We start from the raw sequence: 144,179 nt of genomic DNA on the forward strand, positions 1-144,179 counted from the left end.
ACCCCTTTCCAGTACCTGCTTCCTGATGTTTTATTTTGCTGAACTTTTGATTTTGCCTTTCTAAGGATTTTCACTATTAAGAGTTAAACTTAAAAACCTAGGGCCTTACTCCTACTAAGCAATTGCTCTTCCACTAAACTACACCTCAAGAGTCAAAGATTTTAATAATGACTATATATATATATATATATATATATATATATATATATATTTGCAACTTAAAAACACTAAAAGAAGGGGCTGGGAAGGTGGCTCAGTGGTAGAGTACTTGCCTTGCATGCATGAGGCCCTGGGTTCGATTCCTCAGCACCACATAAGCAGAAAAAGCCAGAAGTGACGCTGTGGCTCAAGTAGTAGAACACTAGCCTTGAGCTGAAGCACTCAGAGACAGTGCTCAGGCCCAGAGTTCAAGCCCCATGACCGACAAAAAAAAAAAAAAAACCACTAAAAGAAGAAACCATGCTTCTTCACACAGTGAAATTCTGGAGCAATGCAACTGAATTCTAAAATTTGTAAGTTTCCACCAATTATGGCTAGAAAACTCTTTGATGCAAACCTCTCCATATTCATTTGTGTAACTGAAACTAACTTGTTAGAAATTAACTGTGCATGTTTAAATATGAAAATCATACCACAACCAAAAAGTGTTGTAAAAAATGTAAGTGTCTTTTATCACACTCAAATAATTATATTACAACATGTTGTGGATAAAAATAACTTGGTGGACTGTATTTCCACCAGTGTTCATAACATATAGACATGTTGTACTAAAATAGATTAAGACATAAAAACAGATTATGGAATAAGTACATTCATTGTTTCTATTTCTATAATATGAATTCTTCATCATTAAATTGGAGCAGCACATACAGAGCCATTGTTTCTCATCTCTGACAGTCCATTCAATAAACTGAGTTACTGCTACTAAATAAAGTCAGATTTAATGACTGACAGTTTCTGGAGACTGGCCAGGATACCCCTGAACTCTCTCCTCAGGTGTAGCAAATAGAGGACAACAGGACTGCCTTGGTAACTCCTGTCGTTCAGACTCCGGTGAGCTGTGCAGCTCCATGTGTCAAAACCAGGTGTGCATGGAAGGCCACACTACAAGCTGGTGTTTAAATGATAGTTCTTTAGTTGACACACAGAGAGGAGGTCAGAATTCTGTAGTGAGAATACTATTGTATGAAAAATAGCAAGCAGGCCTGGGGTTTTGAGTTCAAATTCTACTATTGACACACACACACACACACACACACACACACACACACACACACACACACAGAATGGCATTTAGGGACAAGGCTGACTTGGGGTTTCTATATCAGCTTAAATTTTCTGAGAAAGAAAATGTGCATATATGTAAACATATACAGAGGTATAGGCAGATACATGCAAAGTTGTTAACTAAAGTAGGGTGTATGCAAGAGAGGATGCCAATGGTGTGGCTCCTTTGAACAACTAACTGATAGACGAAAGAAATGATTACCAGGAAGCTGGAACATGGAATGCGGTTGGGGAGGAGTTGTTCCAGGGGAAGGGATAGATGGATGGAGAAATGAAGGGTGGGTAAATGAAATCATTATATACAACGTATACATGTGAAAATGGAACACAGTAAATTGAAGAGTGATGGGTGGGGCAGGAGAGTTGGAAGAGAACGATGGAAAGGGTAACATTGAACAAGATGTATTGTACTCACAGACTGACATGTTGAATGGAAAGTTCTTTGTATAACTACTTAAGGATTAAAGAAAGAAGAAAAATCGTATAGGCCACCTGAATTTATGACTAACGTTCCTATTTTTTTTAACCTTTAAAAATAAATTTCTATTGAAATATTTCAGTAGCTTGAAAAGGAAGCAGGAGGAAAACAAGCTGGATGATTTGAAAGAGGAAATAACCTTTGGAAAAGCAAATAACCTTATCCTAATAGAGGAATGACTATTAATAGGTATTAAGGTAAAATATCCTCACTATTGACCCATGGTGTTTTCCATCAAGTATACAACACACATTGTTTTCCATTTTTAAAAAAAGGTACGATTTACTTGAACTAGAAAAATGAAATGAACTTTTCAATTGAAATATCTTCAAGAGGTAAGCAATATTAATTCATTAAGAAGTTCTTCAGTACAAGTCCTGAAAACTTTACAAGGTAGTCTAATTTATAAAAATTCAGTTAATTTCCCCAATTTAGTAAAAATCTAATATCAGAAGAGGCCACATTTACCTTGACTTTGGCAAACATGTTGAAATAAGAACAAATTTATCATACAAATATGCATATACATGGCAATAACAGAAAATGCTGGCTGCTCAGTGCTTTGTTTTCTCTTACGGAAAATCAGGAAAGAAAGAAGGGAGAACATTTTAGCTGAGTGCTAGTGACTCATACCTATAATCCCAGCTACTCAGGAGCCTGAGATCTGAGGGTCAAGATTTTAAGCCAGCAGAGGCAGAAAAGTCTGTGAGACTTATATCTCCAATGAACTATTAAAAAGAACAACAGAAAAACAAAGACAAGTGGAGCTGTGGCTCAAATGGTAGAGCACCAGCCTGGTATGAAAGCCTTTTGGAGGAACAGTGTTCAGACCCTGAATTAACAGCCCAGTGCTGGCATAAAAAGAGACTTTTTTGATCCTCCTTTTTGACACCAATTGAGCAAATTATTTCTCATCTTTTGTATAATAGCCAGAGAATAATACATGTAGACAATTTAATGCACCTATTTCTCCTATTATAAGAAGCAAAGACCAGATTTATCTTTACATTTTTTGAGAGTTCTTAAGATATCTCCAAACTGATCATATAAAATGGGAATTGTGCTCTGAGTTAATTACATGTCTTAGTTCCTATATTTGGTTACCATTAGAAACTAAAGTGTCAGTAATAGAAGGAAAACTTTACAGAAACTTTACTTGGAAGAAACTGAAATGTAGAAGTACCAAGGGAAGAATGAAATCCTACACATGTATTTCATGTATTTTATTTACTAAGCGATGCTCAAAACAAAATGACAAAAACAAGTATACAGTAGAAGTTCTTCAAGCCAGGGGAATGAGGATGGTAGAATAAAATGATACTAATGTCTCACTTTACATATAACACCACTTTTTCAAAATTCTTAGGAAAGTTATTCCCCACTGATAGCCAGTGACATTATTTCAGGAAAAGGGGCACAAGATCCCATTAAAGTCTTTGTCTGTGAATCATACTCAGTTGCTAAATGTGGAGGACAACTTAAAACATTCACTATCACCATTTTATTTATACCTATATTTTTATGCATTTCACTGTAAGGATGAAAATCGACTGCAATGGATATATCTTGCCAGGATCAAGTTATAAGCTTTTCTTAAACTTTAACATATGTATCTCAGTTGAAGTATTTACTTGTTATCAATATTCTATAACTAAAGAATAGTTCTTAAATTAATATCCATTCAATAACTGAATGACAAGTTATTTTTTGTGGTAAGTTAGCTAATTCTTATTAAATCAATGTTTATGAGTGCCCCTATAAAAAAGAATAAAGTAATGTTCTGGGAGGGGTCTTTGCCAAGTGTACACACACATATAAAGAAAAACGAAAGCAATTTACAAGTAAAGTTGTGTAATGAGGTCTCTTAAAGGAATTCTGAGAATAGGAAGAACATTTTTTTTTCTATTATAAAGTCAGCTTGAATTGAATACCATATATTCAAACTTTATTTAAATCCATCCTCATTCTCAACTTCTGAGTTTGATTTGTACCAGTCTCAAAGTCAGACTGGTAGGTACTCCAACAGATCAGGTTTTATTCTTTCAAACTATTCTTGCTACTGACTTTGGTACCCTGGATCCTATGTTGTTATTAAGTACAGAGTCTCTTTCTTCTTTTTCCACCATTAAAATGATTTTTCTGTCGGGCAGTTCTTGAAGTTTATGTATTCAAATACATGAAAGGCAAGAGACTTTGCAACTCCTGTCCTGAAAACCTAGATGAATATGACATTAATAGCCCTATGCAGTACTTAAAACATGATCACCAGCACTTTTTGGAGACTCTGCACCTGACTTCTGCCACCACCCCCACCATGCCTACATCCTTTTCCTCAGTTCTATGTGCAGTCGAACCCATTTCCAGTCTATCAAACACCTTCCTATTCTAAAACATGCCTGCAGACTTCTTTGTATTTCTTGCCATCTGGAATATTTTTTTCTACTTCATCCAGTGTGTTGCTCCAAATCTTGGGGGAACATGTTCTAAAATTGTTTTTCTTCTTTAGTCTTTGTAATTGTACTGTTAAATTCATGGGTTCATTTTTAAAAAGAAATATACCAATCCATGAAGATATGTATTTTGTTCGCAAATTAAGATTAAAAACTTGAAGTTATGAGGATCATTTAACTTGGGGGGGGAGGGGGGAGGGGGACGATGAGTGAGTTACTAACATTTAAATAATACAGATTAAATAGATTACAGGATTGCTGGGTCTGGGTTATCTGTCACATACTAAAAGGAAATACACTCTAAGATACAAGAGATACAAGAGAGAATTGTTAAATGACGTTAAACAGCAGAAAATTATTTAATAATGGAATGGCTTACTAAACTTTTTTATCTTTATTTTTCCTACAGGAGCCAGATGTACTTCAAATTTGATAAATACTCATGCTTTGTGAAAAATGTGTGTATTGAAAAAAGACAAGCATAGACAGAAACGTGTAATAGTGGGGAGAAGGCCAAAGGAAGAGTGTGACTTGTTATTATTACTGTTGACATTGTAAATTTTTATTCTGTTGTTGGGTAGGTATTTTTCATAGGGCATTTTGTGGGAAATGTTTTCTACTTTTGCATTTCTTTACTTTATAGGGCAAAACTCATTATAAAAATAGGAGCATTTTAGAACAAGATTTAATGTATAATTTAACAAGTTGTGTTTGTAGAAATTTTTAGAATGATGGTGACTTTCATAAATAGAGACAACCAAAATTTCACAAAAGTAGACTTTTTAAACATTTATAAACATTCCTACTCAAGAAAAGACACAAATGGCAGAATTTGACCATTAGAACAATTGCTTATAAAAATTAGGAGAAAGTTTTTGTTAAATACACATCTTGATGAAGAATTTCACCAAAACTTTCACATTTCAAAAAATTTGTAATTCTCTTAAAGAGACTATCATATAAAAACATCAGTCCTCTTTTCCAACTTTTACTCTTCTTTTTGTTAGATTTCTTATCTCGAGGGCATGGAAATCTTTTTAAGCTGACATTTTGTTTTTGAAGTACATGGAAAAGTTAAAATAAACAGAAAAGCACATAGACACACAAAAGTGTTTGCTGAGAAAATAATTTCAGTAGTCATTGTTTGGCACTTCCAAATAGACTTCCATAATAGATTTTATTTCTACTTGATATGTATAGTTTGTGTACATATGTACAATAAATTATTTAATAACCTCTGCAGTTAATAGATGAGCCTATGATTCAGGAATGTTTTATGTTAAAGAATTAAAGGTTATATGGAATGTTATTCTTTTTTTAGCATTTGAAGGGCTTGATAAAATTGTATTTAACAGTCATTTCTAGAAACAAGTAGCTTATTTGGCTGAGGTTTATTGTCAGGCAGCCTATATTCTCATAATAAATCGACATTAATTAGTTCAAGAGCAGGATCATCACAATTTTCAAATTAAGTATTTTTAAAATAAACTAAAAATACCATCAAAGGTTAGTCAAAATCACAGGAATATATTTTGAAAGGAGACTTTTTCCTCAAAAATTTTTTGGAGATAAGTACTCATAGTATATTTAGGAAGAAATCTTTCATGGCTTCTAAAAAAAAGCATGCATATTTCATGTTTACATAACACCCAGAAGATATATATGGCAAACTTTACTCTGAGTAATTTTATGTTCCATGTCATAATTTGATTTGTTTTCCTTCATCAGGACGAAACACCTTGTAAGTATTAGACTAATATATTTCTAAACCAGAAAATCCCAACTGGAATTTTTAGTTCTTAAAATCTGGCTATTTGAAGAGTAGCACAATAGTGTACGACATCACATTTTATTCGGAGAACATAAGACATAAAAAAAAAAAAAGAAGTTAAGAGCAAATATAACATCAGTCATTGAAACTCACAGAACTGCAAAAAGACATACAAAATACATTTTAAACCCTATCTCTCAAGCAGCCAGCTCCTATACCTATGAGAGGAAGAACAGAATTAAATGCTCTTAAAAAGGCAAACACTGGCAGCATCCATCCGTGCATAGCTATGTCAATAAACAGCAGTGGAGGACCAGTCATAGTAACCTCCTGGTTTGATTTTATTGAGTTAAAAAAATGCAATTTTGCCATCCATTGTTTTCAAAGGGCATAAGGCTTTAGTCCCTTCTTTCTCACTTTTGTGGGATATTTCTGGCTATTTTAGCACAGGGCACAGCACTGGGGCAGACTTGCAGCGCTGGTAGGGCAGCTGCAGACAGCATTTCTTACTAGGAAGGAAGGTAAGAAGACACAAGGGCACAGAGCTTGATGAAATAATCTAGAAAAACACCATACAGCTCACATTTGTGATTTCCTCACAAATAACCTTTTAAAACCAGGCTCATGGAAATACAGCTTATTAGCTACAATTTTTAAGGAGACTCTTTTGTTAAGGATTAACAAAAGAATGACTGTGTCCTAATTCTCTTTTAAAATGCCACCCCTTCCAAAACACTGAACTCCCAAGTCTTTTTGGAAAGTGCTTAAATCATCTGGAAATAAATATCACTTGCTGTCCTTGTTTTCTCATAAATGGCTTTTTCCATGGTTTCTGTGAATTTCACCTTCCCCCCCTAAAAAACGAAACAAAAAAACGGTCCTTACCCTCATCAGCACAACACAGACGTATGATTTAGCATATAAAACCCTTAATTACGTACTGATTTACGAAAAATTATATTCTTTCCCTGTTTTCGTCCCTTTTCAAGAAGTCTTCTTGTGATTAACTGTAAACAGCAATGGTTTGCACCTTAAATTAGAAGCCATTAATTAGCATGACGAAGTCAGCTGCAAGATACACAATTTATTTAATCACTAATCACCTTGGCTAAACTGTAGCATACCCTTTGAATATCCTTAGGTAAATTATCGATCTGCCGCTAATTTACCTCCACACCAGGGATAAATATTAGTGTCCTTTTCTTTCTTAGGTTTACATTATCCCTTTCTGTAAGCACTTAAAAAAAAAAAAACAGCTTTAAGGGTCTTTAATCCCTATCCCTAATTAGTCCTCGGTAGCCTTTTTCTAGTCAGGGAAAAGGAAGGGGGGGGGGAAGAGTATATTAAGTATAAATCTGGAGTTCGCCTCTCCCGTTTGATAACAATAACAACAATAATAATTTTTTTAAAAAAACAACAAAAACACACGCATGCTGAAGGCCAGGGTAGTTAACAGCACAACTATGCAGAGGTGGCTACAAGCAAATAACGGGTTTGCACAAACGCCAGGGCTTGATAACAAAAAGCAGCCCGATCGTCTCTGACCCGGAGGCGCACAGCGCTGGGTCCGGCGGGGCGAGCGAGCCCGGCCCGGGCTGCGGGAGGACGCGGGGCTCGCAGGATGCAGCCCGCAGCTTCGTCACACATGCACATGGCACGAGACTGGCACCGGCACCGTCCTGCAGCCCGGGCCGGGCGGCGCGGGCCCGAGTTCGTCCGGCGTGAGAGTGATCCGCACGCGCGCGCGTGTGTGTGTGTGTGCGCGTGCGCGCGCGAGCGTGAGACCCATCCTGCGGGCACTTCCCCTCTCCGGGCAGTTTTGCTTCATTTGTTTCCTATTTCTGCTACAGAGAAAAACTAACTTCCATCTCAGCCGAGCCAGCGCCGCGGAGCGGAGCCGAGCGGGTGCTGCGGCCTCGTGTGTGCGTCAGATCCCTCCGCCGCCGCGGCGGTGGCGGCGGCCTTTGCCGAGAAGCCGCCCGCAGCCCAGCCGGGGCTCCGGGGGCCCCCCGACATCTTCCTTCTCCGACTGGAGACAAATAAATAAATAAATCGCGCCCCGGTGGGAGGAAGCGGCGGAGGAGGGCGGGGGTCGCGCCGCGCCCGGCGCTGGGGTAGGGGTCGGGGCGGAGGCGCTCTTTTTCTCTCCCCCCTCCCCCCCTCCTCCGCGCGGGCCGCGCTCTGCCGGGGCCGCGCAGGCGGGGACTCCTTTCCCGGCGGAGGGATCCGCGGAGGCGGCTGCGGCCGAGGCGGCGGCCTCCGAGTTGTTGTTTCCTCCTCCGCCGCCGCCGCCTCCTCCGCCGCCGTCGCTTGAATGGTGGAGCCGCGGCTCGGCTCGTGAGCTCACGCTGACAGCCACAGGGCGGGCGGCGGCGCCGGGCCCGCTTCCCCTCGCTCGGCGGCGGCGGGCGGCCCCGCCGGCGGCCCCGGAGCCAGCCGGGACCATGTCTCGCGAGCGGAAAGGCCTCTCGGAGCTGCGATCCGGTAAGTCGGGGGGCTGCCGGGGCCGCCGGCTCCGGGCGATGCCGCCCGCGGCGCCCGCGCCCGCCGCCGCCCGCTCAGCCCGGTCTCCGGTCCCCTCTCTCTCCCGCGCAGAGCTCTACTTCCTCATCGCCCGCTTCCTGGAGGACGGACCGTGCCAGCAGGCGGCCCAGGTACGGGGCGCGCGGCGCGGCCGGGCCGGGGCGTCCGCGGCCCGGGGCGGGGGGGGGTGGGGGGCGGCGGCGCGGGGCCGGGCCCGGGGCGCGGGGCTCAGCTCGCCCCGCTTTGTTGTCGCAGGTGCTGATCCGCGAGGTGGCCGAGAAGGAGGTAAGGGCGGCGGCGGCGGCCCGGCGCGTCCTCCCGCCGCGCGGCCGGCGGGGCCGCTGCGGGGCGGCCGCCGCCGGGGGCCGGGGGGCGCGGGGGCGCGGGGTCCGCGGCGGGGCCGGGGCGGGCGCGGGCGGGCGCGGGCGGGCCCGGGGCCCGGGGCCCGGCTCACGGGGCGCCTCTCCCCGCAGCTGCTGCCCCGTCGCACCGACTGGACCGGCAAGGAGCACCCCAGGACCTACCAGAATCTGGTGAGACGCTCGCCTCGCCGGGCGAAGAAACTTTTCCCCGAGTCGAATAAAAATTGAATTTCCCGCAATTTTTTTTTTTTTTAAAACTGAGACAAAAACTTCGCCCCGGAACCGTGAGAGCGCTAAAGGCCGACGGGGAGCGTGGGGAGGTCGGGGTGGGGGGCGGCGGGGGGGCCGCGGCCGGGGAGGGGACCCGCGCTCCGGGGCCGCAGGGGCTGCGGACAATTTATTTGTGATATTTGGTTAATGTGCTAGAAATAAAGATACGTCATGAGTGTTGTGCAGTGCAAGGCCCGGCGGAGGAGGGGCCGGCGCGCGCGGCCGGGCGGGGGCGCGCGCGCGCGCGGCTGCGGGCGCGGCGCGAGGCGGGAGGGCGGGCGCGCGCGCGCCCCAGCGCTCGCTCGCTCGCTCCCTCTGGCTGGCTGGCTGGCTGGCTGGCTGGCTGGCTGGCTGGCTGGCTCGCTCGCTCAGCAGCTCTAGCTCTGCACGCGCGGCCGGCGCGGCTTTCTCCAGCTCCAACACAATAGCTGGTCGCTGAGTGCCCGGACTTGGCGTGGGCTTTTCCCCCCAGCAGGCTCGGAACCGAGGCAAGATTATTATTATTAATTATTATTACCAGACCCTGATCCTGCGCTCCCTTTTCCTTTTAAAGTTTCAGCTCCATTTCCCCTGGTTTTTCTTTTTCTTTTTCTTGAGTTGGAGGAGTTCAGCCGTAGGATGCTAATGACACCGGCTTGCACACACAGAAAGATCTGCACAAGTGCACAGCGAGGAGCTTGGGCAGGTTTTTGCTACTTGTGATGTCCCTCCTGTTCAGTTCACACCCATTAATGGAGGGCCCTGCAATACTTCGGGTTTTTCTTTTTCTTTTTTTTAATATAACGTTTTTACTCTGGGATGGAACTTGGCCAACCAAAGTTCCTCTGTTTATGTTGGCGTAGATTTTGTCTTAATAGCTTGAACCATAGCCTCTGTTTCGTGCGTTTTAATTATTTCTAAAACCGTTTTCCACAAGTGGACCTCATTTTACTACTGGGAATAGTGACTTGTGAAGTTTGAAGGAGATAAGGTTTCCATCGCATTTTCTTGACCTCAGTAGATTTTGGTGGTTTGTATGAATGTTTGCGTAGGACCACATCAAGCCTCTGCGATTTATATAAAAATGCTTTGATTTTTAGGAAACAGTTCTAACTGGTGTGTGGGGGTGGGGGGTTGTTACAGTTACCAGTGTTACTTTCTCTGGTCTTTTGTAATGATCAAGGAGTTTCAGGAAGCTCAATATAATTGTTTTCTGTGAGGGGCAGGCCAGGCAGTTGGTTTTGATAGCTTTTGTTTCATTTCGCACAGTTACGTATGTTTCATTTGTACATAGTCACATTGTTTAATAGGTGTTGATGTCTGCTCTTGGCCGTCGAAGTAAGCAAGGATACCTACGTTTTATAAATGCAATGGAGACTTAAGCAGATTTAATTTACACACTTGAGGTTTGTTAAGTTTTCAGATAGCGATTAAAGCTAATTTCATGTAATACTTGGCTGAAGTGAATGGGGTTCCACAATTTACTGATATTTGAGATTAAGTTTTAGGGTTATTAGTACTTGACAAACTTTAGTGAATGGTCATATCTTTGTTATTTGAGAGAATTATAAATGACATGTCATTCCATTTTAAAGTTGGAAGAGGTTTTACAAAACTCACTTGAATTTTTTGTTTTTAAAACGTACAAACTCAAGTCCCAGAGAATTTTTTTATTTATTTAAGATAACATAGATTGTGGTGTCTACCCAATACTTGTAGGAGTGTCATTTGTTGTTGTTGTTTTTAGTAAAAATAAGATTTAGGCAATAAAATTCAGATTTAGACTTAATTATCAAGGGCAAGGAAGAGAAAAAAGGGGTTCTCAACATCTTACATTTCTCATCAATTTCTCAAATTTAAGATAAAGCAACTGTCTTATCACCGCGTTATCCAGTACTAGCATCCTTTTGAATGGGAGTGGCTTTTCTTGCTTGCAGGATTACCAGAACAGTCCTGTTGACATACTTATAAGACAGTTAAGAATTCTTACTAAAACTTGGGGATTCTTTGATTGTTTTTTGTGCTTTGATTTAATCAGCAGCAAACTGTCTGCTGGATGTAGTGTACCATTTGAGGCAGTCATATCCATCAAACTATATAAATGTATAGGTGAACATTATTTGACTTTTTAAGTAATAATTAGTTTAATAGTAGAGTTTGAAATTTTATGTTCAGGTAGAACCAAAGTTTCTTTATTTTCTACTGTAATCTTATGGCTGAAAATAGTTTGGTGTGTGTCAATTGAAGATTATTTTAGGAGTGAAATTGAAGTTTCAGTAGTTTCTACTTCTATCAATGATTTGTTTACATACTTACTGATCAATAGGGAAATCAGTCTACAATGGAATCATAATGTTTACATTTTGGTCCAGAGGAAAATGCAGTCATAAGGATAAGTTTAGAAAGTTCATAGATTAAAAGAATAAATTGATGCATATATTTTAGGTATCATTAGGAAAGGAAATGCTCATAACCTGAGTATTATCTTTGTCTTTGGTATCATAAACCATGAGTTATTACCACTTTCATTAAGATTTAAAATATTTTAGCAGTAAATGGAATTTATAGGATACTAAAATTGGTTTTGCCTCTGATATTTTTATTCATGTATATATAAATATGAGATTTATTTTAAAGCAAAAAGACAGTTTTCAAGGATTTCAATTCTTTTTAAGTGGAGTAAAGTAAAACATTTTTATAGAAGAAAACCCAACTTTTTTTGGACAAAGGCACTTCGTTATAATTTGGAGTTGAACTGGCTTCTTAATTCTAATTTATACTAGTCACCTTAATTATTGATGACTTTTACAAAATCCTAAGGTAGAATTGTTAAGCATTTTTACCAGATTGATATCATTGATTGTATTTTTGCTTGCTTGCAAGCCTGTGTTTTTTTTCCTCTCCAAAACTGTGTTAATGTTTTACTAATTTGCTAGGATGAAGTCATTTTTCTTTTTCAAGCAGTGATACTTGCTTTTCTTAAAGTGATTCCATTTTATTAGAAATCTTCCTTTTCAGATAAAAGGCTATTGGGAGATATGGGTTCTGGTCTTAAGCTCTATTGACAGCCTGCTGGTAATCTTGGGCAAACTGAAATTTCACTTGCCTCAATTATCTTTGAAATTTTTTTCCTAATCTGAAAATCTGTGGTTTTGCTCTAGAAATCTTACGAATATAACAGCTAAGTAGATGTAAAATTGGAATCACTTTGTAGGCATTGTGGGTAGACTGCTAGAAAAAGTTTACTAGTTCTAACTGATTTTGTGAAACAATGACCACTAAGTCAAATGGTTGAAAAGTCTGACTTGATAGAGACTATTTGGAGCTCTTTTCTTTTGGTAATTGATGGTAAAGCAGTGGAGTATATGATGTGAGCCTAGATGTTGAATCCAGCTACTTGTTTACAGAAATCTGGGATGTAAAACCATCATAACTTTGTATTACTTTTGAAAATTGTCACAGAGGCCATGCTTTATTTTAGTGGTCTGTTTTAAAGATGCATTTGTTCTAAACAATTTAATACAGTGTTTTGCATTCCTCGGTTAGAGGAGATAAGTTCTATCAGTGTTGGTTTTTAAGTCCACTTTGGGATTCTTTGTAAGGTAAGCCACAGATCTTTGTTTTTGTTATTTAACCCAGAAACTCTTCTCATGTGGTAGTTGTTGCTCCCTTTCCCAAATTTTGTGGCTATCTACTATTTTGCTGTGGAATTACAGCAAATAAAATTATACCTGTACAACTTCCTTTGGGCAAATAATTCCAAACAAGCCAATTTCATTCTTGCTTTTCCTTTTTTTAAAATATAAATTTCCGGATTTAGCGAAAAAACTTGAATATTAATCTAGTTGGCACACAGCAGATAATACTGAGCATATTCATTTAAATTAGTTATTTACTACTGAGCATAGAAGTAGTCTCACTTGAGTTTGAACACAGACAAGGAAAAGGGTGATTAGATGGAGAAATTTTTATGTTAAGGAAATGAAAAGGACAATCTAGTTTATGCATCTTCTGCTTAAGTTGAAATTAAATTTAATGAGATTTATAGAATAAGCTCTAAACCATCTGTGGCAGTATGGATAATGGAGTTTGGTACAAAGGGAGTATCAAAGAACCAAAAGATTTAGGATTCTGGCTGGCCTGATCTCTGTCAGAACAGGCATGTACCTTGTCTTGGCAGAAGAAATAACTCTTACTTGTATCATTTGACCTTGATTTCGTTTGGGATAGAAAAATACTGAATTCTAGGCAACTTGGTGAAACATGCTTTATCTGGTACTGTGGTCATACATACAGTAGTAGTTACTTTGAATGCTGTGAAATGGACAAATTAATGAAATGAGTGCCAAGATTATATTGACATGTTGAACAGTTTTTAAGGATTTTTCTTCAGGTAATAACTTTTCTACCAGATTTATGAGTATTAAGTTATGCTAAATAAATGATTTCTTTAAAGAAAATTTCTTGACGGAACTATTTTTCACTCACAAATATGTCGTGATTTAAAAAGAAATGTCAAACTATCTTTTAAGTAGTTAAAATTTGTCTTTTTTGGGGTCATGCTGAAGTTTGAACTCAAGGCCTCACATACTTGCTCAGCTGGAACTCTGCCACTTGAGCCACATCTCCAGTTTGGCTTTTTGCTGGTTAATTGCATATATAGTTTCTTGGACTTTGCTGCTCAGACTGGTTTCAAACAACAGTCTTGATGTTAGCTGGAGTTAAGACTATAAGCATGAGCCACCTTAAAGAGTTCACCTTAAAATAGTTCTAGTATATCATGCTTTTTTTTTTTTCTCCTTCCCCCCCTTTTTAAACATTATGTAATCAGATTTTGACAAATACAATTTGGAACAGTCATATTGTCTTCAGATGATAAATTTATATTGATAATACAGATTAAATTATATGAGTGAGTTCTTAATAGTTGGCTAATTTTGGAAATAAGATTTTCAAGTTAAGTTGCAGTTGTTTACTCACAATTATGAATAACTAAACCAAGATTAATTTTGATACTTGATAAGGTTTTATATTAATTCTATTATACTAGTTAATATAGAAACTATAAACATCTTAAATATTCTGAAAGTAGTTTAGCTTAAAGGATTTGACTTGGCATATATAGCTCTTATTAAGCCTTTAATAATCAAAATTGTGTTCTAATAAAGAAAAAAGTTTTGAGAAGGATATAGTAAAGTAATAAAAATAACTGTAAACTTGAAACCAGATTACTGGGTCTCATTATTGATTCCTTTTTTTTTTCTATTTTCTAAACCTATGTCATTGGATAAACTATTGTGTTGAACTTAAGTTTTCTTTACCTATGAGATATGGAAAGTTTAAATTTATTTGTTTATGAAGAATAAATAATTTTTGAATACAGTTTATTTTCTATGGAAAAGTTATTGCATTATACTAATGATCAGGAAATGCATGCTACTTTGAAGATTATATTTGTTATAACAGATTTATAAGTTTGAGAATTTTAGCTGGTATTTTAATAAACATAGCATAATGAAATAGCAAATATGTCTTTTTACATTTATAATTTTGTTTATATGCTAGAGTGGACATAAAGATAAGAGCTGTGTTTCACAAAGCTGGTTTTTAGAATTTAAAGTACATAATAGAGAGCAGACTTTTGGATATGACAAAATTTAAAAGATCAATCAGGTGTTGAAGACAAAAGGTTGAAGTGTAGTCAAGACAGCTTATATTGGTGCCAAACATTAGGAGACTTTTTTCATAAAGATTTAATTATATGTTAGTAGAATGGTATTTCTAAGCCAACACAAGCAAATCAAGAAATTGAAATAAATATATTGATCTAACTTCACTTGAAAAGTTCTTGGAAAAGATACTCAAAACTATTTCCCTGGTTAAGTAAAAAACAACATATTCTTTGTTTATTTATTTATTTATTTTGGGTCCGGTCATGGGGCCTGAACTCTGGACCTGGGGGCTGTCCCTCAGCTCTTCAGCTCAAGGCTAGCGCTCTACCACTTGAGCTACAGCGCCACTTCCAGCTTTTTTCTTTTTGTTTATATGGTGCTGAGGAATCGAACCCAGGGCCTCAGGCATGCAAGGCAAGTGCTCTACCACTGAGCCACCTTCCCAGCCACACACCATATTCTTTGTAATTTGGAGTGTAATTAAAGTAGCCCTTAACTCTTACATCAGGTACAGTGCTAAGGTTATATGATTTAAGTAACGAGTAATGGCTGCCTTCCAGACGGTGACTATTGGAATTCCATTTATACAGATGAAGACACTGAAGCGTAGAGTGTTTTCTCCATGCGTACAGTACATTCAGCAAGTTTAAATCCAGACTATTTGACTTGAGATTTCTTCTTTTAAGCTACTTTTCCTGAACAATTAAGAGGCTCTTAATGATACTATGTCCACTTCATACTTTCCTTTCCTCTCACACCTTCTGCTAATGGCAAACTTTACTTGGCTGGAAAGGAAAACTGCTTATCTGGAGAAGTTTAGTATTAGAAGGCAGTCTTCTCACTTTCTAACCTTTTTCCTTCAGCATTACAGTTCATATTTTCCTATCATTGAAGTTTAACTTAAGTATTCCAGCTTCCTGGGGCTGGTGGGACTCGAACCCATGATTGGCAAAAGGAGTCACCAACATTCAGTCAATCGGGCTGGGAATCTTTATTAGCCTCAGCGACTGCTCCCCACCATCAGGACAGCTAAGAATAGCCCTGAGCTCAAAATGGGGTAGGCCTATCTAGGAGAAAACCTGCAAGGAGCCACTCACAGGTGGCCAGTGGTAGTTTCACAATGGGCAAAGAAGCAAGTTATCTAGAAGCAGGGCTAGCATTTAGTGATTACAAATGGTGATTACAGTTTAGGTAACCAAGGCAATAGATCTAGAAATAGCAATTGTGTGTGTGTAATTTCGGACAAGATGGACAGGAGATGAGAAGAGCTGCTTCTCTTTCACAAGATTCTGTTGTACTATTGAAACATTGTTAGTTATGGGTCATTTTTTAGAAGAAAGATTGGTAAACTATAGCTGCTGTGGTTAAATCCTATAAGAAACTAGTTTCTTTAAGGCTTTTGAACTAAGGATATTACATGGAAATAGTATATAGACATCAAAGATTGAGATACACTGTCTAACATTAGAAAATGTTTTCTGATCTGTGCTGAATAATGTGACTTTAAAAAAAATGTTAAATTTAGATTTTTAATAATTATAAAACATTATTTAAGGATTATTAATAGGTGATTTGCAGTGGATGCTAGGAGTGAAGAAGATACAGGAAGTTTGAAAACCCTATTACTAACCTTCTGGTCTAGCCAATGGAGTAGTAAGCCTCGAGTGAGTGGCAGATTCTGGGTTTGCATTCACAGTAGGCTCTGTCTGAGATACATCTTAGTGGTAGGAGATAAAAGGATTTGTTCATTTCAAAAGGGATACAGGTTTTAAAATTCTTGGACTGGAATGGGCACTTAAGTTTTATATAGTGATCATAAGTTTTGTGGTATTAATGTTAATCTGTTCATCACACCTTTCTCATTTTAAACTGAAGATTTAGAAATAGAGTTTTAGAAACAGTGACAAAAGTAGGATTGATCACCTTGATTTCTGTAGCCATCTTTTTCTCATCACTGTAGATACATCTACTTATATATGTATATATATGTGTATATATATGTATATATATATATATATATATATAGTTTTAGCAGGTATTTATTTTAAAGTAGGGGAATGGAATGGAGGAGACAGGGAAACATTTCCTGCTTCCCTGTAGGAAATGGAAGGTCAGGCTGGACTTGTCTCTAAAAAGCAACATGAATATATTTAAATGTAGGTATGAATGGGAAGTAGCTAGTTGAGAAGGAAGTTTGTTAACATAGAGAGTAGGGACTCATAACTAAGGAGCTCTGGGGAGTTAGAGAGTTAGGATTCAGAATTAAAAATTTAAAAATCTTTAGATTTTTGTCTGTAGGGGGAGGTATGCTTTTATACTAGTTTTCTTAGTAATAAAAGTGAGTGCTAACATTTCTTTTATTTTCTGGTTTAGTTTAATGTTAATTGAAAACTGTTCGAAGTATCTATAATTTACCTTTGCCTACTAACACATTTATTTGAGGCAGTTGGTATGAATGTAGGTTCTGGAGCAAGATTGCCTTATTATCTCCTTTCTTTGTGGACTGAGAATAATGATACTATATACTAATTAGGGTTGTTAAGATAATTAACTGGGGGTTTTGTTTATATTGAGGCAAGGTCTTGTTTGTAGCTCAGGTTAGACCTCCAAGTGCTGGGAGTGTAGGGATGTGTACTAGTAAAATTTACCACTCTTACCATAGGATCTGGCATTTATTCTGCAGCCAGTATGTGTTTGTTATGTAAATATTAATATTGATCATTCTTTTAGGTTTGTAATTGTGTTATTCTTTATATGAGTTATGTATCTTGAGAGTTTGAAAGCCAGTGATTATCACAGCAGAAGGCTTTACAAAAGAGAAAGAGTTCAATAGGGCTGGAGATTAATGAACCGTTAAGTATAAATTTAAAAATAACTTCTTAGAAGTATCAACAATTAAGGTAAGCTATTTTCCGGTAAACTAGGTGTACATTTTCAAGATTTTTTAGGGGGCACATTAAACTGAACATTGATAAACATGTCAGATAACAGAAAGGTGAATGTGTGGTAAGAGCTCTTTAGTGTCAAGTCAGGAGAGTGAAAGCCTGGAAGACAAATGAGATTGACAGTGGATCATTCTTTAAATGCTACCAGTAGAGTAGCTGTGAGATTAAAGTTGAAAAAGTGTAGGACTTTTCTTTTCCCTAAGAAGCAACATGAATATATTTAAATATAGGTATGAAGGGGAAGGAGCTAGTTGAGAAGGAAGTTAGTTGACAGAGTGTGGAGGACTCCCTATAGTTTAGGAGTTCTGGGGAGTTAGAGAAGTTAAGATTCAAAGCATAGGTAGAGTAATTTGATCTTATATACTAAGAAGGGGTAATAATAAGAAACAGGTTCAGTACATGTCTAGGAAGCTTTACAGGAAACAAACCTTGAACTTCCTGATGTTGAGGAAGTAAGTGTTGGAAAGGATTCAGAAGAACTTGTCTTTGAAAACATTGTTAGTCTACTATCATAATTTGTTCTGCATACCCTTGTGTGTCGGCACTTCAGAGACTGCTAAGTAGACATACTGAGTATATGTTCTCTGATGCCACTTTTTCTCTGTACTTCTTTCTGTTTTGCTTAGAATTTTGTTTGGTCATATATCGTGGTTTTAAAGTATTATTTCAATATAATAAAGCATTAGAATGTATAAAGCACTTTTTTTCTTTCTCTGTTTTTATATTCTATGTTTTGAGTTTGAGGGAAGTGGGAAGGTCAGTAGTTGTTTACATAAAGATTTTCCTGAATCTTTAAAGCAGGGGTATTGAATATATATTTTTTTGTGTCATACACACTGTATTCAAAGTCCTGTTTTTCTTGGTTTTCATTTTTTGGGTGCTAATCAAGCACTCTACCATCTGTAGCACACCTCCAACCTCTTTTTCATTAGTTATTTTTGAAGGTAGGGCCTTTTTTTTGGAGTCTGCCTCTCAAGTGTCTTGGGTTATTCATGAACCACCCAGCCTGGACCTTTTCTTTCCCCTTGGTATTCATTCTGCCAAGATTTAACTATGGCATGCCAGACTGCTTTAAAGTCTTATAGTGTAATATGGCATCTTCATGGCAGTAGTAATTATAAAGTGTAAGGTTGCCTTCTCTTATTACGCCTACCTTAGAAGTATCTGTATTAGGCGACTTTTTAAAAAAAATCTGTGTTCTGGGCTGGGAAGATGGCTCAGTGGTAGAGTGCTTGCCTTGCATGCATGAGGTCCTGGGTTCGATTCCTCAGCACCACATAAGCAAAAAGAAAAAAAGCCAGAAGTGGCCCTGTGGCTCAAGTGGTAAAGCACTAGCTTTGAGCTGAAGAGCTGAGGGACAGCGCCCAGGCCCAGAGTTCAAGCCCCACAATCGGCCCCCCCCCAAAAAAATAATCTGTTCTATAGTTAAAAAGCATAACAGATAACAAAAGATAACAAGATGATACAAAAAACAAAATGATCTACTCCCTCACATAACAGCTCATCCTCCAAGTTGGTCTCGGGAAGAATTCAGTTTCCATTACTTGATATACTTGACAGCAATGTACAAACTGTTTCTTTTTTTTAATTCCTTTTTTGGCTCTGTGTGTGTCTGTGTGTGTGTGCATGCGTGCATTCAGGTATGTGTGCATGTGTGCTTGTCCTGGTGCTTGAACTTGGCCTAGGAGCTGGCGCATGACCTTTGTGCTCAAGGCTAGCACTGTACCATTTGAGCCACAGCCCTACTGCCAACTCTTTTTTAGGGAGTTAATTGCAGATAAGAGCCTCATGGACTTTGCAGCATAGACTGGATTTGAACCATAATCATCAGACCTAGCTTCTTGAGAAGCTAGGATTGTGTGATCTACCAATGCCCAACTGTGTGTTTTCGAAGATGGTCTCACTATGTAGATTAGGCTGACTTTCAAACTCCTTGGTTTCAAGACCTCTTTAAACTGAAAAAATTAGAGGTTCCTGTGTTTACATGGTTTCTAATCTACTGGTGCTTACAATATCAGAAAGAGAATTTAACATATTAGAAACTTACTAAATACTAATCCATTAAGCTAGTTTCATATTAATACAAGTAGCATTTTATTATCCAAAAGAAATTTATGAGAATAACATTGTTTCCATTTTCATGTCTTTAGTATGTGTCTTAGTAGAAAACTATTAAGAGTCCTGTATCTACTTTTGCATCAACCGCCCTGTGACATAGTTGTGTAGGTAGCCACTGGCACCCCTTGCCATATACTCATGAGAAGATGAAAGTATAAAGCAAGTGAAGTCTTAGTGTTACTATTCATAGTTTTTACTGCAGAATCCCCCCAGGGAGAGTCCCTACCCCCCCCCCCCCCCATAAGTAGAATAGTTAGTTTCAGCAAGGAGACTTACTTTGTAGCTTGGTAGCTACATTTCAAGTGTTAATGCCTGGTTTATTTCTATTTCAATTATGATATTCTATTTTGATTATGATATTTACTATAAAAGATGTTATAAGAAACGTTAGCATTTCACATCATGGTTTCAAATACTGGCATCAATTAAGTAGCATTTTGAAGTTGTTCCTAAAGTTATCTCTAGTTGGTAGGTTTATTTTACAGTTGAGGTTGTTTAGGGCAACTGTTAGAATTTGCCTTTATTTCTATAAGATTTTTGGTGGATACTAAAATTTAGCATAGATGCGGTGTTAAGTATTCTTAAAGTTATAATGAGAATGTAAACAATATTTGTCTTTCATAATTATTCTGGAGATTTTATCAGTCTCAAAATTATTTTATAGTCAGATACATTTGCCTTCTGGTTGCTTAAAGTTATTGAAAACCCAAATTGCAAAGTATTCCTTTATAGTGTTCTGAATTTTGCTTGTTTCTGTCATGATTTCTCTTTTTTGACTCTTATTTATTTGAGTGTGTTCTCTTCTTTTTTTGGTCAGATTTGCCAAAGGTGTGTCAATTTTGTTAATTTTCTTCAATGAACCAACTCTGTTTCGTTGATTCTTTCTATGGTTTTTTTAGTCTCTTTAACTGACTTATTTTGGATTTAATTTTGATTGTTTCTGTCTACTGGTTTGGGGTTTGGCTTGTTCCTGTTTTTCTGGAAGCTTGAAGGTACATCATTAAAGTGTTGGTTTGAGATTTCTTCAATTTGCTGAGATAGGCACTAGAGCTATAAAATTTTCTTAAAGTACTGCCTTTGCTGGGTCCTACAGGAGATGGTATTTTGAGTGTTCATTTTTTGTTAAATTTCATAAATGTTTGACTTTCTATTCTAATCTCGTCAGTGACCCACTGGTCATTCAGCAATGTGTTGTTCAGTCTCCATTAGTTAAGAGAATTTTCTATGATAACTTTTGGTGTTGAGCTCTAATTTTATTCTGTTGTCTGATAAGATGCAGGGAATAATCAAGAAAATGTGGTATATGTACACAATGGAATTCTGTGCTTCCATTAGAATGATACTGCACCATTCATAAGGAAATGGAAAAAATTATATTAAGTGAAGTAAGCCAGACACAAAAAAATATTGGTTGCATGGTTTCTCTCACAGTAATTAGAATGTGCCTATAAATCTACAAGTAAACACAGTGGATGGTAAAAACAAAATGTTACAACTGGGGCATGATAAACAGGACTCTATAAACATTCACACAACGAGAGCAAAGGATCACACAGTGAGACCAAAGGAGGAGATTCTTAGGAGAGGATCACAAAGGCTCAATAGGTAGTGCATATATGACCATATAAATGATGTTTATTGAAATGAACTTCAAGAAATAGGAACAAGAGTGGGTTTTATTTTTTGTTATTGTTATTTTGCTTTTTCCTCCTCCTTTGTCTCTGTTTTTGATTTCTGTACCTTTTGTCTTGTTTGTACGTCTGTTTTGGGGAGGGTAAGGGCAGCAAAGAAATGGTGGGACAAAGAGTGAACAAATATAGCAGTGTTAAGAAACTATGCTGACAGTAAACTATACAACTTGTGGGGGAGAGAACAACTTGGTTGGGAGAGAAAAACTGGGAGAACACAAGGGAAGAGGGGACAATGTTCAAAAAGAAATGTACTCTTTACCTGACTTGGATAACTGTAACCCCTCTGTATATCACCTTTACAATATAAATAAATAAATAACCAAATAGTGAAGTAAAAATATGCCATATACTTACCTAGGATATACAAACAAGGCCCTAGGTCTGTGATTCTCAGTGTCCTCTCCTCAAAACCTAAATATAAAGAAAGACATACTATATAGTCCATATATTTTGTTATTGTTCATTATTCACATTGCTCAGGCCCTGGCTTTATAACTTGCTACATGTAGATTCCATTAATATTTTAGTCTATTTTTCTCTCTCAATTAGTGATGGGTAGGATAACTTCTGAGGGCTAAGTAAAATGTGAGCAAATGTAAAATGTTGATCAGCTAGAAGAGATTACATATTTTTAAAAGCATATTTGACTTAAATGATTATTTTGCTTTAGCAAGTTTTTATGCTTGTCCTTCCATATCTAGGTGAAGTATTACCGACATCTGGCACCTGATCACTTGCTGCAGATATGTCATCGACTAGGACCTCTTCTTGAGCAAGAAATTCCTCAGAGTGTTCCCGGAGTACAAACCTTATTAGGAGCTGGAAGACAGTCCTTGCTACGCACAAATAAAAGTATGAGCATTTTCTAGTAGGATTTAGATGTTCTGTTTATTTTATTTTTGTGTCTCGTTTTTGTATGCATAAAAATATGTGTGTTTAATAGGCTGCAAGCATGTTGTATGGAAAGGATCTGCTCTGGCTGCACTACATTGTGGAAGACCACCAGAGTCACCAATTAACTATGGTAGCCCACCTAGCATTGGTGAGTTGTTTGAGTTCACTATTGTAGTTGGTATACTCCAGGTAAAGAGATGTTGAAAATACAAATAAGAAAGGTTTTTAGTGACAGTACAGAACTAAATATTTAGGTAGACATCAATAGCAAAGAATTCCTTATTAATAGTTTTAATACTGAAGACATAAATCTAATTGTGGATTACATATTGTTTATTATTTAGGCTGATTAGTTGTCCCTACTTTTTTTAATTACAAAAAGTCCTTACTAAAATGTACATTATTAGATTAATGAGCATCATCAGTATTGTAAGTTAGTTTGAGTGATAGAAAATTATTTGGCTGTTAACACTGCATGAATCTTTGTAAAGTTCCAAAGAAGGAAAACTTGTGAGCATATCTTTTTCTTGAATTGCTTTTCTAGATTTATTCCTTTTATCTGTTTCTACTAGACCCTTGTTTTACCTGGATTAATGCACTGTCCTCTGAACTTGACTTTCTGCTTTTACAACTTCCTTCTAGTTTACTGTGTAACTTGGTAAATACTGGTTTTATTCAATTCTGCCTTTGTACTTTTGCTTAAGGAATTTTAAAGAAGCTGAGTATATTTTAATGGTACTTCATCTCCCATACAAGTTAACCCCTGCTTTAATATTTTAATCATAACTGTAGCCTCTATTCTCCTGCCTAACTGGGAATGTTATTCCCCTTCCACTAATCCAAATTTTATGTCTTCCTTTTCTGAATCTTATACTTGTAATCACTGTTAACACTTTGTATATAATCATTGTTACATTTTGTATAGTTTTGCTTAGTGTTTGGATATATTTTTTTACTGCTTTACTCTCAACATTTGTATCTTTTTTTCTTCTTTTGTTTCAGTCCTGGGGCTTGAACTCAGGGCCTGGGCACCATCCCTGAGTTCTTGTGCTCAAGTTTAGTGCTCTACCAGTTGAGCCACAGCTGTTTGTGGCTTTTTGTGTGTGTGTTTAATTGGAGATAGGAGTCCTTCTCTGGCTGACTTGGAACTGTGATCCTTAGATTTCAGCCTCCTGAGTACCTAGGATTATAGGCATGAGCTACTGTCACCTGGCAACATTTTGTATCTTTATTTCCCATCTTTTAAAAATAGCATAGAAGTGCCTTTAGAAATATACTATTACAGCCAGGCTCTGGTGGCTCGTGCTGTAATCCTAGCTACTCAGGAGGCTGAGATCTGAGGATTGAGGTTCAAAGCCAGCCGGGGCAGAACAGTTCCTGTGAGACCCTTATCACCAATTACCCACTCAAAAACTAGAAGCAGTGTTGTGGCTGAAAGTGGTAGAGCACTAGCCTTGAGCAAAAAGAGCTCAGGGATTGAACCCAAGCCCTTAGTTCAAGCCCCACAACACCTCCCCCCCCCCACCAAAAAAAAAAATACAGTAATACAGTATTATATTTTGTTTTATGTGGAACATTTAGTTATTTACATGTAAATATTGATGGTTTTGAATTTACTGTCTCTTGCTACTTTTACGTGAAACTACTTCTTTTCTGATTGCCTTTGGGATTTTTCTATTCTTTATATTCTGCAGTTTGACCATGATATGTCTTGATGTCAGTCACTTTTTGTACAACTTACTTGATATTCATTAGGCTTCTTGAGCCAGTGTCTTTTATTGAAACTGGAAATTTTCTAGCCATTCTTTGAAAAATATCCTGTTCACTCTTCATTCTTTCTCCTTGAGGACTTCACAGTTAAACAGATGGAAACTTTGTATTTCTAGGTTTTTTTTTTTCCTTCTCTTCCTTGGCATTTTGATTTAGGTTTTTACAATACCTCTGTTACCACTTTAGTTCTTTATGTGTTGCTTTTGTGGATGGCTGGTGCTAAGTTCTGTAGTCTTGGAGAGTGTAGATTATGCCTATTGCCTAGGAATATTTAAGCGTAAGGAAATAGCTTTGTCTTGAAAAACAGGTTTATTATCCAAGGATAAGTGTATACAGTAAATGGAGATTTTGTCTTCATTTATAATTTGAGTTTTTTTTTTTTCAAAAAACTTGAACAGACATAACAAGGAGTCACTTAAAACTAAATGCAAATTCTTCAAAGAGAAAGCTCTTGTTGTCTTAATGTCAAGGTTATCTTTTGCAGTATTTCCAATATTGTCTTTGAATTCTATAGTTACTAATTTCATATTTAGCAGTTTTTTACCTGTATCCTTAGGTCTATTTCTTTCCTCATTTATTACAAAGGTTGTTTTTATGCTATTACAAATCTACAAAATTTAGCATGATTTTAATATATTATTTGATACCATTTGACCTGTAAGTCAGTAAATTATAAAATTATACTATTCTGTTTTTTTTTTCTTCTCACTTATTTTCTCCCTAATTGCTCTTTAGGACTATTCCATATTTCAGTTTTATGTTGCTCCTAGATACCCACTCCTCACTGAAATACATTTGTTTCAATATATTATTTTCTCAGTAGCCATTTTGTTCTTTTTTTTATTATTATTTTTTGCCAGTCATGGTGCCTGAACTCTGGGCCTGGGCACTGTCCCTCAGCTCTTCAGCTCAAGGCTGGTGCTCTACCACTTGAGCCACAGCACCACTTCCAGCTTTTTCTGCTTATGTGGTGCTGAGGAATCAAACCCAGGGCCTCATGCATGCAAGGCAAGCACTCTACCACTGAGCCAACTTCCCAGCCCGCCATTTTATTGTTTTAGAGCTCATTTTCTTTTGCTTTGCTAGTCACAATTTTAGTTCATTAGTTTTATATTTAATAATTTCCAACTTAGTCATTTTTTTATATTGATCTTTTTTTAAAAATTTAGTTACATTCTTTTTTTATCTTTTTTTTTTTTTAATCCTTTCTCTGAGTCAGGTAACAGTGGCTCATGCTTTTTTCATTAAGAGCTAAGGATTGAAATTTGAAGCCAGACCAGGCAGGTGAAAATCCATGAGACTCCTATTTCTTTTTAAATATTTTTATTACTTCATATTTTTATTGACACATTTCTCAAATCTTTTTATAGTGTGTTGATATCCATCTTTTTTATTTCTGGTGTGGATATATAATATAAACCTGGGGCACTTTCTTCAGAGTGATTTCATTTCTTTTTTTAATTTATCGTGAAACGTTATTTCTAATTAAACATACACACACATATACACGTAAACACATGTGAAACTGGAAGCAGAGCTGTGGCTCAAGTGGTAGTGTTTAGGCTTGAGCTCAAAGGCTCACAGATGGTACCTTGGCCCCGAGTTCAAGCTCCAGGACCTGTACACACACAAAACAAATCTTCTAATGGTTTTCATATTTCCATTTGGTACAGTTTTACTTTTTTCCATTTCCCTCTCCGCCTTTTGGTGATACTACTGGGGTTGGCAACTGTTCTTCAGTTTCTCTGTTGCTTGAGAAACTGTATTTTTCTCCCCAGTTAGGATCTTGCCAGCTTAGACTGTGATTCTCCTACTTAGCCTTTCCTATAACTGGGATTGCAGGCTTAAACCACTACATCTGGCTTATTCTTTGAGTATTATTCTTACTAATTTTCTTTTCCTGTTCTTGTCATGAATTTAAATCCTATTTCCAGTAGTTGGAATTATAGGTATGAGCTACTGTGCCCAGGTGTTCTTTGCTCTGTTTTGTTGTTTCTTACAAGCATTGAAGGCTGTTGGAGGCAACAGGTTTGTTTTTCTTGGGGAGGGAATTAAGTTAATGTTCATTATTCAGAGTGTTTAAGTTTCTTTTCAAAACTTTGAAGAATGATGGTTTCTTGGGTTAGTTTTAATTAGTGCTCTTTAAGCTGTGTTTTTAGTTCTTTGCAAATAATGGGATTAGATTTGATTTTTTAGGTTGTAGACATGATGAGATGGATACTTTCCACTACCCTAGATGTGGCATTGAGTAAGCATTTCTAGTAGTGAATAGAAAGTATTTGCCATTTCTCCTAATCATTGCATGTTTGTGAAAATGCAGTTTTATTATTATTGAGGTGTTTTACATAGGAGTTGGTATTAATAAGTCAGATACGTTTCTTTGAGTATGTTTTTTTGGACAAAGTCCAGATGTTGCTTTCTCCCAGTTTTCCCCTCCTGTCCCTGCCCACAGGTTCATTTTCCACCTAGTATCTACTATGACTGCATTTGTTCACTCTTTCTATATTGCATATTTTTATAGTAATTATTGAGTGATGTTGAATTTTCATATCTTTGTAAGTGAAGCATTATATTTTCTTATAAGGTCTCTTGTCTATTTCATTTCTTTAGAGATTCTTTGAAGATAAGAACTTTTTTTTAGATACCTTTGGAAAGTAGAAAGTTAATTTTAGATAACAGGATAATAATTTGCTCAGCTTTCTTTTTTTTTTGGGGGGGGGGTCCGGTCGTGGGGCCTGAACTCTGGGCCTGGGCGCTGTCCCTCAGCTCTTCAGCTCAAGGCTAGCGCTCTACCACTTGAGCCACAGCGCCACTTCCGGCTTTTTTCTTTTTGCTTATGTGGTGCTGAGGAATCGAACTCAGGGCCTCAGGCATGCAAGGCAAGTGCTCTACCACTGAGCTACCTTCCCAGCCCCTTGCTCAGCTTTTTAAGGAAGTTGCAGAGGAACGAATGGTCTCCCATAAAGACTTTAAAAGTAAAGGAAGACCAGGTATGATGGTGATGTGTTCTTCCAGCTACTTGGAACCAGTGGCAGACCTAAGCAAAAGCCTGAGAATTACCAAAAAACTAAATTACTGTGGGTTTTGTCCAGTATCATAATAAGTCTTTTATGGTACCTGCTGAATTTTTAAACATAGGAGACTTTCAAATAGGAGATAAAGTAAAACACCAAAACTATGGGTAAATATTTGGAGAGTAGCTACTATTGTATATTCATTTAAGTTGCAGTCATAAAATAAGAAACGCTCATGGGATTTGTATTCCCTGTGTGATTATTTTCACTTAATCTTATATTCCCTACTACCTTTTTAAATGGACCAAAAGCTGATTATAGGATTATCCTTATCCTAATGTGGCAATCTTCTTTGAAGTTGAGATTATTGATCATTAGATTTACTATTAGTACTGCAGTGATTTATCTTGTAATGTAGATGATGTTGTAAAAATAAACTAACCTATATGGAATTATTTTCTAGATTATTTCTTGAGATAATTAGAAGTATTTTGTTATCATGTCCTCTTAATATTTGTATTAGTAACCTCAGGAGAATTTTTATAGAAAGCCTTTTCATTGTGCCTCTATTGAATTAATTGTTCTTACATGGTCCCTCTTAAATAAATTAGTACCCAAACTGTCTTGACATATTTCTCTAAATTGATGTACTGTTTTATCATTTTAGAGCTTTTAAATTAAACTGGATGTGAATTCTGTATAGTAGACCATTTTTTAATCCATTATCAAACTGGAAATGGACATTATAGCAAAATATAGATTCATTTCATATACATTTTACTTTTATGGTTTTTTTTTTTTTTGTAATTGCCTTTTCAAGACAGAGTCTCTGAGTAGCCCAGGCTGACCTTGAACTATCTAGGTAGTCCAAGGCTAGCCTTTAACTTGCCTTTCTCCTACCTCAGACTTTGAGATCCTGGAATTAGAGGCATGTGCCACTATGCTGGCTCTTAGTGTTCTTTAAGTTCTTGTGTCTTATTCTAGAGTCTATTTTCTATCAGACTAAATTTAAGGTAATCTGTAGACATTTACATTTTGTATTGTTTTTTTAAAGTTCCTTGTTAGATTGAGCTATACCTTAATTACAAAATTAGAATGAATAGAGAAAGTTTAGGAAACAGAACTCAAAAATCAGTCTTTACTGTCTACTGTTTATACTTAGAAACTTTTCCTGTCAGTCTTTTTTTCTTAGTATTTATCCTCCTGGTCAGCATGTAGTAAAGAGTATTTTGTTTGGCACCATACTGTTAATCAAACCTGAGCTCTACCTCTGGGAAGGTTACATTTTAGCCTTCACTTTCTTAGTGAAAAGTATTAGTTCCTTGATGAGATTAATAGTACTAACCTCAAATACTGGGTGGAGATTAAACAGAATAAGTATAAAATGTTTTGAATAGGGTCTGGCTTATAGAAAAGCGTTGCATAAATATCTATTTTGTAGACTTCCTACTTATCATAATCACATTTTATATACCCTGCTTATTTTCGTATTTATTAATTCCATTTCTTTTCATTGGTCAGTATTGAGTTTGAACTAGGGATCTCATGTTTGTTCGGCAGGCAGGTGTCTTATGGCTGAGACACTTTCAGCCCTATTTCTTTCGCTGGTTATTTTTGATAAAGGGTTTTGCTTCCTGCCTAGCCATGTGCCTGGGCATGATTTGCTTATTTTAGACTTCACATGATAGCTAGGATAACAGGCTCCCTGCCCACATTCATCTCTTTAAGGATTCTCCCAAACTATTTGCTTGTCCTGGGCTTGAGCCTTTTCAATCTGAGCCTCATAAGTAGGTAGAATTATAGATGTAAGCCATACTGACACCTGACTCAGTAAGGTTTTTTTGTTTTTGGTGGTACTATGTTTAACTTCAGGTTCTCACTCTTTCGCTAAGCAGTTGAATCCCATCACTTGAAGCCCATCTCCAGCCCTTTTTGCTTTTAATTTTCAAGTAAAGTCTGTTTTTTTTTTTTTTTTTTGCCTGGCCCACCTGTGCTGCAGTCCTTATATTTATACTTCCTGTGTGCCTGGGCTGAGAGACAGAAATCAACAGACAAAACATGTTTGTTTATGTAGGTCTCACTTTTTGCTAAGGCTTGCCTCCATATATGATTCTCCCAAAAATCTGTCTCCCTGGAAAGTGGCATTATGGGTGTGCTCTACCATCTTAACATTGTTTTTGCGTTTTGCTGTCTTAGGACTTAAAATCTGGGCCCACAGCTCCACTTCTGGCTTTTTCTATGATTAGTTGGAGATAAGAGTCTCACAGATTTTTCTGCTCCTGCTGGTTTCAAACCAAGATCCTCAGATCTCTGCTTCCTGAATAGCTAGGATTATCTTAACATACTTGAAAACCTTGCAGTAGGAACCTTTCCAAGTCGTGGTGGCTTTCCTCTTCATTTTTTTTCAGGGTATTTGATTCTTGTATTTTTAGCATAGCCTCTTTGTTTTAGAGAATTATAGTTACATATTTGTTTTGTGACTCCTACTGAGTTCCTTTTCACTAACGCAGTTTTGCTATTCTCTAAAGTGAGTAACATTTTATGTAATTTTTATGCCCACACAATGCATGTGCTTTACATTCTGAAATCAACATACCCTATAAAGATAACTATATTTGTAGTGAACTTAATCCTTTCTGTAGAAATTACTATCTAAACATCTGGTCATAAATACAGCATTATGTCTTTGATAAATCTAATTCCTCATCATTGATGACGTAAGAGAGCTAAGTCAGATTGTAACTTGCTCTCATGTTTGTAGTTTATTTATTTCCAAACCTTGGTGTTTTCTAATATTAGCTTAGTCAGTTATAAAACCTTTGTTTGTACAGATTGTAAAAATTCAAATGAAATCTACGTACTAAATACCCAGAATTCCTCTTTGGTATTTTAATTAAGAAACTTTTTCTGTATTTATCAAATATAAAACAATTAATTTTGCATTTTACTCTCAGTATCTGGGAGTCTTCCAAGTGTTTTTATCCAGAATTACAGCTAGGATAAAAGTAGTTGATTGAGATATAAAAGTGAATTTAATGAAAATTACTTAAAGCATCCTTCTGGGGCTGGGAAGGTGGCTCAGTGGTAGAGTGCTTGCCTTGCATGCATGAGGCCCTGGGTTCAATTCCTTAGTACCACATATGCAGAAAAAGCCGGAAGTGGCACTGTGGCTCAAATGGTAGAGCACTAGCCTTGAGCTGAACTGCTGAGGGACTATGTCCAGGCCCAGAGTTCAGGCCCCACAACTAACAACAACAACAAAATTCTTTTGGTAAACTACCCTGATGTCCTTTCTTAATCCGTGTACCCCTTTGTTATATTAGAAAAGAGATGAGTAAATTGGAATGTTAGAAACAAATGGGTACTTGGGAAGGAATAAATATCTCTAATGATTTATCTCAATGTGTACTAACACTACAGGTACATTAAAGGTTAAATGAGAAATTTAAGCCACAATAAGCAAAAGAAAACGTTTAAATATTTTACTGTTTTCTCAGTAAGACAATTCTTTTTTTATTTTATTTTGTTTTTTTTTTGGGGGGTCCGGTCGTGGGGCCTGAACTCTGGGCCTGGGTGCTGTCCCTCAGCTCTTCAGCTCAAGGCTAGCGCTCTACCACTTGCCACAGCGCCACTTCCGGCTTTTTTCTTTTTGCTTATGTGGTGCTGAGGAGTCGAACCCAGGGCCTCTGGCATGCAAGGCAAGTGCTCTACCACTGAGCCACCTTCTCAGCCCAAGAAAATTCTTGATATTGAAGTTGAAGAAGAAATAAAATGAAAATATTGATAGAAGTGATTATGTGAAACTTGAGATTGTGAGATGTGAGAGAACAGCATAATATAACAGTCAAGTGTGTTATGGGAAATGGAAATGTTGCTTTAATGTAACTACAGTAATTGAAGTTTATGAAGAGTAGCTTTTAAGTCTCTACAGTGTCAGATTTGAACACAAATACATCACACTTATAGCCTCTTAATTTATTAACGAAATATGGAAGAACTATTAAGTATGGTTTATGAGGAAAACTCTTTGCAAATTGTGTTAGGCTTCTTTCACTTTTGTTCCTATTTTCTAAATTGGAGTATTCATTAGTATTATAATAGAGAAATAAATCAATTTTTGAGAAAGAAAGTGAACTAGTAAGAAGTGACAAGTGGTATTTTATCATACTGTTATCTAAGCTAGTTATGGGTATGAACCCATATCTCGATATGCTTCTAGTTTAAGCTATTATTTAGAAGTTGTAGGCTTTTTATTCATTAATAATTGTACATATTTTGCTTCAAAGAACATTCAGACTTATTTCTTATAAATAATTGTGTTTAGTTATTTTGTTGCTTTTGCCTGCAGTATTAAAGTATTACTTCAAATGAGTAACTGGCATTGATTTTTGGAAATTTTATTTCTTTGAGAAAATTATGCAATAGATTTTCTCCTTTGTAAATGAAATCCTTTTAACAGGATAGTTGAAGTACTTAGATTTTTTTGACTCTTTTCATATGTCACATAAAAGTATCTTCATCTTTTTGGTGGTGGCTGTTTTGTTTTTTTGTAGCACATGGGCTCTTCTTGTTCAAGCATTTTTGCTCATAGCTGGCACTTTACCACTTGAGCCATGTCTCTACTTCAGGCTTTTCCTGCTTGATTGAGATTTGTTTGCTTCATTGGCTTTGAATCTGGATCCTAAGATCTCAGCCTCTCGAGGAGCTAGGATTGTTACATGACTACCGTTGTCTGGCTCACTTTCATTTTATTCCTAAATCTAGTTACTTTATTACTACATAATTGTTAATTTGCCAAATATGTATTGATCTGCTAAGCACCAGCTATAACTTTAAGCTCTTAAAGCTAACCAAAGTACAAGACAGAAGAAAGTAAAGTCCTACCATATGGAGCTTATGCTGTAGTGGGAATATGCAGGAAATAAGCAAATTGCATAATATCCAAATAAATGTATATTACCAGGCAATAAGTGATAACAAAAATGCATTATATAAAAGGGTGTCAGGAATTACAGGTAGTGAGTGGGTTGTAAATAAACCATCTTGTATATGTAAGATTCATTTATATACCCTATTATTTAAAAGGCTGTGTGTTACATTGTAAATGAAGTAAAGAATTTAATAAAGTAGTTAAGTTCTAGTAGTGAGATATTTGCTATGCACATTCATTGAATGTGACTCACAGATTCTTCTTTCCATTGTTGTAAAACTTACCTACCTATTTGATATTAGTCAGGCTTTACTCAAATTCAGTCTCCTTAGTTATACTTCAGCTACTGAACCATACATATATTTTCTAACTCCTGTAGTTAGAAAGTTTGAACCACCAACTAATGTCCTGGAAACGCTACATATTATTTTCACTATATCGTGTCTCTTAGTGCTGCCGCACTGTAGATTAATGATTGATAGTAAAGTCTCTTCTCCAGTTAGATGTATAAGCATTGGTGACTAAGCATTTGAAGGGTAGTGTGAAATACAGTTTTAACAATAAATATATTTCACTTTTAGTGTGTCTCTGGAAAGTTTCACTTGAATAGTTGACTGGAAAGAAAATGAAAAAATCTTTTTTCAGAAGACTCTCAAAAGATATAATTCTAGTTCATTTCAAAGACTCAATAGGATCTGTGTTTAAGATAGCAGCAATACTTTCTTAGGTGTAAAAAGAATACGTTTTGACTAGACAATACTTTCATCAGCGAGTTTTAAATGGTTTTCATGGCATCTTACTTGCTGGGTTTTCCTCGTGCAGTAATGGTTTTGATGTTTATCTCCAGCAGTTGAACAGTGTTAAGTACTTTCATGAAATTTGACATTTTGAAAATTCATGGATTTCAGTAGAAGGAATTATAGTACATCTTGGTAGCAGAATTAATGTTTGTATGATATGTAATTTTTTTGTTTGAGTTTGAAATGTCACTGGTCCTGGGTGCCTAGATGCTTTGAGTTCTCTTTTGTCAGGACCATTGATATCTGTGGTTTTGTATGCACAAAATTAATTGGGAACCAAAGTGTTAAAAATACATTAACTTTATCAGGTTGTTTCTGAATAAGAAGAATATGTATATAGCAAATCTGTAATGGGAACTCTCTAATCTCTGTGATGTATAACTAGCTCTAAATACCCCAGTTCAAAACTGTCAGATTTACAACCATCTTAGAGTTTCCAAGGTGTTAGAATAGGTTTTATAGAATTTATATTATAATACAAAATGAAACACTATTGGAATATAAAAGGGTTGCCGTACTGAAAGAACAGGAAAGCATAATGCAGCTTTTCTTTGAAATATTGTTTAAACTTCAAACTGTCTGTTTTCATGTCTTCTCACCATGACCCAAGATTTAAACAATTTCGGCTTGTAAATGTAATATGAGCTAAACATATATTGGACATAAACTTTACATTATATCTGAATGTTTTGTTTACTTTAGGATATAATTTTACTTTAGGACATAATTCAAGGCTCTAAATCTGAATTAAATAGTATTTTGTATGTATGTTAATTTTCTGTTGGACTAAATTGAGAAACTGCAGTGCTAACTGTCCAATGTAGATGGCATCTTGATTGGGAAAAAAAACCTATTAAAAGATAATCCAGAGATTAATAATCCAGTGAAAATATGTTTTGAGTATCTTTTCAAAAGTTATCATTAAGGAAAATTAGTAATAATTTAGTTGAAGGAAAGCATGATAGGCTAGCATCAAGTATATCAGGTTTAAAGACCCAGTCAGGTCTTGAAGAATAGTTAAAACAAATTAATTAGACAGCAGAAGCTTAGGGGCTTTAGGAGAGGAAATCTTGAATTTGGGGATATTCCCAATATGGCTAGTTTTTTAATCATGCCTTCACTTTTTCAAAGATTTCTTAAACAGTTTCTAAGGTATTTGGTGTTCAAGTTTTACTGATTAGTGAAAATAAACATCTAGATTTCAGTTTTAACTCTTGTGAGAAAACCTATCTCCTAGGACACTTTTTTTTTTTTTTTTGGGTCCAGTCATGGGGCCTGAACCCTGGGCCTGGGCGCTGTCCCTCAGCTCTTCAGCTCAAGGCTAGCGCTCTACCATTTGAGCCATAGCGCCACTTCCGGCTTTTTTCTTTTTGCTTATGTGGTGCTGAGGAATTGAACCCAGGGCCTCGAGCATGCAAGGCAAGAGCTCTACCACTGAGCCACCTTCCCAGCCCCTCCTAGGACACTTTTAAAGAAGTAATACTATATATAAAATACTTCCTTTTTTTAAAAAGGAGTTTCAGTCCAAGACTTAGGAAGTTTGGATTTTAATCCTAGCTTCATGCATTTAACTTGGTTTGCATACTTCTGTTTTAGTTTTTAATTAGTTTATATTTCTGCTGGTCTCAGGCCTAGGCATTGTCACTTAGTTTTTTCACTCAGGGCTGGTGTTCTACCACTTGAATTATAGCTGCACTTTTGGCATTTTGGTGGTTAATTAGAGTAAGAGTTTCATGAACTCTCTTGCCCATATGGACTTTGAACCTCAGATCTCAGCCTAGTGATTACTTGCTTTTAAAATGAATAGTATTGAATTTATTTTATTTCAATTGAAATCTATGGGTTTTTTTTTGTTTGTTTGTTCATTTTTGTCGGTCGCGGGGCCTGATCTCTGGGCCTGGGCACTGTCCCTCAGCTCTTCAGCTCAAGGCTAGTGCTCTACCACTTAAGCCACAGGGCCACTTCTGGGTTTTTCTGCTTATGTGGTGCTGAGGAATCGAACCCAGGGCCTCAGGCATGCAAGGCAAGCACTGTACCACTGAGCCACCTTCTCAGTCCCTGAAATCTATGTTTTTATTGACTATTTTGAAGTCTAGGAGTCAAATTAAATAAAGATACTTTATTTTACACCATATGACAAATAGAAATAGGTGAATTCTTAAAATTTTATTATTTAAGAAAATGTATTTCTGAGTTATATTCATGTTCCTGTTTTCTTGGCAGCCGATACTCTGTTTTCAAGGAAGTTGAATGGGAAATACAGACTTGAGCGTCTTGTTCCTACTGCAGTATATCAGCACATGAAAATGCATAAGAGAATTCTTGGACACTTGTCGTCTGTGTACTGTGTAACTTTTGATCGAACTGGTAGACGCATCTTTACTGTAAGTAGTTTTCATGTATTTTATTCATGGATAGAATTGAAGAAGCATTGTTTGTAGGTGAACTTGAAATAAAAACATTTTTTAATGGGAAACAAAATTTAGGTAATTTATTTAATAGGTCATAACAAGATTTTACTTAATTTGGACATTATTCAAGTTTGGAAAGGTCATATGTAAGTTACAGTTTTATGGGTTTACATTTTAAATAAGAACACAATTTGGCATTTTATAAAATGTCATAGTATTAAAGCTAATCAAACATTGATAAGTAAATCATGTACCATTTTATAGAAAGTCACTGGATAGCTTGAAAAGAAATCCTTTTAAATAATGATAGAAGAAAATTTGAGGTTCGTAGCATTTTTTTTCTCCTTTTTTTTCAATACAGAGTTTGAACTTGATAGTTTCACACTTAGATATATAGGCACTCTTTCACTGAGTCACACTTTTGACCCTTTCTTGCACTGGTTGTTTTGAGGTAATAGCTCTCTTTTTGGCTAGATCCAGGGCTGTACCATGATCCTATAGCTAAGATTTCATACTACACCCAGATTTGAAATAGTAACTCACAAATGCTTTTTCAGAGGGTGGTTTGGGAGACAAAACTCCCAACCTCAGCTTCCTGAGTAAAGCCACCATACTTGCTTGATACTAGTTTTAAAGCTCTCTAGGTTTATTTATTCTTCTAACTTTTTGAAGAATTTTTTACATTTAAGTGAAGGATTTTTTTAATATTTGGATGTATTTTCAGGTATCTTAACTGTTACATTATTATGAATAATACTTATTACACTAGTATTATTGCACATTATCTTGTAAGCCGAAAGTATACAAGTATATCTTGTTTATAAACCAAGACCTACTTCTTCACTTCCCATTCATAGTCATCTGTGAAACAGCTAAATAGAAGAATATGGGATAGAGTTCTTATACATTTGATTACTATCTTTATCCAGGCATTTGTATACTTTTCTTCTATCAGAATTGTTCTCCTTCACCTTACGTTTTCTCTGCAGTGTTCTCTGCAATAAAATGAAGATTTCTAAATTTTCCAACATGTCACCCTTTTCAGACAGCTGCATTTGATGAAGTGTTATATCTACAGTAGTAATTTATTCTTTAATGGTACTTGAAAATTAGTTATTTAGGTTTATTATTCACCTCAAAACCTAAAGCACATTCAACATTTCTAAAGTTTGAAAGAATTCTTTTAAAAAGTTAGTAAGTGAAACAAAGAGCAAGAAATATTACATTGCATTTGCACTTTATTTTGGTAACTATTAGGTTATGCCATTGCACTGACATTATTTTTTAAAACATATAATAATGTACTTTATTTTCAATGTAAATAAATCACCTTGAAGGAACTTAAAATGGTAGGCAGTCCAGACACTTGTGACTCATGCCTAGCTAGTTAGGGGGGTGAGATGAGGCATAAGGTTCAAAACTAGCTCTGGCAGACAAATCCTAGAGACTTTTAACACTGGTTAACCAACAAAAAATTGAAACTGGAAGTGTGGTTTAATTGGTAGAACTCCAGGCATGAACAAAATGGTCCTGAGATCAAGCACCAGAACCATCACAAAATAAAATCATGGAGATTATAGCATTTATCATGCATAATGAAGCATTATGTGGTTTGATATGAATTTGAAGCCGTTAGATTTTTATAAAATGAAACCCTACTGAAATATTATTAAACATTTATTGTTAACGTGCTTGTCTAGCCTTGTGTAAAAAACTTTGCAGTCATTTTCTAAATACTTAATTCCCACGCTAAAGGCCATTTGGTTTGGAGAATAAGAATGATAGTGAAGAGGAACCTAATTCTTGTTTATACTTTTTTTTTTAACTTGTTTTGAAGGTCTTACCGGGGATCTATAAGGTATTTTTAAGGATGTTATGTAATTTTCTAATTGTGTGTCAAACTCTTAGTCTTTTTAGTTTTCTACTGGTGATTTGCAGTTACTGATTCTAAATGTTACCTTGCAGTAGGATATGCAAAGGTGAGAGCAGTTTTCAAAAAGTTTTTACTTTTAAGATATTTTTACTTAAGCTGTAGTGGTAGGACACATAGGAGCTCACTCTTCATATTGCCTCATAAAGCAGAATGGATGGTGGATGTTTTATCATTCAGCTAGGAGACACTAGATGCTAATGGTTTGAAAATCAGTTTTGAAAATTGATGGGATAAAGCTTTGGGACAGTAGATTCTAATGATTGACCAATGAGAAGTTTCTGCTACAATGACAATTTGTTAATGCTCCAATAAATATTCCCTTTCTGTGTATTTGTAGATTTTAGACCTTGCAAATTTATTTCTAAGATATTTGTGTAGATACATTCGTAGTTTTTCTAGGGATTAATTCTATTACCTTTTCTAAACAGGCACAGCTATAGGAAGTATATGGCTCTTGTCAGGCATCAATCAGGCTCTTCCTCATGAGTATTACTTCCTGGTAGTGTAACTTTAACAGATTACCTCAAGGGCTCTTCATCAGGACTGTTACTTCTTAGTAGTTCAACTGTAGGAGATAACCTCACTTGTTTAAATCTCTAGTTTTATTGTCTTTTAAAAAAGAAAACAGGAATAGATGATTAAGGTAATTAAGCTAACAACTTTTGTGGGAGTAAAAATAATGCATGTAAGCAGTGGTCAAGGTGTATAGAAAGAAGTCAGGAAGTTTTAACTGCTCTTGCTGTTAATGTTCTATATACATTTATGTAAATTTTATATTTTGCCCAATAAAGCATTTATAAATGCTATATAGAGTTTAAGAGGATATCCAAATGAGTAAGTGAAATTTTATATTAGGAAAATTTGTCTCTTTTTTGTGTCAGAATTTTATTAATGAGTGTGACCGCAATACTGATAGGGGGAAGAAAGCCAACAAAACTTTAAAAGCCTACAGAGGAGATAAAATAATTGTGTCAGATTTTATTTAATTTTCCCTTAACTTTTTAAGAATTTTCCACTTGGTTCAAAATACTTCTCTTAATTTATATTATTTACCAACAAAAAACAGAATTAATGAATTCTCAAGACTAAGGAAAAAAACTGAAAGATGATTACATCAAAGACAGATTTCTCCTCTCCCCTACCCCCTTTCTCCAGGAAGGTAAAATATAGCACAGTCAAATTAGGGCAAAGGAACATTATCTATTTCAATCAATGTAAGAAGTTATAATAAAGTATACAGTATATAGAATTGAAAGATTTAGTGTCTGTCCTTGGAGAATTACAATGATAAACAGGCAATATTAAACCTATAGTAAGAATTTTGAGAGAGGGCACCTAAAGTACTTAAGTATCACAGGAAAGGTACTTGGTTCAAAGTACCAGAAACTGTTAACAGTAATACTGGAAATGACACTGCTTGAGCTAGATAATGCAGACTTAGAGAGAAAAAAATATTTATAAACTTTGGGGAATATAACATATAATTATGTTATTGGGGATATGGCATAGCCTAAATAAAGTTGTCATCAAAATAACTAGAGATGTTGATAGGCAGGATGAAATAATCTTTTATAACCTACAAGGCCTGGGGCCTCTTTCCTGAAAGCCAAGAAGAACAAATGATGACTTGAGATAGGAGGATGAGTAGAATGTGCCTTTTTAAAATTAAGACAAAGAGCTTCTAACTTCTTTTGTACAGGTGTGTGCAGTGACACTGGGCAGAATGTCTTTAACATATGATTGTGAAAGATAGGTTGAAACTAAGGGTGCATTGACAGTGGTCCATGAAAGAAATCATTAGAGCTTGAACAGTCATAGTGAAAGAAGGGATAAAATCATAGGTTACAATATGATTTTTAAGATTTGACAGTGCTTTGTATGTAAAAAGAAGGGAAGAGTATGAGGTGACATGTTTTAAAGTTGTTCAACAATTTAGAATGTCTCTTATTTACCATGGTAAGTATTTGAGTGGAAAAGTTTTTAAAGATGTCTTAGAATTCTGTTTAGAAAAGAAAATAGAAATGCTCAGTAGCAGTGGGAATATGAGAGAGATATCTCGGCTAAAAGATGTAGTTTAGAAATCATTCATTAGAGAAAAAGAATATTTTGCTTTGAGTATACATAACTTAAAAAACTGAACCTTCAACCTTTAAAGCAGACAGAAGAACAGTCTGTCAGTAATTGAGGTAGAGTTGCCTTAGAGGTTAAGGGTGGGGAAGAGTGTCTTAGAAGCCAAGAGATGAGTATGCTATAGAAGAGAAACCCTAAAAGCTTAGGATTTGAAGGTATTGTGTGAAGGTCATTGATAAATGCTGTTATGAATATTTGTGCCCTTCCAACCCCCAAATTTCTATGTTGAAACATGATCCCCAAAGTGATATTAAGAGATGGGTCCTTTAATGAATGGAATGAATCACCTTAAAGAAGAGAGACTCAAGAGGGCCTTTTTGCCCTGTATGTCATACAAGGACACAGCTAGGGGTTGCCCAGTAAGCAGAGAGAGAATTTTTACTAGACATTTAATTGGTAGGCTCCTTGATTCTGAACTTTTCATTCTCTACAACTATAAGCCATGCATTCCTGTTATTTAGAAATTTCCCAGTCTTAAGATATTTTAATATAGTACTCAGACTAAAACAATGAGCTTGAAAAAGATGTCTTATTCTAACGTTAGGAATAGGAGTAACAGCAAAGCACCGAGAAAAGGATGGGAATTAAGAATTTTCATGTATATACTTACTGTAGTCTAATAAAGCTTGATGATAAACAGTGGCAGTCTGTTTTCTATGTCTGAAGCACTTCCATTGAAATTTGTAATTTCCTGTTATTTTGTAAAGGCTTTATTGTGAATTTCTTACAAGTGAAGACTTAACACTTTTAGAATTGTAGTGCTTGGTAAAGTATCGGGTGCATACAGTAAACAGACACTGACAGATTGACATTGATGTTTAGGCATATTTGTAAGGGAAATGAAACAGTAGATTAATAAGAATATTGATGATCTCCTCTTGGGGAAAAAAATGAACAAAATATACATTGTAAGCAAGTTTTAGTTCTGCCTGAAGAGCAAAGTACTTTTTAGGTTGAATAAGAAAATGAAGTTGTATTATAGGTGACAGTGTAAATGACATCTTTGACTTTGCTTTCTGTTTCTAATGAAAGTGAGCTGAGAGTGATGACTCATGTTATAAGTATGTAGTAACAAGAGAAGTTAGAAATCTGTTTATTCAGCCAGTAGCAATAAACTTTGTATTTAATACTGAATCTCTTGAGGTATTTGAAGTAAAAAATCATGTAATTCTTTTATTTTTATGTCCAAGTAGTAATCTTCAATTTGACTACATGGTTGAAGCTTTTCTTTTTTTAAATCAGGGAAAAGTTGTACATTATCTACATTTAAATTTTAAGATCATCTCAGCAAAGTAATCTATTCCTGAAGTATGCTGTTTTCTGCTTGCAAAAAGGTTAACTATTCTTTGTCACTCACTTCTGCACTCTGTATTTTCTTCATTATTTAACACTACATAGTTGTCATCTGTAATCTACAACACTTTGTTTTGTAACAGCATCTTTAATGAGTTCAGCATGTATTTTATTTACATTGTCAGAGTACCTGCTCAGTAAGCCATAAAAAAAAGAACTTTTAACAAGTTACTTTGTAACTTAGCTTTCTGTTCAATAAACAACACTTTGTTGAATTAAGCCTTTTAAAGAGGCCTTCTGAAAACTAATTTATTAAATTTTGGGGCATTGATGTTAAGCTCTCTGATGGTTTGTGCATTCAATTTGATTGATTTGAGGTTCTATGTTTGAAATTGTTTCATGAAATTTTTGTTAGTAGTTGGTGTTTTAATTATTAAGGAAAATCCAGGATCTTAACAAAATAAGCCAAGTAAGAGATCTATAGACCTTTTTACTTCAGAACAATCAAGTTAGATGTAGTAATAGACATGGTGTATATTTTCATCTATAGAAAATGTTCATGTTTGTGTTTATCTGTTTTGTCTCTCAAACTTTTTTATTTGAAGAAATGTTGCCATTCTAAAATTTGAACTATTTTTAGACTAACAAAAAGCTAGGAATTAGAAAAGACCTAGTGGCGTGCTGGAAGGCATGATCAGTGGAACCATTACCTTTACTGCATAAAAAATATTTGAAAAAAGTAACAGTGGTCTCACTGTAAATGTCTGTTCAAAAGCACATTTTTAAAGATTATAGTGCATTTGGTCTTTTTGTAGCAATGGAATAAGCAAATTCTTAGACAAATACGAGTTTTCCTGGTTCTATTCTTTTGTAGTTTCAAATACTGTCTGTACTACTGTGCTTTCAGGACAAAATATGTATTCTTTTTACCTTCATTGTTTTCATCCTTTATTGACAAGATATCTTGACATTTAAAATACCGTAAATTCTATTTTTGGGTATTTAAAATGTCAGCTAAACACTATAGACCCTTCACTAAATGATACCATGTTTACATGATACCATGGTTACATACCTTACATAAAATGTCATATCATTTGCGTATAACTCACATCTACTATAAATCATCTCTAGATTAGTTATTCCTCACAAAAAACACAAATGTTATATAAATAGCCATAAAATGCTTACACATGTTTAATGCAGGTACACTCATTTTTCAAATGTTTTTAGTCCATGCTTAGAAAATTGAATGCATTGTGTTATGTTTCCGTCATTAAACAGATGAAGTGAAGAACTTGACTCCGCTTAAAGAAGTGGAGTTGAACAAATATCTTAAGGTCTTTATTTTACTATTCAGCAATTGCCAAGTGTTCTCACATATGCCAGGCATTTTTTTTTGAAAATTTTCATGGTCTGCTATAGTTCTTTGTTTACTTCCTATGCAAAATCAATAATCTTTGACTCTTCATAGTAACCACCTTATGCTCTAGTAATTCAGTTTTATCACTCATTCTCTTCTGCCTGCATACTGTTATATCAATGTTGAAATGTTTTATTTTGTAGAATGTTCATGCTGATAACAGATTATTATTTTTAAAATTTGATCCTGTTACTCATCTGTGATACCCTTTATTAATTTATATTACATATCACATTGCTTCATCCTCCTACCTTTATACCTCACTCTGAATTAGATTGTAGATTAGCAGTTCCATGAATACTTCAGTTATTTCACATTTCAGTGCCTTTGATCATACTTTTGTCATTAGTTACTAGATAGATTTTTTTTCTTTTCTTGTGTGTGTGTAGATACTGGGGCCTGAGCTCAGAGCCTCTTGTTCTCACCCAGCTTCTTTGCTCACAGCTGGTACTCTACTACTTGAGGTATACTTTCATTACAACATTTTTGTTACTTAATTGTAGATAGTCTTTTGGCCTTTTCTACTTAAGTTATTTTCTGATACAGCCTCCCCTCTGTACCCCTAGAGCTGGCCTTGGGAAGCAATCTTCATTCCTCTGCTTATTACATAACTAGCATTACAGGCACGCAACTTTTGCTTAGGTGTGTTGTCTATCTGGCTAACATTTTGTCTGGTCTGGATTCAAACCCTGATCCTCCCAGTCTTTGGAGTAGCTAATGTACAGTTGTGTGCCATCACAACCAGGTTCAGGTTCAAATTCTTTTGTAGGGCTCTGTTTGTAAAGACTTGGCACAGTTGCTCACAACTGTAATTATAGCTACTTGCAAGGCAAATACTGGTAGGATTATGGTTTGAGAACATCATCTCCACAAAAATGCTGGATGTGACAGCATGTACATGTCATCCTGACTATATTGATATGTAGGAGGATCACAATCAGGACAAAAACATGAGAATCTACCTAATAGAATTCTGGGGAATAGACGTAATACACATATGAGTTTTGTATCTTTTATTTAAAGGGTTCTGATGACTGTCTTGTGAAAATCTGGGCAACAGATGATGGGAGGTTATTGGCTACTTTAAGAGGACATGCTGCTGAAATATCAGACATGGCGGTGAACTATGAGAATACTATGATAGCAGCTGGGAGTTGTGACAAAATGATTCGTGTCTGGTGTCTTCGAACATGTGCACCTTTAGCTGTTCTTCAGGGGCATAGTGCATCTATTACATCACTACAGGTAATTGTTTCAATCCTTTTTGAAACTAAGTTTTAAGAAGTTTTGTAATCTAGTATATTAAATGAATATTTCTGGTTTTACAAATTATATAGACTCATACTCTTGAGTTTCAGTTAATTTTAATAGCTTTTAGTGTGGTAAAATAAGTTATCTGGAATATTTCACTCTTAAAAAATTTTGTTTTTCCCCCTGTGATTTTTTTTTTTTTTTTTTTTTTTTTAGTTTTCGCCATTGTGCAGTGGTTCAAAGAGATATCTATCTTCTACTGGAGCAGATGGCACTATTTGTTTTTGGCTGTGGGATGCTGGAACACTTAAAATAAAGTCAGTTGCTATTTTATTTCATGTGTTTAATGATTAGAATTGCAAAAATAGTCAAAATTAAGAATAAATTACTTTGTTTTTTTAAGTAAATTCTTTTTGTCTTTTCACTGACCTCTTTAACATTTCCCTTTTTTCATGCTTCACAGAAAATTTTCTTGCATTAACTTACATGCTTTCTTTCTCTTTGCCCTCGCCCTGTTCTTTTCCTTCAGAAATACCTTTTTTTATTATCTTTTTCTATGTGTTGTATATAGTTTTGTTTCAGTGGCTTTTTTTGTGTGTGTGTGCTGATAACATACCTGCGTTAGGAATTTCATTCTCTGGAGTAATTTTTAATTGTGTTACTGAATCTACAAATATTTTATTGTAGATCTAGAGAGAAAGGTAAAACAAAGTTACACATGAATGTATATGTATGCACATGTAGGTTGGGTACTTATTAAAATCTTCAGTTTATCAAAACAAGTTGGCTGGACAAATGATGAAAGACACTGTGGTAAAAGAAATATTTAAATTCTTTTCCTATAACTAAAGGAATTTTCTTGTCAGGACCAAGAGGAAAGTAGTTTCTGTTGTTGTTGGTCTGTTCTGTGTATTGTCTCTTAAATAGATGAAGTGAGGTAAAAGAGTGCTGTATTTGGCCCATAAGCAATGTCTGAACAGTGAATTAGTGTAACCATTGATTTGAAAGTTTAGCTAGACAATTCTTCTTAGAATCTCAGAAAGTTAATCAGATTAGAAGGTATACCTCAGTACTTATCTGTTTATAATTGTCAGCCGAAGTTGGATTATTTAATGAAATATGCATAAATCTGCTATTTTCTAAACACTGTTCAGACAGCTGTTTCCAGTGGGTAGCTGATATATTTTAAACTTGATGTATACAAATATTTCTGCAGTTTAGTTCTTACAGAAGGGGAAATAGGGAACTACTGTAGCTTAGCAACATTATAAAAGTGTCTTTTATTTGAAAAGATATAAGCATTATGGATTGGGGGTACAAGCCTGGGGAGAACTCAGGGCATAGGCACTATTCTGATGACTTAAAAAATATTTTTTTATTGTTATTTTACACAAGGCTAGTGATCTACCACTTGAGCCATACCTCCACTCTGGGTTTTTGGTGATTATTAGACTGGACTGGCTTCTAACAGTGATTCTCATATCTCAGTATCCTGAGTAGCTAGGATTGCAATTGTGAACCATTAGCACTTACCCTTTAATTGCTTTTAATAAACTTTCATAATAAAAGATAGGATATTGCTGGTGGTATGGATTGAAACTAACCATTTTTATCTCCTTGTGAAAGAAGTGATTTAGCAAGTGAGGATATAAACAATATTTTTCAAAGTTTTAATTGTTTCACCTTGTTTGTGCTCCTTGATTATATTACTGAGTGTAATAGTGTTTCTATACCCTTGAGAAGTAGGTTTTTTCATATTCATTAATGGGCTATCTATACCTTATTGAATATTATAGTATTTATTGAGTATGTTGAACACTGTACAGAGCATCTTACATGGAATAAATTAATTTTTCCAGTAACTCTGAAGTGATTTCTGTCATTATTCCCATTTCTCAGATAAAGGGACTGAAGTTCAAAAACAGAAACTTGCCTATGTCACACACCTGATTCATGGCAGGACTGTGACTTGAACTCAGGAAATCTTGAGCTAAAGACTTCTTTAAAAAACATTTCAGCTGGGCGGCAGAGGTGCATGCCTGTAATCCTAGCTACTCAGGAGCTGAAATCTGGGGATCGAGGTTCAAAGCTAGCTCAGGCAGAAAGCCCATGAGACGCTTATCTCCAATTAACCACTAGAAAACTGGAAGTGGCACTGTGGCTCAAGTAGTAGAGTGCTAGCCTTGAGCTGATGAAGAGCTGAGGGACACCGCCCAGGCCCAGAGTTCAGGCTCCACAAATGACCAAAAACAAAAAAAACACACAAAAAATGCTTTTTCAAATGTGTATTCAAAAATAATTTTTTATGGTTGCCTACTTTTTTTTTCTTTCTAAATATAAGATGATTAGAAATGGTGGTGTTTGTAGGGTTATTTGCATAGTCTTGAAATTTATTCCAGCTAGTGGTGACTTGACTTTAAAGAGTATTTGTGCCAACTATTAACACAGAAATAGAGCTACAGTAGTCCATAAGATTGTATGAAACTGGCATATTTAGTTATTGTCATAATTTCACTTGAATTTAGGTAAGTTTATAGTTGAATAAAATTTAACCTTAACAGTGCTAAGAGCTCCTGAATAATAAGAAAAACATCAATTTAAAAGTTTATGTACAAATTTATCTTCTAAAACTATATTGCTAAAATTGTTCAGCATTCTGTAATAGAAGGATCATTGTCATTCCTCAGAATTATAATTGTTATGTCAAAATACTATACTTGCACATTTTTTCCCCAAAATGATCTCTTAAATTTTAATCTGTTGTCTTTTAAAAAATGTTGTGGATTGTAAAAGTTGCACTTAAGGTTAAAGCCTAATTATTTTTACATTTTCTTTGCTAATAAAGAAAAACAGGTAAAGATTTACAGGAAGGAGCATTATGTACACACTGTTAATGTGTTAGAGCTATTGTATAAACTGAAATACGTAATTTTGTTTTTAAAGAGTTGATAACATTTAGTGTAAAAATACTAACCAAAAGTTAACAATGTAAATATATTAGAGTATAACTCAATTCTGAAGATCCTTATTTTGAATGAATTTTGTAAATGACAACATTTCAGCCTTAAGATTTTCATTTGGCAGACTGTTTTATCACATTAGATTAGATAAACAAAAAGCTCAATTAATGTCCAATACAATGGTGAATGTTAGAAATGACAGTTAATACCTGTTTTTCTAATGTGTTCCCATTTACAAGTAACTTGTTTCTTTATGTATTGTTATGTTGCTATTATATGAAAAACAACCTGTTAGATTTAATTAGAAGTAAATACGAGTAATATCTAGTGTGATGGTGACTTCTATGTGTAGACTTTTTTCTCATCAAGATCCTACAGAGTGTACCTAGAATTTTGCAAGATCCTATGAACATGACATGTGGTATCAAAGTTGTTTTCAGGAAGGGAGCCATCTGTTGCTTATTTAATTATGTTTTTGTGACTGTTTTTTGAAATGGCTTATTTCTGGTGTTCTGGTCCCTTTAGAAAATTTTTAATGTTTTATTTTCTTTATTGTAGTCCAAGACCTGCAAAATTCACAGAACGCCCTCGGCCTGGAGTTCAGATGATATGTTCTTCTTTTAGTGCTGGTGAGAGTCCCCCATCCCTAATTTTTCACTTAAGTTGTTCCTTAGAAAGCTTCTAATAGAGCAAGGTATCCGTGGCTCACATCTGTAATCCTAGCTAGAGATCTTGAGGATTGTGGTTTAAAGCCAGCTCCGACAGGAAAGTCTGTGAGACTCTTCCCTCCAATTAACCACCAGAAAACCGGAAGTGGTGTTGTGGCTCACGTGGTTGAGCACTCACCTTGAGCTGAAGAGCTCAGGGACAGCACCCAGGTACAGAGTTTAAGCCCCACAACCGACCAAAAACAAAAAAAAATAAGCTTATAATAGAATACATAAAATATATTGAGTTTTTATTATAAATCATATCCTTGGGCTAGGAAGGTGGCTCAGTGGTAGAGTGCTTGTCTTGCATGCATGAGGCCCTGGGTTTGATTCTTCAGCCCCACATAAGCAGAAAAAGCCAGAAGTGGCAGCATGGCTCAAGTGGTAGAGCACTAGCCTAGAGCTGAAGAGGTGAGGGACAGCGCCCAGGCCCAGAGTTCAGGCCTCATTACCGATTAAAAAAAAAATCATATCCTTATACATATTTTGGAGCTAATTAGTAAATAAGAATGAGAATTTAAGCCACAGATTTTTGAATATTTCTTGAGTTTCATTTGTATAATCATATAACTGATAATTTTCTTAAGACCATACTGCTCTAATAGAGAAAATAGTTTCAAAATGACTAGTCTTTAAAAAACGAATCATTGCATTATTTTATTGGAGATAAGATATTTTAAATTTGGTTTCTGTTTTCTGTGGATATTTGGAGTTATACACTTGTACACCGGTATTTTACTCGATTATTCTTGCTGTATTAAAAGTACTGAATAAGCACCGGTGGCTCATGCCTGTAATCAGGAGACTGAGATCTGAGAATCTTGGTTTGAAGCTAGCCCAGGAAGAAAAGTCCCAGGACTCTTACCTCCAATTAACCACTCAAAAAAAGAAAGGACTGTGGCTCAAAGTGGTAGAGCATTAGTTTTGAATAAAAGAGCTGAGGGATAGTGCGCAGGCCCTGAGTTCAAGTTTTACAACCAACAACAACAAAAAGAACTGAATAATGAAGATTATGCTTCCAATTGTAACATGGCAGCAGTTTGACTTGAGCTTTTTAAAATGATCTTTTAAATATTTCAGGCAAATTGATAAGAAAATTAAATGTTGCACTCATGACTAGATCTATTATATAAAGTTTCTAATGCCTGTTTCTTCTACATGTGTTTGTATTTGTCCTTTGTGTTTATAGTTAGTTCTCCTTTATGTGTTATTTTTTTTTAATTTATGGATAGCACTATTACCTGAGATAAGAATAAACTCAAATGAATATGCTTTTAAAAGCAAATTCAAAGTTAATTTCTGAATCCAGACTTCCAGAGCTGCTGTCATCAGACAATATTATTCATGATGTTGTTTATGCACATTTTTTAAAGATAAATTGATGTTTTTTAAGGGCCCAATACATAGATCATGTATTAAAAGGACCTAAAATATTTATTATACATAAGAATTTGACACTATGGGAAAGTATTGCTGTGAAAGGGATTTAAATTGCATGTATAAATAAATGATGAGAAGTAGAACATATATAAGTCTAAAATGAATTTTAAAGAGAGTAGGATCATTTGATTGTCAGGTTTCTAAAAACAAGTTACTAAGGGAGTTACTCTTAAAAGTTTGATAGAATAATGGGATAAGAGAAGAATATCAGTAAAGAATGCCCTATTTCTAAGGAACATGCCTAATTTTTAATAAATAATGAGAACAAAACTGAAAATACAATCAAACTTAAGAAGCTTTTTAAAGTTGTAATTCAGTGTATGTTTAAATGTGAATGGTTTTAGGGAAAATGTTTTTAATTGGAATTTGATAATGTGGCTTAACTAATTATCAGAAATTTTTAAGGTTGTTATATATGCTATTATTTTTCATAGGTGGAATGTTTCTTGCCACAGGAAGCACAGACCATATTATTAGAGTTTATTTCTTTGGATCAGGTCAGCCAGAGAAAATATCGGAATTGGAGTTTCATACTGTAAGTATTACAGAAAGCAATTAGATGAGCATTACTTAAATGAATTTAATAATTTATAGGCACTACTTATTTTTGTCTTTTTAAATATAGGATAAAGTTGACAGTATCCAGTTTTCCAACACTAGTAACAGGTAAAATATTCACAATTGCCTCTAATTCCTAGTTAAATTAGAAAATTGGGATAATTGTAGTTGTTACAATTTAGGCTGTATAGGAATTAATCACCTAATTTAAAGCTCCTGACTAAGTAAATACCGCCTCCATATAAGCATGCAAGCATGTATCTTTTATATCTTATAGAGTTTAGTTGAATGCTTTTAGTAATGGGAATTTAAAAAAAATTATTTTTTTTTCCTATTGGAAACTTAATTATACTTTTAGGTTAGCTTTGTATCAATTTTGAATGATTTTTTAGACTTAGTCACAAACATTGAAATATTTATATAGAGAGTTTTCAGGGCCCCTAATATTTCAGAAATTCTTACAATTATAGAGACTGGTTTGTTTACTGGAATATAATGTTTTGTCTTAAAAGAAAAATCTGGAAAAAAGGCGTTTTGATGAAGTGTGTGTGATTTTTCTTTGGGGACTGGACATCTTTTAATACAGGTTTGTAAGTGGTAGTCGTGATGGGACAGCACGTATTTGGCAATTTAAACGAAGGGAATGGAAGAGCATTTTGTTGGACATGACTACTCGTCCAGCAGGGTAAGAGACCAAATTTTAAATATTAAATGCAGATTAGACTATTTCGTGTATTGTATGATAGGTTGAAATGGAAACCATGTTAAAATTGCTTCATACTTTGTTAAAATTACTTTATGTAATAATTAGAAGTGCTACTGGAGATGAATGGTATTAATTTTTATCAAATATTTCATTGGTATATATGAAAAGACCTGTGCAATTATTTTTTTAAGTGCAGTTTTGTATAGGAATAATTATAGTTTTGTAGATTTTGATAGTTTGTTATTTTGATATTTTGTTTATTTTTTGTTATTCTTTAGTCATCTTAGATGGGAGAGTACAACAGTCAGGGCATGACAGCAGATAGCACAAGGAGGAATATGAGCACGATGTCAGAGTGCCAAAGATGCAGTGAACATAGTTACAGTAGTGATAGTTGTCCTTAGACAGCTTTCTTAATGACTTTGGCATGCTAGACTAATGAAAGTCCTTGATTTCTTGATGCATTATAGTGACCTTTACCATCATTCTGTGTTGATTAAAAGTACTTAGTTACTGTCAAATGATAGTATCCATAAATATCAAATATAATTTAAAGAAAATGTGTTTTGTTTTTTTGTCATACTTCTTTCTTTCAGCCAAAATCTTCAAGGTATAGAAGATAAAATCACAAAAATGAAAGTGACCATGGTAGCTTGGGATCGGCATGACAGCACAGTTATCACTGCCGTCAATAACATGACTCTGAAAGTTTGGAATTCTTACACTGGTCAGCTTATTCATATCCTCATGGTAAGAGAAAAGACAAGTATTGATTTTACTTATTTTTATATAACTGAAACTGACTGTAAAATCATTACTTTCAATGAGGAACAAAGTCTTTTATGTTAGCTAAAAGCTCTTCCTTACCAAGCTAAAAGGGCTCTGGGGTTAATGGAAATAATTTTAAAGGCATTTTAAACAGTTTCACTTGTTGTAGTCACTTCTTGTTTTGGTATGTAGTGATACATTGTCATGTTTCATTAAATGATATCAATACTTTGGACAGTATTACTAGCATAGCTCTTTTTTTGTACATTGATAGAGTTACTAGTTCTTAGTATTTAAGTGTTGATATTTTATTAAACTTAATTTTTCCCTTTTTTAATATTTATAAATCTTTTACCACTTCAAAAATATTTCAGGGACATGAAGATGAAGTCTTTGTTCTTGAGCCACATCCATTTGATCCTAGAGTTCTCTTTTCTGCTGGTCATGATGGAAACGTGATAGTGTGGGATCTAGCAAGAGGAGTTAAAGTTCGGTCTTATTTTAACATGGTAATTATGTCATTTTTATTTTATATCTGTTATTTGGGACATTTTCATAAAGATACTCTATATCATAAAGGAAATCCATTTAAAAGCTGGCTTTTTAATTTAAATTTCTTCCTGTGATAATTCCTACCATTCGTGAGATGCTCAACTTGCCTATGAATTTAGTGGTAACTGGCTTAGTTTTAGTTTAGTTATAGCCTTGAGACATTGACCAGAAATTCACAAGTGTGATCTACAGTATTGAGAAGAAAAATTATTTGGAAAACCATGTGACTAAGATAATACTTGTTTTGTATTACTCTAATAGTTGCCTAGAGTAGCATAATTTTATTCAAACATTGATTTCAAAGTGAAAACTCATGCCTAGTGTTGGTGGTCATGCCTATAATCCTACCTACTCAGGACACTGAGATCTGAGGATCACTATTTGAAGCCAGCCCAGGCAGAAAAATCCATGAAACTCTTGTTCCAGTTAACCTCTGGAAAACCAGAAGTGGAGCTGTTGCTCAAAGTGGTAGAATGTTAGTCTTGAGCAAAAGATCTGAGGAACAGTGCCCAGACTCTGAGTTCAAGCCCTACAACTTACAAAAATAAATAAATAAAAATACGAAAGCAAAACAAATGAAAGCTCATAACTCAGGCAATTCTTACCTTTAATTCATTAGTAGCACACTAGGTATTAAATAAAATTATGCTTTTTTTGCATCTGTATTTAGTTCTTTTTATATTGATTTTTGCAAACCACTGAACATTTATAGTTGTATAAAATATGTAGCTTACTCTGTGCACTGTTTGGCTTTCTAATCACTACATGAAATACAAAGCACTCTTTAAATACTATAGTGTATGCAGTTTATGTTTTATGAAAAAACTGCTTCCTTGGAACATCAGTACTTTTCAGTAAGAAAGTAAAGAAAAATTATTTTGTATTATTTTATCATGGTTAGATATATTAAAAATGTACAAACAGCTGGGTGCTGGTGGCTCACAACTGTAATCCTAGCTATTCAGGAGGCTGAGATTTGAGGATTGCAGTTCAAAGCCAGCCTGGGCAGGAAAGTCCAGGAAACTGTCTCCAATAAACTATTCAGACAAAGGTGGAAGTGGTACTCTGGCTCAAGTGGTAGAGCCCTGGCCTTGAGCACAGAGAGGCTCAGGTACAGAGCCCAGGCCCTGAGTTGAATCCTCAGGATTGTTTAAAAAAAAAACCACACAACAAAACATAGAAACAAAAAATTGAAAATATTAAAATATAGAAAAATTTAATAATAAATTATAAGACAATGCTTTTAACTGAATATTGACAACATTATTTCACAAAAGTAGTCATTTGTGAACTAGAAATGTAGCCCAGTGGCAAGGTACTTGCCTGCCATGTATAAGACTGAGTTTCATCCCCAGCACAGTCAGGAAAAAAAATGTCATTTGTGAAATGTAATGATTTGTTTAAAAAGAAATTACTGGGTACTAGTGGTTCACACCAAAATCCTGGCTACACCTGATGCCAACATCTGACAGCATGTCATCAAAGCCAGCCTGGGCAGAAAAGTCTGTGAGATTATCTCCATTTGAATACCACTGTGGCTCAAAATGGCAGAGCTTTATCCCAGAGGCCAAAAGCCCTGAAACAATGTCCAGGCCCTGAGTTTACGCCCCAGGACTGGCACATATACACATAAATTATATGAAAGGAATGCTCTTTTATAAGATCAATAATCAGAATAAGTTCCTCCATAGTAAGTAAGCATGAAAAGTAACATTGGCTTTCATTATAGCTATACCTTAGCGTAAGAATTATAAAATTCTTATATTTTTCTAAAACCATAGTTTTGGTTATTTGGGCTAAAACTGTTAGTGATGGATGGATTTCCTTTTTGATTGTATAGAGTTGGATTTTTCAAAATCAAATTAATAAGTGTCCTGGTTAAGATTTTTTTTCTCTACTTTATTCATGTTTTGATTTTGCTTCTTTTGAGAACGTATCTGTTGACTAAGGGAGTTAGTCATCTCTCAGTTTGTCTTTATGGCTTCTAAAAAATGAATTGAATTATACATATATTCGTAGCTTCAATTTGTAACTCGATAACTTGAAAAAAGCATGCATGTAGTAGAGCATATGGAGGGAAAGTTTTCTCATAATTGAGTATTGCTTTCACCTGTTAGTTTTAAAGGTGGATTTTCCATTTTTATGTGAGTTGATCATACTACCATTCAACCTTTTCAGTAGATGAAAAAATTGTAGCACTTAGAAATTGAAGTAATATGCTTTAAGCCCATTACAAATTTGTGAGGTAAATTGAATACTTTGAATACTAAATAATTAAATAATTTATAAGTATTTTTAATTAGGTGAGGAAATATTCCTGTTCTCGATGGATAAGACAAAAAACCAAGTAGTATACATAAAATCCTGTAATAAGTAAAATTAGGTAAAATACGTACAGAACCTTTAAGCTGGGAGAAAGAAAACACAAAAAAGATTTGAAAAATAGCCATCAACAAAATCCTGTCTTTAAAAAGCAGAAAATGAACTACTCTTATCTCATTTAAGATACATCTTTTAATGTTTTAAATGATTCCTAACTGATGTTTTTAATGGTTTCCAAAATACTTCCAACATTCATTACCATTTGAGTCTCATAAAAAACCTTGTACACAGGGTAGATTTTATTATTTATAATTTCATGAATGGAGAAATGGCTCATTACAGAGATTAACTGCTTTACCTAGAATTTCTTAAATCACTGTGTTGTATGGGAATTTGTGGTTTTAATCCTGTGTTTTTGTCAATTGCTAATGTGTTAACATATTTTTTTGAGCATTTTAATGACATTACATAACTAATTTTTATGATACCTAATTTAGGTAAATGCTGAGGGCAGGTGGTTAGCTCTTAAGTGGATCTTTTTAGATCATAATCTCAACATTTTTCTCTAACTTTTAATTTGTAAGTTAGGTCAGTGTCCTACTTTTTTTCTCCTTTACTCTTTAGTACATTTTATTGTTATATCTATTGGCAAGTAAAAAATAGTGCCTCTGGAATTGTTATTAAGAAAATACAAACAATCTGTGGGAGGGAGGCAGAGAAATCTGTGGCCTTACTGCCCACTGTCATGAGTGCTGGGCTTTGGCTATAGTTATATTTAGCTTTGTTTAGCTTACTGATGACACCATGTTTAATTGGTAAAATAAAACTTGGAATCTAAATTGAATTGCTGATGTTAAATTACACTTACAATCACGGATTAAGTTTACTAAATAGTTTTGAGCACCATGTGAAATGTCTTTAGTTACTCAATTTTAACAGTATTGAGGATGAATGATTCTCACAGAATATTATTTTTAGAGTAAAACCAAAAGGTAGTAAGTAAGGTATTATGTAAGGTAGTAACATTTCAAGTGTTTTTTTAAGTTGAGGCTTATAGAATGATAAGTAAATTCACCATTTAGCCTATAGACAGACAAAAAAGTAAGGACAATACAATCTACCTTTAAAAGAATGAATGTTTATAGGCCAGGTGTGATGGCACACACTTATTAAGATCTCACCTGTTTGTCAGACAGAGATAGGAGGATCTTGATTTCAGGTTAGCCTAGGCAAAAAGTTACTGAGATCCTGTCTTAAAAATAAGCCAAGTGTGATGATTGGAACCTGTAACCTCAGTTTCTTGGGAGGCAGGTGGGAGAATCATGGTTTGAGATTTACCTTTTGTGCCCCTAATAAAGGAGTGAAATTTTCTTGAATGGATTTTTAAAAAAAATCAATCCTGGGGCTTGAACTCAGGTCCTATGCTCTTTTGCTCAAGGCTAGTGCTCTGCCACAGCTCTACTTGAGATGTCTCATGGGGACTTTTCTGCCTAGATTGGCTTTGAGCCATGATCCTCAGATCTCAGGCTCCTGAATAGCTAGGATTACAAGTGTTGAGCCACCAGCGCATGGCTTGGATTTTTTTTTTTAAAGCAGGTTTTTAGGGTTGAGAATATAATTTTGTGGCACAGTGCTTGAGTAACGTGAGGCCTTGTGTTTAATCTCCAGCACTGCTTTGTAAACAACAACAAAGCTGGGCTTGCCTAGCAAGCATGAGGCCTGAGTTCAAACCCAATTCCACACCCCCAAATAAATAAACCTGAGGTTTTTAATTAAGACCTGACTTTTCAAATTCATAAGATAATGGAATTCATGTAACAATTCAGTAGTTTGTGCATTTGTAAATTAGCATTTACACAATTAAAATACTAAAATTCGGGTGGGAAGGTGGCTCAGTGGTAGAGCGCTTGCCTTGCATGCATGAGGCTCTGGGTTCTATTCCCCAGCACCACATAAGCAAAAAGAAAAAAAAAGCCGGAAGTGGCGCTGTGGCTCAAATGGTAGAGCGCTAGCCTTGAGCTGAAGAGCTGAGGGACAGCACCCAGGCCCAGACAGAGTTCAGGCCCCACGACTGGACCTAAAAAAAAAAAACTAAACTAAAATTCTTTTTAAAAAATTTTAAATGTTATATTAGAAAGATTGAAGAGAGAATGAGATTTTTTCAGTGCCTATTTGAGATATGGTAATATATTTGTATAGATATTAAAACATTTACTTTTTATTAAACATATTTCTTGGTAGTCACAAATATTTTTATCTGTATTTAAACTATAACTTAGAGTTTTTAAAAAATTTCTTACACCTTTTTTTAGGGTAGTCTAAATTTGTGAACAAAAGGTTTAAGATTAAGAATTCAGATAAAAATTCTTAGTTACTTTTTTGCTTATAATTTCCTAATTGATTCAGAATATTATGAGTGGAGTCTCAATTTGGCTAGAGGTATTCTTCAGAAAAACCTAACGGGATTAATTTTCTATTTTTATTGTTAACTTTCCTCTTAATAGAGGATCTGAATGAAAAGCATTTGGGAGATGGGCTATTGGTTTGTTTTTTTATTACTGACAAGACATACTGCAAGTATATGATAAGTGATGTGATGTTCTAAAAAGTGTAACATGGGGTATACAATTAATAGCATATGTTTTCCTTGCATTCCTCCCCTATGTTGTTTTATCTTTTAACTAAATTAAAATAACCTTAACTTTAAAAAGCTTTTGCTGAAAAAAAAAAACTTTATTTCTTTCTCTTTCTGTCTCCCTTTCTCCCTTTCACTCCCATTTTCTTCCCTTTTCTCCTTTTCTACCCCTTCCTCTAGGTAAAGAAGCTAACAAGAATGTTGTAGATAAAATTACAAACATTAAATATCATTTGATTTTTTTTTTTAAACCCTTAATTCTTGGCCTGAACTTTTTCTTATCTTTTATTCAGGTTTTAGTTACATTGTCTTTATATGACTGGGAAAAATGATACACATTTGGATTTTATTGAAGCACCTGGTGTGTATTAAGAATTTCTAAACCAGAGAGGATAACTTAGTAAACCATTGCTTTTGTTTATTTTAACAAGTGATAAACCTCAACATAACTTAGAGTTTTCCTAAACTCTGAAGACTCTAAACCCCAATTTCATATATTAAAAGGCAGATGTATTATTCCCAAAAATAATTTGAAAATGAGTGCGGACTCTACTGATGCTTTGTTTTTACCAATCCTTGAAAAGATACAGATTTAGGTTTTAGAACCTTATATATTCCACAAAACAAAGTTACTTTTTGGTCTTTTTGCCCTATTGAATTACCTGTCGTACAACTAAGATTTTAACAAATTTAAATGAACACTGATTTAAAAGACATAAAATATGACATCCTCATTTCTTAGCATCAGACCTTTTGACTATTATCAAATAAAAGACAGTTGGAGTGGGATTTTTAGGCCCCATGTTTGTAGCTTTTTTCACCTCTCTGGCACTTTTGCTTTATCTCTTGCTATTTCCTTTCTCTACAGTCCTAGCTGTTTCTGACTTTCTATCATATATTTCTATTTCTGTCATACTATACTTGCCTTTTCTCTGGTTTTTATTTTAATTGAAGGGTACAGTGTCTTTTGTTAGAAAATGATTTTACTAAATTTGATTTTTTGCTTTACTTCTGTTGTTTCATGGGTAAATTCCAAATAATGGTTTTTGTTTAAAGTTTTCCTTATTTTTATAATTGTTCTTTTCTCTTTTACTTGAAAGACAATTTAAAAAAGTGTTCCAGTGTCCACTAATCCAGAACAATATATTTCTCCTTGCAACGTTCCAAACAAGCAGAGGCTGCCAATCTACCACTCAGAATTTTTGCACATGCATACTTCTTCTGACATAGCATGTTCTCAGTGTGACCTATATTTAGTTTTAGACAGTTGTACTTATGTATCTGTAGGAAAGGGAAAAGGAAGCTTAAAATAGGAATAGCACACATCATGTTATCTCTTGTGAATTAGTTCAAGTATCTTTATTTTCTTCTTCCTTCCTCTTTTCTCTTCCCCTCTTATTTCTCCTTCCCTTTCTTTTTTGCTTTTCTCTTCTGCTTCCTACCTACATCAGATAATATCATGTTACACAATGCTTGGAATGTTTCTAGTCTTCGTTTCATCTTCTCCGAATAAGGAATTATCATTTCAAGTTTCTGGAGTTCCTTAGTCTTTTTTCATCTATATCTTGATACCAAGCATATATTAGGATTTTTACCATAAGTGTGAATTTGTCTCTTCAGCTTGTTGTAGTGTATTTTATAAATTACTTTGATGTGCCAATTTGACATTTCGTGACCCGTCATCACAAGTGTGAGCTATCATAGTTAGAAAGTACATAGAATTATTTAGAATGTAAACAGTTGAAGATATTTTGATTGCAGTTATTTGATTGCTTATTTTGTGTTAAGCAGACATTTGAAGAAGAGAAAGATGTTTTGATTTTTAGCTAGTTTGTTAAGATGTCAGGTATTCAACATACCTGAAAAAGAAGAAAACAACAGGCTAGTTTTTCAGAAAAGTCTTTTCAAGTGAAGAATAGAAATTATGTCTTCAAAGGTAAATAGCAATTGAGTCAATAAGAAAGAGAATAAATTTTATAAAGGGAAGAAACATTGTAAACAATGTGAATGTTAAGATGTTCATGAGGTAATTTAGAATGTCTGTTTGGAGTAGATTTTAGAAATGATGGGTGAAAAGGTGTAAACCATAAATTGAACTGGCCTTTAATCACCTAAGGTTAAGTATCAGTGTACACCCGTGATTTTGGTTAATTTTAGCTAACAGAACAGTACTTTTGTTGTTACTAGTAGTATTTTGGTATGAAATTGTTGGGAAAGTTATGTTGGTCATTCAGATATGAAAAATCACAGGTAAACAGGAAGAAATTCTTGTAAGATTAGTGCTTTGTGACTGAAATAGACTTTGGGACAGGAGAGTGATAAGTAGGAAGCATAATGAATATGTTGAGGATGGTGAGCCCGAGCTTGACATCAGTAATATTGAGGGAAATATGTAAAAGAGAACTACTTTTTAGTTTTTATTTATGTTGGTTGTATTGGTCTACCTATAAGGAAATGGCCAGCTAGCATTTGGAGACTAGAGGTGATAGGAACAGAGAGAAATAAATGTTGATGTTTTCCATACATAGATTGTATAGATTGTTTTCTTCTTCATGGAAATAGAGAATGCAGAATAGAAGGCATAGAACTAAACTTTCAGTACTATTCATATATAGCAGAAGGAAGAAGAGATCAAAGCTCTATAGAGAGTAGATAAATGTATTAGACAAACACCATATGCTACCATTAGGTTAAAAGAGAAGGAAATATGAAGGGGAAATGTGAATTTGAAGATGAGTTATTTTACAGTGTTTTCCTTTGGATGAGAATTGGGCTTATTTTTTCAAAATCACCTTTATGTAATAAATTATTTCTTATTTTACATAGTTTAACCTGGTGATTTTATCACATACCCATCAGCAAAACACCATCACTTTAGTTAACTGCCGTTAGTTTATATATAATATTGTCACTATAAAATAAAGAATTTGTATTGAAAGATTGACAAAGTAATCAGAACCCATCTTGACTGCTGAAATATGAATAGTTTGTATTCCTTAAGCTATTCTAGCTACTTAGGAGGCTGAGATCTGAGGATCTCATTCAGTTCAAAGCCAGCCTAGGCTGGAAAATTTGTGCCACTTATTTTTTTGTTGGTTGTAGAGCTTGAACTCAGGGCCTGGGTGCTGTTGCTAAGCTTTTTCACTCAAGACTACATTCTACTGCTTTAAGCCACAGCTTCACTTACAGTTTTTGAGTGGTTAATTGGAGATAGAGTCTTATGGACTTTCTTACCCTGGCCGGCTTCTAACCTCGATTCTTAGATCTCATCCTCCTGAGTAGCTAGGATTTACAGGCATGAGCCTCCTATGCCACTAGCTTTCATGACACTCATTTCCAGTTAACCACCAAAAAGCTGTGGCTCAAGTGGCTAGCCTTCAACACTAAAAAGCTCAGGGCTAGCATTCAGGCCTTGAGTTCAAACCCCAGTTCTGCTCCCCCACATCCCCTCTCCCCAAAAGACCTTCTTTACAAATAACGATAATAAAGATAAAAGGATGCTCAAGGTATATTTTAGTCATACACATACATAATAGTATATTTTCTTTGTATTTATTATATATTAAATAGATTTACTTTCCTTCTTGTTGCTGAAATCCTGAAGTTCATTATATATATTAGGAAAGATTTTATAAGGATTATACAAAATTTACATTTAGCATTCTGTGTTCACTTGATTCTCAGTATATGAGTTTTATAAAATTCTTAAAGTCTTACAAGACATAGTTTTGAATTTTGGAATATCCTCTACTGTTCTTTTAGCCTACGATAGTTTGTTTTTTTGTTTATTCACATCTAGTTACAGATGTGAACGTTTTTCTAATAAGATAGACTGTAGCTTTCTTCTTGTGTTTTGGGTTGAGATTCTCTAGAAATATATTCATATGTTCAGTCTAAACATCTAAATATATATTCATCATGATTAAAACACTTGTGCCTGTAATTTTAGTCTGTATTCTAATGCTTTTAATATACTTAATGTTCAGATTGATTCAGGTCTTCAAACAAGCCTTTCAGAATACATCAAACACTAGGATTTGGAACTGGATAAGAGACTCTAGAGACTACTTACATGTTTTTAATTGTTTTTTTGGAGATACTAGATGATTTGCGCATTACTAGTAGAGAGCATTCTTTTTTGCCAGTCTTGGGACTTGAACTCAAGGCATGAGCACTGTCCCTGAGCCTCTGTGCTCAAGGCTAGTGCTGTACCACGAGTTACAGCATGACTTCGGGCTTTTTCTGTGTAGTTTATTTGAGATAAGAGTCTCACGGACTTTACTGCCTGGACTGGCTTTGAGCTGTGATCCTAAGATCTGTCTCCTGAGTAGCTAGGATCACAGGCAAGTGCCACTGGCGCCCAGTGGCTCTTAACATTCTTTGACTTCATTCCTATGTCCTTTAATTATTCACCTTTTCTGTTTGATAAAAATTTAAAAAAAGTTTTTCCATAAATAGAAAAATTCTGCCATCACCAAAACTCCTCATATTTTTGTATTGATTTAACTTTTTCTGAGACAGAATAGTTCTGTAGCCCATGCCGGCCTTGAACTCCCAATCTTCCTGTTTCAGCCAACCCAGTGTTTCAGCCAACCCAGTGTTAGGATTACAGGTGTGTGCTTCCATCCCCAGTTTCATTGTAATCTTTTTAAGGTTCACTAGCATGTTTGTAATACTTCTTGAAAATATTTCAAGAATTCTTGAGTTAATGGGACAATGTTCTAATAAGAGTACCTATGATTTTAATGTTATCCCATCCTAGTTTAGAAATGCAAAACAAAATATCACAGTTACTACATGTCTTACTTTCTTTTACTTACTCGTATGGAAATTCTTATTACTTATCACATGGCCGTGTAGCCTAATGGATAAGGCATCCGATTCTGATATTCTTACTACTTGTTAAATACTATCTCATAGATTATTTCAGCTAGTCCGTAAGTGTTAATATATGTTTTATTATGTGGCCTTTATATGGCCTAAGTAATACACAACAACAATACTTAATTTTATGAGAGAACTAATTTGTCTAATTTGTTATTATTTATTTCTGTTTTATACTTTTTTGTATTCTTTGTATTCAGTAAATACTAGCATAAGCTATACCATTTTTTAGCTATAATACACATTCTAAAAACAGGTTATTTTTTTAATCACATAGGACAACTAAAATGTAGCATCAACTAGAAAGTGTTTCATAGTTGAGTGTTTAGTATCCTGAATACCTGTTTGTATGTAAAAATACACCTTGTTTGCTCCTTTGGTAGTGATGAGGACTGAACTCAGGATCTTGCTCATGTGGGGCAAATCATGCCAAGTGTTCTACCACTGGGCTTTTAACTTCTTGAAGGTTCTACCGTTGAGATACATACCCACACCAATATGGTTTTTTTTTTAATTAATAAGGTCACAAGCACCTTTTGGTGAGTAGATTCTTTTAATGTATTTTTAAGTGAATAGTGATTAAATGATGTATTTTATGCCCCTACTTCTTTGTGATGGTACTGAGGCTTGAACTCGGGGCCTTTCACTCTTTGCTTGTTTTTTTTTGTATAAAGCTGGCACTCTACCACTTGAGCCATATTCCTACTTCCAGTTTTGTGCTGGTAAACTGAAATAAGAAACTCACAGCTCAAGCAAATGCCTGAACTGGCTTTGAGTGAAATCTTCAGATTTCAGTCTCCTGAATAGGATTACAGGTGTGAGCCACCAGAGCTGCTCTCCTTTTTTCTGATTAGATTGTAATGTACTTTTGTTTTCATATAAAAGTCACTTTAGATATAAAACAGCAACTTTACACTAAGAAATTAGTAATATACTTCCATTTTCAGAGAAGAATGCAGTGTAGGACACAAAGATCTTAAGTGTTTGCTTATTTGAAGCTTTGTAAGTTCTAGCTCTCCCAAAATATTCTTTTAGAGATCTACTAACTTAAATGTAGCCACATTGACAGATGTGATGTATTCTAAACATCACACAAAAGTCTGTTAGCTTTCCTTTGTTATTACTCAGTTGGACTACTTTCTAATCGCTTTTTCTATACCATCATACACTTAAAAATCTTAAGACTTATTATAATATTGTAGATTGGGAAGCCTTAGATCTATAAAGTGTTTTATCATTTTTTTCCTCAAAAAGTAAACTATAACTAAGAAGAATTTAAATCTATAATTCTAAATTTTCTATGTAAAATTCTATTTAGAGGAAAACATTTGTTCCCATGGTTATTTGTAACCGTTTGTGTAACTTTTTGAAGTTTAAACTTAAAAAACTTGAACCCTAGCATTTCTTCTTATGGTCTTTCATTTTTGCATGTACTTCTCAGCCTGAGAAAAGTTCTGTGCCTTCTGCTTGTTTTCTAATTATTCTCAAGTAGAGCAATTAAAATCAATTACCTTCTTCTGCTATCTTATCCTACAATTTTTCTTTATACCTGAGAAATCCTGTTTCACTTATAGTTCATTTTCTTGCTTATCTATGATTTTGTGGTTATAAGACATTAGATAAGTTTACTAGGTTTTTTATTATAATTATATTTTAGGAAAAATCCAGCCTTTTCCATTATCACCTTACAAAGCAGTGTTGATAAGTACCATTGTGTATATTTCTTCTTTTCAGCAACCAAAGGAAAAGTTAGCTATCTTTTGGACAGTCTTGTCTGTGGTATTACATTAACTTCTTAGGCAGAACCTTTCCTTTTATAGTGATAATTTCTCTTTTAACCAAAGTACCTACCTTCCTTGAGAAATTGACAGTTCTTCTGAATTTTAACTCACTTCTCTGTTTGGTGAACTATACTTCCATTCTTACGCCAAATTTTTAATACTAAAGAAAATTACCACTTTCTCTTTCAAAGCATTTCCTGACATATTACTAATAAAGCTGAATTTGTTCTAGATCAGTGGATACCGGAACAGAAAGGAGGTATTTCTTACCTGATAATGTGTGTGTGTGTTCCGATTCTGCTAATCCAGAAACCCAATCTCATTTGTTGAAAATCATCCTTAGTTATTATTTGTTAGGGAGTCAACTCCCTGTTTTAGTTGTTTCTGAAATTCAGTCCCTAGATGTGCTTAGATAGGGTAGAATTTTTACCTCTTTCAGAATACTGCTAAAGAAGTTTTCAACTGGAACATAGTCTGAAGAAGCACTGAGAGCAAAAAATTCAGAGTGGTGATTGGCCACCTCTGTTTGATTGACAGGTTGCAGGGAGAAACCCATTCGTTCTGGATTAATGGAACTGGAAAACAGAAAACAATTATCAGGTAAAGAAACCCTTTTCTTTAACCTTTGAAATTCATCATTTAAAACATGAGTCAGACTACCAGGGAATTTATTACCAAGAAGAATGAAATTTAGTGTCATGTAAAAAGTGTTCTCTGGCTACTACTTCCACAAGTGTTGGAATTTGCTACAGTTGCTGCATATTGTTAATATTTGCAGAAAGGACATGAATGAGTGGAAATATATGGATTAAATGGCTCAATAATGTTTTAAATCTGGGACAAAAATATGAAGCAATTCTATGGGTGGGGTGATTGGTGTTCTTTCATTTCCTGGTTTGTGTCTGGTCTGTGGATAGAGTTCTTTATTTTTTAAGTCTATTAATCTGGCACTTTTCATGAATACTCATAATTTTATTGTACTGTGCTTTTTGTACTTAATTCACTTTTATTAAAATGTATGCATTCTTTATCATAAAATTTTAGTAACAGTAGTAACCAGCTTTTAAATGTTTTTGTGGCAGTTTTCTGATTGTTGATTAAATATATTTCAGATTGAAGGCCAAGGACATGGTGCAGTTTTTGACTGCAAATGCTCTCCTGATGGTCAGCATTTTGCATGCACAGACTCTCATGGACATCTTTTAATTTTTGGTTTTGGGTCCAGTAGCAAATATGATAAGGTAAAGTATGATAGTTAAATATTACTTCTATTATTTCCTGTCTCTTTTTTTACTCATAAGTATTTGGGAACTATCAATTTTTAAAATGATATTTTTGAATTCAGCATAAAGCTTGAAGAATTATTTTAAATGCTGTGGACTTAATCTTTTTTTACATATAGAAAGGAAGAAGAAAATCGGGCTGTTGAATTTTTTTTTTTTTTTTTTACAAAAAGGTACACCTTATTTAAAAATTTGCATATTTGGAATAGCTCTTAGGTTGTTAGAGTAGTTTGGATGGGAATATTAACCATAGAGGAACACTTAGAAATGTGTGCTTACATAGCTAATACACATTCATCCAGTTTATAAATAGTTTCTCAACTGGTGATTTATGATTGAAGATCCTGCCTTTATGTAATGACTAAAGGAATTAAATTACCTATTGATGATAGACTAGTATAAAAGTTGATTATTTAAACATACTTCAGATGAAGCAATGATATTTTAAAGTAAGTTACAGATGTGTCATGGTTGAGTTTATAATCGGTATCACAAAAATTTTAGTGAATGAAAATACTTATTGTTTTAAAAATCCTGTGCTATTTTTATATTGTATAAACTATGAGGCTGGGACTACAAATGATGAAGTACATGCTTAGCTGGAGTGGAACTCTTGATTCAATCTTAGCATCCAAAATAGTGAGATAATAGGTAAACCATGCTTACTGTTTCTAAGGATCCTAAGATAAAGCTTATGTTGCTGTAAAACAAATACCACTAATGATGAAGTTTAATTGCAATTAATTTAAGAAAAGAATATTCCTTTTTTTTTAATCCTTCAGTGCTGGAGTTATATGGTTGCGAAGCAGGAACTGTACAACTGAGCTATACCTTTAGCCTCACAGTTTTTTTTTAGATTGTTGCTTAATACTATAATATGTAGTATAGTGTTTGCTTTTTTCGTTAGAAATGTTCTTTGTAGTGACAGATTTGTATTTTCCAGTCTTTTATTGACCTTTCTTTTTACAGATAGCTGATCAAATGTTCTTTCATAGTGATTATCGGCCCCTTATTCGTGATGCCAACAATTTTGTATTAGATGAACAGACTCAGCAGGCCCCTCACCTCATGCCTCCTCCTTTCCTGGTTGATGTCGATGGTAATCCTCATCCATCAAGATATCAGAGATTAGTTCCAGGTCGAGAAAACTGCAGGGAGGAGCAGCTCATCCCTCAAATGGGAGTAACCTCCTCAGGTAGGTATGCATTTTTATAGGGACCACAAGTTTGCTTTTTCAACTTTGCTAATAAGTTAAACTTTAATTTCATTGTTTTGAGCAAAAGAGTAATCTTTTCTAAAGTTCTTCAAGTAATGCTTCAAAAATTATAAGATGATCATCTTGTAAACATTGAAGATTTAAAGCAGTAATTTTGACTTGCATTAGTTTATAACTTCTGCATACTAATTTGGTCAACTCTGTATTTGGTGTGAGAAGAGTAATTTAGTAATTCAGCAGCATTTATGGAAAATCTTCCTGACATACCCAGCTGTATTTAGTAGGGACTTAATCATGACCTTTGCTGACAAGAAGTCAGTAAGATGATCAGTTATAGTAAAATTTATAATGAATATTATAGTTTGTGAGAAAAACTATAACTAGTGTGCCTGTTCTCAGTGAAGAGTCTTTCAAGGGCAAAAAGTACCAAGAGCTATTTTACTGAAGTATTATTGAAAAATCAAGTGAGTTGAAGAACTGAATAGCAGTTAAAATGTGTGCAAGGTCTATAGACTCCTCCTTCCCCCTTATTTAATAAATGTACCATATATTATGTGGAAATAATGTAGAGGCTCCATAAAGATGAGGCTACTTTTGTCATGAGTTGAATTTATTTTAGAATAGAAAAATTACAAGGTAATTTAGGTTTTAGACTGATGTAATGAACAAAACAAATATTTAAAATTTTGTGATGAGTTAATAACCAATTTAGATTAACTGGAAAATTTAATCTGGTTGCAATAGAGCAAACCAATCTTAATGGATTGGCTATGAAATTGCGACAAAGATGGACACATTGGTTAGAAAGCCTACTCTTAACATTTAGAGAAGTCTACTTAACATGAAGATTAAGGGAGACGTATTAGAGAAATTGCCCCTGCTGTCCTCCAGAGAGAACAGTGCAGACTAGGATATCTGGAATATATGTAATTATTAGGTCTCAACATGGTGACTACATGAACTGAGAACAACTAGTATTAAGTGTAAGACCATACGCTGACCAGGAAAATACTTAGACAAATACTGCTTATAGCACTACATTGAGAAGGAAGGCTTTGGAGTGTTGCAGTCTAACTGATACAAGCCAGATGATGTCTAGGTCTCACAAAAGGTATGTTTCTGGGATTTCAGGCACAGGAAGCAAAGCAAAACAATGACAGTGTTTCATTTAACATTTTGCAGAAGCTATTGTAGATAATAATTCTGTATTACCTATGATATTTCAGTATTAGAAGTTGTAAAATGAAAGTTAAGGTCTAAGGTATGATTCAAGTGGTAGAATTTTGCTTACCTAGTGAACATGAATTCAAACTTCCACACCAAAAAAAGTAGAGATGAAAATTTAGCAGTATTGTGTGGCAGAACTACAAAGATTCTATCTCATTGTTCTTTCCTTCTACAAGATGCTCTTAGAAATGTAAAGTGGCAGAAATAGTTATCAGTTACTAGTGCTGGACTACAAGAAAACCTTTCACAGTAATTTTGGCTTTATTGTCATAAAAGTTTTTAGTACTAGCTAGGTGCCGGTGGCTCATATCTATCATCCTAGCTACTCAAGAGGCTTGAGATCTGAGGATTACATTTCAAAGCCAGCCCAAGAAGGCAAATACATGAGACTCGACTCTTACTTCCATTTAACCACAGAAAGCTCGAAGTGGAGGTTTGGATCAAGTAGTACAGAGCTAATGAGTGAAGAAGTAAAACAAAAGAGCAAGACCTTCAGTTCTAGTCCTAATACCAACACAAAGAAACAGATAGATAGATAGATAGATAGATAGATAGATAGATAGATAGATACATACATACATACATACATACATACATACATACATACATACATACATACATACATACGTGTGTGTGTGTGTGTGTGTGTGTGTGTGTGTGTGTGTGTGTGTGTGTGTGTGTGTGTGTGTGTACTTTTAAAATATTTCATTCATTATTCATTATTTTACTTTTTTCTTTTTGGTGTCCGGTCTGGGGCTTGAACTCAAGGCCCTGAGCTGTGCTTAAGACTAGTACTCTACCACTTGAGCCATGGCTCCTTTCCAGCTTTTTGCTAGTTAAAAGAGTCTCAAGGACTTTCCTGCAGTCCTCAGGTCATTGCCTCCTGAGTAGCTATTGCAGGCATAAGCCACTGGTGCTTGGCTATACACTTTTTAAGGACAAAAGTAGTTAATACAAAAATAGAACAAAGCAATTGTTTTAAAGAAAGATTCTAGTTAGCATCATTGTGTACTATATTCCTGTTTTTGTGATAGAATTCATTCTTAGAAATCTTGTGGAGCCAAGAGAAATGTATGTTGGCTCTTGTAATAAATTGATTTGTATGCAGTTTTATATAGTGACACTCAGCAGTGTTCAAAGATGCCAGTTTTTCTAAGCAGCAAATCAGAAAAGAATGTATAGACATTTCAACTATTCTTACTATATTCTAGTTTTGTTACTTTGGACAAGTTATTTTATCCTATTGATTTATAGCTTTCTGTTATAAAACTAAATAACACATGCTTACCACATAATTTTCTCTTATCCTTATAGCTTTCTTACCAACAATTTAATTCACCATATTCTTTGTGTCTTCACAATTTAAGTCTACCATAAAATTCTAATCAGATCTCATGTACCTCCATGCCTAGTATTAATTACTCTCTTCTTTATTTTCATGGTGGTATTTTCCATATCTTAAAACCTCATATATCTTTTTATTCACTTAGCAAGCTTGAACACTTTTGTATGTCTCACAATGTAATAGATTTAGACAGTAAAAATTTTAAGTGGGTAATAAAAATTTTCATCTTAAAGGAATAATGAACTGTGTAAAATTCTGTTTTTTCTACTTCCTAAATGTTTGACTTGGAGCACTTATTTTGGTTTGGTGTTTGGTTGTTTGAAGATGAAGTTAGTTACCAAAAGAAATATGAATACTTTTGAATTATGGTAAACAGTAAAAGGTAGCAAACATACATTCAGCATTATTAATGAATTAAAATAGTTTTAGTTTGATTTCTATTTTCATCATTTATTGTTAATCATTTTAAGTCTTATATCAAAGAAAATTAAGGTTTCACTATGAGCTAATCAATGAGGCGGATGTGTAAGTGTTCAAAATAGTGACTGAAATTTTCTTGGCATGCTGTGTGATATGTTACATAGGGCTGAACCAGGTTTTAAGTCAGCAAGCAAACCAAGAGGTCAGTCCACTGGACAGCATGATTCAGAGACTGCAACAAGAGCAAGACCTTAGACGCTCTGGTGAAGCAGGTATCAGTAATGCCAGCCGTTTGAGTAGAGGTAAGATGAGATTTTAAGTGAACCTCCAGGAGTAGAGAAAGAAACAGACTATAAGATGAAATCATATTTTGGATGACTGTTTAATGATCTAAAATGTGTTCACAAGATAAGATTTTGAATTATACATGAGTTTAAAAATATGATTACTCTTCTTAAATTCCCATGAAAAGCATCATTTCCTGTCAGTTTTGCATGCTAGGCATGCATTCTACTAAGTATACCCTCAGCCCAGAAAATCCATTCAATAATTTGTGGAACAAAATTATACAGTTATGTTTGTAACCTTATCACCCTCAGTTTTTGTATACTTTAAATGTTAAACTCATGGACCATACTGGCTTTTTTTTAACGGTTTCTCAAAAAAACTTAATTTTTTTATTGTTGTTAGAAAAAAATTTTTTTAACGTAGAATCCCTAGAGCTCAGTATTTCATACTGTTAATAACTTATCTGATCAGTTTAATAACCATGTTTTATTTCCATTATTTATTTGTAGTGGTACTAGGGCTTGACCTCAGAGTCTTACTGCTTTTATGCTGGTGTTCTACCACTTGAGCCACACTCCTAGTTTTTTTAACAAGTTATTTTTCAGATAGATTTGAGTTTTTCCCTCAAGCTGAATTCAGACTATGATCCTCTTACCTATAACCTCTCAGTAACTAGAGCCACAGCCAAGTACCCCATTCCCAACTTGGTTGAGATGAAGGCCTCACTAACATTACCCAGATGGCTTCTATCTCTGACTGTGATCATCCATGTATCTCCTCCGGAGTAGTTGGAATTACATGCATGTGTCACTATGTTGCTTCATTAAACTTTTGCTGGTGGTTTAGTTTCTGATTTGGTTATAGAGTTTCGTGTGGAAGGTAATAGAGTTTTGATTACAAACTAATGAAGTGTCTCTAGGATTTGTAAGTTTTTATTATATTTTTACTTAGGCTCTATAAGTTCTATCCCCGAAGTTCATTCACCACCAAATGTGGGACTAAGGCGGAGTGGACAAATTGAGGGAGTGCGGCAGATGCACAGCAATGCTCCAAGAAGTGAAATAGCCACAGAACGTGACCTTGTTGCTTGGAGTCGAAGGGTTGTAGTGCCTGAGTTGTCTGCTGGTGTGGCCAGGTAAGGAATTACTGATTTGTTTATGCCATTGTTGCTTCTTTTCATTTTGAATTTTATTTTTCAAAATAACTTTTCATTTTAGCAGCTGAAAAGCTGGTATTTAAAATAATTTGTAATTGCTGAAAACTTAAACCTTTAAATATGTGGTTTTCTAAATGATTCAAATAAATGGCTTAAGATAAGATGTCTTAAGATGATTGAAGGAAAATAATCAACTCAAATTGACAAAGTAGATTTTATTGGGTAGCATATTTGAAATCTTTGTTACTTAAGACACATTTTATTGTTGTAATTGTGTATGAGTTTTAGTAGATTTTTACTAATGATTTACACATACTATGTGAGAAAATAAAATACTATATTGTTTATTGGTAAATATAAAATACTATATTGTTTATTGGTAAATATATAACTATTTGGTATGTGTATCAATTATTTTCTCTTTAAATGTATACATTTGATTTAAAAGTATTAGTTTGGTGTAAGCATAGTCTCATAGTCCATGTGGGGGAGATGCTTTATGTTCAGTTTATGTTCAGAAGTGGGTAAATACCTAATGAATGAGGTCCTTATGAGCCTCACTAATCCAGTTATATACTATAGCAAAAAGTATGACAATCAAAACGTTTTTTTTCCAGCTATTACACTCTGTAGATAATATCACTATATAATATTTTTGAAACTTTTTTTTTGTGGTACGGTGGATTGAACCAAATGCTTTTAAACCATTTAAACTTCATCCCTTTTTATTACATTTGTTTTTGTTTTGTTTTCTTAGATACGGTCTCTCTAACTTTGCTAGGACTGTCCTCAAATCCATGCTGGCTCCTACCTTCACTTTCCAAATAACTGGGACTACAGACATGAATCACAATACCAAACTGTTTTCAATTTTGGTGTTTGTACAGGTTATGTTTTTTAATTAGACAATACTTGAAATTTGTGTCTAGATTTAGATTTAACTATATCCTCAGAGACAAGTTTGAACAGTTTTTATATTATGATAAAGATATCCTTAATGAAAATTATGTCCCATAATATATTTTTAGTTGACTCCTTGAACACTTTTTCAATTTTAATGGTAAGGTTTAAAGAGTACTCAATAAATACCCATTTTCAAAACTAATTAGAAAATACCACAGAGGAGAATTCGATTTCAGAGTATTACTTTTTATTTACTTGTGAACAATAAAACTTTGCCTGATGCACTTTCTCTTAGTAAAACCAACCCCAAAAGTAAGTAGTCGTGAGTCACAGGTCTTTTACCAACTGAAATATGTAGATTACTTGTTAAAAAAAAAGAATGTGTATATTTTACTTAGTGGCAGTGACTGGTCCATGCTAAGCTACATGTTCATTCTAAAGCATAAATACGATTAGTCCACTACTCTGAGGAGTAAGAAGTGTGATTGCTAGTTGATGGTCAAGATTTGTGTGTATGGAAGGAACAGATCAAGGATTTCTCTTCAAATATTCTTTACCTATCTCGTGTTTAACCATTAAACCTAAGGTCAAGGAAGGCAATGACTCTCATTTAGGTCATTCTTTGACCTTCCAGTTTGACTTGGATGCCTGAATAGAGCAAGTTTCACAATAGTAGAGCCTTACTGGGAAACATGGAGATATTTTGAAGCTTCAGGAGTTGTATTAGCTTAGCTTTAAGCTCTGTCATGCCTTGTTTTTAAATGAAACAAGCTCTGTGTGGCACACAAGATTATCAAAACACAGGCTCTATGGTGATGCTATTAAAAAAAAATGAATCCAATATCTAACCTTTAGAAAAGTTACCTAAAACTGTTTCTAGAATCTAATACATAACCAACCTACCAATGACTGCAGAAAGTTTCAAGTCAGAAAAATAAAAATTAATCTTTTCTGTATTGTAATCACTTAATGCTAGATGTCTTGAGCATAAGACGATAGCTCAGAAATCTTTGCCATATACTTTCATCTGCAAAGAAAATGACAGGAGTAGCATTTCATCTCTGATAATTAATAGTCCTCTTTGGGGGAGAAATCAATTGCAAAATTCTAGATTAAGCTGAGAGCCAGTGGCTCAATGCTTGTAATCATAGCTACTCAAAAGGCTGAGACCTGGAAGATGTTAAATCAAAGCCGGTCCAGGCAGAAGTGTGTAAGACTCCAGCTGCAGTGACCCAGCAAAAAGCTAGACTAGAGTTGTGGCTCATGTGGTAGGAGCAAGGGAGTGTGTGAAGTCCCTGAGCAAGCCTCAGTATTGGCAAACGAAGAAATTTCTAGATTAACATATGACCTTTAATACTCTTTTTCAGTAGGCAGGAAGAATGGAGAACTGCAAAGGGAGAAGAAGAAATAAAGACTTATAGGTCAGAAGAGAAAAGGAAACATTTAACTGTTGCAAAAGAGAATAAAATACTTACTGTTTCAAAGGTAAATATTAATTACTTTGTTATTTAGTAGTTATTGTACAACAAAGACCATTTTAAAGGCATCTTTTTTTGTTTTTTTTTTTTTTTGGGGTCTGGTCGTGGGGCCTGAACTCTGGGCCTGGGCGCTGTCCCTCAGCTCTTCAGCTCAAGGCTAGTGCTCTACCACTTGAGCCACAGTGCCACTTCCGGCTTTTTTCTTTTTGCTTATGTGGTGCTGAGGAATCGATCCCAGGGCCTCATGCCTGCAAGGCAAGCTCTCTACCACTGAGCCACCTTCCCAGCCCCTAAAGGCATCTTTTTAAAATGAATTTTGATACTGGTGGATGCTGGTGGCTCTCACCTGTAGTCCTAGTTATGGGTCTGAGATCTAAGGATTATATTTTGAAACCAGCCCAGAAGAAAAGTTTTTGAATCTCCTACTACCAGTTAAGCAGAAAAAAAGTTGTACTGGCTCAATTGGTAGAGCTCTATTAGCTTGTGAATAAAAAAGCTGAGTAAGAGCTCCAGGCCCTGGGTTCAAGCCCCAGACGAGCGAGTGGGAGTGCGCGCACGTGCGCGCACACACACACACACACACACACACACACACACACACACACACACAAGCAAAGAATGGTACTATTGTAAATAGGATAATAAAACTAGTACAGGATAGTAAAATTACAAGACAGTAACGTTACTTTTATCTTAATACTGTTATAAGTAATGTTCCTTAACTTTGTCTATTATGAAGGGTAGATTGTTTTTACTAGTTTTCCAGTTTGGGTTTCTCTGTCATTTTAATGTAGCAAAAATTGGAACTATTAGGTTTCACTTGGTTTTATATATCTCAGATAGATTTCTCTGCCCTGAGGTCTAGGAATCACAGTATCTGTTCTACTGATTTGTGCCCACTCCCCTTTCTGCACCATCAGAACCCTTACTTCTAACTAAGCAGTGAGCTAGACAAATAATGAATAGGCTTTCTGATCAGCTAACATTGGTTTAAACAAGTTGGAAATACTTTTTGGTTTTCTTTTTCCCCCTATTAAAGCCTTGTAGGTCTTCCAGTCTAGTTATGGTTCCCTTAGTTTTGAGGATGAAGATTTTCCTTATTCTTCTGGATTTGACGTCAGGCCTTCAGATACCAATGTCCTTACGTAAGCTTATAGGATGAAGAATCAGTGAAGGGGGATGATGCAAAGGACACATGTGCTTTCCTGAGAAAGGCTCTTTGGTATTGCTCAGCATGGTTGTGCCAGATTTCACATTGGTCCAGTTGACATCCCCAGTAAAGGAAGAAATTTTGTGTATATGCAACCTATGAAGGGAAAGAACAGAGTTATTTTGGTTGATAATCTGCTTTCTCCTTATCACTTATCAACACATTAAAAATATTTGTATTTTTCATTTGGAATTTATCTTCTAGAAGTATCAGATTTTGAGTAACATTTTACATACACAAATAGTTTTAAGGATATGGATTTGCAGAAATGATTATTTTTAGTGAGTGGAGGGAGATTTATTCAATTCTTACTAGGGGATTAGTTAAAATTATATGACAGAAGAGTTGCACAAGTTTTTGTTTCTTTGTTCCTTTATGTATTTTTATGTATTTTGTGTTTGTATGAAAACATCTGTTTCACTTCCAGTCCTAATAATATAATTTAAATTCCAGAGTATTTTCTGTCAACAATCTAAGAGTAATGTTCTTTTTTATTGTCTAAGGATAAGTCTGATTTGAACTTAATTGGTTAAAGATTATCTCTTTTTTGTATTTTTGGCTCACTATTATATGTCCAAATGCAGAAAATGATTGTTTCTTTTTTTGTTGTTGTTGGTCATGGGGCCTGAAATCTGGGCCTGGGTGCTGTCCCTCAGCTCTTTAGCTCAAGGCGAGTGCTCTACCACTTGAGTCATAGCACCACTTCTAGTTTTCTGGTGGTTAAATGGAGATAAGAGTCTCATGGACTTTCCTGCCCAGGCTGGCTTTGAACCATGATCCTCAGATCTCAGCGTTCTGAGTAGCTGGGATTATAGGCATGAGCCTTTGGCGCTGACCAACTCTTTTCTTTGTTTTTTGCTTTTCTTTTTCTGTAATAAGACCATGTACTTCATGGGTATGATAATTGTCACTTGTTTGGGGTTTTTTTATTAACTTTTTCCCCAGGTATATATTCTTAATGTTTCTTGAGAGTATCTCTGACAGTGTCTTGGGACTTTGTCAAGTGTTGAGGGGTCACTGGTTGTTTTCATCTGCTGCAGGATATTTTTCTGAAGTTAATTCAAGCAGAAGAAAGATAGTAGTAGCTATCTTTCTGTGCGTGGACACTGTCCCTGCACTCTTCAGCACAAGGCGAGCCGCTCTACTGCTTGAGCCACAGCGCCACTTCCCCATAGTTTATTCTTTCATGTACATTTCTGTAGATTTGGTGTTTGAACAGAAGAATTTGCTTGGCTTAATCTATCATGAATCTTCAAGCCTGGATCATTTAGTTTAAAAAAATTTTTTTTTCTTAAATTCAAGAGGTGAATTAATATTGTAATTCTGGAACGTCCCCTAATATGTTAATATGTGTGAGTTGGTACTATAGTTCACTTCATTGATATGTTAAGTATGATGTTTATAGTTAAAAATTAACTATTAAGCCTATATAAGCATACTGTGAATAAATTTAAAATAAATTTATTCTAATTTTTTATAGAATCATACTCATGAGCATTTCCTTGACCTTGGGGAATCCAGAAAGCAACAGGCAAATCCACATAATTATCGTACAAGATCTGCACTGGAAGAAACCCCTAGGCCCTTGGAGGATATAGAAAATGGCACAAGTTCATCAGATGTAAGATCTCAGCACTTCATGAATTTCTCTATTAGTTTTTTTTTAAATCTGACTTTCATTCTTTATATTCATTGATGTAAGTCTAATTCTAAAATAGCATGTCAGCTGTTATAATAGCATGTTCTATAATAGTGATAGCTTCCTCACATGGTACATATATTCATTGCAAATTTCTAAGACAAAATGAATACTTCCCAACTTACATATACAGGTTCTGAGGTTCCGTTCAGTTAATAATACTCATTTATCTATTAAATGGTAGACCTAAGATAACATCCATGCTTCTTTTACTTTAAAGCTAGTTGGTATTTAAGTTGGTATTACAGTGCTCTGATAAACTGTAACTAAAACAACTCATCAATAGGCATAATCTCAATATAAACTTAGAGATTTCTAAATTTAATTGTTAATTTTCACGCATAATTATTTCCACAAATACTATTCTACTAAATTAAATATTCTTTGAGCAAATACAGGCAACTAGTTAGAACCTATTCAGCCTTAAAAACACTTTTCTCTGTTCATCACATTCTTTTCATAGTAAAGCCAAAGGTGGATTTAGCTAAGATAATGATGGCTATTCAGGATCCTACTGCAGTGTCTTGAAGTGACATACAAAAGTTTTCTTAAGTGTTTTGAGATTATTTTAACTGCAATTTAAATGTGTTTCATAGCTGTGCACAGTGGAATGTACCAATGGCACTTGGGAGGCTGGTGCAGGAAAGAAGCTGAGCTCAGGATTGTAGGCCAGCTTGAACAATCATAGTGAGGCTTTTAAAACAACTTTTTAATTGCTGTAAAAAAAAAAAAAAGTTCATTTCTAAACACTTTCAGTTCTTCTTTGGCCAGCTGAGAGTTACATTTGTATTCTGGCAAAACCCACAAAATACACTGCATGAACCAGACCAGTGATGGTTTTGTTTGTTCTTTTGAGATAGTCTTCCCTACCCTGCGTGCGATATTGTCGAGTTGACCTCCCAATTCTTTTTTTTTTTTTTTTTTTTTTTTTTGTCGGTCATGGGTCTTGAACTCTGGGCCTGGGTGCTGTCCCTCAGCTCTTCAGCTCAAGGCGAGCGCTCTACCACTTGAGTTACAGTGCCACTTCCGATCTCCCAATTCTTGAACTTGGTGATTATCTTGCCTCAGTCTCTTCAGTAACTGGCGATATAGGTCCATAGATACAGTGTCTCCTGCCTGTGTTACTCAGGAGGCTGAGATCTGAAGATTGTAGTTCAAATCCAAGCCTGGTCAGGAAAGTCTGTGAAACTCTGACCTCTAATTAACCAGCAAATAGCCAGAAGTAGAGTTGTGGCCCAAATGGTAGAGTGGTATCCTTGAGCAAAAACTCAGGTTCAGTGCCCAGACTCTGAGTTCAAATTCCAGGACTGGGACCCAAACACAAAACATAAAATCAATGAGAACTAATTATTTGTGTTAAAAGGTTTTTTTTGAAATATTTATAAAAGGTATGTCTTTTAAATGATTTCACAAAATATAAGTGTGATTTAGTTTATTATACATTTCCAAGATTTTGTTACATGAAAGAAATTTTACTGAATTTTTCAGTTCTTTTCAAAACTAATTTGCTGATACTTTTATCTTTTCAGAGAAGCTACATGAATTTCTAAAGCAATACCTTGAATAGAATATATCAAATACATTTTTATATTTTAGGATTTTGTATTTAGAATATAATTAATTCTGATTTTCTTTTTTTGGGGGGGGCAGGGGTCCGGTCGTGGGGCCTGAACTCTGGGCCTGGGCGCTGTCCTTCAGCTCTTCAGCTCAAGGCTAGTTCTCTACCACTTGAGCCACAGTGCCACTTCCAGCTTTTTGCTTTTTGCTTATGTGGTGCTGAGGAATCGAACCCAGGGCCTCAAGCATGCAAGGCAAGCGCTCTACCACTGAGCCACCTTCCCAGCCCAATTCTGATTTTCTTTAAGGAAGTGACATGAAACATGGAAAGAATCATTGTTGGCATAGATTCTAGTTAGGTTGAGTAAAGATTAAATTTGCTATGTATTAGTTTTTTATCTTTTCATACTTGGCTTAGTTTTCAAAACTCTTTGGAATAATCATTTAGTTCACATTCTTCAATAAACACCAAATTCTCCCAAAACATCTTTTTTTTTTTGCCTGCAAAGGAATGTACGTTATTTCCTTTTGAAAATGGTTCAGGGGCTGGGAAGGTGGCTCAGAGAGACAATGCTTGCTTACCATGCATGAAGCCCTGGTTTCTGTTCCTCAGAACCACATACACAGAAAAAGCTGCAATTGTTGGTGGGCTCAAGTTGGTAGAGTGCTAGCCTTGAGCAAAAGAAGCTCAGGGACAGTGTGCAGGCCCTGAGTTCAAGCCCCAGGACTGGCAAGGAAAAAAAAAAGTTTATTGTACCCAGAAATTAGTAGTATTAAGCCAGGCATTGGTGGCTCATGTCTGTGTAATCCTAGCTATTAAGGCGGTTGAGATCTGATATTTGTGGTTTGAAGCCAGCCCAGGTAGGGAGGAACACTGAGTCTCTTATTTTCAGTTAACTACCAGAAAGTCAGAAGTGGAACTGTAGGTCATGGGGTAGAATAGCAAAAAGCTCAGAGACACTTCTAGGCCCTGAGTTCAACACCTCACCCCCCCCCCCCCATGATTGAAAAACAAAAATATTGAAGCATTTAACCATTTTTGTAGAGATATTTCAAGATTTTGAACTTAAATAACTTGGGTTTAAATTAAGCCTTTTAATTATTAATTATACTGCCTTAGGCAAATTTCTTAATGTTTTTGAGCTTCAGTTTCTTTAATGAGATAATCTGATGCTAACACTGTTGATACCAAATGAAATGATATAGATAAAATACTTAAGAATAGTTTCTGACATACAGTAGAAGCTTACTAAATTGGTGGGTTATTATTATTGGATTGTAAAATTTTTATGAGCAAAGAAGACTGATGAGATTTTATGACTTAAACACCCCGATTTTAGGAAGAAAATACCTTCACCCCATAGTAGTTGCCTTTGAGTCATAAATATTTGCTTTAGGATACAATCTAGTTATATTTTAATCCTTTCTCATTTGGGTAAAATAAGGCTACAGTTAGGATATCTGTTTCGGTATGTTAAAGATTTCAATAATAAGTTCACCATAAATGTGAATGATTTTGTGGCTCTGAAAGCATCTACAGTAGTAACAAAAAACTTAGTAGTAACAAAAATCCCAGCCAAGCTACTTAGGATATATGTTCCGAGGATTGTGGTTTGGAGCCAGCCTAGGAATACAAATCCATGAGACTGTTGTCTCCAATTAAGCAGCAAAAAACTGGGACTGAAGAAAGTGCTTAAGTGGTAAAGTGTCAGCCATGAATAAATAAAATTGAGTGCTAAGGTCTTCAGTTCAAGCTCAAGTACTGTCCAAAGGGAAAAATTAGTCTAAGAAAGTACAGTGCAATGACTCACACCTGTAGTCCTAGCTGCTCAGCAAATGAGGATCAGGAGATGATATTTGAAACCAACAATACCCTCATTTCAACCAGTAAGCTGGGAGTGCTGTTTACCTATCATTCCAGCATTCAGGAAATAGAGGATAAACAGTCATGAGATTAAATTGAGCTGTGTTGTGAGACCCTTTGTCAAAAACAGCAGGTGAGCTGGGGATTGAGATACATATCACTTTGGGGTAGAGTGCTTGCCTGTCATGTATAAGGTCTTGGGTTCCAATTTTCAGCACAGTTTTAAAAAATTAAAACAATTTCTTTCAGTAATAATTGGTATTATGACTTTGTATACATTTACTTATTGCTGTTTTGAATTAAAATGTAAAGGCTATGCTTTGGAACTAACCTGAGACAGATGTTAATTATCCCAATATTGTTGCTATTAGAAGATAGCCCTGATCCTGTAATTATAGGATATTCTTCTATAAAATAATGCGATAATGTCTTCGATGTCTTTTAGGAAGGGGAGGTAGTTGCTGTCAGTGGTGGAACTTCTGAAGAGGAAGAGAGAGCATGGCACAGTGATGGCAGTTCTAGGTAAGTGACAACTCTTACCACTCAGTTTTATACAAAATCTCTAGAAAGTGAAATTTTTGTAGAGATTATATGGGACGTCTCCCTCCTTTCTTCCTCCTCTTCTGTTCTTCTTCCTCTTCCTAAAGAATTTTAAAAGGTTTTGGAATTAAAACAATTTTTTTTAGTTTATTGGTTATGATGTACTGTTTTAGTATTCCCCTTTATTGTGACATTTCTTTTCTGTTTTATAAAAGTCTTAAAGTTGTATCTTATATATAGATGATATATAAAAGCCTTTTCCTTAGTGATTACTCCAGTGATTACTCAGACTGGACAGCAGATGCAGGAATTAATTTGCAGCCACCAAAGAAAGTTCCTAAGCATAAAACCAAGAAAGCAGAAAGCAGTTCAGATGAAGAAGAATCTGAAAAGCAGAAACAAAAACATATTAAAAAGGAAAGGAAAAAGATAAATGAAGAAAAAGATGGACCAACATCACCAAAGAAAAAGAAGCCCAAAGAAAGAAAACAAAAGGTTGGTTTAAAAGAATTACAAATTTAGTGCTTTCTTCTATGAAAATAACTCAAAGCATACATTTTATAAGTATGAGTGATCCCAGGGGTGGTATTGGTAATTTGAAGCCAGTCCAGACACAGTTTTATGAGACCATCTCAGCTAATAAGAAGCAAGTCACAGTGGTGGTACATGCTGTGTCTGTGAGAAGCATAAATGGGAGCATTGGAGTTTGGGCCAGCTGGGTAGGAAGCAAGATGCTGTTAGAAAAACAAGCATTAAGGGTTGGGGGAGTGGCTCAAGTAACAGCATCTGCCTAGAAAGTACAAGTTTTTGAGTTCAAAGCCTAATACTGCCAAAAAATGTGTGTGTTGAACATAGACATTGTTGAAGTTTATTAAATAGTAAGAGAAAAAAACTGAAGTACATATTGCCTTTTAGGCTTTCAGATAATATCAAGACCATGTGCTCACTTTTTGTGACCAATAAACTGCTCAGGCATAGTTTTATTCTTATCCATGACACTTAAATTATTAAGGAGCCAGGCTCCAGTGGCTCACACCTGGAATCCTAGCTACACAGGAGGCAGAGATCTGGGGATCCTGGTTCAAAGCCAGCCAAGGCAGGTGAGCCTGGGAGACTTACCTCCAATTAACCACCAGAAAACTAGAAGTTGAGCTGTGGCTCAAGTGGTAGAGTGCTTGCCTTGAGCCGAAGAGCTCAGGGACAGCGCCCAGACCCAGATTTCAAGCCCCACAACTGACCAAAAAACAAGTAAAGGGTTTGGCTTGACAGTATTTCCTTTGTTAAAAACAAAAAATACATAAGAAGCATAGGTGAGAAAGGAAAAGAAATATCTCAGACTATTTAGAAATATAATGCCCACTTCATGGAAATAATTAACCTCTGTAGTACTAGTTACCCTATTTGAAAATAACATTAGTTCTTAATAAGAACAGAATGTAAAATTTTTTTCTTGATTTGTTTTATGGAAAGGTTAGCCAGTGTCTCAGGCCTCTAATCCTAGTTATTCAGCAGGCTGAGATCTGAGGATCTTGATTGAAGCCAACTTGGGCCGGAACATCCTTGAGGCTTTTAATATCGAATTCATCACCAGCAAGCCAGAAGTGGACTGTGATGCAAATGGTAGAGGGCTAGCCTTGAGCAAAAAAGCTAAGGGAAAGTGCGCAGCTCTTGAGTATGCCTCAGTACTGGCACGCGTGTGGGCACAGGCACACCCACATACAAATTTGTACAATTGTATTTTAAAAGAGGAGACTCAAAGAGCTTATCATTTGGGATTTGTGGCTATGTCTTGCCTAGTGTTATCAATGTTATCAATAGATTTTTATTTTGCTATTTCTGTCTAAGTGATTTAGATTGCTTGAAACAGCTGTTGCTGCTGCAATTTTTTTAGAGTTTAAGTTATTTATTTTTATTAAGTATTTTTCCAAAGAGGCTTCTATTCTAGAAATGAGGTTATAAGTACAGTGCTTTCTGATCAGTGCCCTCTCTTTCATTTTTCTCCATCCTATGTCTGCCCTCAAATCACATAGTTCAACATTAATGTAGTGTACATTGAACACAGTGATTGCATTCCTGTGCCCTTCTTCCCATTGCCTACCCCCTCAACCCAGAATGTTTCATTTTGTTTTAACAGCTAGTACTAATTGGTCAAAGAGGACCAATTAGGACTCTTCCCTTTATTTTAGGTTTTTACAATGCTTAAGAGTAAAAATACCTGGCCAAGGGTGCTGATGTTTATCTATTACTGTTTTTTTTGCGGGGGGGGGGGGGGTTCAGTCGTGGGGCCTTGAACTCTAGGCCTGTGTGCTGTCTCTCAGCTCTTCAGCTCAAGGCTAGCGCTCTACCACTTGAGCCACAGCGCCACTTCTGGCTTTTTCCTTTTTGCTTACGTGGGGCTGAGGAATCAAACCCAGGGCCTCAGGCATGCAAGGCAAGCTCTCTACCACTGAGCCACCTTCCCAGCCCCATCTATTATCTGTTATCCCAGCTGCTTGAGAGGCAAAAGTCTCCATAGGAGGATTACAGTTAAAGGTCAGCCTCGTCAAAATTCGTATGCCATTTATGAAAATAAAAAAATAGTCCCAACCAAAAGAAAAGGGCATTGGTTTGATGTCAGAGCCACTTGCCACAGAAGCCCCTGCAATGACTTCAAATAAAAGAAGAGAAAGATTCTTACTTCCCTTTGAATCTCTGTAGTAATGTAATATTGCTTTGTAATGTTCCGTATTTCCGCAGAGACTGGCTGTGGGAGAACTAACTGAGAATGGTTTGACATTAGAAGAATGGTTGCCTTCAGCATGGATTACCGACACCCTTCCGAGAAGGTGTCCGTTTGTGCCCCAGATGGGTGATGAGGTACTTTTCAGTTATCTTTTTTTTTTCCCTTCACGTAATAACCTTCAAATACTAACTTTCATGTAATTACACTTTATCTTAAATACAACTTTTTATTGCTCTTGAAACACACATCTAGAAGACTGCAGAAGCAAGCTTTACAAAAGTATTTTATTCTGGAGAGTCATAGCAGTGATGGAGAAACTACAGCTATCAGGAAAGATCAGCTGATAATCTTTTAAGACCATTGCAAAATTGTGATAATTGTCATTTTAAAAATCTGCATTTTTTGATAGGTTTCATTGCTAGTTTTTTTTTGTAAATAACATTTTTTAAGAAATAAATATATGACATGTTAAAGATAATATTTGAAAGTTTATTTTTATTTGCTAATTTTTGTCAGTTGTGGGGCCTGAACTCTGGGCCTGGGTGCTGTCCCTCAGTTTTTCAGCTCAAGGCTAGCTACCACTTGAGCCACGGTGCCACTTCTGGATTTTTCTGCTTATGTGGTGCTGAGGAATTGAGCCCAGGGCCTCATGCATGTAAGGCAAGCATTCTACCACTTAGTCACCTTCCTAGCCCCTACAGTTTATTTTTAATTTAATTTTAGTTTCGAGAGTTTTACTTGTGTTTGTGATTTATTCTTAAAATCTAATAAACCTCAAATAAGACTTTTCCCTGTGGAGCTGAGTTCACACCTTTCAAGCACTCCACACTGGGCTATATCTTCCACCCCATATTTCAGAGCCTGTGATTCTAGCTGCTTGATAGGAGGGAATAGGAAGGTCACTATTGAAGAACAGTCCATGCATAAAAACTGACATTCAAATTACGGGCTGGGCTGGATGGACGGGCTGGCCCTTACCTGTCATCCCAGCAACCCCACACAGTTGTAGCACTCATTGCCTGGCAGGCCCTAGCATCAAACAAAATCCTCTCTTTGGAAGTCAACAATGCAAGAATGGACTAGAAAGCATGACCAAACTTAGAATTGGCTGCCTAGCAAAAGTGTACAGCTCTGAATTCAGTAGCTAATACTGCAGAAAGAAACAGACTGACAGATTAGCACCAGAAGTTAGAATGAATTGAAGAATTTAGATAATTCCCTTGGGTGGTAGCTTATTTGATACACAGTTTAACCAAGAATGTTATCTGGTATCCAACAACATAATAAAAGAGTTGTAGAGCCTTCTTTAGTAAATACGCTCACTCATAGTAGTATAATATGGTTACTGACCATTTAATAATAAAAACAAAGTTTTAATGCAAGAATGACTATAAAGAAGGTTGAATTTCTTTAAAGACTTATTGCCTCATTATAGTGTTTTTAAGTAGACCAAAAGTTAGTGCTTCCTTATTGAGTCAGACTTTTGAAGTTGTGTTTTTCAGTTGTTGGTGCTTGAACAGTCAGTATGATTAAAAAGTCCTACTATTCAGTACCATTCCTTAGTTTTTTTCCTGCCATCTTCGCTGGGTTTCAAACCCAGTGCTTTTCTTTCTCACACGATAGTGAGCTACATCCTCTCTCCTTAAGTCATTCCTGTATTTGAAATCCTAGACACCCAAAGCAGTAATGAAATATATAGGTAGGACAGTGTCTATTCCAAAATGTTACTAAGAATTTAACATCAGTTTAATAAGTTCTCCTATTTTATAGTGATGGAGAAGGGGTTTCAAGTAGTAGTTATGCAAAGTAATTTTTAGCAGTCATTTAAGTTGGATCTTCATGAAACAGGGATAAATATATGCTTTCTTATTAAGATGTGTTTTAAGGATTGAACTTAGATAATACACATACAATTTTAAATAATGAAATTAAAAATTAACTACTCATGAATTTCTAATATATATCCAATGTCCTGTAATTTAGAATACTTTGATTACAGCTAAGAGGCTTTTAAACAACTTGAAGAATGGAGGTATAAAAAATTAATATTAGAATTTCTAGGACTAGGTTTTCAGCCGTTAGATCCACAGTTCTGCCAAAATAGAGGAAATTCTATAGCTCAAAGGATATTGGATTTTATCTTCAGTTTTAGGTAAATCTTAGAAATACCTAGATTTAAAAATTGTGATTTTATTTGCTCTTTAGGTTTATTATTTTCGACAAGGACATGAAGCATATGTTGAAATGGCTCGGAAAAATAAAATTTATAGTATCAATCCCAAAAAACAACCATGGCATAAGATGGAATTACGGGTATGCCACTGACTTACTCATACAAAGATAAGTTCATGGAATTTATAGCAAGTTACATCGGGAGTTAAAATTTTTATGATAAGAAACTGTATTGTGAAAATGCCTTGTTTAATTGAAGTAGTCCTGAGAACAGAAGGTGAAAATTGGCCAACACTAATATCTACATATTTTAAATTCAATGAGTATGTCTAGATTTATCAACTATAGTTCAAAATAATCTTTTTTTTAGTTGTATTATAACTTGCAAATCATAAGATGTACCAACTGTAAGGACATAGCTCAATAAATTTTTGCACATACATACAGTAATCACCTAGTTCAAAATCAAAACCAAGAAATGTTGTTTATTTTGTAAAGGTGATGCCTTATTTTCTCTATCTTAGGAACAAGAATTGATGAAAATAGTTGGCATCAAGTACGAAGTGGGATTACCTACCCTTTGCTGCCTTAAACTTGCTTTTTTGGATCCTGATAGTGGTAAACTGACTGGCGGATCATTTACCATGAAGTAAGGACTGTTGAAAGAGGCAATGGTTTTATTAGCATTGCAGTATTTTTCAAGATTCAGATGAATTTGAACATGTCTTAGATATTTTTAAGTATATAACCTAATCAATTGTTTCTATTTATAATTAGATACCATGACATGCCTGATGTTATAGATTTCCTAGTCTTGAGACAACAGTTCGATGACGCAAAATATAGGCGGTGGAATATAGGTGGGTAATTTTTTCAGAAGCCATGGATGTTTTTAATACATCCTTTTTTCCTTAAGAAGTGATTTGCCTTTTTTTCAGAATTTACAAAATCAGAAAACTTCCATTTGTAGTAATATTAATGTAAGATAATGTTTCAGAAGTATTTTTAAGTTTTAATAAAACTGAAAATTCCTTAGTTGATACTTATGTTTCATCTCTTACATTTGGTAACTGTTATAAACCACTTAAAATTGTTTTACATGTTAAGCTGAATTGTTATCCATAAATATTAGCAGGATTCATATTCAAAGATAAAATTGCCTTAACAAATTGAGTATAATTTGGAAAGACACTTAAAGCCAAGCTGTCTTTTTAGAAATGTTAGAATCATAAACTCTTAGAAATTTTAAAGTCACAAAAGTTCCTAGGCATTAAATATTAATTTTTATAAAAATAAATTTGATCTTCATTTCAGTTCTTCTCTTGCCACTCACCACGTACTCTACCCTCCTTCACTTATTTTTCAGGGAGTGTTTTTTTTGACTAGGTTACCCTTGGCCTGAGACTGTCCAAGTCTCTGAGCCATTGAGCCCAGCCTAAATCAAATGTTTCAAATGATAATTTTTATTAAAAAATTAATAATTGTAAAAAATGGTAATTTTTATTAAATCTTAAAAAGATTAGCATTAATTATGCATTGAATTTTTCTTGAAGTTAATCATTAATTGGTGTTTTGTATCAGAAGTAAAATGTATCCACCTATAAACTGCCATTTAAAATCTCATTAGTAATTTTTACTTTAGTCTTCCCTTGTGTTTTAAGGCTTACTCTGACTGATAGACTACATTATTTTCTTAAATTTATTGTTATTGTAAGACACTGCTCTTTGTGGTTAGTCATACATGCATTACCCAATTAATTCTCTTTAGCTTTCTGTCCTCAATCTGTGTAGGCTCACACCAGTAATCCTAGCTACTCAGGAGATCTGAGGATCACAGTTCAAAGTCTACAGGCAGGAAAGGCCATGAGTCTCTTATCTTTTATTAACCACCAGAAAAGTCAGGGACAGTACACAGATTCTTTGAGTTCAAGCCCCATGACCAGCACCCAAAAAGGAAAAAGAAAAAAAGTTGATGGAAATCACCATTATGTCTACATGAAGTTATGTGGTGATGTGAAGATGGCTGTTTATTAAATTATAAAGTAGCTTTAAGATGGTCATCCATCTACATCTGGGAACAAGTACAGACTTATCTAGTACACTATATCATGTTTCCTATTAACATTGCCTGTTAAAATACTCAAACGAAATTTGTATCTAAAATCATGTAATTTACTTCTAGTTCCACTTATCATATTCCTCTTGTTTTTTTCTTTTATAAGGCATTTTATGCATACTTTTATAAACTTGTAAATCATTTGGTAAAAATGAGATGATGATTTTTTTTTGGGGGGGGGGGTTCAGTCGTGGGGCCTGAACTCTGGGCCTGGGCGCTGTCCCTCAGCTCTTCAGCTCAAGGCTAGCGCTCTACCACTTGAGTCACAGCGCCACTTCTGACTTTTTTCTTTTTGCTTACATGGTGCTGAGGAATTGAACCCAGGGCCTCATGCATGCAAGGCAAGCACTCTACACTGAGCCACCTTCCCAGCCCCAAAATAAAACTGATTCTAGTTTATTTTTCCTTAATGGTGTGTTAAAAGTAAAATACCTTAATTGAAGGCATTTATTAAAACATGAGCATTTTTTTATAGATGGGAAAAATTAAAAAATAATGTATTCAAAGTCATACAGATACTGTGTTTAAATGCAAGTCTTTCAGATTTTCACTTATGCTAACTAGGAGAAAACTCAAAAAGTATTGTGAAAGCCAAAGATAAATAAACCATACACAAAAGAAGAAAATGTCTTCCTGTTTTCTTATGATATGGAGGAAAGCTGAGAAGATTTAGATCAGAAAAGGCTGTAGTGTTTGTAGCTTATTTGGGACTTTGAAAAGCAGTGCAATACAATGTATTGTTTGTTGTTGTTGCTGTTGCTGCTGGTCCTGGGGCTTGAACTCTGGGCAGGGGTACTGTCCCTGAGCTGCTTTTGCTCTAGGCTGGTGCCTTACCACTTGAGCCACAGGGCCACTTGTGTGTCTTTTTCTGTGATTATATTTGGAGCTAAGAGTCTCATGGATTTTCCTGTTAGTCTGTCTGCAAACCTCAATTCTAAATCTCAGGATTACAGGCATGAGCTACCAGCACCTGGTTTGTGATTGCTTTTTGGTAATGAATTAGACAAGGGAACATTCTCAGTTTCATAAAAATTTGGGTTTGTTGCTGTTGTTAGTACAGAAAAGGGTGTGTATCTCTCTATGTGTGTGAGATTATTTGAGAGGAAAGAGGGCAAGTTGGGGTTTTTTTGGAGCCACACCCAGAGCCCTTACTTATAAGGCTGACGTTTTGATTGTTGTTTGTGTGAAGTGAAATACAGAAAATAAGAAATTAAAGATGGACTATGAATATTTATTGAGTAGAAATTACCTAAATTATATACATAAGTAAAATGTTTGGATATAGTCCTGATGGTGAAATTAAAATGCTGGATATGCAAAAGTGCTGAAGTGAATTTTTCATATCTAAAGAAATGTAAGAAATGGGATTAAGTCCTCTTCAAGTGTGCTTATTAAGCATTTTATCACACTCTCAGTATTGCTAATTTTATGTATTTATTTTGGGAATATGTGGGTTCATTTTCTGTCTTGCAAAATCACACAAGAAGTTTTAAATCCTTATAGCTGTACTTTAGGGAAAAGCAGTTAGATGCAACAACACATTTCAGAGTAATGATATGGTTTTGTTCTTTTCTAGGTGACCGTTTCAGATCAGTCATAGATGATGCTTGGTGGTTTGGAACAATTGAAAGCCAGGAACCTCTTCAACCAGAATACCCTGATAGTTTGTTTCAGTGTTACAATGTTTGGTAAGAAAGTATTTGTATTAATTTTAGTTAGGCTAGACTTCCTTTCAGCGTTTTTCCCATATGTTGAGGAAGAAAAATACTTTTCTCAAACACAGAAGTAATTGTTCATAAAATGGGATTAAAATTTTTTTTACAGTTCAATAAGCATATTTTTATTTTCCTTTCTAAAGCTGGGACAATGGGGATACAGAAAAAATGAGCCCCTGGGACATGGAGCTTATACCTAACAATGGTGAGTAAATTTGGGCCACTATATTAACTTAAATAGATTTACTAACTTGCTACCATATAAGATTGTTGAAAAGATCCAATAGAAAAACTTATTCAGTAAACATTTATCATACATTTATTATTGACTCTAAAGGCTTATGAGTGAGCAACATAGAGATATAATCCTAGTTAGTTGGATATTTTCAGTCTAGCAAGGAAGAATGTGTTAAATTAGTACAGTGACATGTGAGTGTTTATTACTCATCCCTAAAACACAACCATTTGGGAGAGAAGTTATTTTTGTAACTAGCAGAATACTTAAAAGATAATAACACTTAAGAGTATAGTTTTGAGTTGGACTTAAATCCTCACTCTCACTTTACTGTGTGCTCTTGACACACTCAATCTTGGGCACACTTAATTTCAGAACATCAGCTTTTGAGAACTCAGATTTTGATTACATAAGCAAATAACCTTTCTTGTAGGGCTGCTTTGAGAATTATCTATGTAAAGTGCATATTATAATAAGAGCCTGACACATGCAGGAGCCCAAAAAGGAAGAGGTAGTTACTATTTAAAAAATTAGTAATAACTGCCACCTTAATTATATATATATATAGATAGATAGATAGATAGATAGATAGATATATCAGTTCAGATTTGGGAGTTAGCCCTAGGCAATGAGTATGACATCTTACTTACACTAAGAAAAGGAGGTTGTGGATAAAGCATGGCAATTGTGTTCATTTTCATTCACTCATTTTTTCACTGTGTGTTTGTATGTGTGTTTATTTGTTTGTGTGCATTTAGGCATGTGCTTGCCAGTACTGGGGCTTGAATTCAGCTTCTCAACACACCTGGTTGGCTTTTTTGCTCAGGCTGGCATTCTACCACTTGAGCCACATTTGCACTTCTAGCATTTTGATCATTAATTGGAGATAAGAGTCATATTTTTTATTTTTAACAATGTATTCCTTTGTAATCCTCAAATCTTTTAAGAATAAAGTTTTGCATTAATAGAAGTAATTATTTGTAAGTCATTTTAAAATGGAATTCCTGAGTAGGTAAGTAATTAATATATTCTAAAATCAGCGAAGAAATAATGATTGGAAAAACTAAATTTATTCTCAAAAACTGGAAATGAACTTGAGAAATGAGGATTTTTAAGATTAATTCCTTACAAAATCATCCCTTAAAATAAAATACTAATACAACTTTATTTCACTGCTAAATTAAAACTCCAAGGTATCTTGTAACTATGTCACAGAAGTCATTGAGTTTTTGTGAGCTTTAAAACCCTAGGTTAATTAGAAGAGGAGTAATACTGGCTTTGTTAATGGCTTTTCTATTTTTTTCAAATAAGTAATTATACTTGATTTACTAATTTGGTTCATAATCTGTGTGTGTGTACATGTATGCCTATGTATATTGATAGATTATTGGGAGATACATAAGTATATACACAATTTAAATACAGTATGAGGAAGGATATTTAGTAGTATACAGAATGGTAAATTTCCTAGTGTTTCATAATGGATTCTTATATCTGCCACCACCCTCTTGGTTGTTGTAACTAAAACGTTGAAGATTTAGACATGAAAAAATGGCTTCATCACCTCAGCAAAAAGCGTTAAGAATCATGTACCTATGTTGCAACATTAGGAAGTTTCTGACTTTTCTGAAAGTATTTGTGAAAATTACTTTCTTTAGTTCAGTTTTACCTTGTATTATGTTTTATCAAAGTAAATAAGGCAATTATATTTTAAAATGATTCAGGTAAGTCAAAATATTAAAAGTAATACAACCTATAGCTCGGGCTGATATGATTACAAGGAAGGAATTAATTGAACTTGGCCATGAGTAGTAATCTTCTTACACTTTCACAACATAGTTAAGTGATTCCAATTTTTGAGTTATTTAAAGAACATATATTTTATGGGCAGGAAAAAGCTCTTTAATCTGCAAAATGATTTTTATCACAAACTAAACATTCTTGTAGCCTTTCGTTCTTCTGCTTTTGTCCAAGTTGTCTCTCCTTGGAACCAACACAGCTGTTGGAGCTATGAAGATCTCCCTGATTGTACTTTACCCTGCTTCATGTGCTCACCAATGTCTGAATGCATATGAGAACTCAGGATTCTCGTGCTCATCAAGATGGGATGTTTTCTTTTTCTCCTAGCATTGAGGGAAAGCAAGAAAGAGTTTAAAAAAAAAATCCTTTATTGGAAGGTTTTAACTCTGGCATTGCTAAGCTTGGGATCAGATCACTATAGTTTGGATTACCTAGGGCACTGCAGGTAGGAAAGATAGCAGTATCCCTGGCTCTAACCATTAGACACCAGTAGCACACATTTCCTCAGTTTGGGACAATGGAAAATACCTTAAGTCATTACCAAATATCCAAGGAAGGGAGCCAGGATCAGTCCTCCTACAATGGAACATTGGCAGATTATTGGGCCTCTGTCTAGGATCTTTGAAAACACAGTTCCTATAGGATTGCGGTCTCTTCTAAAATGTGAAACAGAGAACTGACATTCTCTTCATAACTGCAAAGAGAGCTGACTGCAAAGCAAAGCTAGCAATACTGCTGCAGTCACAGCTATGAAGGTACTAAGATTTACTGATCCATTAAAGATAAACTTGGACAAAGCATGTATCATCTGTGAATGACTTTTTCCTAAACACCAATAAAAGAAATGAGATTCAGAGCAGAAAGTTGGAAACAAAGAACAGCCATCAATAGAGTAAGCTACAAAGTAGGTAGTTTGGCTTCTCACTACAGAAAAGAAAATGAAACCTAAAGATGACTGCTTTTAATTTTTTTTGGGGGGGGGCAGTCCGGTTGTGGGGCCTGAACTCTGGGCCTGGGTGCTGTCCCTCAGCTCTTCAGCTCAAGGCTAGCACTCTACCACTTGAGCCACAGCGCCACTTCTGACTTTTTTCTTATGTGGTGCTGAGGAATTGAACCCAGGGCCTCATGCATGCAAGGCAAGTGCTCTACCACTGAGCCACCTTCTGGGCTTAAGGTTCAGCTGAATATGAAAGAGTCTAGGCTCAGGGTTGGGATCGCTCACACCTATAATCCTAGCTACTCAGGAGGCCCATTGCTGAGGATGATGATTCTAAGTCAGCTCAAGCAGGAAAGTACATGAGACTCTCTTATCTCCAATAAATTACTCAGAAAAAGCCAGAAGTAGTACTGTGGCTCAAGTGGTAGAGAGCTAGCCTTACACAAAAGAAGCTCAGAAATAGCCCCCAGGCCTTGAGTTCAAACTCCAGGATTGGCAAAAAGGAAAGAAAAAGACTGTGCTCAACCAGGGCGGGAGGGGGTGGGAATCCCTCCAACAAAGACCTAAACCATTGCAGACTTTAAAAGAAAAAACAAAAACAAAATGGGAATGCCTTGTTCTTTAGAACAAATATAAGAGAAGAGATTTACCTTTATTTATTTATTTTTTTGTGCCAATATTGGAGATTGTACTCAGGACCTTGCACTTTCCCTTGGCTTCTTTTTTTTCCCCCCTCTCTCTCTGTTGGTACTCTACTGTTTGAGCCAGTTCTGGCTTTTTGCTGGTTAACTGGAGGTAACAGTTTCATGGACGTTCCTGCCCTGGTTGGCTTAGAACCAGGAACCTTACATCTTAACCTTCTGAGTAGCTAGGATTACAGGTGTGAGCCACTAGTGCCCAGTAAGAAGACATTTAAAAGAAGCAGAATAGTTTTCTTTCTTTTTTGGTCAGTTGTGTGGGGCCTGAACTCTGGGTCTGGGTACTGTCCTTCAGCTCAAGGCTAGTGCTCTATCATTTGAGCCACAGTGCCACTTTTGGCTTTTTTCTGCTTATGTGGTGCTGAGGAATCGAACCCAGGGTCTCATGCATGCAAGGCAGCACTCTACCACTGAGCTACCTGCCCAGCCCAAAATGGCTGGTTTTAAAGAATCTTTTTTTTTTTTTTTTTTTTTTCAAGGAAAGGTGTTTATTTACTGGTCCTGCCATGGCAGCAGTTACTAAGAGCAGACTGACACAAGTCCTGCCTTCAGGACTGTCTCTAAGAAGATAAGGAAGAATTTACTCATTTAGGAAGGGAGCAAGGGCTTGGAGTGAGTTTCCTTCTCAATGGCTACAAGCAATTTACTGTGTCTCACAAGAGTAATTTGCTGAGGCCAGCCCAGGAATTCCACAATGTGTAGATTCCCAGGAGACTTTGCTTTGAGACAAAGACTTGTGTATCTTTAAGTCCTATGTTCTGACCAAGGCAGTCAGAAGAATTGCGTTGTTTTGTGTGTGAAGACCAAGACTGGTACTTTTGGATTCTACTGGTTGTCTAGCTAGAAGTTCTCATACTTCTGAGATGGAGAGGTTTAGGGAAGTTCAGGGCCCCAGAGGTGTGACTCTGGGTTACCCAGTCACACCTTATTCAGCTTTCCCCCATTAGTCTAGTGTTCTCAGGTCTTTTCAAGCTCTAGTAAAATTTGACTTATCTCAACTACAAAAATAAAAAAAATAAAGGGATCACCCTACAGGCATATTGGTTTTGCTTTTGGTAAACACCTAATGTTTAGAACAAACAGGAAGAAAAACTCAGCAGTACTTGTTCTGAGGGTCTAGTAGAGTCCCACAGTGACTCCTTGGAGTTATATAAACCACTTCCCCCTAGAGATTAGTGATTAAATCTGGAGACGTCAGACCTCAGAATTTGATAGTGAGCTTCTTAGAGCATATTCTTCCTGTGGCTCATCATCACCACCCCACACTCTGGCCATTGAAATGTGTGCATTTCTCCCAACTTCAGAATGTCAGCAGAGATAAAGGAATAGTACATGCTTCAGATTGAGCTGACACTAAAACTACACAATGGGCTTTGTATGTTTTGATGGAGGTGCTTGCTTCCCCATTGTACCTACAACCCTGGGGTTGTGGACACCTTGTTTGTACCAAAGAAGTTAGTCAAGGTGGGAACAAAGATCTTCTGTTTCTTTAAGGAAAACCAAGTCAAACCAGGGCTCAATGTATACCATAACATGAGTTCTGCCCTCCCAAGTTCTTGCAGCATAGAGAAGCAGCAGGCTTTCTGGGGTGATAGGTTCCTCAGAGGTCATCATCACAGTCAACAAGTAAAGACTTTCCAAAGCAGCAGCCCTGCACATTGGCTTGGGATAAACCATATCCCCTAACGCCAAGAGGCAATTGTCACATTGTATAGCTAACCAAGGAAGACAGAGCCTGAACTCCAGAGATGAGCTTCAGTAGAGGCAGAGATTTTATGCAAAACCTGGCACAGGTGCTTACATCTGTACTTTATATAAAAAATAAAATGATTCAGAAAATATTTTTCACTTGTAAATTATGTAGGTTTTCAGTTGTACTTTTGAAGTAATTATAATTAAGGAATCAATTTTTAATGTAATCTTTTTGAAAATAAATTTTATTCTTGAAACATGATTTACATTTTGTTATGAAAAAGATGTGCTTTGGACAGAAGGGAACCTTACTTCATTGTTGGTGGGAGTGTAAACTTGTTCAAACACTTTGGAAAGTAATATGGAGGTTCCTCAAAAGACTCCACATAGAGCTCCCCTATGACCCAGCAATCCCACTTTTGGGCATTTACAAGATCACACTAAAGCTACCAGCATGACTATGTTTATTGCAGCATTATTTACTGTAGCTAAGATATGGAACCAACCCAGATGCCCCTCAGTAGATGAATGGATCAAGAAGATGTGGTATATATACACAATGAAATTCTATGCCTCCATCAGAAAGAATGACATTGCCCCATTTGTTAGGAAATGGAAAGACTTGGAAAAAATTATATTAAGTGAAGTAAGCCAAGCCCGAAGAAACATAGGTCCCATGGTTTCCCTTATTTGCAATATCTAGTATATCTCTGAGTCAAGCAGAAAAAGTTAGATAAGGTGATATTAGGGAAATGAATCCTAAGATATGTATTCAAATGTTTTTTTTTCTTTCATGCGATTGTTTCTAATGCATTTATAAGATTATTTCTTTGTTGCTTTGTATGTATAACCCCTGCTTTCACTGTATTTAATGTCAGTATAATTTGTGGAAGGGAAGGGGAAAAACAAGTCGTTTAAATAAGGATACAGATGGACCCGTTGCAACAATGAGAAGTACAAGTTATGTCGAAAACGAACTTTACAACTTTGGTGGGGGCGGGGAGTGGGGAGGATTGGGTTGGGGGACCGGGGGAGGAAGGGAAGGGATGGGAAGGGGAAACAAAGGAGGAGGCTACAATGCTTGGTAAGAAATGCCCATGTAATTGTAACCCCTCTGTACAGTATTTTCACAATACAAAATAATAAAAGAAAAGAAAAAGATATGCTTAACAGATCCTCAAAAAGTTATGCTTTCTTTCTGTGAAAGATTAATTCTATCTAAGGGTAACTGAAACAAATAATTACTATTCTAGTTTTCTTTCTATTTCAGCTGTATTTCCTGAAGAACTAGGTACCAGTGTTCCCTTAACTGATGTTGAATGCAGATCATTAATCTATAAACCTCTTGATGGAGAATGGGGTAGCAATCCTAGAGATGAAGAGTGTGAACGAATTGTTACAGGGATAAACCAGTTAATGACACTAGGTAAGCAACATGACTTTAGATGATGCTAGGAGAAAGCTAGGAAGGAGAATAACTAATGGTTTCTTGATCAATGAAAAATGGAAAAATGAACAATGACCACAAAATTTGATTATCTAAACTCCATGTTCTCATACAGTAAAAGGTGTAATTAATATGAGTAAAAACTAGAGACAACAGATGGTAGCATATTTAAATTTGAAGGCTTTTTTAAAAAGTTTTATTTAAAGTTTTTTTAAGTTTTATTTTTATTTTTTTTTTATTTTAAAGTTTTATATAAGTCTTGAAGAGGGGGGAGGTAGGTCAAATCTAGGACCTTGAACATAGAAACCACCCTTAACATGGAGTTATTTCTAGACTTGGAGTCTTTTTTAAGTAACAAATTTTATTAAGTGGCATAAAAATCACATTCATTAAGACAAGTCTATAGACTTGTCTTATAAAGTGGAAACTCATGCATGCATAAGCAAAGAAAAACAGGGTATGAGTTGTCTTAACTGTACTCTAGATTTCCCTCTGTTGCTTTCCTGTGTCCAGTTAGCCAGTGATCCAGAGTAAAACTTCTAGATCAGTTCCCTCCTGTACTTGCCTGTTATGTAAGCTAACAGTGATAAGGTGACATAATAGTAACTTAATTTTTGAGAAACCAAAGATTATGCTTGAATACATTGTTAATGACAGCTTGCCTAAAGCCTTTTGTAGATTCCTGGTGATAGATTGTAGAAACATTTGTATGTCCACAGTTGGCCGGTTTTATATTCAACCTGTTATTTCTTTATAGAATAACCTAGAATTTTTTAATGTAATATGTAGAATAATCTTAACTCTGATATTTATGAAAAGACAGTAATAAAACTACATAGGGTATGCTATGGGAATTTAGTTGTTTTTATGCTGGTCCTAGGGCTTGAACTCTTGACTTTGCTGTCCCTGAGGTTTTTTGCTCAAGGCTAGATGCCAGTAGGCTGTGGCACTTCGGCCACAACTCTACTTCTGGCTTTTTTGATAGCTAATTGGAGATGTGTCTCACATACTTTTCTGCCGGGGCTGGCACATCCCCAGATCTCAGCCTCCTAAATAGTGAGGATTACAGGCATAAGCTACTGGTATCTAGCAATTTACTGTGTTTTAAGTCAAGTTGGATTATATTAACCATGCAAAAATAAACTTTTTTTTTTTACTTTAGATATTGCTTCCGCATTTGTGGCCCCTGTGGATCTACAAGCTTATCCCATGTACTGCACTGTAGTGGCCTATCCAACAGATCTAAGTACAATTAAACAAAGACTGGAAAATAGGTTTTACAGGTTAGAAACATTTTATGTTGCTAATATGAAAAACTACCTTATCCTTTCACCTATTATTAATGTAATGTTTGTCCATTTTATGTGTAGGTAAATGCCCATGTGAATCTCAGGGATTCTGGGTTACATTGAAGCATGTGATTCAGCTGATTTGGAATAAGATCGGTTTTGTATACTTTTTTCAAATTACCTGCAGTGCTTATGCTACTTCCTATAGACTATGATTCAAATACAGACCCTGGATAAATGTTTTTCTAGACATGATGTGATGGATGTTCAGTTCTTTCATGGCATATTTTATAAGTCAAGAGTATTTAATTTTCTCATAGATATTATACCATACTATTTTTCTTTAGCTATCAAAACTTTTTATGTCATTTTGCTTATATTTGGTTTGTGACAAAATTATGACATTTTAACAAAAATGTAGTCAGAAAAGATTCAGTTTTTCAAAGTTGAGCATGAAATAAAACAAGTTAAAAAGCAAAAAGCTTCATTAATTTTCAACTTCTAGTTAACAGTTTCAGTGCTATGTCTTGCCTGGGATTTTAATGCTATATGTTACTATATTGAAATTTTATTTTTGTGGCCAGTTGTATATTACTGTAGTCTTTTTTGTTTTAAAGTTTATTTATATTCAGAACTCATGTTTCTATATAAAATGTAACTTTGATTCTTTTACTACTTAAATCATATCACCTATCTTGTACTGGAAAATACCATTTGTTACTTCTTACTAACTCAAGGTTTCTCAGTAGCAGATTTACTGACATTTGTTGATAGGAAGTTCTGAGAATCTGTCCTGTGTCTCCACAAGGAACTAATTACAGTCTCTTAGTTGTAAGAAACCAAAAATGTAGCCAACACATTGCTAAATGTCTCTTGTTCGGAGGACAAATGGCAATTTCTAATTGAGAACCACTGGAGTGAATATTAGACCAGATTTGTTAGCTAAATTGTTGTTGGGTCATTGATAATTGGTCAAAGCATTAAAAAGAAGAAGCTCTAGGATGTGCTCCTCCTCACTAGCTATATCCTCAGCATATTTCAGATCTTTTTCAGTATCAAATGTTAGAAGTTGAAAACAAAAATTGGAGAATGGTAAACTACATTTGAAGATCCAAAACTGTTCAAGCATAGACTTTACACCTAGAGCTTGGTACAATTTGTGATTAGTTGATAAGAGAGAATTGTTTATATATACTGGTTGTCAGACTACAGCTAGAAAGATAAGATCTAATCATCTCCATCTGTTGCTGTGAATATTCTTTCTCATAGAAACGATGCTCATTTGTTAAATGTATATGGTATATCAAAGTTTGAAGAGACTTTTTTGGTTTTAACTTAAAATGAATTTAGGGATAAAAGGAACTTGGTAAATCTTTTATCCTAACTTAATCTTGAGTATGTTCTTAATACAATAAATACCTTAGTGGGGTATTTTATTTATTATTAAAAATCACATGTTATTGTTTAAAAAGCATTTTGTTTCCTCTTACAGTTTTTCTCTGTGATACTTGTAGCTCATTCTCTTGCTACAACTGTCCGTTTTTTCTGCTAGTAGTACCTCTAATTTTGTTTTCCTATGTGATACATTGAAGATATCTGTGGTTCTGTTACTAGAATAAGCCTGTGAATCTGTTTTAAATACACAGTTCTTATATAGCCTTCTGTATCTACAATTACGTACTTTTTATTCCAAGTAGTCGTATTTCTGTTGATAAAACATTATGCTTTTCTCAATCTTCTCTATTAAGTGGGCCCATAATTTACCTGTTGCCCTCAGAAGTCATTTTTATGTTAGCTTTCACAAATAAAATAGCCTAGCATGGTGGCTCACACCTGTAATCGTAGATACTCAGGAAGTTGAGATTGGCGGATTGTGGTTTGCAACTAGCTGAAGAAAAACAAAAATTATATAGTCCCAGACACTTCTAGCATTTCCAAGTGTGAGAATGTTTCTCATTTAGGTAGGTTTCTTATGAACTAACATCATTCTCATTTTTTCATTTTATTTCTAAGTCTCATCAGTATCCTAACTCTACTTTTTCACTTTACATGTTACTTGATTACTGATAGTATTGGATTACAATTATTTCCTTTAATGTGAACAAGTCAGGAAAGTGATACTGTATATGACATGAATATGTATAACAAAAACTAAAAATTCATATATTTTCTGCCAGTTCCCCTGTATTCATTCCCTGTCTTTTGAAAGAAGTATGGAATAGTTTTGGTATGTCTGCTTCAGGCATTTTAAGAAAGGGGTCATTTGTTTAAGATTAAGTTACAAAATCAGAATGACTTAGTTCTAAATTGTGTCCAGGTTTCTAAATGCAATGAGATAAGACTCCTGCTTTTTCTTTAAGGCGGATTTCTTCCCTAATGTGGGAAGTTCGATATATAGAGCATAATACACGAACGTTTAATGAACCAGGAAGCCCAATTGTGAAATCTGCTAAATTTGTGACTGATCTTCTTCTACATTTCATAAAGTGAGTTATCTGTTCATACTTAATTATAATAGTTGTACTAATGAATAACGCCTTGAAAATGTGAAATAATTTAAAATGCAAAAAGCTAAAGTGGTAGAGTAGAATCGTGTGTGTGTGTATGTGTGTATTACTGCTGCCATACAAACATAGCTCCTCTAAAAGTAGAAAGCCTCTGTCAAAAAATTTAAGACTGACGGGGTTGTAATCCTAGCTCTTCAGGAGGCAGACACAGGAAAATTAAAAAGAGGTTCAGAAATTTCTGGGATGGGAACATGTAAAATCCCAGGGTGAAAGGCCCTGGATCAAACCCCTAAAAGAAAGGCAATGGAAATTGAGGTAGACTGTATGAATAGAAGTGACAAGGACACAGTGTTCTAGATTTGGGTTGGGGCTACATCATGGAGTGCCTTGAGAGTTCCAGCCAGGTAAATAAGAGCTCTGAAGTTAAGCCTTAAAAATATCAATAGCAGTTTGACTAGAGTTCCTAATAATTTATAAAGAAGAGACACAAAGCAGAAATAGCAAATTGGAGGTGGGTGCCAGTGGCTCACCTGTAATCCTAGCTGCTCAGGAGGCTAAAATCTAAGGATCAAGGTTGAAAGCTCTAGCTGAGGCAGGAGGGTCTTATTTCCACTCAGCTACTAAAAATGCTAGATGTAGAGCTTTGGCTCAAGTGCCTTGAGCAAAAAAGTTTAGGGACAGTGCTCATGCCCAGGTCTTGAGTTTAAGTCCCAGGATTAGTCCCACATACACAGACATACACAGAGCAAATGGGCTACTACCACTGAAGCAGTAAGAAGTGAAAATGATAAGGCTTAATTGATATAAATGAGAAAAAGGCAGGTACAGAGAGAGTGTTGGGAATGTTGTTTGTGGGTTTTATGTTTGTTTGGAAACAAGTTTTTCTAGATAACTCAACCTAATCTCAATTTGGCAATCCTGCCTTGGCCTCTCAAGAGCTGATGTTACAGACAAGTACCACCATACTCAGTTTCTAAAAGAATTCTGATAGAACTCAGAGTACTTGATCACTAATTGGTTTTTAAGGTAGAAGCAAGGACTGATACTAAATAACTAAAATCTCCCCAGTAAGAATGATGTACTGTTAAGAGTGGTATTGAACAACTTGTATTTTATTCACAATGTATTGAATTAAAGCCCCTTTGTACAACTACTTAAGGAAAAATAAGTCAATAAATTCAAAAAATGGGAAGGAAGTGATGAGTTTAAACAGAATTTTAGGTTATGATGTCAAGATAGTTAAGAACCAAATATTATGGAATGTCTACATTTGAGAATTAAAGAAAAGAACTGGAAGATCTCAGGTATGTTAGGTTTATCTTGAAGACTAAGAAATACAAGCACAGAAATACAAGAAAAGAATGGAGCAAAGACTAGGAGATTAAAATTGAGCTTGGTGAAATGAACTAGGCCATAATGTATAGTCTCTCTAGAGTGAGGAGTCAATTGTGTTTATATATTGTCAACAAATAAAGTTACTGTGTATGAGATCATAAAGTCTGATTTTAGAGTATAAAAAAATTAATAGCTCTAATATAGTAACATTGTCTTGTTATTTAGAGATCAGACTTGTTATAACATTATTCCACTATATAATTCGATGAAGAAGAAAGTTTTATCTGACTCTGAGGTAAGTAACATTTTATTGTGATTTCTACATTGTGTTATGTTGTATATAAAAATTTATATATTTTCAGTAAAAGCTATTATTAAACTTCGGTTTCAAAAAGCCAGGTGCCAGTGGCCCATGCCTATAATCTTAGCTACTCAGGAGGCTGAGATCTGAGGATCACGGAGGAGGTGCCACACAGGCAGGAAAATATATGAGAGTCTTATATCTGATTAACCAACAGAAAGCCAGAAATGGAACTGTGGCTCAGGTGTAGAGTGATTTTCTTAGGCAGAAAAGCTCAGAGACAGTGCCCTGGCCCTAAGTTCTAGCCCTAGAACCTTAAAAAAGAAAACAAGCAGGCAAGTGAAAAGGCAAAACTTTTGTTTGGCTCAATACTGTAACTTAACTACAATTTTTTTGTCATGATAATTGACAAGTAATCTATTAAGTTTAATGAAATCTAGAATATTCTTTAAATCGGATACATTCTTACCTCAAAGGAAGAAGAGAAAGACGCAGATGGGCCAGGAACTTCCACCCGGAAAAGGAAGGTAAGACAGTTTTTGGTAGAATTACTTTGCACGAATTAATATGTAAGAGTCATTTTTAACTCTTTAGTTTTAAAATCAGATTAATTTCAAGTCAGTATCTATTGTAAAATACATGTTTTTCAGAACTATATTATTCAGGTTGGGCACTGCTATTCCGAAACTGTAAAATTTATAATGTTCCAATATTTTGAGGACTAACTAAAAAAAAAAAACCTTTGAAATTTGAAGCATTTCATTTTTAGATTTTCAGATTAGGGTAACTTAGTAAAGTCTATGCAAATGTTTCAAAATCCCAAGCATTTCAGGTAAGGGATAGTCAACCCTCTACCTGTAAAGTCTATGCAAATGTTTCAAAATCCCAAGCATTTCAGGTAAGGGATAGTCAACCCTCTACCTAATTATCTAGTACTTTGTTAAAAACACATATTGTATTATGTAAGAGCAATTATATAAACATATTAAGAGTATTTTTGTTTCAGGACCATCAGCCTAGAAGAAGATTACGGAACAGAGCTCAGTCATATGATATTCAAGCATGGAAGAAACAATGTCAGGAATTGTTAAATCTCATATTTCAGTGTGAAGATTCAGAGCCTTTCCGCCAGCCAGTAGATCTCCTTGAATATCCGGTATTTCTGAAAATATTTTGTACCTGTTAGTTTGCTATATATTATATATAGTGGTTGGTTATTTTGGTGAATTACAGTAAGTTTTTTCATTATCTATTGAGTTTTGTAGAGAATGTAAGTATAAAAAATAGAACTCTGAACAGTCTCCAAAGAATTGTGTTACAATCCTAGGTACTCATTTTAGTTTTGCAACTTTCAGCAAGTAACTTAGTATTCCCATCTGAATGTTAATTTTACTAATTCTTTTCTTCCACTCAATAATTCCAAGAATAATCCAACTTTGTTGCAGAATTATGAAGATTAAATGAAAATACAAAGAAATAGTTTGAAATTGTGAAGCACTTTATGAGTGGTGATGGATGGATGGAGGGATGGATGGATTTGGATGGGATGGGGTGGAGTGGAGTGGAGTGAATAGACAACAGGGATAGGCAGATTGATAATGTAAGTATATGCATATTTCCACAAATATGTAAGAGTTGAGTAAACATGATCCAAGTATTTATTATTGTGTTCAGTCATAGCTGTCTAATGCAGGTTGGTGGTTTCTTTTTATTCCTTTAGTAAATGGCTGTAGATTGTACATTTTTGATAACGTTCATAAACTAACATGTTGAAACCCCTTTCTATAACAACTTAAGGATAAATGAGTTTTTTTTTAAATGGGAGACGATACAGGTTTAAATGATTTTAAATGATTTATCATGACCTAAATCTTGTATCAGCTGACTTTACTGTTGTTTATCATGTATATTCTAATTTGCAGTGATGAAAATAATTTTTTTGTTGAGCTCTGGGGCCTGGGCACTGTCCCTCAGCCCTTCAGCTCTACAACTTGAGCCACAGTGCCACTTCCAGTTTTCTGGTGGCGATAAGAGTCGCATGGATGGGGCTGGGAAGGTGGTTCAGTGGTAGAGTGCTTGCCTCACATGCATGAGGCCCTGGGTTCGATTCCTCAGCACCACATAAGCAGAAAAGGCCTGAAGTGGTGCTGTGGCTCAAGTGGTAGAGCGCTAGCCTTGAGCTGAAAAGCTGAGGGACAGCGCCCAGGCCCAGAGTCCAGACTCCACGACTGACCAAAAAAAAAAAAAAAATTGTACAAAGGATCACATTCCAAAAAATAAATTCTTGGGGAGATGGGACGGGGAAACAAAGGAGGAGGCAACAATGCTTGATAAGAAATATACTCATTACCTTGCTCATGTAATTGTAACCCCTCTGTATGGCCCTCTGTATGGTATTTTCTTTTTTTTGGGGGGGGGGGGTCCAGTCATGGGGCCTGAACTCGGCCTGGGCGCTGTCCCTCAGCTCTTCAACTCAAGGCTAGCGCTCTACCATTTGAGCCACAGTGCCACTTCCGGCTTTTTTCTTTTTGCTTATGTGGTGCTGAGGAATCAAACCCAGGGCCTTGGGCATGCAAGGCAAGCGCTCTATCACTGAGCCACCTTCCCAGCCCCTCTGTACGGTATTTTCACCAGAAAAAAAAAAAAAGTTTCATGGACTTCGCTGCCTGGGCTGGCTTTGAACCATGATCCTCAGATCTCAGTCTCCTCAGTAGCTTGGATTACAGGTGTGAGCCACTGGTGCCTGGCTGAGAAACTTTTGTCAAGAGACATAAAGTGATTGTCATTTGGAAAAAAAAACTGGAAAATACAGAAGAGAAATACTTAATTCTGGCAGTATAATAAATTGAGTTAATTTGAAACTAAATATCTGAAAACAAACTACTAGTTACACAACATTCTAAATAATCCATGTATCAAACAAGTCTCATGAAAAATCTTAAGTACATTGAAATTAGTGAAAACATTAAAATGTGTAGGATTCATGTAATGCAGGAAAAATGTCTACATTAGAAGAGTATATCAGTAGTCTTAAAATAGTATTCAAGCTCACTCAAGAATATAGAAAAGCTAGGTGCTGGTGGCTCATATCTGTAATCCTAGCTACTCAGGAGGCTGAGATCTGAGGATCATGGTTCAAAGCCAGCCCAGGCAGCAAAGTCCATGAGACTCTTATCTCCAATTAACCACTCAGAAAACTGGAAGTGATGCTGTGGCTTAAGTGGTAGAGCACTAGCCTTGAGCTGAAGAGCTGAGGGACAACACCCAGGCCCAGAGTTCAAGCCCCATGACTGACCCCCCCAAAAAAAAATCTAGAAAAAACTGTAAAATCCACCAAAATAAGCAAAAAAAGTTGGCATCAGTACTACTGAAAATAGGATAATTTTGTAATTGTGTACCACACTGTGGTCATTTTATATTGCTCTTCTTTCACTTGAGTTACAGCTTCAGTCTGTTGCCTTTGTGTCTTCATTTTTTTTATTGTGAAAATACTGTACAGAGGGCTTACAATTACATGGGCAAGATAATGAGTATATTTCTTATCAAGCATTGTATCCTCCTCCTTTGTTTCCCCTTCCCATCCCTTCCCATCCTCCCTCACCCCCGCTGTGTTTTCATTTTATGGGGTACACGTGACTTGCAACCATGAGCAATTTTTTTTTCCTTTGTAGTAGACTTGGTAGCAACTATTTCCATGAATAATTCTTGATTTCTGTTAAGGTTCCAGTTTTGGTACTGCAGGTAATTAAAGCCTTCATATATATGTGCAGGTTGTTAGGTTTTTGTTGTTACCAGTTTCTCATTTCATAGTTGTATTTCAGTGAGTCAGTATTCTATACAAATTATCTGTACTATAAGGATTAGGTTGCTTTTTTAAAAAAAGTTATCTGTACTATAAGGATTAGGTTGCTTTTTTAAAAAAAGTGATAATCATTAATAGTTCTGAGACTCATACTCATCATCATTTTTTATCTCTCCTAGGACTACAGAGACATCATCGATACTCCAATGGATTTTGCTACTGTTAGAGAAACTTTAGAGGCTGGGAATTATGAGTCACCAATGGAGTTATGTAAAGATGTCAGACTTATTTTTAGTAATTCCAAAGCATATACACCAAGCAAAAGATCAAGGGTATATAATTAAGTTCTTTATGTTCAATTAAAAGTATGTAAAACATCAAATATTTATATTTAAAATTTATAGCAAATTTAAGGTTATATTTTTAGTACTTCTTTCTGAGCACTGTTAATGTTTTCGATTAATTACTTTTCTTAATGTGGTATTGTTTTCCAGATATTGTAGAGCAGTCTGGGTTTACCTTACCTAGCTATTTCCACATTAATGGAAATATTTTTGTCAGAGGTACAAAAATAAGTAACACCTAAACATTGTTTAACTCTGGTTGGCTAAACAAAACTTGATGAAAGAAGTGTGATGCCTGGCAGTGAAATGAGAGCAACTAGATGCTTGGAATAGACGGGGATCCAGAATGGGTTCAAACCCTCAGGGATATTTTTGTGTAAGAATTACCAGTGATAAGGTTTTATGTGTATGAGCTATCTGACTTCAGAGTTAAAGCTTGTAAAATCCTAAACACAAACATCATTTTATTGTAAAAATAGTTGTTTATTTTCATCAAAAGAGATTGAGAAAAAGAAATATAAAAAGTAATACTCAAATTTTAAAGCTTTTTAACAGAGGTTTGTGGGGCTTTTCTTTTCATAGATTTACAGCATGAGTTTGCGTCTGTCGGCTTTCTTTGAAGAGCACATTAGTTCAGTTTTATCAGATTATAAATCTGCCCTTCGATTTCATAAAAGAAATACCATAACAAAAAGGAGGAAGAAAAGAAACAGAAGCAGCTCTATTTCCAGTAGTGGTGCATCAAGGTATGTAAATTTCTTTTCAGTAGCATTCACTAATCTATAACTTTGTCATCTAAATAATAGAACTTGGTGGTTTTTAATACTCCTTTACTATTCCCTATATTGCAGAATGATATATTTGACATGCAAGTTCCTATGATGTGGAGGATTTTTAATCTTTTAAACTAAAGCTTTACTAGTGTAAGTGCTTAAATTCAAACTGCTAAATCTATACAGTAAAACAGCATTTTTAGGTAGTGATGGCATCATGCTTTCTGTCATATAACAGTAGCATTTATGGCGATCCTTCACTAAATAATCACTTTCCAAAGGCTCACAACCATATGAAATCCACTACAAATCTCATATTTTAACATATTTCATAATAAAATACTGAATTGAACAGTATTGTAAAACTATTTGATATCTACACGTAGAACTATAAGAATGACTTAATAATATGATCTTTCTTACAGCCCTGAAAGAAAAAAAAGGACTTTAAAACCCCAGCTAAAGTCAGAAATCTCTACCTCTCCATTTTCTACACCTACACGATCAGTACCACCAAGGCATAATGCTGCTCAGATAAACGGTAAAACAGAATCTAGTTCTGCTGTTCGGACTAGAAGCAACCGAGTGGTTGTGGATCCAATTATCACTGAACAGCCATCTACTTCATCAGCCACAAAGACTTTCATTTCAAAACCTAATACATCTGCAGTGCCAGCAAAAACATGTAAGAACCTTTCTAAGTTGAAGTATGTATGGCAGGGCTTGGGGTTTATTTGCTGTGTGTTTTAGTAATCTGCAAAGGCGAGGGAGGGAAAATGGGTGGCAATGCAAAGGTAAGAGATTTCCTGGGGTTGTTGTAACTTTCAGAATTAGGTTTTGTCACTTTGACTAACTCAAGCAATTCAGATAAAAAATAATCAGACATTTTCTTTTATTTTGAACATCTTACTAGCTTTTACCTTTTGTATATATTTGTTTCAGTACTAGAGAATTCTGTGAAACATTCCAAAGCTTTGAATACTCTTTTAAGTCCTGATCAATCCACTTATAGTCATGGCACTAGAAATAACTCCACAAAAGAAAACATGGAAAAGGAAAAGCCAGTCAAGCGTAAAATGAAGTCATCTGTACTTTCAAAGGCCTCAAAATCACCAGCTGTCATTGAGCCAGGTAAGGTGTTATTTTAGCTAACTGGGCATGGTAGTGGACAACTGTAATCCCAGTACTAGAAAGGCTAAGAATCATGAGTTCAAGGTCTGCCTAGACTACGTAGTGCATTCTCTAGGCTAGCCTTGGCTGTACAAGTGACCTCCTGTCTCCAAATAATAATATAATGATGTTACTTTTATCTTTCCAGATATTGTAGATCCTTCTTACAAATAATGCATTTGTTGGAAACTAGCCTCTATTACCCAGTTTATCTTCATATCCACTTTTTTGTTTGTCCAATTAAAAGTCCCACATTTTGTATTTGTTGATAAATAATGATATAGAGACAAAAATAACTCATACAGTGAGCTTCATTAAATTCTAATTTAAAATTCTGAATTAAAGGCTTCAAATGTTATAATTCCTAACATTAAAGAGAACTAAAGAACTATATATACTCAGAGTTTAAACAGGGTTTTGTTGATCCCAGTGTAGCAATCATAGCTTTTCTAGGAAAAAAAGTTATAAATGATTAATAGAGCATAGATTACAAACTATAACAAAACAATTTATTAAATGATAATTCATCACAGTTGTCTCTAGTTAGGCTTCTGTGTAACTTCTATTCACTTAAAGTGAATGGAAGTCTCTTAAAGGGGGGGGGGAAGGTGTCTTAGTGGTAGAGTGCTTGCCTTGCATGGATGAGGCCCTGGGTTCAGTTCCTCATTACCACATAAGCAAAAAAGCCAAAAGTGGTGGTGTGGCTCAAGTGGTAGAGCTGAAGAGCTGAGGGACAGTGCCTAGGCCGAGAGTTCAGTCCCCACAACTGACAAAAAAAAGAAGTCTCTTAAAGCAGATTTTTGTCTTCAGCCTCCAGATACATTCCACAATGTTTATGTTTCTGAAACATCTCTTAAATCCATATTCACTGCCATGGCCTAAGTCCAGACTACATCATTCTTGTTTCTAATTGGTCTTCTAGTTTGTCTTGCTCCTTTTGTCTTGCCCAGTCCATCTTCATATTGCAGTAAAGTGAGCATTTTGTACACAGAATTCAGATGTTTACTATCTCAAAGCACGAATACTCTTTTGTTTGCATATATAAATTCCTTTTAAGAAAATGGCATTAAAACTATCATCCTTTTCCCATAAACATATTAACACAAAATTTTAGAACATTTCAAGGGATTCTTTCGAAGCAAGTCTGCAGAATTTCTAAAGGATTGTATGGAATGACTGTTTAGAAGCCTTGTCAGTAATAGGAATGTATAACGAAAACAGCATGCAGAATCCTCTGGCAGTTCAAATATAATTGGTAGAAAATACTTAGGGTTAGGCCCGCTTTGCACCACCATTGCCACTTAAAAAGTACATCTCTTAAGCTTGTGAACAAGAAAATGAAACTTTGAAGTATCTTCCCTCTCTAGATTTTGTTTTTCATAATGTATTGCAAACCTCTCACCCATAACTAAATGACAACTCAGAGTTTTGGAGAAACAAAGGAATTAGTGGTACATCTGTGGTATATATGTCTTTCATCTGAAATAGTCGTGTACCATCCTTTGCCATCATAGGAAGGCAGTTCATCTTCACATTTTCTTTTTTTTTTTTGTTTTTTGTTTTTTGTTTTTTGTTTTTGGGTCCGGTCGTGGGGCCTGAACTCTGGGCCTGGGCGCTGTCCCTCAGCTCTTCAGCTCAAGGCTAGCCCTCTACCACTTGAGCCAACGCGCCACTTCTGGCTTTTTTCTTTTTTGCTTATGTGGTGCTGAGGAATCGAACCCAGGGCCTCAGGCATGCAAGGCGAGCGCTCTACCACTGAGCCATCTTCCCAGCCGCTTCACATTTTCATACTACAGATTTGTAAATTGATCTCACACATTTCCTTTTATGGTTTTTTGAAGCATAATGATTTTTTTTATTGTTTGTTAGAGTGAGATTTTAATCATACTAAGTAGAAGGTACACAAATGGTCTTGATTGATACGTAGTTTTTATGATTATTAGTCATTTGCTAGTTATCAAAGAGGTAGGACTAATTATAGGGCATCTTCATTAAGTAATTATGAAAGAGCTGGGTGCCAGTTGCTCACACCTGTAATCGTAGCTATTGAGTAGGCTGAGATCCAAAGATTGGTGTTCAGAGCCAATCTGGGCAGGAAAGCCCAAAACACTCTTATCTCCTTAACTACCAGAAAACTGGAAGAGGAGCAGTTGCTCAAAGTGGTACAGCATTAGCCTGGAGCGGAAAAGCCAGGGACATTACATAGGCTCTGAGTTCAAGCCCCACGACTAGCAAAATAATAATTACAAAAGAATTAAGAGTGTGACATTTCTGTTTTAGTATGATATAAATTCTTCATCAGATATACTCCCAAATATGATACCCTTTACTTAGATGATTAGGAGGGAGGGAGGGAAGATTCTGTATCCACAAAATTTAAGAAAATTTAGACTCCAAGCTCTACTCTTTAACACCATAGACTTACTACAGGCATGTTAAAAGGGGAATCAAATAAGAACCAGACAAGTGGGAAAGAGCTAAGTTTTACACTGATTATTTTCTATAATTCTATTGCTTAAAAATAGGAATACAGAAAAATCCAGTGTTTAATGAATGAAACAGTGAATGTTTTGTTATGATTAAACTATGAAAGTACACATGATCCTCTGTGTACTACACATCTACATTAGATGTGTAGTAAAGGAAGTAGAAGTCAAGAGGGATTCACTGGTCATCAGTTACTTCTCTCGAGATTATTACTTCTAAGTATCTTGCCCACTGCCAGTGGGCAAGCCTGTAATACTAGCTACTTAGTAGGTCAGAATCCAAAAGATTGCATTTCAAAGCAAGCCTGGTCAGAAAAGTCCAAGAGACTTTATCTCTAAAATAGAAGCAAAAAGCAGGGTTGGAGACCATGGCCCAAGTGGTAGAGTGCCAGCTGAGCAAATAGGCCCTGAATTCAAACACTAGTTAACCACCAACTAAAAATAAAAGTTAAAAAAATGCTTCTCCCAACTTAGCTTTTTGTCAATTATTTTTCTTATTTTAGTAAAAAAATTTGGATTATGTTGTCATATATATGTATACTTACTGAGTGGTTTGATGATCAGACAAAAAAGCTACTTGATGTGTCAAGTGTGCTGTTTGTTTTTCCCTTTAGGAGACTGTAAGAACAATGCTTTGGTACCAGGAACCATTCAAGTAAATGGCCATGGGGGACAGCCATCAAAACTTGTGAAGAGGGGACCTGGAAGGAAACCCAAGGTAGAAGTTAATACCAGTAGTGGTGAAATTATACACAAGAAAAGGGGTAGAAAGCCCAAAAAGCTACAGTGTGCAAGGCCAGAAAATTCAGAGCAAAACAATATGCATCCCATTGGAGATGAAGTGGTTCCTTCTTCAACATGCAATTTTCTTTCTGAAAGTAACACTGTGAAGGAGGATTTGTTACAGAAAAAGAGTCGTGGAGGCAGAAAGCCCAAAAGGAAGATGAAAACACAAAAACTAGATTCTGATCTCACGGTTCCTACGAATGTTAAAGTGCTAAGGAGAAGTAACAGAAAAAAGACAGATGACACTGTAGATGAGGAGGAAGAGGAGTTTGAAGAACTCAAAGGCTCTGAACCTCACATGAGAACTAGAAACCAAGGTCGAAGGACAGCTTTCTACAATGAGGACGATTCTGAAGAAGAGCAGAGGCAGCTGTTGTTCGAAGACACCTCTTTAACTTTTGGAACTTCTAGTAGAGGACGAGTCCGAAAATTGACTGAAAAGGCAAAAGCTAATTTAATTGGTTGGTAACTTGAACCAAACTATTTTACTTCAAAATTTATAAAGCAGGTACAGTTAAGGAATAGGTAGAACTAAGGTTTCTGCTTCCTTGCTGCTATGATGGATTAGGGAATGTTATCATTTGACTTGCAAAAAAATTTAGAAGACACTTCACTTCTTTAAATGAAAGTATATATATATATATATATATAAATATATACATATATATTTTAAATGTTTGCTATTTATTGCCCTTAGATAGGTTATGCATTTCCACATTCATTTCACTCACTGTCTACAACAGAAGAAATTGAGGATCCATAATGAACTCAATTTATTTATGAGAGACAGTTTTGCTACACTCTTTAAAGAAACATAATATTCTTAGTGATAGAGCATTTCATGAATTAATTATTTTTGATCAAGCAAGGTACATTTTTATTGATACAGAAGTCATGGCCTCATGCTTCTAGGAAGACATGTTACTGAGTAGCAGTAAATTAAGAAATGTGTTTCCTCTAAAGATAAGTAAAAATTGTCACCATTCAATATATTCAATACCCTAAAAAGTTTTAGTTATAGACTGTTCATCTGCAGAGTATCTAGAGGAAACTTCTGCTTTATTCCATTTCTGCCAAACTTAAGAGAAAGTGTACTGATGAGAAGGAAACATATCCACATTGGAAAACACTGACTGTCTAATTTTTCAGACCTTGATTCTTATATCTATCACTTGATCTCTGTTTATTGTGCCAAAGACTGAGAATCAGTGCAGTAGAAAGCCTGTTTTTGACTGTCAGGACAGCTATGCGCTTCAGTACTGGAAAGGCTATATATTCTAAAGAGCAAGTTATTAAAGAGTTATGCTGAGATATATCTTTTTTTTTTTTTTGGTACTAATAGTAGAAAATTATGCACTGGTGGGTCCTTTGACAGAGATACCTTAGAGAAAATGTTTTAAGTGGTTAAAGGATTCAAGGAAGATACAGGAAAAAAAGGTATGGGATTTGATGTTTACTTATTGATCTGGATTAATGTCATTTCTAAACATTAGACATATCTGATAGGCTAAAATGACTGAGAAAGAAACATGTCTGTGTGTATGTATATATATTGATAAATGGGTATAATTAAATATATATACAGACACATACTTACATACTATTACCCAGGTATAAATTTTTTTCTTTCAGGATTTTTTAGATAGTGGTAGAATAAAAATAATTTTAAAATTGTCATACTTTATAGTTTAATTTTAAGGGGAAGATTGGTTATTTTCAATTATTAAAGGTTAAAATAGGCCAAATCACTTTTTATGCAATCATGTTTTATACAGTGGTCTCATTGCACATTGTGTTCTTTCTGCACTTTTTACGGTATCCTTATCACGCTGGTATGTCAATATACACCCTGAAGAAAAAACTCCATTTAATGATTGTGCCTTGTATTCTATTATTTTTTGCATCATTAGTAAAATTAAGTTGTCTATTGTAAATGATAACTATATGACTTAGGAGAATGTATTACTATATGTACTGCTATGAAAAAAGAAAGCAGTTATTTATTTGTTTATGGTACAGTTAGTTATTTTATACCTTAAAAACCAACATAAATACCATTTCTATTGTTTAAAAATTATTGTCCATTTTTTAAAAGTGTAAAGAATGTAGTATTTTCTGAGGACTGATGGTACAAAAATGTAACCAAAATTTTCAGATACTACATTTTTAAAAAGCAAGGATGGGGAAAGTATATATCAGCATGAATGACCCTAATGTAGAAAAATAAAGTCTTTAATTGAACCTTGGCAAAATACTTATATAATTACATAATTATTTCTTCACCTGTTTCTGATAAGGATAAATGTTAACTGTCATTTAGCTGTCTTGAAGAATGAAAAGTGATACATTTGGGATTTTTTGATCGTTTGTATCTAAATTTGTATAGAAATCCTCTTGTGACATTAAGTAAACCATTTTCCAGATCTTGACTGGATTGCTGTGATTTTGCAGTTGAAAAATAATTTCAAAATTTTTCAGGTTTTTTGTATATTTATTTTTTTCTAACAAATATATTCAATTATATAATTAAAATTCAGTAAACTCTTCATAATGCAGAAATGGATAATGGCTTTGTTGTATAGAAAAGAGTTTCAGTTCCAGATGTTAAAAATAATAATGTGTATGTTTGAAACTAAAGTCATTAAAATTATTTGTTGCTTTTGAAAGCAATCTATTTGAAATATGTAATTTCCTGATGTTATCTGCATTATACTAGAAAAATATTAATACTCAAATCCACTTTTGTATAAACTGTCTATAGTTTTAAGTGTGTACAGAAAATAATGGAAAAACATACACAGTCTTAGTGTGAAATACCTCTAGTATGGTGTATGAAACTAGTTCCAACTATAAGCAAAGAAGTGATTATTCACCGTCTTTCCTATAACAAGTAAATATATTCCTGTTCTAAAACACTGTATATTTATGATCTTATTTGGACATTTTCAGACACTGGTTTCTTAGTAAAGCAGAATTACTTGGATCATATTATTTGTAACTAACTGAAACATTTAAAATGTACTAGTAATACCAGATATATCTAGATTTTATATTTTTATAATTTAGCTTCTATAGATTGCAAGATTGAATTAAGAGGTTTAAATCCATCACTATATTTTTGTTTTGTTTTACCGGTTGTGACAATAATATCACATATGTACTCTTTATAGGCCAGAAGGAAATGTTGGCACTTGTCTTAGGTAAGCAATAAAAAAAAAAAAAAAACCAAACACCAAATTTTGTGAAAGTTTCAGATAGGCAACCTGTTACTTGCATGGGATATAGAAAACAACTTCACCAAATCATAATATTCTTTCCTCTTCTCCAGTATTGTCTATCCCTAAGTGAAACTTAGAAATTTAAAATGTTGCCACTGCGTGATTGTAGAAGTTAATTACAGATTCTCAACCTCTGCCAAGATATATGTAATGTCTTAAATTTTTACCTTAGCGTGTTGATCTATTTTCTACATCTCTTTATGAACTAAAGACTTAGTGGCCTTTTTTCCATGGTTTCCACCAAACAACTTCACCAGAAGTTTAGATTTTCATGGCATTATTACAAACCTATCTTCCTTGAAGGTAATTAGAGTAACCTGAGGATTTGTGAAATTAATTAGGTCACACCTGAGGCACAAAAGTGACTGAATTTAGTTTCACTAGAAAATGAACAATAAAACACAATAAACAAAACATCCTTCTAGCATATTACATCCAGAACTGCCTTTTACCTGCAATGTAGTAATTGATTCATCAGATTTTAACAAATGTACTGGGTAACATTTTTATCTTGTTTGATGTTGATGTGAGTAGCACTTAAATGTCATAAAATATGATCTGTAAACCAGTTAGTTTGCCTCCAGTTAGTGTTCCTAACATTGCAGCTTATACTTACATAGAAATTTCTCTCACATGTAAGCTGGAAGTAGTTTTGATGATCAGCCTTCTATCTTAAGAAAGCAAATGCATTCTGAATGCTTTGTTCACCTAAAATTTTTAATTTTGAGTGGTTGAAAGGACCAATGAACTTGTGATTACAGGGCTATAAATGTTCACCTTAGATGCAGGAGATAGATTTGTTTTAAAATCATAATGGAGTTTTTTTTTTATCTTTTGTGCATGTCCGTCAGCTTATCTAGAAAATAGTGTGTTTTGTTTCTTTGTTTTGGTCATGGGGCTTGAACTCAAGAGTCTGGATGCTGTCCCTGAGTTCTTTTGCTCAAGGGTAGTGCTCTGCCACTTTGAGCCATAGCTCCATGGTTTTCTGGTGGTTAAATGGAGATAACAATCTCCTGGCCTTTTCCTGCCCAGGCTCGATTTGAACTGCAATCCTCAGATCTCAGCTTTCTGTGTAGCTAGGATTATAGGTGTGAGCCACCAGTATACTCTGCTAGAAAAGCATAGTTTTAACATTAAAAATAAGGTTAAGCAGTAGTTTATATTTAAGTGACAAATTTCAACTTATTTAAAAACCTTTAATCTTTGCACATCTACTTCATTCCCCTAATTTCCAAGTGATTCGAGGTAAATTTAATGTTACATTTACTAAGAAACTTTTTCTTGATTGTATAAGGCAAGCACTAAATGTAAAGTAATTTTGAACTACATACAGTAACCAGGAAAAGGTCAAATTGAGTCAGAAGACTGTAAGTACCACTTTGAGTGCTATGAAGATAAAATTTGTACACACTACAGATCAACAGTGAGTAGAAAATCTGAGCTATACGTATATATTTTTGTTTACATATAGCTCTGTTTTGGAATACTTTTTTAATGCAGATAAAATAATCAGGAAATTAACCTTATATGGCACAAACCAAATAGTAGTGTGTGGCTGAGTTTCTGCATTAGAGTTTCTAAGAAAGTAGTTTCAAGATGGTGTGTAGTACACAAGCATATAAGGCAGATAGATACACATGCTGGTTAAGGAATGCATGTGTAGATTTTTCAGTGATAAAGCTATAAAAAGAAAATATGAAGTCACATTTTTGGACCATACTAAAACTGCAAGACGACAGATCTTACAAAAGATCCTTTAGAAAACTTAAATCCTGTCACAGGCCATTTAGACATGTAGAATGTAGTTCAATTTTTTTTTAAGTAACTGACCTAGAGGGTTGAAGTTGGAACTGACACGTTTTCAAATTAAAATTATGCTTATTTTGTACAGAAAACTGTTATACACAAGAAATCTGTTGTATGTATTAAGTAACAGTTAAAAACAAGTTACTTAGCTTTATTGAGGTTTTGTTCTGTTCCTTCAGGACCTGGAGTACCATGCCAATACACAGCAGTCTCACAACGCGATTAGCAGTGCCCTTTCTTTTTGTACATATTGATTGAACCTTTCTTTACTGTTACGTGGACACTTTCTATGTTAGTTTTGATGCATAATTCTTCGAATCCTTTTATACAAACTAGAATGTATGTGTTAAGATTTCCTGCCCCTGCAATGTAGTAACTATAAACTTATTTTTAAATAAATAGAAAACTTGTTTTTCTAAGCTTTTGTGGAGCCTCATGATTTCTTGATCCCTGTATTTGCTTTTTTTTCGTACTATAGGAAAAACTTTAATAAATTGAGCAGGGCATTTGCAAAAGTGATAGTGTGACATGCAGTTAAGTACACCTGGTTCGTTGGAGTTTACAGTACTTCAAATATTAAAATTAGTTCTTGAATGTTGTAAAATAGTTTTATTCCAACATGATGGGAGGATAAAAATACTTGTCTTTTTGTATCTACTTAAAGCAATTTTGTATGGGTTAGATATTTCTGTAGGAGATGTTTCAAAGGAACACATTTTCTCAAATATATTTCGTTTCTGGGCAAAGTTGGATGGTAGAATGATGAAACAAATACATAACATCCTTAGAATCCCACATTATAGTATGAGGAAAACTAGATAAGAATTTACAAAGCTTTGATAGGTTATTAAAATTAACCACATGAGAATTTATGGTTTGTGGCTCTTTTGCATTTATTTTTTCTTAGGAGCTGTGTTTATAAATGATTTTGCATAAAATAAATTTCTGAGTTGGAAGTGGGTAACAATTCCCAAGTACATTTTTCTTTCCACCTTATCTAGTATCTAGTACATATGTAGAACTGACCAAGAAAAATTCATTTTTAACGAGCACTTTTTACCGATTCCTCTTGTTACCACATCAGTCTTATCCAAGTTTCTTCAATATTTGATAAAAAATAAGATTAAAAGTCAACAAATTCCCTCCTGACACTTTCATTTTTATTATTTTAGAAGCATGCTGTATCCTTTTCTACCTAGTTACACAGGTAAATGAGTCTGGCTTTCGATTATAGATCAGTTGTATGAAAGGGTTTCACTGTATACAGTACTCATACAATGTATTTTGATCAAATTTACCCCCTGTATTCTCCCCTTTTGAGCAACTTTTAACCTTTGATTATCCAATATTCTGACCTTGTGTGTGGTACTACATGTGCCTGTCACTTTTGCTCAGCTTGTTCACTCATCCATGGCTAGTTCTTGACACTTGAGCAACACCTCCATTTCAGTGTTTGCTGGCTAGAGAAGAGCAGCTGACTTCAAACCTGGATGCTCAGATCTCAGCCTCCTGGAAGCAAAGGGCATTCAAATTAGAATATACCATTTAATGTGGAAAAGTTCCATTGAAGCTTGTGGCTAATGTGACTTTCATTGATCCCTTGAAGTTTTGATTGTGTTGTTGCAACACATCATTGTATTGCTATAAAATTGTGAGTTGATTTGAAATATTTACTGATTTTAAAGTTTTTTCAGAGGCTCTGGAAAAATCACAAAAATAGAATGTGAAACATCCTTAACTTTGTATGATCTAAATTTAAAACCCAATTTGTAGGAAAGCAAAAATAACCAGTTGGTGAAGAGGATCACAGATGCTTAAGGAGTTGGTTTTGAAAGACAATGAAATAAAATCCTTAAAAACTGCAGAAACCGGTTTAATTTTCCTTTCAAAAGTGGAAAGCCTTTGTTTTTGTTGGTGGTGGTTGTAGTGGTAGTGGTTGTCTGGGATCCTTGCCTAAAGCAAATTTCTGGGGAAAAATGGAATCTTAGTTGTGCAAATTATTCAGATTAAAGAGTACCATAGTGGTGGGGTGTTGTTTGGCTCAAGCCTGTAATCCTACCTATTCAGGTGGTTGAGACCTCAGCATGGAGGTTCAAAGCCAGCCAGGGCAGTGATTTAGCTCCAATAAACCACTCAGAAAAAGCTGAACTGGTGCTGTGGCTCAAAAGGTAGAGGGCTAACCTTGAGCACAAAGAGGCCTTGAGTTCAGGACTGTTAAAAAAAAAAATGCCAGGCACGGATGGCTCATGCCTGTAATCCTAGCTACTCAAGAGACTTGAGATCTGAGGATTGTAGTTCAAAGTCAGCCCTGCAGGAAAAGTCTGTGAGACTCTTATCTCCAATAAACCACTCAGAAAGCCGGAAGTGTCGCTGTGGCTCATGTAGTAGAATGCTTGCCTTGAGCTGAAGAGCTGAGGGACAGTGCCCACGACCAGAGTTCAGGCCCCACGACCAAAAAAAAAAAAGCAGTGTAGTCCCTTTTGAGTATTGTAAGAAGAGCTTGTTTTACCAGAGGTAAACCCCAAGGACTCACATATACTAGGCAATCACTTTTCCCACTAAGCTACATCACAGCCCACTAAATTACTATACTTTTTATTGTGTTAATGGGAAATCAACTTTTAATAAGTAAATAGTTCCTGGTTAAATTCTCCACTGCCCACTCCACTTAGTGAATAAGTGTTTCAGAATTCAGCAAATTGCCAAGTTTAGAGCATATGTTTATTTTTTGGTGTTATTTAGTTCCTTAATCCTCTTACAGATACTATATTGGTATTTTGGAAGAAATTCACACATGAGGACAAAACTGATTCTATTGACACAGTGTATATTCACCCACAATTTTCAGTGTAGCCACATCTACCTATATTAGTTACAAATTTTAACCGATAAATAGAAGTAATGTTTTATATTTACCAGAGGTGGCTGAAAGGAAAGCAACTTAAATCTATTATATATAAAAATGTTTGAAGAACATAACAGCTGTATGCTGGTAGGACGGGTCTGTAATCCTAACTACTCAGCAAGATGAGATCTGGAGATGACGGTTCACAGTTAGCCTAGGCTGGCAAATCTGAGTAGTTTTTATCTCTAACTAAGTAGCAGAGGCCAGAAGTAGAGATGTAGCTCAAGAGGTAGTGCGGGCCTTGAGCAAAAGAAACAAGAAGGGTGTGGGTTTCCGAGTTCAGTCCTAGTATAGGCACACACAACTTTTTCTGTAGAGTTCAAAAGGTATTAAACACACATAGAACCATTTTTAAAGCTTGGAAAAATAAACATGCTCAATAAATATATGACCCCAAAATATGCTACTCCATAGTGTACAGATAGAAAATGCACGGATATGTAAACAAGTGCATAGTAGACTGCAACAATGAAATTATCTGTTTATCAACTAGTTGAATCAAGTTAATCCCAGAGGATCTTGGAAATTATATTCAAGCTGACATGCTACTAAACATAATTACTATTTTTACAAAACAATTTCTGTCACCAAAATGTTTGTCAACATTTCATTTATCTGAATGCAAGTCATGTTGTGTGTTTGGCTATTTTAAGTAGTGGAGTGTTAGCTTACCTAGTCACTATCTAGAATACGAAGGGTTTTAGAGAAACTGGTCTCTTGTGAAAAACAAAAAAAGTTCATTTTAAATGAAAATTTAAATGAGGATTTAAAAATTTGTGTATATTCCTCACTAACAAGCACAAGACTCTTAAGTTTAGCCCCAATCCTACCAAAAGAAATAAGGTGCTCCTGCTTAAAAAAAGGAAAAGGCAATGCTGGCCGGTAGAGTGAAATTGTATAGTTAATGTTACCAGCTATAAGCTAAAAAAAAACAAAAACAAAAACTTGCATTCTATACCCAGTGAAACCATTTTTCAAAATGAGTTCAATATAAATAAAATTCCAGACAAGGGAAAGCTGGGAGATTTTATCACCAACTGTCCTGAACTACAAAAAAGTACTAGTAGTTCTTCAGGTAAAAGGGAATGATTATAGAATTAAGGAGAAATACCCAAATGGGGGATATATGTGTAAATCTAAGAGACTAATTTTTTCTCTGTTCTTAATACCTTTAAAAGGAAATAATAGAAGCTGTGTGCTGGTGGCTCACATCTGTAATCCTAGCTACTCAGGAGGCTGAGATCTGAGGATTCTGGTTCAAAGCCAGCTCAGGCAGGAAAGTCTGTGAGACTCTTATCTCCAATAAACCACCAAAAGTTAGAAGTAGCTACCATTTAGTAGTTAGAAGTGCTCTACCATTTAAGCTACAGCTTTTAGTAACCTAAAAATCTAAGGGCCAGTACCCTGGCCATGAGTTCAAGCCTCAGTACTAGCACACACACAAAAAAGGAATAATGGTGATTCTTAAAATAGGCACATTATAACTCTTAATTTATTTCCATATAGATGATTGGAAGTAATAGGGGATATATCATAAATGCTATATTCAAGAAGCTTATTATTCCTTAACTGCCCCTGTCTGCCCCTTATGAATGTTACAGTTCCTACACAGACCTGTGGACAGTGTTGATGTCTCTTCTTCTGTATCAGGACTTCATGAAGTAGAGCTGTAAGAAGTGAAGTCTGTCCAAGTCTGAGCAGCAGGTGTCAGTTAGTCCATTAGTGGTTGTAGCAATCAGCTTCTCTTATAGCAAGTCATTAGGCAAAACACTTCTAAAGTGTTAGATTTGACATGAGATAATAGGTCTCTTCTTGTTGAAGCTTAATATTAAATAAGTGAATAGTTTAAATGATTGCAATGATTAACAGGAGTAACAATTTGGGGTACCATGAATACTCAACATTGCTACGGGATAAAAATTGAGTTTTTTTTTTCACGCAGGTTCTGGGGTTTGAACTCAGGCTTGAGCACTGTCCCTTAGTTTTTTCACTCAAGGCTGGTGCCCACCACTTGAGACTTACCTCCACTTCTAGCTTTATGCTGCTTAAGTGGAGATTAGAGCTAGCCTATACTGGCTTTGAACAACGATCCTCAGATCTCAGCCTCCTGAGCTACATGCATGAAGCTACATGCCTGTAGGATGAGCTACAGGCATGAACCCCGAGCACCTGGCAGTCATGAGCCATTCTTCAAATACATGCAGACCTTCATGATGTGTCAACACATTCATTTTACATTTCATCTGCATATATTGAAACGCTTGTGGAATACAGAAATCTGTATCTCTGAATTCTTAAGATTCCAGGCATGGCCACAACAAAAGAGAGGAAATCTATGTTTACTTTGCAGACATTGAGCCAGGTAGGTATTTGATATATTAAAAATAATTTTGCATTTTATTTAGTTGACATTCAACTTCAATTAATTATAGTTCACTCCCCTTCCCATTTACAATGAGATACCTTGAGTTTTCATGATTAACTTAGCATAAACTAATTTGATGCTATTTCCTTATTTGGACTGTCATTGATTTATTTAAATGGAATTGAAGTATATATATGACCGATTCAATAGAAGGAAAACATAACTTGTTTGTGCTGTACCTTTAGTACAAATAGGGATATCTAGAATAAGCTTTCAAAGTAAAATCAATGTCAGTGGAAATAAATTGAAGTATACATTTACATTATAAACCAACTGACTTTATTAGATACCCTTTTATACTGGCGGCAGTGCAAACTTCAGAAGCAAGTTTGGGCAGGGGGTTATGGACTGCCTGCTGTTGAACACATGTGGAGCAAGTGGCAATGTGAGGTAGCGGGCGAAAAGGCACACTCACCAACAGTGCAACAGGCTTTGAACAGATTCAGTTCTACGCACGTTTGAGACTAGTTTATGCCAGATGCTGGTGGCTCACACATGAAATCCTAGCTTCTAAGAAAGCTGAGATCTCACTATTGTAGTTCCAAGTCAGCCCCATCAGAAAAATTTCTGAGACTTATCTCCAGTTACCCAAAAAACAACTGGGAGTGGAGGTGTGGCTCAAGTGACAGGACACCAGACTTAAATGAAGAAAACCAAATGAGATTGAGTTCAGTTCCCCCACCTTATGACACAAGGGCTGAAGAAAACCAAATGAGATTGAGTTCAGTTCCCCCACCTTATGATACAAGGGCAGGTAATTAGATAACTACTTAAGAAACCAGTAGGACACTGATGTATATACGACACATTGGACTATTTGCCCATTTCTGACTGTCCAGACTTGTGGAGGGATATGAGAGTATTAGGGTCTTCGTTTCTGAAAGATATTTCTAGTTTGAAAGACAAGAGATACCCAGTGCTCATTTACCCCATACTCATGGTAACCAATCAGAAGAGTCCTTTAAATCACGAATCATTACCATGTTTTGTGGGCATTCTGGACTGGTACTCTTTCTTACCACTGGATTTGTCATCTCTTAATGTGTAAACTTTTGGTTTTGGCCTTCGAATCCTGCTTTCCATCATGTATATTGAGCCTATGAAACCCCAGTAAATCTTAAACACTACATAGCCAATAATATGTGGTCTTGTATATTCCATTCCCTCTCTATTGTTCATTTCCATGTGAAACTAGTGGCCGGCCACAAGTGCCACGGCTGTACTTGTTGGTTGGGAGGTTGAAACTTGAGCTCCAGAAGAGTGGCTGAGTCACAGATTTGTAAAAGAGTATTGTTCTTTAGTGAAGTCGTAATAGTGATCAAGTGGCTCTACCACATGAGCCACAGCTCCACTTCCAGCTACTTGGTGGTTAACTGGAGGTAAGAGTCTCGGGATTTGCTTGCCCAGGCAGGTTTCGAACCATGATCCTCAGATCTCAGCATTCTGTACAGTTCGGATGACAGGTGTGTGTCACTGGCGCCCAGCACTTTTTAAGTGTTTGATAACTTAATGAATTGTCTTTAGGTATTTCATACTAAGTTGAAAGCCTTCTTTATCAAATATGATGGACCCAAGTATATTACAAAGCTCTGGCTAAGAAAAGCTTATGCATATGATTAAATTTTCATGGAGGATAGTTTTTTTGTGTGTATGTGTGCACAGTCCTAATACTATATTTTTGCATAACTGGAAAAGCTAAATTAATCTTTCTCTGGAAATAAAAGTTCAACGTATCTTTATTTTGTTGGCCTTTATTTTTAACATGACTATTTTAAAATTCACCTTCATAGAGGAAATCAGTCTCTAGTTGGGCTGAAACAATGCAGTTTGCATAATGACTGGCAGGCGTGTGCTCTCCCGGCCTGAAGTTAATTATTGGAATCCATGCTAACGCTGCTGGCCTGAAGTTAATTATTGGAATCCATGCTAACACTGCCAGCCAAGCCATCTTAATCCTCACTTCATTGGAAGGAAAAGGAAAATTAAAGAGATGAAAGTGCCTTGCCAATTTTACCCAATGATAAATGTGTTTGGCAAACATCTAAGTGTGTCATATGTGGCAGCCCTGAAACTATGCTGGGGCTGAGGAGACAGGTGCAGGGCAGGCAAGTGCTAAGTAGCTGTAGGGACAACAGCACCCACAGGGAGGACCTACATGAGCCACGTGTTTCCTGAGTGCTTCAAGTGTGGCAGTGTAGCTAAGAAACTGAATTTTAATCAATTGAGAATCTGCACACTTGGTCCAGTTGCTGGTTCTTTTAAGCATATGTAAAGCAACTTGGCTGTGTGAATCTATGTTTTCAACGGCCTAATTTTTTTTTATTGTGAAAATACTGTACAGAGGGGTTACAATTACATGGGCAAGATAATGAGTGCACTTCTTATCAAGCATTGTAGCCTCCTCCTTTGTTTCCCCTTCCCATCCCTTCCCATCCTCCCCACCCCCCCGCCCCCCCCCATCTCCCCCCCCACCCCCGCACCAAAGTTGTGAAGTTCGTGTTCGACATAACGACTTGTACATCTCAATCAATGGCCTATTTTCTAAACTTAAATACAGATTGTGTTTCTGATGAAAATTTAGTATCTGGATTCATACTTACTGTACTACAAAATATATACTGGATTGTACAAGACTGTACAAAATAGAATATGAAATATTTTATTAATGATTTAAAACTATCATTTGCTGAAATAGCAGTATGTTGGAGATACTAGGCTGCATAAAATGTTATTGAAATAATTTCAACTTTTTTAATCCTTTTATATATGAGGCAAAGAACTTTTACTTACATATATGGCTCACATTGTACTTGTATTGCTAACCTAAGAGTACTACAGAAGAGAGTCTGGTCCCTATATTAGTTCTTCTATCTTTGTGGGATAAAACAATGTCCGTATCTGCTTCTGTTCTTGAGAAAAACAGAGTTTTTCTAAGCTTGGTAGTTCCCAGTGGCTTAGTAGCTACTACATGTGTACATCCATGTTGTGTTACCCTGAAATCTGGGGAAAAGGAACTAATGAGCATAGGCTGATGCTCAAAAAAGTGGTGTAGTGATTAAAAGCCCTGCCTTTCTATCCTGGGAGTTTTACATCTTCTGCCAGGATCCATGAGACAACAATAGAATGACTTACTACCTTGAAAGTAGGGGAAAACTACATCTCAGACCTGATAGCACATAGTTAAAATCATGTATCTATCCTCATCATGAGTTCTACAAACTACAGGTTTGATAGCATTCAAGAATTCTCCCCAGAACAAATCCTCAAAGAAACAGCAACCTAATTAGTAAATGGGCTAAGGACCTAAATAAACACTTCTCAGAAGAAGAAAGAATGGCAAATGGACACATGAAGTGTTCAACATCTTTTGCCATAAAAGAAATGCAAATCAAAACAACATGGAGATTCCACTTCACCCCAGTTAGAATGGACATTATCAAGAAAACTAACAATAACAGATGCTGGCAGGGATGGGGCAAAACGGAACGCTACTACACTGCTTATGGGAATGTTCAACCTCTCTGGAAAGCAGAATGGAGGTTCCCCAAAATACTACACATAGAGCTTCTCTATGACCTAACAATTCCACTCCTGGGCATTTATCCAATAGACCACAAACCAAGCCACACCAAAAATACCAGCACAACCATGTTCACTGCAACATTGTTTACCATAGCCAATATATGGAATCAGCCCAGATGCCCCTCAGTGGACAAATGGATCAAGAAAATGTGGAATTCTATGCTTCCATCAGAAAGAATGATATTTCCCACATTCACAAGGAAATAGACAGAAAAAAATTAAGCCAAGTAAGCAAGACCCAAAGAAACCTAGGTTGTATGGTTTCCCTCGTTTTTAGAAATTAGAATGTGCCTATAAATCTATAAGTAAACAAAAAAGACAAAGTACATTTGGACTTGATAAATTAAACAGGACTCTAAACATTCACACAGTGAGACTGGAGGATATTCTTAGGAGAGGATGACAAAGGCTCAGTATGCACATATATGATCATATAAAGGCTCAGTTATGCACATATATGATCATATAAAATGATGCTTATCAAAATGAACTGCAAGAAATGGAAGAGGTTTTATATTTTACTTTTTATGGTTTTCTTTGTTTTCCCCTTTTGTTGCCATTTTTGATTTCTGTATCTTCTGTCTGTTTATCTGTTCTAGGGAGGGAAAGGGAAAACAGAAATGATGGGACCAAGGGTGAACTAATTCAGCAGTGATATTCAGTAGACACTATGTTGAAAATGAAATATACAACTTGTGAAGGAAGGGGTTGGGAGGGAAAAATCTGGGAGAAAATAGGAAAGAAGTGGCACTGTTCAAAAAGAAATGTACTCATTACCTGACTTATGTAACTGTCACCTCTCTATATATCACCTTTACAATAAAAATAAAGGATAAAGAATTCCTCTTCTTAAGTAAAAAATCTTATCTTACCAATTAAAAAATATAAATTTGTAAAGCTTAGTTTTCATAGAAAACTTAGATTCACATAAAATTAAGACTTTGAAAATGTTAAGTACCTATAAGAACTACTAAATAAAATATTTCTCTCTCCAGTAAAAATACTACACATCTAGTGATATTGCGCACGTGTAACCTAACTACTCAGGAGGCTGAGATCTGAGGATCCTCATTCAAAGCCAGCCAGGGCAGAAAAGTCCATTAGATTCTGACCTTCAATTAACCATCAAAAAGCCAGAAATGGAGCTGTGGCTCAAAGGGTGGTGCTAGCCTTGTCCTTAGTTCACACCCCAGGACACACACACACACACACACACACACGTGTACACACTAAATCTTCATTTCCTAAGAATGTCTCAGAGTAAGGTATGCAGAACAGAAAGTGTATTCTGTAGGACTATATTTAAGAAGTGACATTTTTTTCAGAGAAACAAGTTTACTATACAATACACATGCTTGTAACAAAAAGAAATATTATAAAAAGTATAAAAATAGATAAAAGTGATATAGTATTTTAATTTCGGAGATGCTTCTTTTTCTTCTCTTTCCCCTTTACCTCAAAGGTTACGAAGACTTTGGAGGCAGCATATAGTGTTGCACTTTTTATTTTCTGTTGTACAGTTAGTGAACTTAAGGGTCCGGATGATGGATGCTCCTCTATTTGTCCTTCCCATTCTTTTGTTTCTTCTTCTTTGATCAGTAAAGGTTTCCCCAGGGTCTGGCCAACGAGATGACAGACTTCTTGAGCTTTGCGCCACGCATTCTCCACAGCAACAAGACAGGCTTGCCGTCTTGGGATGAAAGCAGAGGTCATTAGTATGGCAGTCATGAGGAGGGGCACGGAGCAGTTCTGGCTCAGTTGCTCAGCTGCTGCACTTACCGCAGGTTCTCAGCAGCACCGGGTGCGTGATAGAACTGGGGTGGCTCAATCACAACAGAGCTGTCCAACTTCTCAACGAGGAAGCTACAAATATTTTGCATTTTTTCAAATTCAGTAAATGTAATACAGACCTGTAAGTGAAAGGACCTTGGTATTATTTTTATGTCTGATACACTGTTTTGAAATTTCCTCTGAAGGTGACAAAAGTCGAGCCAAATTACAGTCTTTTTGTGGTACGTAACAGGTAAGAACAATCTGTTTGATACTCATGTATTTCCGTCTCTCAGGTGTACAGGTATTCTCGAGCACAAAGCAAGATGCTTTATTTACCAAGTACGTAAATGATCGCAGCCCTCTACAGTGTGTGTACATACCTGTAACAAGGAAAGCTGGAAGATGCTAATAATATCCTCAATGATAATCATGATCCTGAAATGCTGCCAGCAGTGAACATGACCGGGCTGTTCTGCCGACTGCTATTGACGATTTTGATCCATGGCTCTTCAGGTCATTTGTCCTTGCAGACTCAGTCCTCTTGGGAGGCTATAGGGGATAGCTCCTAAAGTATTTACTGTGAACTTTCTATACCTGCATTCTAGGCACATGCTGCTTCAGATCTACTACTTCTCGCCTCTTTGTTGCTTAACTTTGGCCCAAAAGAGGCTTACTGGTACAGACTCCTCCCTGAATGTCAATCCCACACACAAGCCTCCAATGTGCAACCAGACCAAGCCAGATAGCTCATCCTGGCAATAACAAAAGGCCTTCAGAAAATAGCTTATCCCACCCCCAGGCTCAGACAATGGGGGATGGCTGCAGAATACAAATGGAGTCAGTTGAGCTCACCCTCTGAAAAGTTACTCAAGATGAGAGGTTGAGTAGTAATAACCATGGGCATCTGTCTCCCATAGCTATCCACCTCCCACCTGGACAAGAACCTGTACCTGCCTTTCTTTCCCCTCTACTTCAATAGCTACAGGAGAAGCCTAGAATGCTCCTGCTCCTTCCTGAACCTTAATTCCTCACGTGTTAGCCAAGTTTGTTTTCACTGGTCTCTGGATTATGACACTACAAATGACACAGCTTAAGGACAACTCTACTAAACTCCAAAACAGAGAGAAGGCAGCAGACAATGAATGCATCATCACAGGACTAAATATCCTATGGCAACACAAGGGGACATATGTTCTAGTTAGGATTTAGTGCGCTGTTTACATTTCAGACAATTCAGCCAGGAGAGCTGAGCCCAGATTAATGCCGTGTCTGACTCTGCTACAAACTTGGGAAATATCCTGTCCTCCTGGTTCTCGGGATCACACAGCAAAGGACAATAGTGTTTCATACTCCATTTATAATCCTCTGTGGTGCTCTTAGTCTGCTCCTGTGTTTATGGCTGTTGTCTTTCTGGCACCAACCTTGCATGCTGTTCCTTAAACATCTAGTGATTCTGTTCTCCAAAGGTTGAACCCCCTCTACAGGGTACTCCTGGGTCACCCATGCCCTGCAATCCCAGGTCTTCTAGCTATCTCCATGAACAGAGAACAAGGACAAAGAGACTCAGACCCCAGACTTATGCCCCACACCAGAGGGAAGGAACCAAAGATGGACCTCAACTTCCCACTCCCTAAAACATTTCAGTCTGCAGCCCGTAAGTGGGGAGTGACAGGTGACAGCCAGCCAGGGGCAATGGGAAATGTAAGTTTGGGCATCTAACCAAATTGATGTGACATTTAAAAATTCATTTCATAACATTTTAAAATTTACCATTTTTTTCCACATTGGAGGACTTAACCCTAGTAACTTTTCTCTCTTCTTCTTTCTAAAAAATTACTTCTTAGTCTAATCTAAGCTATTAAAGTTACTGACTGGTAGTAATTACGTCATTTTTCTTTTTTCTTTTTTGTCGGTCATGGGGCTTGAACTCTGGGCTTGGGCGCTATCCCTAAGCTCTTCAGCTCAAGGAGAGTGCTCTACCGCTTGAGCCACAGTGCCACTTCCGGTTTTCTAGTGGTTTATTGGAGATAAGAGTCCACGGACTTTTCTGCCCGGGCTGTCTTTGAACTGTGATCCTCAGATCTCAGCCTCATGAGTAGCTAGGATTACAGGCATGAGCCACTGGCACCCAGATGTCATTTTTCTTTAATACCACTGAAGTATGTTATTTTTAAAACCTATTGGCAGAAGCAAATCTATTTTGTTTTTATCCCTTTGAGCGTATGGAGACAGTCATATGTTCAGCTATTGTCCTCCTAATAGTGCAGAGCAGTTGTCTTTCATCATAAAGAGTGTGTGTGTGTGTGTGTGTGTGTTTCTGTGCCAGTCATGGGCCTTGAACACAGGGCCTAGGACTGTCCATGTGCATTTTTTTGCTCAAGGCTAGTGCTCTACCACTTGAACCGTAACTCTTACTTCTGGATTTTTTTTTTAGTGGTTATATGAAGATAAGAGTCTCATGGACTTTCCTGCCAGGGCTGTCTTTAAACCAAGATTCTCAGATTTCAGCTTCCTGGGTAGCAAGGACACTATTTTTTGGCTTTCCATATGCTACGTATTCTACATTTTTTTTTATTTAATTTTATTTTATTTGAGAACATACTGTACAGAGGGGCTACAATTACATGGGCAGGATAATGCATACATTTCTTACCAAGCATTGCAGCCTCCTCCTTTGTTTACCCTTCACCTCCCTTCCCAGCCTCCCCCCTCCCCCGTATTCTACATTTTTAGTACACATTTCTATTGCTTTTGATAAATAACATGAAGCTCTGTAATCACAATAACACCATCTGGACCTGTCCCATCCCTGCTCCAAATTTGCTCTCATGACTCTGTAGTCATTAGTTCCTCCCTACCTCCCAAACTCTGGCAGCCGTTTGTCAGATCCCCACTGGTATAGCTTGTCTTTTCCAGAAAGCCGCATGAAGGGAAGCATGCAATATGTTCTTTGGAGACTTCTTTCATCTGACATAATGTATATGCAATTTACTCATGCTTTTGCATATCTATTTGTTTTGTTCTCAGTAGTAATCTGTTATATGGATATAACCACAGTGTGTTTGCAAACCATTTCAAGTTGCTCCCAGCTTTTGACTACTATGAATAAACATGCCTCTCCAAAGTACTTCTAGATCCTTGGCATTTTCAAATGTATACCGTATTACAAAGTTTGTCAACTTTTATTATAAAACCCAGTTGGACTGACTAGGAATGAATCAAAACCATGCTGAAAATCCATCTCATCTCACTCCCCTTGGAATGGCATAATCAAGGAAAAAAATGCTGTCCGTTTATGTGTCTTGTTTTGATGTCTACTGAAACCCTTTGACATTTTTGGGGGTCAGGTTTACTTTTTTGCTTTTGAAAAATTCTATGTGCCATTCAGTCTCATTTAATATACCTAATAGCAAGTGTTAACACTGAATTTTAGTGCTTGCTTTATCCACAGACATAAAGCCACATACATCTTCCTATACATCAGCCACACATTTTCCTATACATAGGCCAGCCTACTGTATTTGTGATACTTCTCACCTAGCCTCTGCTGACTACTAGAACTGAGCTAAAGGTAATCATGTCTTGGACAGTGTGATATAATGGTAGTTCTGGCTTCCTATAGCCTTATAAAAATAATAAGATCTTTGCCAGTGACTCATACTTGTAATCCCAGCTACTGAGGAGTTTGAGAACTGAAGATTGAAGTTTGAAGCCAACTCAGGCAAGAGAGTCTAGAGGGTTTTTCATCTCCAATTAACCACCAAAAAGCTGGAAGTGGCTCTGTGGTGCTAACAGTAGAGTCCTAATCTTGAGCAAAATAGCTCAGGGACAGTGCCCAGGTCCTGAGTTCAAGCCCCAAGTGCAGCCCCACCCATACCCCACATACACACTAAATATGATATATTTTTTCCCGTTTTTATTACTTACTTCATTGTTATTATGAAGGTGATGTACAGAGAGATTACAATTACATGAGTCAAGTAATGAATACATTTCCTTTTCTACAGTGTCTCCTGTTCCCTCTCCAAGTCCCTTGCTCCCCTCTCCACCCATGAGTGGCTTAGTTCACTTTCATCAGTGTCCAGTGAGCTCCATTGCTGCACTTTTTTACCCTTTTTCCTGGAGTTTTGTACCCTCCCAAAGATATACATGTGAATACACCATACACAAATAAAAGAATCATCAAGAAATAAAAATAGATCTTTTTGTTTCCATATCTTGGAGTTCCTCCCTCTCCCCTCTATATATGCATAGATATACAGAGACAGCTAGATATATAAAGAGGCACATAGATATTGCTCCTTTGTGTTTTTCTCCTAAGAGTATCCTCTTTTTATCTCACTATACCTAGAATCCTGTATAATTTATCGTATCCCAGTGTATTTTAGATCTAATTTCCAGGTATCAGAGAACATGTGCCACTGTCTCTCTGAGCTTGGCTTACCTCATTTAACATGATTTGTTCTAGGTCCATCCATTTCCCTGTAAATGACATAGTTTCATTCTTTCAATTCCCTTGTGTATAGGTAACACATTTTTGGATCTACTCATCTACTGTGGGGCAGCCACAGTAGATGTGGGGCTGTTTTCACTACTTGGCTATTGTGAATAGTGCAGCAATGAACATAGATGTGCAGGTATCTTTATCATATCCTAGCTCATGATGTTCTGGGTAGAAGCCCAGGAGTGGTATGGCTGGGTCATAGGGAAGATCTATGTTTAGTGTTTTGAGGAACCTCCAAAATGCTGTCCAGAATGTTAGTACTAGCTTACATTCCCACCAACAGTGCAGTAGGGTTCCCTTTTTCCCCACATCCCAGCCAACATTTCTTGTGGTTTGAATTCACAATGTTGATCAATCAAACTGGGGTGAGATGGAATCTCAGAGTTGTTTTGATTTACATTTCCTTTATGGCCAGGGATGATGAACATTTCCTCATGTTTCTCTGTCATTCTTACTTCCTCTGAGAAGTCTCTCCTTAACTCCTTTGCCCATTTAGTGATTGGTTTATTAATTTGGGGAGAGGTTCATTGCTTGAGCTCCTTGTATATTTTGAGTATTAGACCTTTGTTTGATGTATTGCTGGTAAAGATCTTCTCCAAGCCTGTTGTCTCTCTTTCTAGTTTAGTAACTATTTGCTGTGCAGAAACTTTTTATTTTGATGTAGTCCCGTTCGTCAAGTCTCTCACCTATCTGTTGTGCCCTAGAACTCTTTTCAACAGTCTTTTCTACCTATACCTGTAAGTTTTAATGTTTTTCCTACACTCTCTTGGAGTAATTTCAAAGTTTCAGGTCTGAAATATTATATATATATATATATATATATATATATATATATATATATATGAAGAAATTAGAATACAAAAAACAAAGCAGAAGGAAGAACAGTCTAGGCTGGTCATGTGCTCAGCTCAGCCTTGTCTTAAATCAAGCAGCTCTCTATCTAAAAGTCCAGCCTCAAAAACAACTTTGTGGTCATACAACTTTCTACTTTGGGGAAGTTTGGCTGTCCAGTCTCGGGTCTATTTCACTCTCCTGCTTATTCCCTGGTGTAACCTCATAATAAACCTCTTAACTAGGATAACCTTTTCCTATCTATGCTCATTAAAACCTGAGGTCCTGACACTAACAAGTACTGATGGGTAATATTAAAGACTCCCTATCTTAAACCTCTACAGTCTGGAATCCTACCTGACTAATCTTCATCCTGGTTTGAATGGTACTTTTTGGTCTCTATCACTACCAAGTAATTGTTGCCAAATGGATCCTTAAATAGTTTTAAATTTTCTTGAATAAATTTTAATTGAGAAACAACAAAACTGTTACAGGAATCACTGGGGCAATAAACAGAACTGTTGAAATAACTATCTCAAGTGAAAATAAGTTAGCATTCTAATTTTCATTCTAATTGACTAGGTCCAACTTATCTAAACCTAGTATTAAAATTAGAAAAAAAGTAATGTATTCTCTGTCTGCAGATGGCTTGAGGTTAGTTACCTCAATAGATGTTGCATTCACTCACTGGATAAGCAAATCTCACTCTTGTTTCTTAGGATAAGGTCATGTTCTAAATACACACACAAAATGCTGGGAGTCAAAGCAGTCTTCTTGGAACCAACCACAACTAGGGCATACTCGGATTTCAAAAAGTCCTGATCAGCAAATCTTTAAAGGTAAAAGTACAGGGGGTAATCTGATAGAAATAGTATAATTTTTCAAGTGCAATGAAAATATTTTCTTGCTTTTGAAGTGCTTTTTCATTTTTAATTACACTTAACATAGTAATACTACATTGTGGAAAAAAAAGTATGTTAAGAGTTTTACAATCTTTTATGGCTTTAATTTATTGCTGGTTGTTGTTTTGGATTTTACCGTGACATCTTCATATACCCACTCCCAACTGCTGTTTTTTGGGGCAGTAGTGAGGTTTGAACTCAGGGCTTTGTACTTGTCTTTCCTAAGCAGCTGCTTTTACTGAGTTCCTTATTTTTGAACCACTTCCTGGCTAGCACAGACCTCATCCAGTATCACTTAGGTTAGGCTTTCCATTAGCTAGAATAACAAGAACCCACTACTATGTCCAGCTTTCTGTTGAGAAGGGCATCTTACAAACCTTCTGCCTGAAGCTAGCCTTCAAACCCCATCCCTCAAAACCACAGCTAAAATTACAGGCAATAACAGCAAAGGCATTTTCCATTTACTGTTCATCTAAAAGAAACTTCTCTCCTGTAGTGCTTCATGTTCATTAGGCCATAAAATTTTTAGAAGTTTATTCAGGTGGCATTTAATTGCTCTTTCTCTTTTGCTACTTTTATTCCATATAAACAACTCCTCTGAAATAAATCTCATTAAATTTATTTGAAAAGATCACCAGAGGATCTTCAAATGAAGCAGATGAACCATTCAAATGATTTTGAGCAAAATAATCTTTTATCACTCTCAGGAGAAGCATTTCTCTGGTAGATTTCAGCTCTAGATGAAAACAAACAGCAAGTTGTCCCCAGAGTCACACTACTTCCAGTAATTTGTGCATAGCATACCTCTGCTTCCATGTGATATGCATTTTCCACTCTTCTAAAATCCTTTGTGACGGCTATATTTTCTGCCTGAAACAGAAGGAAGGTACAAGAGTATTAGTAGGATACGTTTGGCTACTGAATGCAATTACTCGAAAACACAGTAAGGTTACACAAGTAGCCTACCTCCTTCCCGGATTTAGATAGTTCTGAGCAAGCACAGCCAACGTGAAATCAATGTTTGAAAAAAAAAAAAATCAAAAGAAATTTCGAGAAAAAAAATTAAATTCTTGCTACTACACATTACTACTGCAAACCAGTTAAGGCTTTCCAGTCAGTCTGGAGTTGTCAGATGTGTTTAAGTCATGTGACCTGGCCTTTCCAGGCAGGTGGGCAGGCAGGCCCCCCGTCCCCCCCCCCCGCACCCCTCACCTGCAGCCCCGCACCCCGCGCTCTCCACCCCACCCCCGTGATCCCCTCACCTGCAGCCCAGCCCAGTCCCGTCCTGCCCCTCCCCCCCGCGCCTCTCACCTGCAGCTCCGCCCCGACCCCCGCGCGCCCCTCACCTGCAGCTCCGCCCCGACCCCCGCGCGCCCCTCACCTGCAGCCCCTGCCGCCGCAGGCTCTGCGTGATATAGTCCAGGCGGCGCCCCACGCTCTTCTTGGCCTCGGCGGCTGCCTCTTTGGTACTGCGCATGCGCACGGTCACCTGCGCCCGGTTGGGGCCCGCGGACACCTCGGCGGTGCCGCTGACGTGTACCTCCCGGGTCCCGGCTGGGACCTGTGTGGAGACCGGCTGCCGGACACCGCGCAGCACTTCTCCCCCGGAGACCTCATTGTGTTCCTGGCCCCGGTCAGCCCACGGAACCAGCTGCACGAACACACGAGACGGAGGAGCCTGGGGTAACGACATAGCTTACGGCAGCCGGGTTTCCATAGCAACTGCAGGCCGACGGTGGCCGACGCGGCCCACGTCGACCTGGGAGTGCTGGGCGCGAAGGATGCCGGGATGATGCTGAAGGCCCCGTAGTGCGGGGCGCGGGAAGGGTCCCCGGATGTCGTTGCAGGCCTGAGCTCCAGAAGGAGGGAGCTTCGCGCGTAGAGGACGTTGTCGCCCCTTCTCCGTGGGATCGGCCGGCTTCGTTTTAAACACGTTTATATGATGGGTGATGGCCTTCGTAAACCCCAGCAGGCCGCACGGCTCCCCGCTCCGTGAGCCTCGCCCCCTCCCAGCCTCACCGCCCGCATTGCAGCCCCGCCTCCAGGGGAAGATGGACAGGCCAGGCCGGTGACCTCGCCCCGCACCGCCACGCCTGCCAGGGATTTGTGGTTTTGTTTTCCCTGGCTTGGTGGTGCCCGCCCAGACTGGCTTGTTGTGGTCCCCCTGGGTCACGGCTGGTTTTTATTTATGTATGATTCACAAGAGGTGGTTTCTCAAATCCCTTTATCCAAGGTGATGTTAATAACTTCTTTTTCCTCTCCCACATTTGTTATGTGGCTGTTTGACGCCCAGATCAGGTAGCGTGAGGGACCTATGCGAAGCAGAGAGAAAATAATGGACAGTTGCTTACACACTAGCCAAACGTTTGGAACGATCGTGAAGTCTTTTTGAATTCCCTCTGAAATGGTTAGAGTAACTCTGACTTGGACCCGGCCTGGAGAGAGAAGCAAATACCACGTAGTCATTGCTGGGTTTGGGCACCTTAGCTTCTATTTCCTTAAAGTTTCTGTAGGACTGGGAACGTAGCTCAGTGGTAGAGCCCTTGTCTTGCATGTATGAGGCCCTGGGTTCGATTCCTCAGCACCACATAAGCAAAAAGAAAAAAGCCGGAAGTGGCGCTGTGGCTCAAGCGGTAGAGCGCTAGCCTTGAGCTGAAGAGCTGAAGGACAGCACCCAGGCCCAGAGTTCAGGCCCCACGACCGACCAAAAAAAATTAAAATATAGATAAAAAAAGAAAGTTTCTGTAATAAAAACTTCAACTTCCCCTATTTCAAAGTCCCCCAGTTGGGGTCGTCTTAGCAATACTACTGGAGTTTTATCCGAAGGAGGAAAGGAAAGAGGAAGAAAAGGGAAGGAAAAAAAAAACTTGGATCTGTGCTGGCTCATGCCAGTAATCCTAGTTACTCAGGAGAATCTGAGAATCAAGGTTGACAAGACATTCTTGCCTTTAGTGAACCAGCAAAAGCTGAAAGTGGAATACTGGCTCAAGTTGCAGAGCACCAGCCAAAGGGGAAAAAATGTTAAGAACTAGTCCCTTAAGCAGGAACTGAAGAAACCAATGAACAATCTACATGTAATTTTTCTGTTGTTTTTAAAAATTACTGGGCATTTCTGTTTAATCAAATGATAATACCTTTTCATTTGGCCTAATGCTAATGTATACACATGTATAGGCCCATATATGAACATACTACACACATGCATATACATATATCTACATGTGTATACATACACATATATACATAGGTATGTATATATATCTACTTATTGTTAGATGAAAACAGGTACTATTTTAATTTTAAAACTTTCTCATTTCTTTTTAACAATTCAAGACTCAAAGTATTTCATTTTCATAATGATAGAGGACAATCTCTGAAAATGATTTATTGAATGAATGTCATAAGCAAAAAACCCGGAATTTTTAAGGACATTTATGATATGATAAAACATTCAAATAAGTGGCGACAGCATTCATTAGCTATGCCGAAAAATTAATTTTATCATACATCATACACTGAAAACATTCAAATGAGGTAAAAAAGAAAACAAAGGAACAGAAAAAACTAAGCTAAGTGCAGACCCACTTGTGAGAGTCTGAGTACCTCCTTAGGCAGCTCATTTGTATATTCTGGTTCTGCTTATCCTTGGTGTCCCAAACATGCCATTTTTTAAAATCTTTTGATAGATTTCTGGAGGTCTGTCTGAATTTATGAGTTTGGAGTATTGCATAGGACCCAGCTTATAAAAATATGAGAACATCTCGGAGCAAAACAAAACCAAAACAACCAAAACAGCAAGCCAACTGTCAGAAGAGGATGAAACAATGTATCCCAAATACTGAAAGAAAAACAAGATAGAAGTATATATTCAACTGCTTCTCCAGAATGAGAGCAGAAAAAGATGTGTTTGCGTGTGTGAAGTCTGTAGGGACTTTTCCATCTGCAGATTCTTAACCATACTACAGGCCTTTGTCATACTAGTAGTTTAAAAAGAAAATATGTCAGAAGAAATAATGATCATTTTAGAAATGCCAGAATGCGTTCAGAGATTTATTGGATATGACTAGGTTTACATGTGAGTGGTTAAATAAAAAGTAAAACTAAGCTGGGGGCTGGGGACCCACACCTATAATTCTAGCTATTCAGAAGACTGAGATCTGATGATTGTTATTCAAAGCCAGCTGGGGCAGGAAAGTCCATGAGACCCTTATCTCCAAAAAAGCCGGAACTGGAACTGTGGCTCAAGTTCTTAGAGTGCTAACCTTGAGCAAAAATGCTCAGGGACAGCACCCAGACCCTGCATATAAGCCCCAAGAGACAAAAAGAGACAGGGGCACAGACATACATACAGAGATAGATGTGTTCTATAATGTTAAATCATACAGGCAGATCAATAATTTGAGGCTAGATATAAACCTATTGAACATGACATTTAGCAGATATGTAATGGATCTTTCAAGTTTTCCACCAGGAACTTGAGGACAGAGGGTTTTTATTTTTTAAAAAACAACTGGATTAAGATTTTTCAGAAATAGAAGGAGATAAGATCCTATTTTTCCCCACAAATAACCTAGACTCTCTCAATAGCTCTTCTTGCCTTTTTTTCATTACTTCCCATTTGTTTCTTGGTTTCTTATGGATTGTAGACATGTATTATCTAGTCTTTTTTTCCCCCAGTCCTGGGGCTTGAACTCAGGGCCTGGGCACTGTCCCTGAACTTCTTTTGCTCAAGACTAGCACTCCACCAGAGGAGCCACCGAACCACTTTCAGCTTTTTCTGCTTATATGGTACTGAGGAATCAAATCTAGGGCTTCATGCATGTTAGGCAAACACTATATATCACTATGCCATATTCCCAGCCTTAATCTAGTGTTTTGTAGGAAGCAGGTAGAGTAGGGTAGTGGACATAGAGTCTACTTGTATACCACAGAAACTTTTTTCCCTTAACATGTACAGAGACTGTGTCTTGTGTTCTTTCTCCACCTTGAAAGTTATGATATCATCCAGAAAACATACTACTAAGTATCTCTCTAATCTCAAGGGGAAATCAATATGTCAGCTTCTGTTGTCTCTTTGTTAGACTCTGCTATGTTGCTACTTGACTGATCTTTTAGACATTTCTATCCCTCAAACTGTTGGTTTACATATTCTTTCACTTTGTTCATTTTCTCCCCATCATTTAACACCTCTGACTTTCTATTTTTTAAAAGTTATCTGATTTATTGTCCTTGGATTTCATATATTTACTGACACCTTGTAACTATTTAATATTTTAATTGATTATGCAGGGCACTGAATGCCTATTAGAGAACCAGTAACATTTTATAATGCTACTGTAGTTTTAATAATGATCATCAGTTGTAATTATATTGTAACTGATGAACACTGTTTGTATCCAGAAAATAAAGACATGTCTGACAGTTGTTTTCACATATAAGCTCTCACTCGTTAAATACTGCTTATTGATATTCATTCTTTTTGAAAACACTGGATTAGATAGCTTTTCCCATAGGTACTTTAAGCTCCAAAACTTAGATCCTAAGTTCTAATAAGTTCCCAAATAAATAGGACAGGTATATAAAATACAAGTTATGAATTAAATCTTTTAATTTCTTGAGTTTATACCAAATGAATTATTTTGTATTGCAACAACCTGTGAAATTATAAAAAAAAGAAGAGTACTATTTACATAAATTGTTTATATGCTCACAAATACCATAGTAGGTATTTTTGAAAATGTAAAGTAATTCTCTAAGTATGAAGAAAGGAAATGGAATTTTGATGGTTAATCATTAGGGGTCAAGCAGGACATAGGCAGGCCAATGCTAAATAAATTAGTAAAATATTGAGAATAAAAGATGATATGCAAAGTTGATAATGAAGCAAGGAGCTGGTGGCTCATGTTTGTAATTCTAGCTATTCAATAGGACACTAAGATCTGAGGTTCGAAGTTCAATGCCAACCTTCAGGAAAGTCAATTAAACTCTTACCTCCAATAACTACCAAAAAAAAGAGCCAGAAATGAAGTTGTGGCTTAAATGGTATGGCACCAACCTTGATCAAAATGGCTAAGGACAGTACCCAGGCCCTGAGTTGAAACCCCAGTATTAGCATACACACACACACACACACACACACACACACACACACACACACACACACACACACACACACACACACACACACACAAAATTGATAATATAAAACAGCAAATGCTATAGGGGAAAAATAATGTAGAAGCTTGAAGATACATAGACTTATTTAGGAATTTTTTTAGTTTAAAAAAATTTAATCTTACTGTAAAGGTGATGTACAGAGAGGTTACAGTTATAAGTAAGGTAAATGAGTACAATTTTTTTCTATATCAAGCATGTATTTTCTAAATTAGAAAGGCAGTCACTCCAAGGAAAGCATTCAAACTTGAATTTGATTACACAGAGTATTATGAAAAAACTTACAACTTTATAAGAGTCAATAGCCACATTCTTGCAACAGTTCATCATTTATTTGCAAATAAATAACTCATATACTAAACCTAAAAATTTAGACAAACAAGATTAGCCAACTATAGACATATAAAATGAAACACCATGTGTTCAGTTGAATGCTGAGTCAACAGCATTCGTGGCATCAGTTTTGATCTGCCAACTTTCCCCAGAAGGATGAACTTATTAATCCTCTTTTCCTCCTAAAGTACTAAGTCTCAAATTATTGTTATTATTATTATTTTTTTTAGTCCGGTCGTGGGGCCTGAACTCTGGGCCTGGATGCTGTCCCTCAGCTCTTCAGCTCAAGGCTAGCGCTCTACCACTTGAGCCACAGTGCCACTTCCAGTTTTTTTCTTTTTTGCTTATGTGGTGCTGAGGAATCGAACCCAGGGCCTCATGCATGCAAGGCAAGTGCTCTACCACTGAGCCACCTTCCCAGCCCCTAAGTCTCAAATTATTAAAGCTCTCTCTCCTTTACTTCTGGACTGCTAAAGTACTGATCCTATTAGCTGTTTGTTTCCTATTTAAGATATGCTATAGATAGATGAGTTGGGGCAGAGAGATGCTTTTCTTTTATTCAGTGCATCAATTGAATACTAGGAACAGGATATGCAAAATTATTCCTTGGATCTCTTCTAAAATTATAGGTCTAATTGAGGAGTATATATAAAACTGTCAGATATGGGAGAAAAGTACTGGAGCCTTAAGATGAAGGTGATTATTTTTCACTAGTCTGCTGAAGATACTTATTGTAAATCAAAAAGTCAATATATATGGTCTGAAAGATCATTTTACAATGTCATGTTCTAATTCTTTCTTAAAAGAAAATTGGGCAAACTACCACCTTTCCAGCTAGTTTTTAAATGAATAGTTCTGCTTATCAAATTTCTGAAATAATCCTTCTCCATTTACTGGTTTCTAAAACTGAATAAAAGCACAGTTCTGAAATCTAGACAACTATCCGAAACCATTGGGCCCAGGAAGGATATCCCAGGAAAACGGCACACTTCAAAAAGAAAGCCTTAAAGAAGTTTTAGCCAGGGGTTGGGAATGTGGCTTAGTGGTAGAGTGCTTGTCTACCATTCATAAAGCCCCAGGGTTCGATTCCTCAGTACCACATAAACAGAAAAAGCCAGAATTGATGATGTTGCTCAAATGGTAGAGCACTAGCCTTGAGCAAAAGCAGCTCAGGGACAGTGCCTAGGCCCTTGAGTTCAAGCCCCAGGACTGGGAAGGGCGTCGGGGGAGAAAGTTTTAACCAGGTGTTGTTGACTTACTGCCTGTAATGCTATGCAGGAGGCTGAGATCTGAGGACAGCAGTTCAAAGTCAGCCAGACAGGAAAGTCCAAGAGACTTTTATCTCCAATTAACTACCAAAAAGCTGGAATTGGGTCTATGGCTCAACGTAGAATGCTAACCTTGAGCAAAAACAGTTCAGGGACATTGCCCAGGCTGAGTTCAAACCTCAGGACTAGCACTATTTAAATAAATATAATATAATATAATATTATATATATATATATATATTTGGTCGGTCATGGGGCTTGAACTCTGACCTTGAGTGCTATCTCTGAGCTCTTCAGCTCAAGGCAAGTGCTCTACCACCTGAACCACGGCACCACTTCCAGTTTTCCGGTGGTTAAGTAGAGATAAAGAGTCTCACGGACTTTTCTGCCCAGGCTGGCTTTGAATCGTGATCCTCAGATCTCAGCCTCCTGAGCAGCTAGGATTACAGGCGTGAGCCACCTGTGCCCAGCAAAAAAATATATTTTTAGGGCTAACTAATGGCTATCCTCAACTGACAACATTAGTGTATCCATACTATAGTAAGAAGCCCAAAAAATAAGATGTTTTATTTGTATAGCACCAAATACAATACAACTTCTAAATAGCTTAAGGACTAGAGACTTTAATAAGAGTCCCTAAAATTTTAACGTTACATTGTTATACATACTTTTGCTTTTTACATGAAAAGTATGTTCACGTGTCCTGGCCTGGCATGGTGGTACACATTTGTAATTCCAGCTACTAAGAGGTAGAGGTAGGAGGATGGTGCTAGGCAAAGGAAGCAATGAGACCCTGTCTTATAGTGGAAATAGTAAAGTGCTTGCCTAGTATGCACAAGTGCACAAGGTCCTGGGTTCAATCCTCAGCACCAAAAGGGGGAGAAAAGAGGCCTTAGAGTTTTAAAAATTCAGATACATGAAACAGAAAATTGCCTTATAAGAGAAAAAGGTAAAAGATGACTTACATAGCCACTGTATGTCACATTGAAATTCAAAGATATAACATAAAAGGAAAATTGTCCTTTTTGAAAGGAATATTCACTCTTCCTCCTCCCAAAATAGGCAAACTACACTAACAAAGAAATTTACATGGACCAATATACTTTGTTTTGAATGTGTAGATTAAAATAAAAATCTATGTTTATAGATTTTTAGGATTATATAGTTAGCAATATATAATTCTACTTTGAGGAACGGATCAACTAGCTGAAATAAGTTAGTACAATCATTTGAATTGGTTGTCTACATACTGGGCAGGGCTTATTCCTTTTCTTTAATTTCTTTGCACATGTGAAACATGACATAAGATGTCCTGTTTTACCATGAACAATACATCCATTTTTAGGTCCACCTTGGCAAATTACACATGGTTCAATGGCATTAAGAGAAAAGCTAGATTTCTTCATGTTGTGTTTCTTCCTTCTCAGAGTCTTTGACATCTTCTTGGCTATTACTGAATGGTGTTCAAAGTTAATAGTTGAGAATAGTCCTCACTTTCTTATGATTGGCAAGCTTGCATGAGTTCATCATCATTTTCCTCAACACTTGACTCCTTGGAATCACTCACCATTATTATTATTATTTATTTTTTTTACCATCGGGCACATCGAAGCCCTTTTCTTCCTGAGCTGAATTTTCTACTTTGGCTTTCTCAGAGATTTCCCTTTTATCTTTCCCTTTATCTTCCGGAAGCCAGTTCTCAAGAAGGGCCCAACATCTGTTGCAATGTGATAGAAGGGGAGGATTCATTTCATTGCATGAAGTACACTTCCAATAGTCAGCTACAGAAATTTCAGGATCTTCTCCAAATGAATCTGTATCACTTTCCCCTGCCTGATACACAGTAACTTGATACACCTCATCATCTTCATCTGAGAGTTCTTGTCCTTCTTCACTAAGGCTATACTCTTCTGAATCAAGAGATTCAACTTCAAATTCTGATCCCAATCAGAAATTGAAATCCAACCAATCACCTGAATGTTCACTGACACCATCATCAAGATCCAAATTTGAGGGAGTCTCTGTTGATTCACTGCTACTGCTTCTTTCATGACACATCTCCCTTATTGGACATGTAGCCAGTTTTTTTCAATCAAAGGAAAGGGAAATACTATCAGATTTGTGGCGCTTTCTTTGTTGTTTATTAGATAATCCATCAGAGTTTTCCTCTGTCTCACTAATTGCTCTCCTTCTAGACGAGGTAGATGGTCTAGAAACCAAATGTGAAGATGAAGGCTTCCTGCAACTCTTGCCCAGGACCCTTCTGATCATTCCCATTCCCTAGATGGCATCTGTTCTCATTCATAGATGTGCAGGATTTTGATGGTTTCTGTTATTGACTAGTATCAAGTTTCTGTAGATCCTTGTATGTATTTTCCTGTAATCCTGTCACTTGGGAGGCAGGATAATCAAGAGTTCGAGGGCAGCATGGGCTACAGAGTGAGTTCAAAACTCTGTACTCTTTCACAGAGAAGCTCAGCATTCCAAATAAATCTCCCAGTAGATCATTTGAGCAACATACAAGGTGTTGTTTCTCATCATATAACCTTCTAGTCATAATCTATTGGTAAAGATAAAAAATGATCTCCATTCCAGAATTTCAGTACAGTATATTGTACTCACGTATTTCTAGTGCAGAAGTTCTTAACCTGGGATCCAGGAAAGCCTTTCATAGATCCAGGGAAGTCCTCTTTCATAGTTGTAGGTGTATTTTTGTGCACCAACAAATGACTTCAAAAGCAATGGCTCTAGTCTAACCTGGGTCTCTTGTTCCAAAGCTGGAATCTGTGAGTGCTTATACCACCGTCAGCGGACACAGACATGTTGTTATGCATGTTGTCCTGCTCCTCCCTGCGCGGGTGTCCTTCAAGGTGCAGGAGGTGGGGACTGTGGGGAGTCCTTCAGGCACCTGGTTCCCTTCCCTGGAGGCCTTGGGGCTCAACGACACTGCTCTAAGTCTGAAGAGAAAGATAGCCACAGGGTGACAGCCAGAGAGGTCAGGGTTTACCTCTCAGGCTCAGCTTATGGCTCCATCTCCAGGGAATGAACAGGGGGTCATCTAGACCCTTCTAATGGATCTGAAGTCCCATGAGTACATTTCTTGTTAAACATTGTTACCCTCTCCCTCATTTTTCTCCCACTTTTCCCGTCCCCCACCAACTCCCCCAAGTTGTAAAGTTCATTTCCAACATAGTGTCTTGTGAGTATTACTGTTGCATTGGTTCAACCTTTGCCCTCTGTCTCATCATTGTGTTGTTCCCTTTCCCTTCTCCAAATCAGATGAACGTATATACAAGACACAGGGTAACAAAAACAAAAACAGTGACAACAGGGATAAGCCAAAGGGGGGAAAATGAGGAATTAAAGAAAAAAGAAATAACTTTACACAAGTACATTAAAAGCAACAATAAAAACCCTCTTGTTTCCGTATCTTGGAGTTCATTTTGATTAACATCATCTTATATGGTCATATGTACATAGCTATTGAGCTAGTCTGCTCATCTGTTAAGATTATCCTAGACATATACTAATTTTTACAAATGAGGGAAACCATGGAGTCTATGTTTCTTTGGGTCCAGCTTACTTCACTTAATATGATTTTTTCCAAGTCTTTTCATTTCTTACAAATGGGCTAATGTCATTCTTTCTGATGGAAGCATAGAATTCCATTGTGACGTTTTTAAAGTCCTGTGCCCCAGGTTCCAGGCAGAGGAAGTGTGTCTCTGCATGACAGTCTTGTCATGCCATCTGTCAGTGATCAATGATTATTTCCACTACTAATCAGATACCCTTATTTGCTTCTGGCAAAGCTATTTCTTGAAGCAATGAACAAAAAAAATCTGCCCCATGTCTGGCCTCCCTGCCTCCTGTGGTACTGCTATTGCTCTTTCTGCTTACTTCTCTCTAGTTACTTCTTTTCTGTTTGTTTCACTGGTTTCGCAGCTTCTTCTAAATTTATGGCTACCTCCATGGTTTAGTTTTCTTTCTTTCTTTTCTTTTTTTGTCAGTCATAGGGCTTGATCTCTGGGCCTGGGTGCTGTCCCTGAGCTCTTCAGCTCAAGGCTAGCGCTCTACCACTTGAGCTACAGTGCCACTCCCAGTTTTCTGGAGATGAATTGGAGATGAGTTTCACGGACTTTCCTGCCTGGGCTGGCTTTGAACCGCAATCCTCAGATCTCAGCCTCCTGAGTAGCTAGGATTACAGGCCTGAGCCACTGGCGCCCAGCTAGTTTTCATTTTTATAGACTCATTTTCCTTATTTGTAAAATGGAAGAGTTGGACTAGAATCAAAGATAATACAACGTGATGGATGTTGAAAAATCTTACTAAAAATCCCCCAGCATTAGACAAATAACAAGTGTTCTCAACAAAAGACCTCAAATAGCCAAAGAAATTCTAGGCAAAAAAGTAATGATGATATCACAATCCCAGACCTTAAGCTCTACTACAGAACTATAATTTAAAAAAAAGCTTGATACTGGCACAAAAATGGGCCCAAAGATTAATAGGACAGACTAGTAGACCCAGAAATAAAACGATATACATTTCAGTTATCTGATATTTGATAAGGTAGCCAAAAATACATGATGGAAAAAAGATAGCTACTTCAATAATTGGTGTTGGGAAAACTAGGCATCCATATGCAGAAAACTAACAGTGGATACGTTTGTCACTTGCACAAATACCAAATCAAAGTGGATCAAAGACCTCAATGTTAGACCTGAAACTTTGAAATTACTGCAAGAGGGAGTAAGTGAAAACTAGAACTTACAGGCATAGGCAGAAATTTTTTGAAGAGTCCCAAGTACATCAACAGATTGGAGAGTCTTGACAAATGGGATTACCTCAAACTCAAAAAAACCATTCTGCACAGCAAAGGATGTAGTTAATATGCTAGAAACAGAGCCTGAGAGAAGACCTTTACCAGCAATACATTAAACAAAGGTCTAATACCCAAAATATACAAGGAGCTCAAGAAATGAACCTCTCCCAAAATTAATAAACCAATCACTAAATGGGCAAAGGAGTTAAGGAGAAACTTCTTAGAGGAAGTAAGAATGACAGAGAAACATATGAGGAAATGTTCATCATCCCTGGTCATAAAGGAAATGTAAATCAAAACAACTCTGAGATTCCATCTCACCCCAGTTTGATTAACCAACATTGTGAATTTG

General features: G+C 36.1%; 2 protein-coding genes and 1 pseudogene across 3 annotated transcripts; 1 reads left to right on the forward strand and 2 right to left on the reverse strand.

The window, feature by feature from the left end:
• Positions 1-8,262: 8,262 nt before the first annotated feature.
• Phip (pleckstrin homology domain interacting protein) lies at positions 8,263-114,727 on the forward strand. 2 transcript variants are annotated; one of them, XM_070010276.1, is made up of 40 exons: positions 8,263-8,470; positions 8,582-8,640; positions 8,765-8,794; positions 8,983-9,042; positions 22,248-22,398; positions 22,490-22,588; positions 35,178-35,338; positions 43,168-43,389; positions 43,612-43,712; positions 46,914-46,984; positions 48,940-49,040; positions 49,131-49,171; positions 49,650-49,748; positions 50,366-50,519; positions 50,912-51,046; positions 63,824-63,952; positions 64,964-65,189; positions 68,367-68,504; positions 69,442-69,625; positions 71,917-72,034; positions 74,718-74,858; positions 78,803-78,879; positions 79,164-79,392; positions 81,634-81,753; positions 83,825-83,932; positions 84,316-84,440; positions 84,569-84,651; positions 87,484-87,595; positions 87,766-87,827; positions 94,255-94,410; positions 95,594-95,714; positions 98,081-98,206; positions 99,788-99,857; positions 100,340-100,390; positions 100,870-101,019; positions 103,845-103,997; positions 104,592-104,755; positions 105,208-105,467; positions 105,725-105,913; positions 109,053-114,727. In XM_070010276.1, exons 1-40 carry the CDS (start codon positions 8,431-8,433, stop codon positions 109,691-109,693), a joined length of 5,457 nt encoding a protein of 1,818 aa, XP_069866377.1. In that variant the 5' UTR covers positions 8,263-8,430; the 3' UTR covers positions 109,694-114,727. The 2 variants fall into 2 exon arrangements, with proteins under 2 accessions (XP_069866377.1, XP_069866378.1); XM_070010277.1 differs by having other exon boundaries at positions 71,920-72,034.
• A 9,884-nt stretch (positions 114,728-124,611) lies between these two features.
• On the reverse strand, positions 124,612-133,184 carry Irak1bp1 (interleukin 1 receptor associated kinase 1 binding protein 1). The gene is made up of 4 exons (XM_070010115.1): positions 132,612-133,184; positions 132,035-132,100; positions 125,000-125,130; positions 124,612-124,910 (listed from the first exon to the last, which is right to left on the reverse strand). Exons 1-4 carry the CDS (start codon positions 132,921-132,923, stop codon positions 124,634-124,636), a joined length of 786 nt encoding a protein of 261 aa, XP_069866216.1. The 5' UTR covers positions 132,924-133,184; the 3' UTR covers positions 124,612-124,633.
• Positions 133,185-140,207: 7,023 nt separating this feature from the next.
• Positions 140,208-141,839, reverse strand: LOC138819017 (E3 ubiquitin-protein ligase Mdm2 pseudogene; annotated as a pseudogene).
• Between the last annotated feature and the right edge of the window lie 2,340 nt (positions 141,840-144,179).

The sequence above is a fragment of the Dipodomys merriami genome, unplaced genomic scaffold (assembly GCF_024711535.1).
Source record: "Dipodomys merriami isolate MVZ:Mamm:240054 unplaced genomic scaffold, mDipMer1.0.p SCAF_8, whole genome shotgun sequence".
Lineage (NCBI taxonomy): Eukaryota > Metazoa > Chordata > Mammalia > Rodentia > Heteromyidae > Dipodomys > Dipodomys merriami.

Excerpts from the sequence above, each read along its gene's own strand:
- Irak1bp1 (XM_070010115.1), bottom strand. The coding sequence starts at position 132,923 with ATGTCGTTACCCCAGGCTCCTCCGTCTCGTGTGTTCGTGCAGCTGGTT. Across the intron at positions 125,131-132,034 it reads CATATCACATGGAAGCAGAG|GTCTGTATTACATTTACTGA; the intron begins GTATGCTATGCA and ends TTTCACTTACAG. Across the intron at positions 124,911-124,999 it reads GGTGCTGCTGAGAACCTGCG|ACGGCAAGCCTGTCTTGTTG; the intron begins GTAAGTGCAGCA and ends TTTCATCCCAAG.
- Phip (XM_070010276.1), top strand. The coding sequence starts at position 8,431 with ATGTCTCGCGAGCGGAAAGGCCTCTCGGAGCTGCGATCCG. Across the intron at positions 74,859-78,802 it reads ATGGCACAAGTTCATCAGAT|GAAGGGGAGGTAGTTGCTGT; the intron begins GTAAGATCTCAG and ends GATGTCTTTTAG. Across the intron at positions 95,715-98,080 it reads CTGGAAAATAGGTTTTACAG|GCGGATTTCTTCCCTAATGT; the intron begins GTTAGAAACATT and ends TTTTTCTTTAAG.